The sequence below is a fragment of the Bactrocera dorsalis genome, chromosome 3 (genome assembly GCF_023373825.1).
Source record: "Bactrocera dorsalis isolate Fly_Bdor chromosome 3, ASM2337382v1, whole genome shotgun sequence".
Classification (NCBI taxonomy): Eukaryota; Metazoa; Arthropoda; class Insecta; order Diptera; family Tephritidae; genus Bactrocera; species Bactrocera dorsalis.
The window spans coordinates 44,800,747-44,939,462 of record NC_064305.1 but is presented as its reverse complement, the minus strand read 5'-3'; the positions used below and the strand labels follow the sequence as shown (position 1 = coordinate 44,939,462).

At 38.4% G+C, this 138,716-nt stretch overlaps 2 protein-coding genes and 2 long non-coding RNA genes across 8 annotated transcripts; 2 read left to right on the top strand and 2 right to left on the bottom strand.

Annotated features, from left to right (window-relative positions):
* The first annotated feature begins 10,753 nt into the window (after positions 1–10,753).
* On the top strand, positions 10,754–12,823 carry LOC125777595 (pharyngeal muscle protein 2-like). The gene has a single exon (XM_049452683.1). It carries the CDS (start codon positions 10,829–10,831, stop codon positions 12,821–12,823), a length of 1,995 nt encoding a protein of 664 aa, XP_049308640.1. The 5' UTR covers positions 10,754–10,828.
* Positions 12,824–26,984: 14,161 nt separating this feature from the next.
* LOC105226013 (uncharacterized) lies at positions 26,985–29,343 on the top strand. Its single transcript, XR_852580.4, has 2 exons — positions 26,985–28,161; positions 28,220–29,343. It is a non-coding gene; the product is annotated as an uncharacterized LOC105226013 (long non-coding RNA).
* Positions 29,344–29,408: 65 nt separating this feature from the next.
* Positions 29,409–31,715, bottom strand: LOC115066294 (uncharacterized). The gene is made up of 3 exons (XR_007422181.1): positions 30,440–31,715; positions 30,214–30,369; positions 29,409–30,146 (listed from the first exon to the last, which is right to left on the bottom strand). It is a non-coding gene; the product is annotated as an uncharacterized LOC115066294 (long non-coding RNA).
* A 6,151-nt stretch (positions 31,716–37,866) lies between these two features.
* On the bottom strand, positions 37,867–112,617 carry LOC105226016 (integrator complex subunit 1). Of its 5 annotated transcripts, XM_049451181.1 has the most exons (4): positions 111,170–112,611; positions 51,691–52,221; positions 51,242–51,621; positions 37,867–42,646 (listed from the first exon to the last, which is right to left on the bottom strand). In XM_049451181.1, exons 1-4 carry the CDS (start codon positions 112,476–112,478, stop codon positions 38,762–38,764), a joined length of 6,105 nt encoding a protein of 2,034 aa, XP_049307138.1. In that variant the 5' UTR covers positions 112,479–112,611; the 3' UTR covers positions 37,867–38,761. The 5 variants fall into 5 exon arrangements, with proteins under 5 accessions (XP_049307138.1, XP_049307137.1, XP_049307139.1 ...); XM_049451180.1 differs by having other exon boundaries at positions 51,242–52,221; positions 111,170–112,612; XM_049451182.1 differs by lacking the exon at positions 111,170–112,611 and adding an exon at positions 88,373–89,206 and having other exon boundaries at positions 51,242–52,221.
* Positions 112,618–138,716: the final 26,099 nt, after the last annotated feature.

The window sequence follows — 138,716 nt, the reverse complement described above, 5'->3', positions numbered from 1 at the left end:
TAAAACAAAACATAAATAAAAACGAAGAAATGGGCGCGAGTTTTTAAACCAAACTAATAAAAACAAGAAAACAACAACAACAAACATACTAAAACCAGGAACAACCAAATGGAAGCGGAGGAGAAGAAGTTGATATCAGCGGCCCGAATACCCGCAGTCACATGCATACATATGTACATATGTATATACATCCGAATTATCCATCATTGGAAAATAGAGTGAGCGTATTATGTCCATTATTTATTTAATTTATGCACGCATGTCTATGCCTAAAATTACAGTCATATTTAATGTTATATCTATAATTAAAATCCGACTCAACGGCTATTAAAATTTTTTCAAAAAGAAAAATACTAACTTTGTGTTCTAAAAATGCACAAAATTATCAAAAAAAATCAAATATTTACTTGTAACAAATTTCCGGCAGTACTCCTTATGATTTATAAAGCATTAAACACGACTACATACAACAAGTAAGCAAAGACAAAAATATCCGAAAATATAAAATAAAAGACAAAAACGGGGAAAAAAAGTTTATATCAACATATACATATGTACATATATGTATATTGCAAAACATATTTACGAAGTGCATATTCACATATAAAAGTGCGCACCTCTTTTTTCAATTCCGTTTTAAATCTCTCCTCACTCTTACAATAACAATTATAAACAAACATACGGCAAAGAAAAGATTCAAAAAAGTGAAATGATCTCTCTAACGAGCTCTCAATTGCTTAAGAATAGAAAAATACTCATAAACACACAAACAATTAGTGCATACTTATGTAAATAGTGCATTGATCTCCTCAGCGAGCTCTCAATTGCACAAAACATAAGTACCTTCATAAGCACATACATACATACATACAAGTCCAAGTATTAGGGTGTACCCAAATACTAACATAAGGACGTAAAAGGTGTTTATAAATTAAAAGTGCGGATATTTGCAAACTTAAAACTAAAATAACATAAATAAGTGTTATTATTTTGCAAATAAACAGAAACGGTAATAATAACATGAAATAACATCTTCGTTTGTTAGCAACCTAAACTGAAAATAAAAACATTTACCTAAAAGGTTTCAATTCAATTTCCTTATTCAAATCAGTTTACTCTGAGGAAAATTTAATTCGTTTGAGAAATATTTTAATACACAATATATCAAAAATGGTTAATAATGCCACAAATCAAAATACATTTGCAAGAGCTACACGTTCAAAACAGGTTGTTAAATTCATTTCACAAAGTGACAGTTTAATAAGATACTGCACTAGATTTGCCTCCTTACCGATTCACGAAAACTCTGAATCGTTATTAGAAGTAAAAGGCCAAAATCTTAAAAACGTTTGGACTCGCCTCCAAACGGCTCATGACGCCATTGTAGACTCTGACGATTCAGATCTACCACAAAATTTTAAATTATCTGCTTACGCGATGTACGAAAACTGCTTAGACCAGTACGAAAAAAGCTATGATCTCCGATCAACTAAAGCTCATTAAAGCAATTGCACCTACTCCCCACAGTAGAATAGAGCTGCCACAAATAGACAGTCAAAAGGCAAGTTCAGGCATCCACCTCGAAGTGCCCGCATGTGACACAGAAACATTCTATGGAGGTTATGAAGAATGGCCGTCCTTCTGGGACATGTTTACAGCCGTTTACATCAATCATCCGCAACTACCATAAGCACAAAAATTGTATCACCTCCGATACAAAACAAAAGGTCAAGCAGGCGAAATAGTCAAACAGTTCGCATTAAATGGCGATAATTTCAATTTGGCTTGGGAAGCTCTAAAGGCGAGATATAAAAATGAAAGAATACTGGTCGATAACCAAGTAACAACTCTGATAAACTTGCCAAAAATTAACCTTCCTCGGTTCTTCGTGTCATATTGACCCGAATCTAAAGTTTAATTTATAATAAAAGTAGTAATATCAAATAGATTTCATAACGGCAATTATTAATTATGCATTTGTTGTAAATTAGTATTGTGAATTTATGGTGATGTCTGCTAAATGAAGGAAATACGCATTTTTTTCTCGTAGGATCCTCGGGTCATTTTGACCCGAGTATGAAAAAATCCTCAGGTCAGAAATACCCGTCTTTGGTGAAGTGCAATGCTTTGATTCAAACATACAGCTTCTAAGAACATATTTATTATTGTTGAATATCAATTATACCCAAGTCACTAAGCGATTCATTGGTGATGGTAATCTTAGAAATATTGTTTCTAAGTGGGTAGAATCATATGGCTTTCGTTGCCCGCTTACAAGCGTTGACAGTTTTTTGTTTCATTTTGTTTCAATAGTTATTTGAACTCGTCGCGTTCGGTTGTTTTTTCAATGGCTCACAAATTGAGTGATTCCATGATTTCACAATTTATAAACTACGATATAACTTCTGAAGATGAAATAATAAGTGAAACAGAGAATAATTCCGATGGAAATCCTACGGACAATATTCAACCTAATTGGAACATTGGAAGTAGTAGTGACGAATCTAGTAGCGATGAAGTACCTCTTTCAAGATAGATGACCAATAATAGTGTTAGTGAAAATGAAATGCGATCAAAAAATGATGAATTTATGTGGTCGAAAATCCCATTTGAAGGAAGAGGTCGTTTGGGCAGCGGAAACCTAATAAAACGTACACCAGGAATTACCAGATATGCTTCTAATCGCATCAATACATTTAGATGCGCTTTTGATTTATTTATAAACAAACTCATAAAATCTATAGTTTTGAAACAAACAAACATGGAAGGATCTTCACGGTTTGGAAATGAATGGGATGCGATGGATGAAATAGAGTTAGATGCATATGTAGGTCTTCTTATATTTGCTGGCGTTTTCAAGTCTAACGATGAAAACATCGACAGCTTGTGGTCTGAAGCTTATGGACGACCTTTATTTCGAGCAACAAGCAATATTTCGAGCAACAATGTCCCTAAAACGGTTCAAAAAAATTACCGCCATTTTGCGTTTTGATAAACGTTCGGATCGAGAAGCAAGTAAACAGAGTGATAAATTAGCAGCTATAAGAGATATATGGGATGAATGGGCGACACTATTGCCTATGTGCTATAATCCGAATGCAAATATCACAATTGATACTTTCATTCAGAGGTCGGTGTCCTTTTCGCCAATATATGCCAAGTAAACCGAGTAAATACGGCATAAAATTTTGGATTTTGTGTGACAGTGAAACGGGATATGTTCGTTCAATTCAATGCTATACCGGAAAACTTCAAGGAAATGCTCCGGAAAAAATCAAGGAATGGGTGTTGTTTTAGATCTGACAGAGGGCTTACAGGGCTACAATCTGACATGTGATAACTTTTTTACATCATATGAATTAGCCGGATCACTTTTAGACCGTAAGCTTACCGTTCTTGGAACTTTACGGAAAAATAAGCGACAGATACCATTACATCTTTTGGATACGAAGAAACCAGTGTTGTCATCCACATTTGCATTCAATTCAAAAATGGTTCTTGTCTCATATATTCCGAAAAATAACAAAAACGTAATTTTACTCAGTACAAACCACAATAAGATTGAAATACATGATTCAGAGCAGAAAAAACATAAAATGATCATGGACTATAACGCAACTAAGGGAGCTGTTGATTTTCTAGACAAAATGGTTTTGGCCTATAGTTGCAAACATATGACAAGAAGGTGGCCTGTAGCCATATTTCATAATATGATTGATATCTCATGTTTCAATGCTTACGTATTATATTGTGATACCAATCCTGATTGGAAACAGAAGAGGACAGTACAAAGACGTCTGTTTTTAGAAAAACTGGGCATGAAATTGGTCAATGATCACATTGAGCGTAGGTGCACAGAGTTGTAATAAAAGAAAAAGGTGTAATGTATGTCCATCATCAAAAGATGTCAAAACTTCGAAAATAATATAATAATATAATAAATATATAACATAAATAATTCCATTTATATTTAATTTATAAAAATAACCCCGATTTTTTTTTAAATGGGGTCAATATGACCCGAAGACCTTAAGTTTACGTAGTATTTGAGGAACCGAGGAAGGTTAAGAAAGAAACAAGTGTAGAATTCATCAAATTAGAATCCACTGTTTCAAATTGCTTGTCGATTCCATCGACACAAAATATTCCCACAGACAGCTGGGACCCTATTCTGGTAAATATATGTACCGCCGCATTACCAGAAAAATCGTTACTTCTATGGGAGCAATCGCTCTCATCACGAAAAAAGTGCCGCAACAAATAGAGATTTTCTCACCACCCAATATGAAATTACGGATAGGTTAGAGGAAAAAATAATCAAAACTAAGAACACTAAACACGTCCAAAATGGAAGCTTAAATATACCCCATGTTAGTCACAAAAACAATTTAGACAAAAACTTTCACAAAACGCAATCGTTCACATCTGAACAACGAAAACCTACGTCATGCGAACTATGTAAAAGAAGGCATAAACTTAAATCTTGCGAGAGATTTAAAAGCTTAAAAGTCACCGAACGAAATAATTTTTTCAGACTTTGCACAAATTGTGTGTCACATGCACATACATATGAAAATTTCAAAAGCAAATTTAATTGCTTACATTGTCACAAAAGACACCATTCAATGCTTCACTACAGCAAATTTCCTAGCACACCCCAAAGTATCGCTCTCTCAAAAAGAGCCACGGGTTTAGTTGCAACCGCAACTAAACGAAACACAAAATCACGAAATTTGCCAATAGACACCATGCTACTCAAAGGCATTAAAAACGCAAACGCTATACAGCGAAAATCAAAATAGGGTACTAGGGTACCCACAGCAGTCGTCTCCATCGAACACCGAGGAGAACTGTTCGAACTCAGAGCTTTTATAGACGAAGGATCACAACGATCATTCATAGCGTCTAAGGCACAAAATAAACTAAAATTGTCAACCAAACAATAAAATTTGGAAATTACGAGAATGGGCGGAAGAGTAATCCAAAACTCAGATAAAATCTGTCCCATTACCCTAATTTCCCACCAAGTGGATAAGCGATTTAAAGCAGAACCTATAGTCCTACCGCAATTAACAAATATGCTTCCAAGCTATCACATAGATACCAGACATTGGCAGAAGGTCTCATGCTTGAAACTAGCAGATCCCAACTGCAACAAACCATCTCAAATAGATATTATATTAGGCAGCGAGCTTATACCGCAAATATTACTGAAAGGTGTTGAAAAAATATCAACCACCCTTCTAGCGCAACACACTATATTCGGTTGAATTCTCAGTGGACTAGTTTCAGAACCAGTTACCACCATACCAACTCAAGTGAGAATAATGCAAACCTTAATTCACAATTAAGGATATTTGAAGATATAGGGAAACTTCCTCCAATTATGAAAAAAAAAAAACAATTCTGAACAGATCCTAGAGCGGTGTCGGGCTTCTAAACGCCAAATTAGTGCATACATAAAAACATAAAATATAACGCAGTTGTATCAAAAGGTCCAAAAATAAATAAAATCTCAAAAAGAAGTTAAGGGATCACCATAGTCCCAATGCGATACATTGACGCACCTACACTTACAAATGGCAAAGGTCGCTCTTATCGCATCTATGCAAGCGCTTCTCATATGGATGGGTTATGGAAATCCGCTATACAAAGCAACAAATTAATTCCAAATATGAAGAATTCTCTACTCCACGAATCGAAGCCGTTCTCCATTCACGGCCATTTTTTTTATTTATTTAAGTCTATGAACCTTAATTCTTACAGACTAATGGAGAATTAAATTACAGTTAAATAGGTAGAAATAGGTAGATAACTTAAACTAAAAAACAGAATTGAGGGTATTAGTGAAGGATACCCTAGAGTGAGAAAAATCTAGAAGAACTTTCTCGGAAATCGAATTAAACTCCCGCATAGCACGCTTGAGAGGAGCATATCCAGCAAAATTAGTACTTTCCTTTTTATAATAAAATGGGAAAACATATCTGAGACAACGCTGACGAGTATTGAAGTTAATTTTCCCTAGTAAATTAGGACAGTCAATATCTCCATTAATTTCGTTGTAAACAAAGGACCGTCGGTTTTCCAGCAATTTAAGATGTAAAAGCAATAAGCGAGTTGTATACGATGGTTTGGGTCAACGAACTTTAAGGAGCGGAGAGCAAATTTAAGAAAAATCTTTTGAACACGCTCGATCCTATTAATTGACGAAATGCAATATGGTCTCCAAATGAACACTGCGTACTCCAAAATGGACCGAACAAAACATATATACAGTAATTTTAACGTGTAGTGGTCGGAACAGCTGTGTAAACTGACGTTGAGCAACACGAAAAGCTCCGTCAGGATCGGGAAGGACCTCTCCGAGCCGTTCGATACCAAACGAGGTTTCAGACAAGGCGATTCCCTATCGTGCGACTTTTTCAACCTGCCTCTGGAGAAAATAGTTTGAGCTGCAGAACTCAACAGAGAAGGTACCATCTTCTATAAGAGTGTACAACTGCTGGCGTATGCCGATGATATTGATATCATCGGCCTCAACACCCGTGCCGTTAGTTCTGCTTTCTCCAGACTGGACAAGGAAGCAAAAGAAATGGGTCTGGCAGTGAACGAGGGCAAGACGAAATATCTCCTGTCATCAAACAAACAGTCGTCGCACTCGCGATTTGGCACTCACGTCCCGGTTGACAGTCATAACTTTGAAGTTGTAGATAATTTCGTCTGTCTTGGAACCAGCGTAAACACCACCAACAATGTCAGCCTAGAAATCCAACGCAGGATAACTCTTGCCAACAGGTGCTACTTCGGAATAAGTAGGCAATTGAGAAGCAAAGTCCTCTCTCGACAAACAAAAACCAAACTCTATAAGTCACTCATAATTCCCGTCCTGCTATATGGTGCAGAGGCCTGGACGATGTCAAAAACAGATGAGTCGACGTTGCGAGTTTTCGAGAGAAAAGTTCTGCGAAAGATTTATGGTCCTTTGCGCGTTGGCCACCGCAAATATCGCATTCGATGGGAGCTGTACGAGATATACGACAACATTGACATAGTGCAGCGAATTAAAAGACAGCGGCTAAGCTGGCTAGGTCATGTTGTCCGGATGGACGAAAACACTCCAGCTCTGAAAGTATTCGACGCAGTACCCGACGCGGGAAGCAGAGGAAGAGGAAGACCTCCACTCCGTTGGAAGGACCAAGTGGAGAACGACCTGGCTTCGCTTGGAATATCCAATTGGCGCCACGTTGCGAAAAGAAGAAACGACTGACGTGCGGTTGTTAACTCGGCTATAATATTGTCTACGCCAATTAAGAAGAAGAAGGGGTCGGAAAAATTTAAAGCACTTCGACGGACAAAGCCGAGCACAGAGAATGATTTAGAAGTGATGTAGTTGATGTGATTACTGAAAGAAAATCTGTTGTCAAAGATTACCCCAAGATCTTTGATTTCAGTAACACATTTTAAGACGTAATTAGAAATATTGTAACTTGAAGATAAGATGCTACGCCCCCTACCATAAGAGATCTGAGAGCATTTATCTAGATTCAAAAGAAGCTTCGATTTCATGCACCAATCATAAAATATCTGAAGTTTGAGTACATCTTGTGGGTTTTTGATTATTGCAAAATTTTTTAAGTCATCTGCATATAACAGGAAGTTAGCGAAAGAGAAGCAACAGGAGGTGTCGTTGATAAATAGCACAAAGGAAGTGGACCCAAAACGCTTCCTTGTGGCACTCCCGATGACGCAATGAATGAATCAGATGACACTCCATCGACACTGACAACGCATCGTCTATTGTGTAAATATGATTTAATCCACTGCAAGAAGACCGAGTGAAACCCTAAAGATGATAATTTTTTAATTAGAATATTGTGTGAAACTTTATCAAAGGCCTTAGAGAAATCTGCGTAGACACAATCTACCTGAAATCCAGCGGAGAATGCAGACATACAATAATCGCTAAAAACCGCTAAGTTTGATACAGTGGAGCGTCCCGAGACAAACCCATGCTAATTGACATTAATTATTGATTTTACTGCAAAAAATATTTTATTTTTAACAGAACACTCAAAATTTTTCGAAATAGTAGAAAGTTTAGAAATAGGTCTGTAATTGGAGACTATATCCTTTCTACCACCTTTGAGAATAGGGGTAATGCATGTCAATTTCCAGTTAGAAATAAAATTCCCAGAGGAGAGAAACTTATTAAAGATAAGCATGAGAGGATATACCAAGGCAGTACAATTTTTTATAAGTACAGACGGAAGGCCATCCAAATACAATTTGGAAGAAGACTTAATATCACCAATAGCCTTGGCAATATCATCCCGTGAAAGACACAGTGAGCCAAAATTTATGGAGAGGAAATTATTAGCCGAAAAAGGGGAATTAGTACCGGGATCATCGTGAACATAATTCGATTTGAAAAATTCAGCAACCAAGTTGGAGATTTCGCCAGGAGTGCATGCTGACTTATCACCCCAGCATAGAGCAGAGGGAATGGCCGAACACGCTCTTCCAGATTTTACAAAGTTCCAAAAGAACTTTGGGTTCGACTTAATTGCAGACTCCGTACTAAAAATAAACCTTTTATAGAGAGACTTATCCAGTTCATTAAACAGTTTTGTGTAGTGCTGAACAAAGATTGAACAAAGAAAACATGAGATTTAGTTGAAGAGAATTTTCTGTAGTATTTATTTCTAAGGTTTTTTAACCGCCTGAGGTCCTTAGTGTACCATGGCAACTTATATGGTTGCATATGTTTGAGCGGGATATTATTATGACAAAATTCCTGAATTGATTTCTTAAAAATCAAGAAACTATTACATGTATCTAGTCCCGAAAGTAAATCATCCCATTTAATCTCGGAGAGCAGATTGTTGAGTCGTTCAAAATTACAAAATGCAAATTTAAAACCAAGCCTATCAATAGGTTTAACAGGAGCGAAAAGATAAGTATCCACCTCAAACGCTAGCGGAGAGTGATGAATGGTGGCAGGAGTAATTGAAGATAATTCGTCAAGAAAACGATCGAGGTTATTTGAATATGAGTTGACTTGAATCAGATTGAGACTAAGCAAGCTATCAATGAGAAATAACTCCTGAGGAGACGAAAAATTGGAAGGAATAAGAGCAGGACTATAGAAACCACCAGACCAGGCGATATTACTTAAATTGAAGTCACCCAGTACACAAATATTATTCTCTTTCACCTTATTTAGTACCAGCGAGGAAATATTATTTGCGTGCAACTTATACAACTCTAGAGGACTATTTTTAGGGATGTATGAGACTGCAATGAACAGAGCGTCATTGATACAAATACATAGTTGGTCAAGAATGGAATCATCATTATCAAGCATAATAAGGCGAGGACGATATTTCGGATGAACTGCTAGGAGAACACCACCCCCTCTTAGACAGCCAGTTTTTTCATGATCTCTGTCCTTACGGAAGACATAATAGAGATTTGAATCAAAATATTCACTATCAAAGTAACTGGAATTCAGCCAAGTCTCAACAATAACGATAATATCGAAATCCGAATGTGAAGAAAAGTTGCGAATAATATTTGATTTACACCTAATACCCGATAGATTTTGGTAGTACACCTTAACACAAGAGCCAGTTGAAGAAGATGCAGAAAACGCGTGAATAAAGTCGTGACTAACAGGCACATCCACTAATCTGCAGCGCTGTTTTCCCCTCCCTTTGGAAAAAACTTAAAGGGACGCAACTTAATGCCAGAAGGCCACACTGAAGAGGAGAAAACGGCGTTAAAACAAGATGGGGACACACCTAACTTAAAGTTAATTCTCTTAAGATTATTAATATCAGTATCTTTCTTAATTACCTTATAACATAAAAGATGGTCTCTATCAACATTAGCATGTTTAACGACAAAAGATATAATATCTTCTTCGGTGACTGAGTTTTTAAAGGCCGACAAATGAATCAATTTCTTCGGTATGACGACATCGAGATCACAATTGGCATTAACACCAACAACAAATGAAGCAGCTGGGGATTTTTTTCTCCTAGTACTCACTTTTAACTTCATATTTCCATCGACGGCAACTGATTGAGCAGCATCAACAGCGACAGAGGGACGAACTGGTCTAGCAGCAACTGTTCGATTGTTTTTGGCTTTCGAATGAGTGTTGCTATTCACAGCAACAGCGTCAGCATATGTACTGGCATAATCAATAGCATTGGGAGCAGCTGCATTTGTACCATTATCAGTCGTAGAGAGAGTGGAGCAAGCAGCAGACGGAGCGGCAGAGATTGCTTTCAATGTAGCGGGAGCGAGATAATCCATACTCACATTATCAGTAGGAGCAGAAACAATAACGTTACATGACGGAGCATTTGTACCCACAGTAGACGTAGAAGTGCGAGTGGAGTTAGCAGTAGTTGAAGCTGTAGAGCGTGTTTTCGGTGTAGAGGGAGCGAGATAATTCACACTCTCATTATCATCAGAAACAGCAGCGTTAGGCGGAGAAGCGATTGAAGAAGCATTTGTATCAACAGCAGTCGTATCAGAGAGAGAATTCGAAGCTGGTGCAGAGAACTTGCCGATATCGGACAATTTCTTTTGCACAATCCAGAACTCTGATTTAAGTTCGTTAAGCTTAACGATTAACGAATTTCGATCATCACAGAGTTGTTGTAATAATGTGAGCGCCTTCGATTGTTCACTTCTCAGTGAACTAACTTCCGAAACCAAAGAATTAAGCACCGCATTTACCCTCTGCGAATGGTAGGCACCTTGTCGTGGTGCAGGGGCTTAAACCGCAGCACAGCACGGCATCTCCCATCCGCCAGGGATGATGCTGCTTAGCATCTCCCCTGTGGGATGGCAGAAGCCGCATGTGCGCGGTGACCAAGAGCTACCACCTCCTAATCCAGGGTGTCATGCGACCCGTGCCCATTGGATGATTTGCAGCCAGGAGGTAAATTCGGCTGTATTCGAACGGAGCCTTCCCAACACCGGGCCGCCTTGGGAAGTAACGGTGGCCTTACTGCGTCAAGGGGCTCTGGCGCAGCGGACTCTTCGGATTCCCCTTTCCAAGATTAGACCGGGAGGCCTACAACACGGGCCGAACGGTCGTACGACCAAGATGATTCAACAACAAAACCAAGAAACAACCAAAGAGACAACGGCAACAACTACGGCAACAACAACGGCAACAACCGAATCGACAACAACAACAACAACAAAAATCGGAGCAACAAGCAGAAGCAGCGGCAACAGTAGTACCGCAAGCAAGAGTGGCCCAGGAACTAGAAAGAAGTATAGGTTCCTGGATGCCCTGTCGCCTGATGAGCGAGCACTCTTTGAGGAGCACGCACGCGATGATGACGAGGCGCCCTCTTGCAGCGGTACACAGCGTAGTGAGTCCACCAGGACCACGGTAAATCGCGCAAATGCTGCCCCCGCAACCCCCTTGAGCAGGATCGACGGCAAAGAGGAGGGTGGTTTCACGAAAGTGGAATCTAGGGGTGAACGCAAACGGAGACGGCAACGAGGGAACATTCCACGTACCCCGGAGCAAGGACAGCCAGGAGGTCATGGCGATCCTCGCAGAGCAGGAATGAGCGGAGCCACTCTTAAGTGGTACCTTAGGTTCCTGGAGGACGGCATGACACCAGAGTCAGCTGAAAAGCGGGCTCTGAGTAGGAGCAGTGGGAACAATCCCTCTGCCAACAACGCACAGCGCACAGGTGCCAACGGTGGATCGGCGGCAACGAGACGCAGAAATCGTAGGCGTCGCCGAGCTCACGCTGCCTCGCTTGAGGGAAGGAGCGAAGCAAAGCCGGCACCCCAGGAGGCACCTAGAATTGAGAAGAGGAAGAGCGGCCAAATCACACCTCAGGAGCCACCCAGACCAAAGAGGGTAAGAGAGGACAAGCCACAGGAGGCCAGTGGAAAGCGCTCCAACCCCAACCAGCAGCCGGTAAGAAATGCAAGCCGCAAATATGCAGAGGCTGTGAGCAGCATTCGGATGGCTGTGCTGCCCCGCAACTACCCGGCGGAGGCCCTGGGGTCCGAACAATTAACGGCTCTCCAGGACTGCATCGTGGATGCCCTATGTGTCGGCAAAGGCTTCACCGGAGCCTTCAACGGCATATTTTTCAAGGGCGGCATGCTGCTGGTTGACTGCCAGGAGGAGAAGTCGGCCACTTGGCTTCAAGAGATCACACCAAAGCTGGAAGGTTGGAAGGGTCCGGCCCTGTGCGTAAGAAGGGGCGACGAGATCCCTCAACTGTACAGCATGGTGGCGTTCTTCCCGAGAAGCGCAGACAAAGGCTACGACACCGCGCTCAATCTGGTAAATAACCAGAATGAAGGTTTAAGTACCTCGGCGTGGAAGGTCGTAGCTAGTAAAATTGAGGGTTCCGGGTGGAACCTCAATATAACGATTGACGACGAATCCTACAAATACATCCGGCAGAGGGGATTCCGGCTAAATTTCCGCTTCGGGAAAATAATTATGAGGCCATGGAGGCCCAAGACCACGTCGTCAATCCAGGGTGCTACGACAGGGACGACCGAATCAACAGCTCCACCCGAAACCCGCCAAGCAGCGCATGAGGCAACTGCGGCTGTGGTTTCAGGAGAGCAAATGGAGACCCCCAACGAACCCATCCCGGCTGTGCAGTGTGAGACCACCGCCGCGGGTGTAGAAAGCAGCAAGGAGCCCCCCATCGAGCAAGGAGGCACGCTGCCATCAACCCAGGAGCTTCTGGAGGGGCTGGAGATGCAGGTCGAGGAAGAGGTTGTGGACGAAGACCTGTCTCTCACCGAACCGGTCCTATAAGCTCCAGAACCGGCATGGAAGTGGCTCAGGTGAACCTACATCACGCATCGGCGGCCTCGGCAGTCATCGTGAAGAGGTTCATCTCGGATAACCTGAGCATCCTTCTAATCCAGGAGCCCTGGGTTTTCAGAGGAGAGGTAAGAGGCCTCAACACGAGTAATAGCAAGGTAATCTGGGATCTCTCTAGCGAGAGACCCCGTTCCTGTGTAGTCGTTAGAGCCGATATAGACTTTTTCTGTATTTCAGAGTTTCTAACGCAAGATCTGGTGGCTGTGCAGGTGAAGGACAAGGAGGGGTCGGACTTTGTCATGGCGTCCGCGTACTTCCCGGGTGAGACAGCTACGGCACCCCCCCCATCGATACTCAGTTTGGTGGAGTATTGCAGGGCCAACAATCTTCCCCTGACCCTAGGATGCGATGCCAATGCGCATCATACGGAATGGGGTAGTACGGACTGCAACGTGAGGGGTGAGTCACTTCTTGAGTTCATACTTAGTAATAGCATTAGTATAGAGAACGTAGGGTGTGAGCCAACATTCGTAACCAGTGCTCGCAGTGAGGTCCTAGACATCACCCTAAGCAACGACAGCATGACCGGGTTGATCTCACAGTGGCGGGTATCAACAGAGCCCTCAATGTCGGATCACCGGATCATTCGTTTCGTTCTGGGGGTGAGTGTCGGGGACCGACCTCCGATTCGTACCCCGCGTAATACGAACTGGGGTATTTTCGTAGAAACCTTAAGTAACAATATAAGCATAAATGTGGGGGGGCAGACGGATGGCAGGTCGACCACAGATGGACTGGAGAGCAGACTGAGTGCCATAAACCAGTCCATTGTGGACGCTTATCATTGCGCCTGTCCACTAAAAGCGACCACCAGTAAACTCAGCTGCCCCTGGTGGTCCAGTAGACTCTCGGCCCTCAGACTTAAGGTGCGCAGGCTGTTCAATAGAGCCAAGCGCACAGGGGCCTGGGAAGAATACAAACGGCACCTAACAGCCTACAACAAGGAGATTAGGTCTGCCAAGTTGAACAGTTTCAGGAGATTCTGTGACAGCGTCTCCTCGACCCCAGAGGCAGCTCGACTGCACAAGGCGTTGTCGAAGGGTAAGACGGACACAGTATCGTCCATAAAGAGACAAGACGGGACATATACGACGAGCGCGGGGGAAAGGGCAGAAATTCTCCTACAAACGCACTTCCCGGAGACAGTTCCAGTGAACCAAATTCCAACCTCGGTCACACGTAGGCCGGATCGCTCAGACTGGCTGACTGCAAGGAAGCTTTTCACTGCAGACTCGGTCAGGTGGGCACTGGCCTCCTTTGCAAGCTACAAGTCACCGGGAGTGGACGGCGTCTTCCCGGCCCTGTTGCAGCAGGGTATGGATATTCTCCTACCACACCTGTTAGGGCTGATGAGGGACAGCCTGGCGTTGTCGTATATCCCTGAGCTATGGAGAACTGCAAAAGTAATTTTCATCCCCAAAATAGGGAGGAGAGACTATTCACTAGCGAAATCGTTCCGGCCTATAAGTCTCACATCCTTTATGTTGAAAGGGATGGAAAAAGTTATAGACAATCATATTAGATCGGAGGCGCTAAGGATCGCACCCCTGCATGCCAGACAACATGCGTACAGAGCGGGCAGATCTACAAACACTGCTCTGTACCAACTCACATCTGAACTGCAGGATTCGCTGGATAATGGCGAAGTTGCGATCTGCGCCTTCCTTGACATTGAGGGTGCCTTTGATAATGCGTCACACGTTAGCGTGATCAGGGCACTCGAGAGAAGGAACGTCAACCCCCGATACGCAGATGGATTGAAGCCCTTCTGCGCACGAGGGTTGCGGAAACAACTATAGGAGACAGCAAGATTCGTCTTGGCACCACGAGGGGCTGCCCACAAGGTGGTGTGCTGTCTCCTCTGCTTTGGAGCCTAATAGTGGACGAACTACTTGAGCTTCTCACCAGCAATGGAATCCGCTGTCAGGGATATGCGGACGACATTGTCATAATGGCGAGAGGCAGATTTGAGAACACTCTCTGTGACATTGTCCAAAGGGGCCTGAATCTGGCGAAAGGATGGTGCATCACGGTAGGGCTAAACATCAACCCAACAAAGACCACCGTGATCCCATTCACTAGGCGGAGATCTCTTCCGGGCCTGAGGCCCCTAACAATTGGAGGAACAGAAGTGGAAATGTCAAGGGAGGTCAAATTCCTTGGCCTCACCTTAGACTCAACGTTAAGATGGAGCAGGCATTTGGACCTAACGATGTCCAAAGCAACCAGAGCAATTATGATATGCAGACGCCTGGCCGGCAGATCATGGGGTTGCAAGCCATATATCATTAGATGGCTGTATACCATGATAGTAAGGCCCATCATCACCTATGGAGCGGTTGCTTGGGCCCACAAAGCAGCACAGTCTTCTGTGATTCAGAGACTATCAAAGCTGCAGAGACTTGCATGTGTCTGTGCTTCGGGGGCAATGCGCACATGCCCTACGGTGGCACTGGAAGTCATACTAGAGCTCACACCGCTGCATCAGGTGATCAAGTTAGCAGCAAAACACACCATGCTGCTAATGTCAGCAGAAGGCTGTGGAAGAGGGAAAATAATGTCGTCTAAACAGATGGACGCACTAGCGGAAAGCACACCGCTGGCCCTCTTTCCAAGAGACAGCACAACGAAGAAAATAAACTTCAAGAAGAACTTCAAAGTAACCTTAGGCAGCAAGACGGAGTGGAACGATTCCACTCTGGAAAAACTGCTGGAAGACAGTACCATTCAGTGGTACACTGATGGCTCAAAAACACCGGAAGGAATTGGGGCAGGTATTGCGGGTCCGCATACTAAGCTATCCATACCTATGGGATGCTTCCCAAGCATCTTCCAGGCTGAAGTTTTTGCTATCAGTCAGTGCGCCGAAGTCAACCTCAGCCGCAACTATCGCAACCAGCGCATAGCTATTCTCAGCGATAGTCAGGCGGCTCTAAAGGCGATCTCATCATTCGAGACCAAATCGCTTTTAGTTGAGGAATGCACAGAAAGGCTAAACCGCCTGTCCTTGTGCAACAGGAGCTTTGTAAGAGAGGATAGGAACGACCCCTGGGGTCAGGTCTATAGGATCTGCAGGGGTCGTAGGAGGGAGGATATCACCTCTCTTCGCGTCGGTGACACTCTGTTATCGTCGTGGAGAGAGTGTGCGGGGTTCTGCTAGGTGCGTTCTTTCCTAGGTCGGAGGTGCAGGTACCTCAAGCACAAGAGGTGCCTGTCCCTCCATTAGATGATGGGGAGTTGGGGTACGCCTTTGGCCTGGTTAGGTCTAAACGGTCCCCAGGTTTTGATGGTTTGAACGGAGAGATGTGTAAAAGCTTATGGAAGTTCATTCCGGAATACCTGGAGGCCATTTACAATAAGTGCGTCTGGGAGGGATACTTTCCACGCGAGTGGAAAAGTGCTAGGGTTGTTCCTCTCCTGAAGTCCCCTGATAAGGTCAGGAGCGATCCTCGATCTTATCGGGGCATCAGTCTCCTTCCAGTACTTGGAAAAGTGCTGGAAAGGGTCATGGTGGAACGGCTTCAGGAGCTAACGCGGGGTATGTGGTCGGATAGGCAGTTTGGGTTCAGGAAAGGACGCAGTATAGAGGATGCGTGGTTTTTTGTTCAGAATGTCGTTAGGGAGAATGTCAACAAGTATGTCCTTGGCATATTTGTTGACTTCAAGGGGGCATTTGACTACCTAAGCTGGGATCGAGTGTTGCAACGGCTGGAGGAGCTTGGCTGTCCGGAAATTACTCTTTGGCGGAGTTATTTTTCGGACAGAAAGGCCTCTCTTGTCGGCATGAATGGGAGTGTGGAGATTGGAGTTGTTCGAGGCTGCCCGCAGGGTTCCATCTGTGGTCCATATATTTGGAACCTTATGATGGACACTCTGCTTGGGCAGCTCGAGCCACTCTGTAAATGTTGCGCGTATGCGGACGACCTTCTTCTTATGGTTGAAGGTCGCTCGAGGTTGGATTTAGAGCGGGCGGGAGGAGATCTCCTAGAGATCGTTAATTCTTGGGGCTTAGGTGTGGGGGTTGACATATCGATGGAAAAGACGGTGGCAATGCTGCTGAAAGGTAGATTGTCGCCGTCTCGTCCACCGATTGTCCGTGTGAACGGGGTCAGCATCAGATATGTGACGCAAGTCAAATATCTGGGGCTGACCATAAGTGAAAGGTTGTGTTTTACTCCACACTTTGCGAGCGTGAAGGAGCGACTGCAGGCAACCGTAGGCAAAATACGACGCATTTTGAGGAGCGATTGGGGTCTCGGACGTCGTGCTGTCCGCACCATATATCGTGGCTTGTTTGTGGCCTGTGCCACATATGGAGCCCCTGTATGGTGGGAGGCAGCCACGACTGTCATGGGGTCTCAAAAACTCCTCTCAATACAGCGTTGTATGATGCTTGCTTGCTTGCCTGTATGTCGCACCGTCTCAACGGATGCGATGCAGGTTTTGTTAGGTGCACCCCCTCTTGACCTGATTGTCATACAGAGAGCTGTTGCATTCAGGTTAAGAAGGGGTTTGAGTGTGTCATTGCTGCGGAACGATTGGATTTCCGACGATGATGTGGAGAGGGAGGGATATCTAGGGAGCAAGAGGCTCCTAGATGATAGGGTTAGGTGTAGGTGGCAACAACGTTGGGACAATAGTCCTAACGGCCGAGTGACGTACGAGTACATTCGGGACGTGGGGTTCGTTGAGGATAACCCAGATTTTAGATTCTGTCTAAGTCTGGGTTTCTTGTTTACGGGGCATGGGCCTCTGAATGCATTTTTGCATCAGAGGCACCTATCAGATACGTCAGGGTGTTTTTGTGGGGCGGAGTTTGAGAATTGGTCGCATTTAATTGCGGAGTGCCCGATGTACTCGGACATTAGGGATCTGGGTGGTATGGGGATTAGCTGGACTGATGGACGATTAGATGTTAGTGGTGTGATCTCCACTAGTCGGAATACCGAACAGTTAGGGTTGTTTGCGCGTGAGTTATTTAAGCGGCGAAGGCGGTTAGCTGGAAATTAGGGTTTTAGTTGTTTGTATGAGTGTTAGGTGTTTGCGTTGTGGGTATTTTATGTGTTAGTGGGGTCCAACCTCACCTTCTTTGCTGGCCACCAGTCCGGAGCAGTATGGAAGCTCAACTGGTAGTAGTTTCGGCTACGAAGTCTGACCGGAGACTTAATTCTGGTACCACGGGGAGCAGGAGCCCTTGGAGGTAACTCCAACCTGCTCATGCGGACTGGCCCCTCGGGGAGTATCGTGGTGGTTGTGGTTGAAACCCAAATCGCGGGAAGAACTGACTTTGTCAGTTGAATGTGGAGTTGCATTGCAACCGGGTGCCGGACCCAAAGCACGGCAGAGGTTTTAGATGGGCCTCGAACCCTACCAAGGTGGTTAGTGTGTCCATTCCACACTGCCAATTGGTACTGAAAATGCTTAGCATTCTCAGGGCGCTGATCAACGCATTGATTTGATCCGCTGTGCTTTTGAGCGCCGTGGAGTAAGGTTGTCGTCAGCAGGTACCCACGTAAAACACACCGGACGTTGTCCTTGTGCAACCGGGTGCACCTAATTTGGGTACCAGGGCACAAGGGAGTAGAAGGAAATGAGAAGGCCGACGAGTTGGCACGCAAGGCGGCAGCGTCTAAGATGTTGGGACCAGAGCCGCACATAGCGGTAGGACCCCACACTCTTAAGGAGCTGCTTCGCATGGAGGAGAGAGAGGTGAGGGAGCAACACTGGCGACAGGCAGCAGGTATGCGTCACGCCAAGCTGCTACTAGGTGGATACAGCCTCTCCAGGTTCAAAGAGCTAATGAACCTCCCCCGTGAGAAATTCCGCCTCCTCGTCGCAGTCTACACGGGACACTGCAAGCTCAGGAAGCACCTGTCCAACATGGGCATGGTCTCCTGTGCTAACTGCCGGTTCTGCGACTTGGAGCAGGAAACACCAGCACACTTAATCCAGGATTGCACAGCAATCTGTGGAAAAAGGCTCAAGGCCCTGGATTCAATCTATATCAGCAGGGATCACATAACCTCACTGGCGCCCGGCAAAATACTGGAACTATTCAGGCTGCTGGGTCTCTGGGAGGTCATGTGATATAGGAGAGGGCACAATAGACCCTAGGTCGCGGTGCATAACCTCAATTACTATTCATTCACTATTCATACCATATTAAGGTCATTAGACTCTAACAAAGGTTCGTTCACTTCACTTTTTGATTGAGCATTGCGCACAGATGGCGACGCAGGCGGCGAGCGAATAGAATTTCTGCGAACTACTACAATAAAAAGCGTTTTCACCAAAAAATCGACATCAGCCTGTGATAAATTCACACACGATAAGTGGAAGAATTCATTGCATTTACTGCAGCTGATCTTGGGCTGAGCACGATCCACTCTATGGCCGCAAACACATGGCATTAAAAAAGATTAAACAATAGAACGCGAAGCAGAGAAAAAAATACGTCCGTTCACAGCGACGACCGACAACTCTCGCAAGATTCCTCTAATTTCATAGCCTTAACTCCAGGGCTAAGGAGTACCCATTCTGGCCATATCTAAGCCAGTCGTGGCGATACTATCCTTCAAAAGCCGAGAATAAACAAAATGCAAACCATTTCAGAAAAGGCAAAGATTACATAACCGATATACCAAATCGATAAAATAATAAATTGGAAATAACTGCAAATAAAATTAATAAGAGCAAACAACGCATACACTTTTTTACAATAATGAAAAGTCGGATAAGCCCGCAAAATATAGTTCCTAGCCATACACACCTAAAAGTAAACGAATTCCAAATATAATCTTTAAAACCAAAAACATTTTCAGGGTTTACAGCATGTACTCTGCACCCTCGGCAACTCTACCAGCAGTACGCCGAAATACATGCAATAGCATATACATACGCAATACTAGGCAAAATAATCGCCTAGGGGGCCCAGGATGTTTAAATGAGTTAAGCATCTATCCACTGGCTCACCCTAATGAGACAGCTTAATTTACCACACCTGTACCCCAACCCAACAAACAAAAGGGAAGGACAACGGGAAAACTATCTCAATTCGTGTATACATTTCGCACATCAACATTCCCGATGCAATTTCAATAAAAAAACATCGTCTACACACGAGTTATAAATAAACGTTAAAGGAATTGCGCACTTTACATCTTTCTTTTTCTTAATTGGCGTAGACACCGCTTACGCGATTATAGCCGAGTTAACAACCGTGCGCCAGTCGTTTCTTCTTTTCGCTACGAGGCGCCAATTGGATATTCCAAGCGAAGCCAGGTCCTTCTCCACTTGGTTCTTCCAACGGAGTGGAGGTCTTCCTGTTCCTCTGCTTCTCCCGGCGGATACTGCTTCGGATACTTTCAGAGCTGGAGTGTTTTCGTCCATCCGAACAACATGACCTAGCCAGCGTAGCCGTTGTCTTTTAATTCGCTGAACTATGTCAATGTCGACGTATATCTCGTACAGCTCTTCGTTCCATCGAATGCGATATTCGCCGCGGCCAACGCGCAAAGGACCATAAATCTTTCGCAGAACTTTTCTCTCGAAAACTCGCAACGTCAGCTCATACGTTGTTGACATCGTCCAAGCCTCTGCACCATATAGCAGGACGGGGATTATGAGCGACTTATAGTTTGGTTTTTGTTTGTCGAGGGAGGACTTTACTTCTCAGTTGCCTACTCAGTCCAAAGTAGCAACTGTTGGCAAGAGATATCCTGCGTTGGATTTCTAGGCTGATATTGTTGGTGGTGTTTACGCTGGCTCCCAGATAGACGAAATTATCTACAACTTCAAAGTTATGACTGTCAATAGTGACGTGAGTGCCAAGTCGCGAGTGCGACGACTGTTTGTTTGATGACAAGAGATATTTCGTCTTGCCCTCGTTCACTGCCAGACCCATTTGTTTTGCTTCCATGTCCAGTCTGCAGAAAGCAGAACTAACGGCGCGGGTGTTGTGGCCGATGATATCAATTTCATCGGCATACGCCAGCAGCTGTACTGTCTTATAAAATATTGTACCTGCTCGATTAAGTTCTGCAGTTCGAATAATTTTCTCCAGCAGCAGATTGAAGAAGTCGCACGATAGGGAGTCGCCTTGTCTGAAACCTCGTTTGGTATCGAACGGCTCGGAGAGGTCCTTCCCGATCCTGACGGAGCTTTTGGTGCTGCTCAACGTCAGTTTACACAGCCGTATTAGTTTTGCGGGGATACCAAATTCAGACATCGCGGCATAAAGGCAGCTCCTTTTCGTGCTGTCGAAAGCAGCATTGAAATCGACGAAGAGGTGGTGTGTGTCGATTCTCCTTTCACGGGTCTTTTCCAAAATTTGGCGCATGGTGAATATCTGGTCGGTTGTTTATTTGCCAAGTCTAAAGCCACACTGATAAGGTCCAATCAGTTTGTTGACGGTGAGCTATAATCTTTCACACAATACGCTCGATGGAACCTTATATGAGATGTTGAGGAGGTTTATCCCACCGTAGCCCACGCTGACTGTAGGGTCTCTTTTTTGTGGATTGGCAGAGCACACTTAAATTCCACTCGTCCGACCATATTTTACAAAGAAGCTGATGAATGCTCCTTATAAGTTTTTTTCGTAGAATTTTTGAGCGTTAACCTTGTCGGCCAGCTTGTCAAGCTCTTCATACTCATGCATTTCGGCCTCTCTCTTTTTCGATGAGGCACCTCTTAATATGAATATTAAGAGCTCAGGTCTTACCAGAATTTGTTTTTAGTCATGTCAGATGAGATTTTTATGGTAACTAAGAAAAATAAAAATAAAAAATATTTTTGGCCCACCTTAATATACATAGTCCTTAATAGCGTGGAATGCTCGATATATGAAAAATGTGTCACAAAGCACCCCACGCTTTTCTCACAATAATGCAGAATTTTTCCTTCATTATTATTGTTAGTTTATGCAAAGAATTATTTTTCACTTTTTAGATTGATATGCTTTAAAGGCGTGTTTTTTAGTTTTTTTTTTAACTATATTTATTTTTAATTTTTTAGTTTGATGTGAGAAACCCCAAGTTTGTTAAAATATGAACTATGACACGTAGTATTGGTTAAGTAAATCGATAATTAGGCAGCATTTAATATCTACTTGTAACCTTTCATTGACTAATTGTTATATTATTTGCGACCAAGTTCTATTGACGACTTTACGAATTATTACTTCTTAATCGAATCATTTATTCTAAAGCTTCACTGTTACATGGGGTTTTACCAGAGAACATAAAGTATAGAGAAGGTGCAAGTTCGATCTCAAACATTTTGTAGGATTTTGGAAGAGAATTCACTATGTGAAATGTTAACATTTTTAACAGTTCCCCACATAGTGAGAATAGGAAGAGAAAAAATATTTGTATTTTCGGCATATGATGCCATAGCATGTATGCCCAAGCAGAGAATATGAAGAAACTCCCAATGAAGAATTTCGTTTTGCTTGTTTATATTTTGTTTCATTTTTGCCACCGAAAAATGTGTACAAAACACATTATGTTCTCTGTCTCACATACCCAAGAATATGAAGAGACATAAATATATGTATGCATAAATATGAATATGAAGACATAAACATACTTATGTATGCATGCATTCTCCTTATGATCTCCCAACAACAGCATTGTGATATTTTCATGCTTCAATTTTTCAACTTGGGAATCGCAATGTATGCAAATATGTACATATGCTTTTGCGTTTGCGTCGGCAATATAATATACATACATGTAAACATAATTATGATATGAGTATAATTTTGTATGAATGCATGCATAGTAATATTTATAGTCAATTTGAACTTGCATATTTAATAATTTTCTTTGATTTTTACATAATATACTATACTAATAAATATTTGTGTATTATATTTCCCACTAATAGAAATTAAATTTATCACAACAATATATATGTACATACATCGTATTATCTTATGTCTCTGCACATGCTCATATCATAATCTTATTATACGCATGTGCGCGTTCAGAAATTCAAACAATGATTTTATCACTTATCAATGTATTTCATGTGCGCGCATTGATCTGCATGTTCATACATTCATATACACTTATATGTACATATATTTATTTACACTTCCGAACATATAATGCACAAGCATACAAACATATGCGTATACATGTGAATATGTCACCAACAAAAAATTGAAGCATTCTTCTATAAAAACAACAACTGCTCAAATAGAAGAAGCATCAGAAGTCAATATGGCAGCCGAATTGGCGAAGCCCAAATGTAGTAAATTCTACAACAAACACGATTTCATTCATAAACGCAGGCGCATATGCCACAAGCGACCGCGCTTCATTCATATAAACAGACGCCGTAACATCTCCCCGAGCATGCGTTTGCCAACAAGCGTCTTTTCGCGACGATGGCAAAAGCTAAAAATCATAAATTGAACATCTTTCTGATGCTTTTTCACAGAAAGAAGTGACAAAAGTGGCAACATAGGAGTTGTCGATTTATAATATTTGTCTAAAATATTTTTCCGTGGCTCGCAAAAATCCGCGTCGACATGTATGCAAGTTCATACATATGCATACATATTTACGCTAGTTCGTAGGCGAAGCTGTTATAGCGGCAAGGGAAGCGGTCAATAGGCGGCCATTCGTTTATTTTTTTCGGCACAGCTTGGATTTTCTATCATCACACACGTTCTTAGGGACACAGGTATTGAGGCAGCTGCACAACATAAAACCATTCCTTTTTATTTTTATATATAAAAATATACTTACTTTCATAACGAAATATATGTATACAAACACTTTCATAAATAAAGCAAAATTAATACGCAAATTTTTCTGTTCTACTATTGACCTTGGTATAGAAGAATTATTCGTTAACTATGGCATCGAAGAATTCTTCGTCCTTTTGGTAAGCGAAAGAGGTGATCTTTTACTTTTCGTAGGATATCGCCGTGTTAATTTTCATCGGTCGGATTAAGCGATACAATCATGCTGTATGGTTTACCTTGCTTGCTTAGCACTGTCTACCATATCCCGCTGGGACAGTTTTCTCATAACTATGTACAAATTTATAAACATGCAAAGAAGAAATTATTTTCCCATACTTCATCAAACATTTTGCTATTCGCTATCGTGGCTAGCAAAATGCCTCAGTCAAGTAATGTGCGTTACACTCTGAATTAGGGGTGTGCGAATCCTTAGATTCTATTCGATATTCGATTCAAATATCGAATATTTCGAATTTATATTTTCATTCCGTTTTACATCAATAACAATAATTATTTATGAATTAATATGTGTAAGTGCTGTTAATAAAAGATCTTTGGAAATTAGCTTATATATACCACAAATTTTATTTCATAAATATTTTTCCAAGTTCACTACATGACCTTCAATTTTCTTATTTATTTCAATTGGAAATCTCAACTTTTAAATTAATCATAGATTTTGTCAATCTTTCAAAAAAAATTCATACCAAATTATTTACAGTTGAATTTTATTTATACATTGCTTTGGTTGCCAATGTCAAAAAATTTAACCGTACGATTCTGTGACGTGAGACAGTCTCAAGTCTCTAAATTTGAGATTTTGAGTTAGAGACAATTTTTGAGACTTGAGATGATTTTGCTATTCTGTAAGTGACAGTCACAAAATCTATTACATTTCATTATTCACAGATGTTTTTACACTTGAATGAAAATAAATATGTCGATAACAAATATTAAATTTCCTATAGCATAGTCAAAAAACATAATTATCAATAAAAATAAAAATATATGTTGATTTTGTTTCATAATATTTACGAAACTTATGTATGTAAAATTAATTTATTTTTCATCTTTTCGTGTTTGAGTTGCTTACAAAATATAAAGAAACGACAATCGATTAATATCTATTATGATCTCTATTCAGTATATTCAAAATAGCAGACAAGAGCTCTTTTTATACTATGTTCAGACCGACACTTAATCACACGATTTTGAATGGATTATCCCACTAATCTTAAAAATTTATCAAGATTTCGCCATACAAAAATGACAGTTCAAAATCACTTCATTGAAATGATTTGAAACTGATCCACGCTAAATCTGTCCGTGCGACTCTGTTTTTGCGCAATCTACTTGTCAGCACTGGAAAAATACTAGTCAGCACTGGAAATCTGTTACATTGTCACAGCTGATTTAGACACTGCAAAGGGAAAAAAATGTAAACAAACAAATTTTTTTTAAAGCAATGAATCTAATTTCACCTGAAAATCGACCAAACAAATGAAAAAATGCATCCATTATTTCTATTATATGGAAAATATTAAAAAAAGACGGCTTTTATTTCAAAATACTATATGACAATCTTTTCTTTTGATAAATATTAAGCGATGTGAATTCTTGAATGACAATAACAGCTGTTTTTTGATCTTTCTAACGGCAGTGAGAACACTGTTGGATTATGAAATGCTTAAGTGTAATCTAATCTTTGAAATTTTCGGTCTGAACATAGTATTAGTTTTGTGACCTGCTAACTACCAGGCCTCAATATTTTGAGACTAACGCTAGAGACTGTTTAGTGAATAGTAACTAGTCTCAAGTTGAGACTTTGCCTCAAAATGTCTCAAATAGAGACTAGAGACTGGTTACAGAATTCCGTTATAAATAGATATACTTAACTTGTTTATCTGCATTAACACGTTGGCTGCCAATGTATCACCGGTGATCACAACAAAAAACTACCCCCAGGTGCCAGTGTATCACCGGTGATCACAGCAAAAAACTACTCCCAGTTGCCAAGCAAAAAAATACATGTTGTGCTTAGAGTTACAACGGGATTTTTTTCAGCGTTTGAAAAACTACGCTACTCCCGTAGCATTTCATTTTACTCTTGCTACCGCTCTCACTTTGTCGGGAGCCACAGCATAGCCTTAGCATAACAATGTAAAAGAAGTGCTCTACTCTGCTCCGAGTTTTGTTAGGTAAAAAACTATAGCTGGAGCGGTAGCAAAAAATTAAATTCTGCGCTATGCTCTGGCGTAGCGGTAGCAAAAAATTGGGAGCGGTAGCACAGCAGAGCTTATGAAAATTTTCATGTGCTACAACTCCCGCATGTGTTTGTTGTTTTTTTTCTTTTCTTTGCTATTTTCTGTCGTAATATTTGAATTAATTGAATAATTCAAACAAAAAAATGTTATGCAAATCATTTTGGCACTTGTTGCGTCAAGTGACTTTATAAATCTAAAATCAAATATTTTAAGAAATATATTAATAAAGTCAATTAGATAATAATTTAATAAATTATATATATTTTTTTATTATGTAAAATATTTAGCATTTTTATATTACCAAAAACATCATCTATTCCAAATGTATTACAATACTCAATTACTATGAATTTTCGAAATTAATTTTAACTACATTACTTTCGCCTTTTTTATATAGATTAGGGTGTTTTTTTTAACTATTAATTTTTTTCAGTCCCATCACGAAATTTCCTTGGAAATACCATACAAAAACTTCCTTGAAATGTTTAGCCCTAAATATTAACATTAAAAACTGGACCAAGGCAGGTAAAAATTGTCCATAGAAAATACACGACAATCCTGATTTTTTATCTTTAAATTCCTACAGATCAGAGGTATTTTAAGGCATCGCTTGACTTTAGACGCATGTTTCTCAGAATTGTTCACTCTACAAAAGTAGCAACAAAGTCGAAACTCACACCGGCGAGGTATTACGGGGCTCTAAACTTGTTTTTTCCAAGAAATTCGCATTCGCTCGAAATGTGAAGAAGAAGTGTGAACAATTCTGAGAAACATGCGTCTAAAGTCAAGCGATGCCTTAAAATACCTCCGATCTGTAGGAATTTAAAGATAAAAAATCAGGATTGTCGTGTATTTTCTATGGACAATTTTTACATGTCTTGGTTCAGTTTTTAATGTTAATATTTAGGGCTAAACATTTCAAGGAAGTTTTTGTATGGTATTTCCAAGGAAATTTCGTGACGGGACTGAAGAAAATTAATAGTTAAAAAAAACACCCTAATGTATATAAAAAAGGCGAAAGGAATGTAGTTAAAATTAATTTCGAAAATTCATAGTAATTGAGTATTGTAATACATTTGGAATTGATGATGTTTTTGGTAATATAAAAATGGTAAATATTTTACATAGTAAAAAAATATATATAATTTATTCAATTATTATCTAATTGACTTTATTAATATATTTCTTAAAATATTTGATTTTAGATTTATAAAGTCACTTGACGCAACAAGTGCCAAAATGATTTGCATAACATTTTTTTGTTTGAATTATTCAATTAATTCAAATATTACGACAGAAAATAGCAAAGAAAAGAAAAAAAAACAACAAACACATGCGGGAGTTGTAGCACATGAAAATTTTCATTAGCTCTGCTGTGCTACCGCTCCCAATTTTTTGCTACCGCTACGCCAGAGCATAGCGCAGAATTTAATTTTTTGCTACCGCTCCAGCTATAGTTTTTTACCCAACAAAACTCGGAGCAGAGTAGAGCACTTCTTTTACATTGTTATGCTAAGGCTATGCTGTGGCTCCCGACAAAGTGAGAGCGGTAGCAAGAGTAAAATGAAATGCTACGGGAGTAGCGTAGTTTTTCAAACGCTGAAAAAAATCCCGTTGTAACTCTAAACACAACATGTATTTTTTTGCTTGGCAACTGGGAGTAGTTTTTTGCTGTGATCACCGGTGATACACTGGCACCTGGGGGTAGTTTTTTGTTGTAATCACCGGTGATACATTGGCAGCCAACGTGTTAAGAATGGTTTCCATTCTTTTTGAAATTAGGTTGGTGTTTCATTTTGATTTTTTCACATACATAACTAAAGATTTTGAAGCGGTATTATTACAGACACCATCCATGCACTAGATAATTGTATTCCCAGAAGTCCTGGACAGAGTTGACCGGGACCCCAAATACAGCAACCATCAACCGAAGATCAATCACCTCATGAACTTGATGTCATGTAATTTTTTGTATAATACCGCAAATCCTCAGAAAAATTAATGGAAAAATTAAAAAAACATGCAAATAGTCAAATATTAAAAAAATACCGCAGCTACTGATTAACCGTTACTTTAGAAATGGGTTTTTTCATGTTGTACCTTTTTAATAAAAATTAGTTGAAAACGATCACTTGTGTGTAACTATTCATCAGAATGGCATCGCGAAATGTGCTCCTCTTAAAAGAAAAAATGGAAATAATAAATTTCCAAGAAAAATATAAAAATTCTGTTCGTGATATTGCAAAGAGGTAACATCTTTGTATTTTTAGTGGTCGACCATTAATTCATTCTTACGGTTTTCTTAAGGTTTAACAATGGAAAAACGCAATCTGCACCAATTATCAAAAATACAGAAGACATCATAGCTAAAAGTCTTCTATTAGACTTATAAGACTCTTTTTTCGAGCCATGACTGACAAAAAGTTGGCTCTAAAATCAGAGAAATGTTTTTTTTTGCATCAATATGGTTGCACAAAAAAAAGCTATTATTTTTTAGAAAAGCGGCCCACCCGAGAGCTTTTAAACACATACAAATTGCCGATTTACTAGTCGATTGGAAATTGAACAAAAAGGCGTGGATGACAACAGAAATTATGTCAGAGTGGTTACAACTTGACACAAAAATTAAATCTCGCAACAGGAATATTATTTTATTTTTAGATATTGCTGTCTCTCATTTCAGAGATATCTGCCCAACAAATATACTTTAGAGTCTACCTCCAGATGCCATATGCCAGCCCTTGGATCAGGGCATAATACAAAATTTCAAAGTCATATATAGAAACTTCATTATAAAAGATATGCTATCAAATATGGACACAGCTAAATCCGCATCAGAATTATCAAAAAAAATATTCTCGATGCTCTGTTTTGTTAAAGCTTTTTGGGACAAAATTGAAGCGTCATACATAGAAAACTGTTTCCGAAAATCTGGATTTATACAAAATTCGAATATCGAACTGTTTGAGCTTGAGAATGATATTCTGTTAGCAACGCTCTTTAATTTAAACGAAATTGCGCAACTTAGTGCCTTTATACTTATGTATTAGAGGATTAATTTAAATATTGATAACGTTGCATACGCAGAAAATCACAGTATTGAAATTGATTATGAAGGCGTTACTACTCGTAGTACTGGGAGGATTTAAGTGATTCTGATGAGGAGGTAGCTGTGGAAGACACGGATCTAATTAATAATAATCATGAAGAATTCAAATCAATTTTTCGCTTGAAAACGTTGCTAAAAGTGATGTTGCATATCAACTACTAACGTCTTTAGAGATTCGTCTTGTGGAAAATGAGAAAAAATGGAAGCAAACCAACCTCAAGCAATCAACAATCCGTAAATTTTTTCAGCAACAAAACTAATTTTAAATTTTGTATATGTACTAATATCTAATACTAATACTAATATCTAATACTTATTTTCATTTAAGTCTATGATTTATGAATCTGAATATCTTGTACACGCAAGAATGATAGAAACAAGATTGCGCAATGACGAGTTCAAATTTTGTTCGTTCTGTGCATCTACGTCACGGTTGACCAACTTACAATCAGCTGATTTTCAGTTGTTTGTTTTTCTTTGCAATAAGAAGCAATTTTGTATTGCAGGCATACAAAATCATGAATATCATCAAAATTTAACGTCAATATAAGTGAATATTAATAAAAGATATCAATATAAGTGAATATTTTATAGTGAACTTTTACCTATATATTCATTTAATTGAATTTTCATTGTATTATTTAAAAAGAGACAATCTTTGCTGTGTTTGTTTCAACCATATACATTTATGTAAATAAAAAGGTTGAATATTTTGTAACCAAGTATCAATTTATTGTTTTATTTAATTTTCTTTTTTTACTAAACATATGTTCAATTATGTTTTTATTTAAGAAACGAATCCTAAAATACATTCTAGCTCTGAAAAATAATTCTTTTATTTTCGAACTACAATTTACAAAATCACGTAAATCTATGTGCTTCTGGACGCAATTTGTACATAATTGGATGTAATTGTACATATATTTTGCGCTTGTGTTAGCTCAGTTGCTGCCTTCAACAGTTTCATCACCGGCTCTATGACACCTGAAGCTACGTCAATTTTTTTTTACCACCATTGCAGAGTGCGCACACCTGGTAGAGGAAATTTGTTTCTCCTCAAAAATTTGTACGCTTTTGGGCTCGTTGAATATAGCGTGATTTGTTTCCATCCCTTAATGTTTCAATCTGTAATGATATGTGTAATGAACTTTAATATATTTTGCAACATACTTTTTAGAATTTCGCCTCTTACCTGGCCGTTGGTAAAAATGCAGCCAAGTTTTTGCTCCAAATTATTTCTATGGAATTCCGCAGTTTTAATGGAAATCTTGGGGCGTTTAATTTCTGCTACTGCTCGTTTTTGCACTTATTCAAAGTGCTAAAAACACTATTCACTATCAGCCTTTGTCTAAAAAGAATAGGAAATACACATTCTTATGTAAGTAAAAGACACTTCATCAATATCAACTAAGGCTAACATTTCTGTTTCCAAACTCCATCCTTTCTGCCGTTTATTAGCCTCTGCAGGAGCAATGGTTACCGTGGGAATAGCGCTGGGTAGCAACTTCGTTGGATTCCGCGAACTTAAACCTGCAAGAGTGTTGGGTTATAAAAGTAAAATTATTGTTATCAAAATGCTATAATTACCCATTTCAAACTGCAAATTTCTTTCGAAAGCTTCTGGCGCGAAGTGAACTTCACAAACGCACGCATTTTCAACGTTTATTTTGTCCGTCCGACGACAAAAATGAATCCATTGTTTTAATGCGGCTTTATCCTTAGGGAAATGAAAAAATATCCAATTCGTAGCACTATTTTTACCATTGTTATTATTACAACCGAACACTGCACAACGCATTTTAAAAATATAGAATTTAACAATTAATACAACACTTGAAAACACAATTCGAATTCACTTTCAATAGCGCGGGCGAATAATAAGTCAACCGCGACGTCAGCAAGAACAGCTGACTGAAAGCAAACATGCGCATTGCGTAATCTCTTTCTCTATCATTCTTGTTATACACGAATATTTTACTTTAATAAATAATCAAAATTTATTACAAAATGTTTTGAAATGTATTAACATATTTATTTCCTTAGTGGAGGAAACATTCTACATATCGTCACCTGAAATGCAAAATAACGTATTGTTACGAATTTACTCTTGCTAGTTTACTTTGTTAGGTTCGTATCTCTGGATTGACAAATAAAATCAACACTGTTTAATTTAATTCAACAACTCTTTATTTCACAACTCGTCTACACTATAGCAGTTTACTCTTAGCACTGATTGATTACGTTGGCGCTGCCACGGCTTATATAGCCACGCACTTCTCGCTGATGCCGACGTGTCCTTCTAGAATATTGCGTCTGGAAATTACCAGAACATACGGCTATACGGCGCCAGACGCAAGCAGACAGTCGCGGCGCCACTCAGCAATTGTTTACCTAGACAAGCAGACAGTGCGGCGCCAGATGTCTATTGTTTCGACGAGCAGACAGCCGTGGCGCCAGATGTTTACAACAAGACAAATGCTATTCCATATACCTACAGCTATTGTTCATAATCAGGGATGCATATAGTAATTCAAATATAACTTAATACTACTTTTGTAACACTGCCCTCCACTAAAGCCTAATCGTCCCGATTAGGCACAAATCCTCTTGAACCAAATGGGGCGAGCCTCTCCAAAGGTACTACTTTCATTTTACATCGTGCTTTTCCATTTCTTTGTATGCGGTATACCACGTCATTAAGTCGTTTCATCACCATATAGGGTCCTTCCCAGGCTGTCTGTAGTTTCGGGGACAAGCCTTTCTTTCGAAGTGGATTGTACAACAGGACCAGATCACCTTCTTCAAAACCTTTTGAATTTGCCGCTTGATCGAACCGGTCCTTCATCTTATTGCTCATCAGATGCGTATGCTGTCTTACCATTAGATGCAATTCATTCATTTCTTCCTTTAAGGCAGAACAATAATCTCCATCATTTCTTACAGCTGTAGGATTCGTTCCAAACTTAAGATCAGCAGGGAGTCGCAGATCAGATCCGAAAATAATCTTTGCCGGCGTGTAACCAGTTGTCTCGTGCTTCGCTGAACGATACGCCAGCAGGAACATCTGGATGCACTTGTCCCAATTCCGTTGATCTTTATCAACGATTTTCCGCAGATGTTCTTCGAGCGTTCGGTTGAATCTCTCCACCATTCCATCTGATTGTGGATGTAACGCTGTTGTGGGTGTCTTATGGATGCCCAATAATGTACAGACTTCTTGGAAAATGGAAGATTCGAAATTTCTGCCTTGATCTGAGTGTAATTCGACGGGCACTCCGAACCTTGTTATCCAATTTTCTACAAACGCTTCGGCTACTGTCTTCGCTTCCTGGTTTGGTAAGGCATATACTTCTGGCCATTTACTGAAATAGTCCATGACAACCAGTAGATATTTGTTTCCGGCCGTACTGGTTGGAAACGGACCTGCAACATCCATTGCGACTCGTTCAAATGGTGATCCCACGTTGTACTGTTGTAGCCTACCGCGACTTTTGGCTTTAGGACCTTTAGCTGCCATGCACTCTACGCAATTACTTATCCATTCTGCTATGGAATCTCGACAACCGATCCAGTAGAACCGTTGTTTAATCTTCTCTATAGTTTTTGTAATCCCAAGGTGCCCTCCACTAGGTCCATTGTGATATTCTTTCAACACTTTCGGGATCATGGGCTTCGGTACTATGATCAGCAGACGAGACTGTTTGCCATCTTCACTTTCCCAGGTACGATGAAGGTATCCATTAACGAGGTTTATGCTGTCCCATTGTGCCCAATATGCTTTTGCCATTGGACTCTCGTTACTTATTTGTTCCTTTGGTGGTCGTACCCCATTTTCTTTGGCTATTATCAGCTTTGCAAGATCAGGGTCCTCCAGCTGATTGATTCTGATGCGCTGAGGAGTCCAATCATCTTCAGGTTCTATATTCAGTAATCGCACGTCGATTATACCTTCTTTTCCTTCTGATTTGGAGCAATGTTTACATTCCAGTGGACAAGGGCGACGTGATAATGCATCCGCATTTTTGTGGTGAATCCCCTTTCGATGTTCCGTTTGTTGTTTCCGTTTTGATGGGTTTACCTTTATATTGCAATTTCGGGCAAAGTGACCCGCTTTTCCACAGTTGAAACATCTTCCTGTTGTATTTACTCGCTGTGCAGCAATTGTCTTCAGAGTCTTCAATATTTCTTCCATCAGCGCCCGATGTTCCATTTCAACCCTTTGTACTTTGTGTGCTGGTTTACTTAGTAGGGAAGCTGTTTCCTGTGTGAGGGCGTGCGAAACCGTTTCAGCAAACGTTCTTTTTGGCAATGCATATGTGGCGCGTTTGGTGTCCACATCACGAATTCCATTTATGAAACATTGGATTTTTACCCTCTCAATGTAATCCACAGGTGCATCCGCATTTGCCAAATGAGCCAGTCGTTCTATTTCAGTTGCGAACTCTTGCAATGACTCGTTCATCTTCTGACCCCTATTTTGCAGTTCGATCTGGTATATTTGTTTCCGGTGCTCACTACCATATCGTCTTTCTATCGCACTCATCAATGCCTCATAGTTGTCCCGTTCACAGTCTGGAATAGTCTGAAGGATTTCTGCCGCAGGTCCTTTCAATGATACAAACAAGGACGCCACTTTGTCCACTGCATTCCAGTTATTGGCCACTGCTGTCTTTTCAAACTGAAGTTTGAAAATTTGAAATGGAATACTTCCATCGAATGTGGGTGCCTTCAGTCTTATATTATTTGTTGATGGTGCAGGGCCATGCAGTTGCAGTTCTCGCATACGATTACTCAGTTGAAGAAATTCTGATCTTAAATTTTCTTCGTCATTTTTTATTGTGCTTAATTCGTCTTCAAATTTTGAAAATTTCTCTTGCACTTGTGTATTATTTTCTGTAATCTGTTGTACCAAACGCTTTTCTAACTGCGTATTATTTTCAGTCATTTGTTGTGTAAGGCGAGACTCTAACTGTGATGTATTTTCAACTATTTGCGTTATTTGCTGTGCCAGACGATTTTCTGTTTGCACTACATTCTCGGCTATTTGCTGTGCCAGACGATTTTCTGTTTGCACTGCCTTTTCTGCATTTTCAGCTATTTGCTGTGGCAGACGATTTCCTGTTTGCACTGCATTTTCTGTATTTTCAGCTATTTTCTGTATAGCCACTAACAGCATGTTCATGTCCACACTCGATGATGTTCGTTGTTCTTCTACTTTTTCTTCTACCTTTGTAGAAGTTTCTGGCCCAACAAATTCGAACTCGTCCACATTGATTCCATCCGCTTCTATTGCTTCACGTAATCGTGCCTGCAGATCCGCCTTTTGCCCGCTTATCGGCAAATTACGCTCCTCCAGTTCTTTTTTTAATTGCTGAATTCTCAATTCTCCGAATTTAACCATCTTGAATTTGGATTATTTGACAATCCCACTTCTGACACCAATTGTTACGAATTTACTCTTGCTAGTTTACTTTGTTAGGTTCGTATCTCTGGATTGACAAATAAAATCAACACTGTTTAATTTAATTCAACAACTCTTTATTTCACAACTCGTCTACACTATAGCAGTTTACTCTTAGCACTGATTGATTACGTTGGCGCTGCCACGGCTTATATAGCCACGCACTTCTCGCTGATGCCGACGTGTCCTTCTAGAATATTGCGTCTGGAAATTACCAGAACATACGGCTATACGGCGCCAGACGCAAGCAGACAGTCGCGGCGCCACTCAGCAATTGTTTACCTAGACAAGCAGACAGTGCGGCGCCAGATGTCTATTGTTTCGACGAGCAGACAGCCGTGGCGCCAGATGTTTACAACAAGACAAATGCTATTCCATATACCTACAGCTATTGTTCATAATCAGGGATGCATATAGTAATTCAAATATAACTTAATACTACTTTTGTAACAGTATCATCAAAAAATTCAAAATTGAGTTTTTTACTGATTACGATTCACCATGTCATATTACATATGTGTCACAAATTTTAAGGTTCTGAGATCAAAACTACCCAAGCAATATTAAAAATTAAAAAAAAAACGTACCATCAAGTGCTTAATGTGCTTTGGTTAGTTTAGGCTACATGGTTGATCGGACCTGGACTACTATATACATATACATATGTAGCCCTTTGTGACGCCATAGAAAAGAAGAACCCCTGTGTTCGAACTTATAAATTAACACAACGCTTCCCTTCAGTTTGGTGGGATATCTGAAGGTATGCGCCCCCAAATGATTAAGTCTTGACCTCCCTAACGCAAGACAGACAAGAAGGAATCTTCTTCCATACAGCTTCTGCAGATGGCGTCTGTTAGGATTCCCAGCCTTACTGCGTAGAAGCCAATAGGGCAATGACGACAGCGTGTGTAAAAATTGTGGCCCAGGGTTGACCAAGCTTTCGCGACGCCCAGCTATTCAATAATAGAATAAGATACGGGAGCACAGATCCGTTCCCATTCTACCGATAGCGGTTCTAGGGTGCCTCTTCTTGCTAGCTCATATTTCCTGCAATTCCGCTGTGGTCTGGCGCTCATATCATTCTTATCACAAAGACACTCGATGCTATTGATAGCGAGGTTAGGTTTTCGATCAGCTCTGAATTCTCTCTTTGTTAATGAGTTCAAGGCTGGAATCGCCGCCCTGCTATCTGAGTCCATGGTCACTTCTCTGAAGGAGACTGCACTCCGGGGCAGTAAATCTACTGGAGTTGATAGAGAGCTCCTGACAGCAGACCCCTCCTCCTTTGACCCATCCCTGAAGAAGCTCACTGTCCCTTTTCTCCAACGGTTTCTTCCCACCCACAACTCCCTCGGTATATGGGTAGAGAATGAGCCGCCAGAGTTCGGTTTAGCAACTCCATGATCCAAGTGATCAGACCCGTGCTTTTTTAGGAAATCAGCAGTTTATGCTTTTACAAAGTTTAACAATAACCAAGAAGAAATGGCAACGTCTGCAGGACCTAGAAGCTTTAATTCCAGCAGACTGTTATTACTTTTATGATAATATACCTTTTGAATAATTAGTTATTTAATAAATAATAAATAACATGAAATATGAAAAACTTGAAACTGTTTTTATTTAAAATTAAAAAAGGATTAATATTCAAATTTTTAATTTTAATACAAATTTAGATTGATCATACGTTATTTTGTTTCAGAAATGAAAATTCAAAATAACGTAAGACACCTACTACAAAAATTGCTTAATTTTTTCTTTGTTTTTTTTTTTTTCTAAAATATACTTATAGTTTCATGTTAATTCAGATTTGAAAATTTTGTTTCAATATCTCAAGTGGTTTTCTTTTTATACGGTTTTTTGCTTCTCCTGTAAACCTACGAAAAGTGATGTTACGTTATTTTCATTTCAGGTGACGATATATTTTTTTTAAATTTTCCTCAAAACGCTCTATTGGGCGGACATCTCCCTTAGGCGGAAATAATCGCTGCGACCGTCAGTGTTCGCTTGAGAGAGCTTTGAGGTATTTTCGCTAGTTGGCGCTGAAAGCGCGTCGCATCGGGTCATGCTTTACCTTTTTGGAAAGCTTATTTCACGCGCTAACACATGATTGATTGTTTGTCGTTTCTTTTAAGTCGTTCGTGAGTTATAGCGTCGCAAACATGGAACAAAATAAAGAGAAAATACGGCATATTTTACAGTACTACTACGATAAAGGCAAAAATGCATCTCAAGCCGCCAATAAAATTTGTGCAGCTTATGGACCCGATACAGTTTCCATTTCCACCGCACAACGATGGTTTCAACGTTTTCGTTCTGGTGTAGAGGTGGTCGAAGATGCGCCACGCTCCGGAAGGCCTGTCGTCGAAAATTGCTATAAAATCGCTGAATTGATCAAGAGCTGGGCATGAGTCATACCACAAGACTTTTTTGACAACCTAATACTATGAATATCTTTGAACACTAATACTTATGCTCCTATTGCGGTTTTCAACCCAACTTGGTCGAATTGAAGTTAGGGCAATTCAACTTCAGATTAAGAATATTGTAGAGCGCACAATTGGTGTACTCTAAAGTAGATTTCGATGTCTTTTATCTGTGCGAGGTTTACATTATAAACCTGAAAATTGTGAGCATTTCAAAAAGGAACCTCGGGAAGAAATACCACCTACTTCAAGTACTACAATGACCAATGATATATTGTGCATAGAAAGAGAAGAGATGCGGCTCGAATAATTCGCAATAACATATGGCTTCGCCCCTAAAAAATTTAAAGATTTCATTTATTCTTTCTAATGTCTTATTTTTTACTTTTATTTAAATAAATTCATTAAATAACAATATCACTTCAAAGCTTCCAAATTGTTCTTTTCTTCATCCAACTTCTTCATTAGTTCCAATATATTAAACTTCCTTTTTGTTGTAACTTGATTTCTTCTAAAAATTTATAAAAAAAAAAAAACATTATTTAAAATAGTTAATTTCCCTATTCTCCATTTATCTTTAATATTTTTAGAATTTCACTGCACGAATGTTCAACTACACCTGCTATTAAGCAGTTGTAGTTTATTTATATACTAGTAAACCCCACTTGCACAGAGTTGAAAACCGCAATACCAAAAAAAATTCTAAGTTCCATCATATTTCAGCCGCAATTTTTTTTTTGACAGATTGAGTTGATGTCGGCAATACCGAATTTTTAAACTTCGACTAAAATGCAATTGGGTTGAAAACCGCAATAGGGGCATTACACTAATTACTTACTAATTGGATATTGCAGGCATCTCCCACCTAACAAAATGAGTGTAGTTCTCTATAGATCAAATTTTCATTAATAATGCCTCCTAAAATGAATTCGAATTCCCCATCAACCCACAATATGTTCAGTTATATATTAAAACAAATTATCAAATTCCATATTTATTTTAACATAAATTTACAAATGTACATCATACAGTTTAAAATTGACAAGAGTGTTAAATTATCTTTATGGTGCATGACTTTAAATTAATTTGATATCTAAATTTATTTTAAGCTGTATCAAACAAATAAAGTTTTAAGTACAAACTTATATTGTATCAAGTGTTCCATCTCAATTCTTAGTGCAATTACTATATAGCGTATTAACACACAATACTTAATTAAAACTAAAAAAAAAGCAGATTTATTTATAAGTCCCTTTTATTTCCATTTGTCCAAATCTATTCGTTTCCGCTTTAGTTACAAGATCGCTTGATTTGAAGTTGATTGAAACTACGTGTAACAACTGATTTAAATTGACAGTTGTGATGCCACAAGCAACTTGATAGTCAATAACAGTTTCATATGCCATCACCATGGAAACAACTAAAAAATTTTGAGAGTTTTGCACAATATTATTATTTAACGAAAAGATGGAATGGGAAACGAAAACAGCTTGAATATATTCCAATTCCATATTTTTTGCTTTTTTGAACGTTACTTGTTCTACCCTACAAGTTATTCGAGAGACACAGACATTCAATTCCTGCTAAAATTAATTGATATACATATTTTGATATTAATCCATTAATACAAGGAAATATCCATATTCCAAACAATTAGTATTTGTTTCTAAAACTATGTTATCAGCTGTTTTAACTTCGTCGTCAAATTACTCGACGACTTTACTGGAAAAATTGGTTTCTAGGCGTTCAAGTTCGAAAAGTGAGATTGTGGTAGTAGAAGAGTGTGGGTGTATTGTTACTTGAAAGCAATTTATTTTATTGATTGTGTAACGTCTGGGTTAGTAGGAAGTCTGAAATTAGTATCCATGTTGTAACATTAGTGTTTGCAAAACCCGTTTTATTTGAGTACTAGTGTTTAATTGTGATTTAACTCCCAAAGTAAATGCCACAGAAAGTATTTCAACTGTATGCTCTTGCAATAGTAGAGTCATTTCAACTAAGTTGTCTACCGCGGTTGTGGCAACAGATGAATTATCATCCCTCAAGCATTGAATGTATGCATTAAGGGTGCAAAGATTAATGTCAGAGCGTCCCGGGTTATGTTTTAAATGGCGAACTAAAAGTATAAAGGCATTAGAGCGTATCTGTGCACTTGGAGAAAATATTAACTCCAGTAGCCGATCAAATACCTCGTTTAAATATGAAAAACGTTTAGATGTAAGACTTTCTATTTCCTGTAAAGGTCCTAAAATAGTTTCCTCCGTACTAGAGTTTTTTATTATGGTTATAAGGTCAGTAAAATGTTGAGACAATGTAAGTGGTTTTGTAAATGGTGCAGAAATAGAAAACTGAACTCCTCCTTTATTATTAGATTCAAACAAATTTGTTGAAGTAGCTTCCGAAGTTTCACAATCTGTTGAAATAAAGCTATTATTATTTACATGCTCTTCTAATTCAAAATCGTGCTTATTTTCTTCATCGTTTAACTCATTTATTGTGACACCTTTTTGCTGTAAAAGAGCTATACCTTGTACAAGTTGATGCAATGACGTTATGGAATTAAATTTAATTGATAATTCCATTAGAATTCCAACATATTTTTCAAGATATAGCAGCGCGCTAGACGGATTGGAATTGATATATGCTTGTAATAGTTCAACAAATTTTATTAATATGTGATATGACTCTTTAATAAAGCTGTGATGCTTAAAAAATGAAAAATAACACTCCAATGCTGCTTGAAATTCAGTTTTATAACTGTCGTCAAATAACATGGGCTGTAATAATTGCAGTGCCCGTAATATTTGAATGAAACGATGAAAGTGATATTCGTCGCGCAACAAGCGAACACCTAATTGAGCCCTACCTTGTATTAGAGATGATAAAACACCTAGTTGACGTAAAAATAAAATAGGGTGCGATGCAGCAAATTTTCGTATTAACATTTCAATATCACTAGAAAGTGTTTCGAAATCTTTCCTAAGGAAAAGATTTCCAAGACAAGTAATTAGATAGTTTGATACTTTATCAGCTTTGCAACCCCTTAAAGTAGTTATTTTCGTTTCATGTTCTTTTAAATTGTTTGTCATAAAGCGAATAGAAGGATGCAAAAGATACATTTGGTGAATAATCTTTATCTTCAACAAATGGGGGCATGATTTCCTGAACATATATTCTATTAATTTGGAAATATCTTTATGCTTCCTTCTTGTTATTCTAAATAGGAGGCTAATGCGTGAGCAAATTTTATAATCGTGAACTTCTAAAATAGAATGGAAGCTTGAATCGGCTTCATTTATAATAAAACTAATTAAAGCATTCATCTCGACTTCGTCTAATAAAAACATAATTTCCGGAAAATTGGTTTTAGATATACTTTTGTCTCGACCTTGCCAAAGTTTTGGATTATTAATAAGCGCTTCAACGAAATTGAGAGCGGTACTAGAATCAATATTTTGTTGCATTTCATGCATTAATAATTTCAAAGTAAATAGTACTGTTCCCCAACTCATTTGATGACATATTAAGGAAAGCATATGGAACCGAAAATCTGCACAGTTTTTTGTAAATAAAAGGCCAATCTGATTCTGCTTGCGTAAGTTTGTGAACTCTGAATCTATTTCACATAATCGGTCGACAATTAATCCACAATGGCACAAAAATTCCACCTCCCCCGATATTTTCTCTTTTTTTAAACCAAATAACATTTTAATGTCTTCTATGGTCGGTTTACGTGCAATACTTCCGAAAGCTTTTGAAGATATTTGAAAAAATTCATTCTCTTTCCGTTTTATTATTATGACCAAACTTTTTATATACACATAAATGTTTCCTTTTAAATTCATTTCTACTTCCCACAAAGTTTCACATTCAGTCAGTTTCTCAAATAAAACACCGAATTCATTCGAAGTAATAAATTTTTGTTTTAGAAGTACTCTTAAAAATGTGCACGTATGTTTTATTTGCGATGTTGTTTGTTGGGAAATTAAACGCTTGTATCTATCAATAATCCGCAATAAGCATATCCAGCCCTTTTTCAAGTGACTGGTCATAAGTTCTCTACGATTTTTAGTTAACAAAAAATCTCTATCAAGGAAATGATTAATTAACCTACGAAATCGAATACAACTTAGGCAATGGTAATGCGAAGTTTTTAATACATCCCCAATTATGTCTTCAATATCTTTATTTACTCGATAATGAGATGTAGTTGCTAAAGGTTGGAAGCTTTTCTCGAAACTTAAGAGGCCTAAACCTGTATGAGTTTGCCTTGGATTATCTGGGACAGTTTGTGAATGAGAGTACAATTCAAGGGCTTTTACAGTAAAATGACCATTTTTTGCTCCTCGTTTTTGTTGAATTTCAATCAATTGAGCTAAGTAAGCTTTGTTAAGTATTGCACTTTTAACAAGTTCCAGTTCCTCATTCACAGCATGGTCCAACAAGGCTAATAACTTTGACATGGAAATCACTGGTGTTCCGAAATTTTGTACAAACAGAACAATTTGATCTGGAGTAAGATCTAAGAGAGCCGCTTCAATCAAGCGGTCAACTGAAGAGCGAATCATTTTCAATTTTAGCCAATCAGGTAACAGTTGCACTGCTTCATGTGGCATATTCGGTAAGAAGCCAGATGGCGGTCTCCGACCTGGGGGAAACCAGTAATCCAAAATTGGAAGCGATTCAGGCATTTGACTGCTAGACTGTGTTAATAAGATTATAAAGGCATGAATAATGTTTAAATGAAGAGGCAATTGTGCTCCATCCTCGAATTGGACCATAAGTAAGTCTGGGTATTCAGTCCATTCATAAGGCTCTCTGTGTTCTCTTAGACGAATAATATAATTATTGAACATAACAAAAAGACATTTTAAAGTTTGAAACTGACATTCAGCGAAATTGCTGTCATTATGTCCCAGTAATAGATCCCCATTCGCTGGTATAATGTGCTGAAACATAGTACTCCGTTCCACAATTAATTGTGCCATGTCAATGACGTGATCGAGCATATCAATAACTCCATCGTTAATAGTATGTGCAGCTACAAACTGGATATAAGCCATTACTAACAGAGGTGAATTTTCAACTTGACATGCAGATCTTAGTTGTGGTATTATAAAAGATAGCGCTTCTTTAAAACATGGAATCTGTGGTATTGACTTTAATAGCCAATCATTTAACTCAGTGTTATCTTTAAAAATAATTTTTAAGCCGCATATTGCAGCGTTTCGCGATTGTTTAACTGTTGATGACAATCTCCGAAAAATGTAGTCTAAAACTTCGCAGACAGTCCTTTTCTGATATTGTTCTTCCATTACAAGATTTCTCAAGTAACAAACCAATTCTCCATCCCGATTATTTTCTTCAGTAATTGCATTGGTGTTAAATAACAGGAACTCACATAAACATTGCACTGGAAGGTGACTGAAATCACCTTCACTGCTCTGTACCAGATCTGAAAGCCATGGCATAGACTTCGTTGTACCTTGTCGTTGAATTATATCAAGCAGTAAATCAGGCCTACGGCAGCGACATAGTAGGTATCCCAACTTTAAACTTTTATTTAGTCCTTTCACCTGTTCCAAAACACTATTAGGAATTCTTCGAACCTGCCCCATTGGGTCCATTAGCATTAACTGTGATATTAATATCGCATTATCCTCAGTAATAATAGCTTGTGAAGTTTGTGCTGCCAAATATGATTCCAACTGAAGTATTTGGGCTTTTTCAAGAGAAACCAACTGTAACGATGAAAAATTACAATAAATTAGTAGATGAAATCATAAAATGCAAAAACAATTTAAATATTTTGTAAATAATAATTTACTGATTACACTGGAATTGTATAAATTGAATTGTAATTGTGTGAATAACATATTCGAAATTAAAATGGCCGTATCACCAAGTGTATTAGTTTAGTTTAGTTTATTTATCCGGAGGCCGATTCAGGTATCCGGATTGAATGAGGCCGTATCGTTGACGATCAAAAAGTATATCCAGTGCCAGATCGTTGTGGCAATCGTTGACCTCTCTCGAAACGAATGCGTTAGGGGCGATGATCATGTCCTTTTTCATTAGTGAAGTGGTGTATAGTCGCGGTGCAAAGGTGTGTTTTGTTTCCAGTGTGTTTATGTATAAGCGTAGTGTATGGTGGTGATGTTATGTTAAGGTGCGGCAGTTATTCCAGGGTAGAATGGTGTGTCCAAGTAGGTGAAGGTTTAACTCATTTAAACTTTCTGTCCGCCTAGACAAATATTTTGGCTAGTAGTACACGTACAGGGTTTGTCCGAAAAGTAATAAGACTGATTTTTTTCCGCCGCGACTGTACTTCGAAGCGTGCGCGCACCAACTGGATTTCGGTAGAGGGCGTTTCTAGTTAATGAATGAGCGGCTGATCAATTGCCTCCGAGCACCTGGAGAGTAAGGACAAACATTTTCGCGCGACGTGTTTCTGTGAGTGGTGTTCATTAGAGCAGAGGTACGCGTTTAAAGTCTGCGTGAAACTCGGTAAATCTGCGACACAGACGATTTCATATGTTCAAGCAGGCTTAACCAGATGTTCCTGACAAAGACAAAGTTGAGACATTTCAGCCAAAAGTATTTTTGAAACTTTTTTTATATCATCAAGTATTATTTGGGGTATAAAATCGCTGCCTAATATAATATCAATTTGAGAGAGGGTGAACCTTTTTGAGAAAGTTTGCTATTTAGGTGATAGCTTGGAAGCATGTTTGTTAGTTGCAATAGGGCTATAGCTTCTGCTTTAAATCGCTTATCCGCTTTGACGTGAAACTAAGGTAATTGGGCAGATTTTATTTGAGTTTTAGATTACTCTTCCGCCCATTCCCGTAATTTCTCAATTGGATTGTTTTGTTGACAGTTTTACTCTATTTTGTGCCCTAGACGCTATTATAAATGATAGATGTGATTATAAGTCTATCAAAGCTCAAAGTTTGATTTTCAATTAACAATTCGTAAATACTTATGTACAAAACGCATTGGTCTCTTTAATGAGCTCTCAATTTCACACAAAGATAAATTCATATATAACGGGGTTTTCAATATGTGAAATTATATACGATGTCTCAATGACAGTCGTAATGACGGTATATCAAAGATAATACGTACATTTATTTTATAACGGTATCTAATTATTGACAAATACATGACATAAAATCAAAGGGAAGTTTGAATTTTTAAACCGATTTCAACCCAAACCTGCTGCAAACTCTTTATGATTAAATTGAATCTTTCTAACTATATATTTAACGACAGCCTAATTTTAGAAACTCTGCATAAAATAACAATATTAAATAAATTTGAAATTTTGAATTTAACCTACATATTTTACTTTATAATAACTGAAGGTCTAGAATACATTTAAAGTTTTGTGTTTTAGATCTTAGCCATTATTGTTTAAGCATATTATAGAGAAAGATGGAAGGAACCAAACTTTTTCTCATATTAGATTTAATTTATGTAAATTATTATGACGTTTAACTAATTCTTAGTAAAGCTTAGTATAAAAACTGCTTTGATATTTTTATACCCTTGCAACCAGTTGCTACATAGTTTTATAGTTTTGTTCACCTAACGGTTGTACATATCACCCAAAACTAATAGGGTTATATGTGAATGACCAAGATGAGGAGAAAAGTTGAAATCCAGTTGACTGTCTGTTCGTCCGTCCGAGCAAACTGTAACCTGTGTAACAATTGAGATATCTTCCTGAAACTTGGTATGTAAGTTCCTTAGTACAAAAAATCGCGTTCGTAGATGGGCGTAAACGTATAAAGTGCCATAACTAAGCACTAAATTAAGGTATAAAGCTGTAATGAGGATTGCAGTAGCAAGGGACACCTGTGGGCAAATTTTTTTAAAAAAGAAGGGCGTGGCCCCGCCCTTTAACAAGTTTAATGTACATATCACCTAAACTACTTAAGCTACAACAACCAAATTTGCTGAGTATAAATCTTATAATAACTTCTATGGACAGTGTGAAAATGGATAAAATCGGAGGATAATATCACTCACTCCCATATAACAGTACTGTTAAAAATTACTAAAAATCCTATAAAAAGTGTTCAAGGCCCTAGGTACCGAATATTAGACCCGTGCCTATAGTTGCCTTTTGCTCTAAAATCTCTTCCAATGTGTTATATACAAGGAACGTTCCAAAGGAAACAAGACTTTTTGAATCTAACGCCTCTATATGTCGACAGGTGCGTTAGAATATGCTATCTTTGTCCTGTGAGAATTTCATGACCTTTCATTGATTGGAAGTAAAGTAATTGCGTTTTAAGTGTCAGTATGTTTGTGTTATCGGTGCGAAAATGATCTTCAAACAAAGAGCCAACATTCAATTTTGTTTTAAAATTAGTAAAACTTTTACCGAAACGTTTCAATTGCTGAAACAAATTTATGGCAATTATTGCCTATCCCGTGCACGAGTGGTTTCAACGTTTTCAAAGTAGTCGTGAGGACATAAAGGACGATCAACATGTGGGCCAATCAAAATCCGTGATCAGCCGAAATCATCATTGAAATTCATGGAAATTGAATTGAACATCTCCAAAACATCGATTTATCGCATTTTGACCAAACATTTGGGCTTACGAAAGGTGTGTGCACGGTTTGTTCCGCACAAATTGACTGACGACCAAAAATTGCTCAGAATCCGACATTCGAAGGACGATTATTTGACCAAAAATCACATTTTAACCATTAACCACTCCACGTATTCATCTGATATGGCACCGTGCGACTTCTTCCCTTTCGGAAAAATGTGTTATATACATACATATATTTGCCCATGAAAGAAAAGTGTTATGCAGACGTAGAGGTCATTCAAAAGGCTTGCACCGGCATACTGGCGGCCATACCGACCAACGAGCTAAAACACTCGTTCAACATGCTTTCGGACCATGCAAAAAACTGTATTGAAGCAGAGGGAGACTATTTTTGCCGAAAAAACCATTTGTTCTGTTTTTTTTTTTAATCCTGTTTACTTTAGAACGTACACTGTATAATTGAAATTCGAGATAATCCTTTCCTGACAATGCTATGTCTGTGCGTTAAAAATGGGTTGAATCGGGTTATAACTACCCTTAGCTCCATACAGTTAAAAGAAAAATTTCCCAACTTGCAGGTGACTTTATACCGCGTATATCGGCCAACATAAGAGCCTAAAATGGATACAATCAGGTGAAAACTTGGCCTATCTTTTGTATCTGAAGGTATTTCCTTGGCTTTTATTCTGGCAAGTTGTAGAGTATGAAATGTAAGTTCCGGAACTTACCTTCCCTTACTTGTTTCATATTTACTTTATTTATACGGACGTGTGCGAGTAACGAACTAACTTTTGTTGCGAAAACTCGTAGTTTGTAGTAAAATAAGCGACAGGGAAAGAGAAAGGCTATACAATTGGTTATGCTCGGACACTTTTTGTATTCTTGTTCATTGTTTTTATTTTCAAATTTATGCAGTTAATTCTGTTTAGAGTACCCAATTTATCGAGTAGCACATACAACTGTATTTTTATTCTAATAAACACATAAGACCCATAAAGGAAAACGTCCGTCGATTGTGTAAAAATTGTACTTTCTTGCTTGTAATTATTAGATATTAAAGTTTAATAAAGTTTGATAAAAGTTTGAAAATTTGAATTTAACAAAATGAATAATTGAGTGTTATGATGTACTTATATTGTTATCGTCGTGTGTTCTCAGATGTATGTACTATGTTGAATTAAGATTGTGTAGGGAGGTTTAGCTGATTTAATCAACCTAACAGAAAGTGAATTAGAAACTACAGGGTTTGCCCGGAGGGTAATAGGTTCGATTTAAAAAAAATTATTGAACCAACCGACAACGGTACAATCCTTTAAAAACTTTTAAAATAGGCTCCTTCTGTGTCGATGAAGCGCAACTTCCAAAGGCGTCACGGAAGCCATTCTCCGGAATAGCCCTGAGAGCCGAGGTGCATGTTGCTTGGATCCCCTCTTTCGTCTTAAAGTGCTTGCCTTTCATCGGCCTTTTCAGGGATCATACTCAAAGTTCCATGATCCTCACCAGTGATAACGTTATTCGAAAATTGGGGATCACTTTCACACATTTTAAAATTTTCTTGGCTCACTTCCACTCGCCGCAATTTCTGGTTGTCAGTGAGCACACATGGCGCACACATGGCGCATGTTCAAGTGCTTCGTCACAATGTCATGAACTACAGATTTTGATAAATTTAACACCTGGGCAATTAAACAAATACTTAGCCGACGGTATGAGTTCAAAACTTTGCGCACACGAGTCACGTTGTCAGCAGCGACCTCTTTCCGGCCCTCTAAAAGGCTGGGTAAGCAAGCTTGATCACCTCAAACGTTTCCGTCGCAGGTTTACCGAGTTTCGCACAGAATTTAATCGACTACCTCTACTCTAACGAACTCTGCATTTTTGGTTTGCACCACTCACAGAAGCACTTTAAGCGGAAATGTTTGTCCTGACTCTCCAGGTGTTCGGAAACAACTGACCAGCCGCTCGTTCGTTAACTAGGAACGCCCTCTACCGAATCCAGTCGGTGCGCGCGCTCTTCGAAGTACAGTCGCGGCGGAAGAAAATCGGTCCTATTACCTTCTGGACAAATCCTGTTATTTAAAGCAGAGTCACCTCATTTTCAGTACAAGCTCAAAACTTGACATTTGATTTTAGCAATGATACCGTTTAGTACGTTGTGGCTCACACGTGTGATCCCACACAATTTGTTGATTGCTCAAAAAAGATGCATGTCTATTGATCGAGACAAATGTTAAAAAAAAAACGATAACGGTGCCAAACCTGGTAAATGTTAAGATCAGAAAGTTCATTTTCGAACAGAGCGAGTTTTGAATTTTTAATAATTTATATTTTTCTATAAAGAAAAATGTGACCAAAAATATCTTCGCACCTATGAGAGCTACCCCCACCACGATGTAAAAAATGTTTTTGGTGACTTTAACGCCAGGATGGGCAATGAAAGTAACTTTGGCACAACGGTCGGTAAATTCAGCCTCCATGATGAAACATCCCCAATAGTTGAAGCTGATCGACTTCGTCGGGGTCCAACATATGGATATCTACTAGATTAGCATAAGAAAACGCTTCAAGCTGAATGGCTGTCTTCGTATCGGAAGACACCTTAACCACTATCTTGTTGTAGCCAAGACATGTACACTGCTCTGTGCAGCAAAAAAACGCACGTCAATAAACACAAGAAATGTTCGACGTCCAGGAGCTGCAATCAAAACAGACAGCCGAACGATTTTCTACTCGACTTGCACTCCTGCTCTCTGAGAGTACGCATCAGCAACTCGGTATACGGGAACTGTGAGACGGCATTTCAAGATCCTTACGTACACCTGCAACCGAAACCATTGGTTTTCTGAAAATTTCAAGGAGCAGCTGCTACGATGAGGAGTTTAGTGTCGCAGTGGAGAAAACACAGACTGTATACCTCGCAACGTTACAACCAACCACAACACGTGCGGGATGGGATAGATACCGAGAGTTACAGAGGGAAGCGAGGCGAATTTGCAGACAGAAAAATTAAGAGGCAGAATGCGTGAGAATGAAGAGCTCGACAAGCTGGTCGACAGGGGTAATGATCGAAAATTTTAGCAAAAAATGCGCGACTAACAGGTTTTAGAACCGGAGCATACTATTGTAGAACCCAAAGTGGTGATCTAGTAACCGATGCACAGAGCATACTGAAATTATGGAGGGAACACTTCTCTAGCCTGCTGAATGGCAGTGCATGCATAACGCCAAGAGATGGCGAACACGATTCCCCAATCGAACTATGAAGAAATTCGAATAGCAATTACCCGTCTGAAGAACAACAAAGCGGCAGGGGCCGATGGATGGCCGGTCGAGATATTCAAACATAAAATATAGTGGGATGAAAGCATGCCCAACGAACCGTTCGAAAGGAGACAGCATTTCAAGCTCTTTACGTAGAGCTGCAAACGAAACTATTGATTTTCGGAAAGGCCGAAAAAACAGTTGGTACTTTAAGGAGTGCCGTGTCAAAGTGGAGAAAAAATAGACTGCCTACATCGAAGAGTTTGACAAGCTTGCCGACAGGGATAATGCTCGAAATTTTTACGAAAAGATGCGGCGAGTAAGAGAAGGTTTCAAGGCCGAAGCATACTCTTGTAGAACCTCCAAAAGTGATCTAGAGACCGATACCCAGAGACTAAATTTATGGAGGGAACACTACTCCAGCCTGCTGAATGGCAGTGAAAATACTACAACGCCAGAAGGCGAACCCGATATTCCAATCGATGACGATGGAGCAGACGTTCCATTGCCCGACCATGTAAAATTTCGAATAGCTATTACCCGTCTGAAGAACAACACAGTGGCGGGGGCCGATGGATTACCGGCAGAGCTATTCAAATACGGCGGCGAAAAACTGATAAGGAGCATGCAACAACTCTTTGTAGAATATGGTCGGACGAAAGCATGTCCGACGATTGGAATTTAAGTGTGCATTGCCCAATCCGTTCGATGCCAAACGAGGTTTCAGACACGGCGATTCCCTATCGTGCAACTTCTTCAATCAGCTGCTGGAGAAACTGAATCGAGAAGGTATAATATTTTATAACTGCTGACGTACGCGATGATATTGATATCATTGGCCTCAACATTCACGCCGTTAGTTCCGCTTTCTCCAGACGTTGAGAGTTTTCGAGAGAAAGGTTTTGCGGAAGATTTATGGTCCTTTGCGCATTGACAACGGCGAGTATCGCATTCGATGAAATCATGAGCTGTACGAGATGTACGACGACATTGATATAGTTTAGAGAATTAAGAGGCAGAGGCCACGCTGGCTAGGTCATGTAGTACCCATCAGGGGAAGCAGAGGAAGAGGAACACCTCTACTCTGTTACAAAGACCAGGTGGAGACGGACTTGGCTTCACTTGAAATCTATAAGTGACGTCAAAGAGCAAAAGGAAAGAACGACCGGTGCGCTGTTGTAAACTCGGCTATAACCCCGTAGAATATAAATAAAAATAAAAATATTAATAACGAAGGTCAAATGTCTCGCCGAAGAAATGCAAGCACCGTCATACCACGTGTCAAGTGATCCAGAGAAATTTCGTTAAATCACCGATTTTGAAAATAAGCAGTTCATTAAGAGGGGGACCAGACGCATACCCTCTGATATAAATATTTCGTCAAAATTGCCAAATTGAAACACTGGTATTGGTATCCCGAAATGTAAAAGGCAACCTGCGTAATATACACATGGCCCATTCCATCAATTGGCGACATGTACCCGTGGTTCTCCGATTTTGACCAAACTTTAGAATATCATAATATAGACCAAAAGAAGAGTATCTGTTAACTTTTTAGTGGTCAAAGTTGCTCCATTGTTTTTTGGCGCGCAATTCAAATTGAGATCAAACAAAAAAATGACTATTTCTTCTATTTTTAAGTTATCCAATTTTATGTAAAAAAATCTCAGCTTTCTTATAAAAATATTTTCAAAATCAAAAAAAAAAAACCTTTTTTTTTTCAAAAAATCCGGTTTTTTGTGCTTTTCCACCAACTTTTTTCAAAATTGACATTTCCATTCGATTTCTCGTTAAATTTTACATAAGAATCAGTGTTCAAAAATATGGGACTCTGATCCCATGAACAGCAAAAAAAAATGCAAAGTTGTCGCTATACGGCGCAGTCTGTTCGCTTAGAAGGTTGTGTGAAGGAGGTAAATATGTAAATTGTATTCTTAGACTTGAATTAATGAAGAAATATAAAAATATGCGCCGCATAGCGACAACTTTTCATTTTTTTTGCTGTTCATGGGATCAGAGCACAAAAGACCGGATTTTTGGAAAAAAATGTTTTTTTTTTGGATTTTGAAAATTTTTAGGGTTTTGAAAATATTTTTATCAGAAAGATGAGATGTTTTTACATAAAATTGGATAACTTAAAAATTTTTCTCACTCAATTTGAGGTCGTTAAAAAATAAAAGAAATAGTCATATTTTTGTTTGATCTCAATTTGAATTGCGCGCCAAAAACAATGGAGCAACTTTGACCACTAAAAAGAAACAGATATTCTTCTTTTGGTCTATATTATGATATTCTAAAGTTTGGTCAAAATCGGAGAACCACGGGTACAAAACCATGTCGCCAATTGATGGAATGGCCCATATGTACGTATTTTTTAATAAGTACAACATTTGTTAACCTTAATAATTATTATAATATATTCTTAATTCCTAATTTAATGATGTCGAAAATAAATACTAATAACTTTACTTAAAGTTTTTCTTCCATTTTTTGATCGTACCCTACCTGAAGTTCCTCTTTTCCAGGATTCTGTTCGCTAAACTGGTTCGTGATACACATCTCAATTAAAGCCTTCATTGTAGGATAATGTTTCCAACAAAATGCTCCGAAAGTTGAGGGATTATGAGCAGAAATCATAAGCATTATAATCCACGCTTTCCAATATAATATAGTAATAGCTAGCTTTGGTGGAACGTAATCCAATGGCAAATTTATATTTTCGGGATAGTGATATTCCACCATGTTGAAAAGAAAGTCAATGACATCATACTTATTGGCTTGCACTGCTGGATAATTAAGAATTCTCATTGATGAAGCTCTCTTAATAACCATCATTATGATATCTATAGTTTCCGGTATTGTCAAAGGTATATCTTTAGTAATGCCTATAAGTATAATTCGCAGAAGTGTATCTTCCAAAACTGGGGTTTCCGAAACAATCCTTAAAAGCGTACCTCTCTCCGGTTCTGATGGCCATTGATCACATCGTGAATATTGCTCGGGACTGTCCAAAAGTAAAAGTTTATGGAGGGCCTGGCTGTATTCCGAACTTTGTATCTTGAAAAGATTTGGAACCGTTTCGTACATCCAAGAAACTGCTTCCAATTGAATTTGAGACATTTGGTTATAAAAGTTCAGCAATAATGGATTATTTTTTATTTCCTTGTTGGAGCGTAATAAAATGCAAGCTTCCCGAATTTGCGGAGAAACCGATAATAACATACAAAGGCAAATAATATCAACCATGGAATGGAAAATTCTCTCCTTGAATTCCGAATGTTCAACTTGTTCCATCAAATCAATTCTAGTGCTCATAAATGATTTACAGAACTTTACAATATTCATATCATAACGAAGCACACGCACCAGTTCACGCAAAAATACTCTTAACGTACGTAAACAATCTTCGCGTTGTAATAAAAATTCTTTATAAATTTCGGCAAGATAATGAGAAGACTGCTCCGGTGATGTTTGAAACATTGTAGCTGAAACAGATGAATATTCATTACTGAATTATTTAATTATTGTGACATAATATTATATTAAGCAATGCTAATAAAATCTCTCTTAAAAAAATCAACATACACTATTTGTCGGAATCGTGAATGGATCATCTTTTAAGAAAAGTTATACATTTAATTTCATTAAAATTTCACACAAAACATTTATATATATAATTTTATAACTTTTAAGAAAAGTTGTACACTTAATTTCAAAACTTCACACAAAACAACCTACCTACTACTGTGAGCAAAAATAATAAGACTTTGATTGGTACAAATTATGCAAAGAGGGTGGAGAACACGTTGACGACACACCACGTCCGGGTGGCCATCAACATGATGGTGCTTGAGAATTGGGTATTAACACTCAGAGATCTTACATACTCGTTGAAATATCGGAAGGATAAGTGAAAAACATTTTGAAAGATCATTTGGGCCTAAGAAAAAGGAAAGCATGATTGGTTCCAAAATAACTAAATTTTTTCTGAAAAACAGCGTCGCGTTAACTTCTGTGAATGTTTTCCGACTACCAGGATGTCATAAAACGAATTATTATTGGCGACCAATCTTGGATCTATGCTTACGACTCGGAAACAGATCTTCAATCAACCGAATGTCGTGGTAAAGGTAAATAGCCGAAAAAACCACGTCAAAGCAGGTCAAAAATCAAGGTTATATTGACATCTTTCTTCGATTATCGAAGAGTGGTGCACTCCGATTCTTTCCGACTGCCCAAATTGTCTACAAGGAATACTACATATTTGAGTGGTTTTTACACCACGTGACCAAATTTTTAACCAATATCCTGATCAAGGATATACATGGTTATAGCCGCAGGAAGCTTATAGTTTTCGAGTTATTCGCGTTTAAAGTTAAAAATTTGCAATATTTTAATAACATATTTTCGATATATAAAATTAATTTTGCACTTATATTTTTCACTTGTATATCCACTAGCGCTTCACTTATTCATTTGCACACTTTCTTAACCTTTGAAAATACTAAAGAACATATTTTCACGCCAGTTTATAAATATTATATATAACACACACAATATGTGTGTGTAGTGACTGACTTATTAGACTGAATTCACATATTTTCGACATTAAACTATAGTATATCCAAAATTGTAATCTTACATACCGTATATACTTACGATACAAAGTAAACCAGAAATTTGAAATTTTTCTATTAGGTACATGCGGGGTTAATTTATCAAATTCAACTCATTTTTTACATACAGACATACTATTATCAGGAAATGATAATCTCCAAATTTTAATTACGCATCGAACATCAACCTATATACATATATAACGATTAGGCTCCGATTGGGACAAGTTTTAGACATAAGATGAAGAAAAGGCAAAGTTTTACCCGATATATTCGTAGGTGCATATGTACTGGAAAATGAAAGAATTAGATAGAATTTATAATTGTGTTGCATGGGAAGTAGAAGTGAAAGTAATTCGCACTGCGACATAGGAATGAATAAGTAAGTAGTTAATGAACCCTACCCACAGGATTGTCTTCCAATTTCACTTATTTTTACATTGTTGTAATAGGTAATGAAATTATTTGTCTTATGCACATTTGTTCACCTCAATTCAAAGATTATGTTCGAAGCTACTTATAATGCGTTAACTCACTAAAAAACTCCAAAATCATTCAACTTCGTAAACAGTTTTGAATTCCTGAAGATTTTGCCACCATACAATTGATAAATCAAACACCAACGAAAATTTTTGAACTAAACTTTACACAAATGGTGCTTTGTGCATTTGTTTCCTTTTTTCCATTTTTATTTTAATTACACTAATTTACAGTCATTTTGCGACTTTGAAGTTAGAGGTTTTTTCTTGCTAATTTTGTCCGAAAATGATACTAAAAATTTGCCAATACGTAGTATTTTTTGTGTTGTAGTCAAAAAATGTAGAGATCAACAAACCACCACCATTTACTAAAATGCCAAAATAGCTGTATGTGATGGAAAATTTTTTTAACTCAAATTCGTAATCAAGCCACCTCACAAACCCCTTTTCACATCAATCACAAATATTTTTTTTTATATTGTTTTGCTAGTGTTATTTTTTATTTTCATTTTATCATATTAGCTTTATGTCTTTATATGCAACATTAGATCTGCGATCGTGTCCCAAAACTTTAATCGCATTTTTCTCGAAACGCTGTTTTTAGTTTCGGGGTAAATTTTTTTCTGAAACGGTTCACCCGACCTTTTTGAATATTTGTCATCCAAGTAATATCATTTTTGACAGAAATTTTGATTTTTCTATTTGTTTTAGAAGTCACCATTTTGTCAAAAACCAATTTATTGACTAATTCTTCGATAATTATATCTATTCATGTATACCTAGTAATATACCATTTTCATCCATCCATTTTTATATTGAAAAATTTAAATATATTGTACAAAAGTGGTGTCGACTAATAATTAAAATAAGAGTGACATAATTATCTTATCTACATAATTATAACAATGATTATTATGACAATATAATCAAGTTCAATCACATATGTATTGTAAATAATGGTTATAAAGAAGGTGAGTTGTGCCAAGGTAGGTTCAGTATTATTTTTAAAAATTTGTTTTGCATCACTTGCAATTTTCATTTGCAATACTGACCCAAAACTTTAATCGCAAGCAGGCGCACCATACAAAATTATGAGTTCAAAATGGAAGTATTGGTCCGATTCAACTCATTTTTGACATACAGACCATACCAGTATAAGAGAAGAATTATCCCTTAATTTCAGTTATATATATCACACATTGACCGACATTTTCGATCAAAAGTCAACTATAGGTTCCGGGGTCTAAATATTCGATACCTAGGGGCTTGATCAGTTTTTATTGGATTTAAATAATTTTTGGTGATAAGGTGGCACACACTAAAGACATTATTCACGCAAAGTTTTATCCCGTTATAATCAGGGATGTTTTGGAATCTGATAGTTGTCGGAATCAGAATTGAAACCAACCGCTGACAGATTTGAAATGTAAGTTAAAAAATCAAGTTATTTTATTGTTACGAATTAATTATCTTTATTTCTATAAGAGAAAACATAAAAATAAAACACGAAATGTCTTAATTATTGAATTTTGGAGGCTTTTTGGATCATGTTTGTTAATAACTTATGTTGTTGAAGTAAGAAAATTAAAAAAAGGTGGAAAATTCCAAATTTTTTTTAAATTAAAAAAAAATTGTATTTATGTTGTTTAAAAATATGCTCAAACTAGTTTTTAGTTTTTTTAGTTTAAATAGAAAATAATTTAATGCCAAAAATAAGATAATAAACTTTGCCCCTATTTCAGACGACGCTTAGTTTTTTTCTATCCTCCCCGCCAATTAAGAAAACTCGTAAAAACGAAAAATCAAGAAGTCGCGCGTCAAAGTTTTCGCTTTCTGCCCAAGCGCTCATATACATATCTGTTAGACGGTAGATCACTATTTCTATTCTATCTTCGCCAATATTGCGAATGCCCATCTATAACTTTGTGGACATATTCTTAGATAATTTTTAAAGAGATTTAAGCAAACAAAAATCCGATTTTTTGAAGCTTCTAAAGCAGGCTCACCTTAAAGAAGATTTACAAAACGTAATTTAACACCCAAACCCAAACTCATTAAAAACTTTAATAGGATTGCTTCCAAATGTATTAATTTGCATGTTTTGTTACATTAGGCAGCTGGTTCGAATATTGGTTTTACGTATGTTCTAAAAGACGAAAATCCGAACAGATTTCGTGACACCAATGAAAATCAGAATTGGTTTGCAATTCTGACAGCTAAGCAATTCTGTCTTGGATACCACAACACCCCAGATTAAATGCTTCTTTTTTTGTACTGGAAACTGAACGAATCAAGTGAAATTTAAAATTGTGCTATATGGAAAGTAGGCGTGGTTATTGTCCGATTTCGTCCATTTTTACAATACTACTATAGAATGTAAGAAGAATGCCACGTACTAAATTTTGTCGAAATCGGTTGGTTGGAGATATGGGATTTCAGCAAGAAAGTTGGCGATGCAACGTCCATCGTCACACATACCGGCTCCCATAAAGCTCTCTCATACCATTTCGGTGGTAAAATATAATGTCTCTGGCGTATTTAGTTATTGATTTTTCGTGTTTTTAGTAGTTTTTAACGGTACCGTTATATGGGGAGCGGGGTTATCCTCCGATTTCATGCATTTTCACACTGTCGGTAGAAGTTCTTATAAGATTTGTACTCAGCAAATTTGGTTATTAAGTGGTTTAGGAGATACGCACAATAAACTTACTAGAGGACGGGGGTACGCCCACTTTTTCAAGTTCAAAAGTTTATTTTAATTTCGTGCTTAGTTATGGCACTTTATTTGTTTTCGGTTAATGGCGATTTGTGGGCGTGGCCAATCTACGAAGTCGTAGTCGTTCATCGGGATATCTTAATTTTTACTCAAGCTACAGCTTGCATGGACAGACGGGCGGACGAACAGACAGACAGTCAACCAGATTTCATCTTTTCTCGTCATCCTGATCAGTTATATATATGTATATAACCCTATACAGCAGCAGCAACTGGTTGCAAGAGTATAATAAGCAGGTTATTGTAATGTTCCGGATTTACGATTAATGAGAGGGTACAGCGGCATAATTAAAATATTTATTTTGTTTATAAATCGGTAATATATAAGTTGTACAACAAGCAATTTGAGTACGTCCAACTGTGATTTTGAGGTATGGGAACGGGTTCAATATAAACTGAAAAACTACAATTTTTTAAAAAGTGATTTTAATGAATTCAAATGGTAAGTTAAATTGATCCATTTTGTAAAGGAGCCCATCATGCCTCACCGAGTCACAAGAAGCTTAGAAAGTTGCTCTGTATGACCTTTCTTATTCTTACTAGAGGATGAACAATGTTATGTTCATTTCTTAAGACAAACTTAGAAGAATTTTATTTTCTACAACGAAGTTGTCAATTTTTCTTAAACAACCTTTTCCAATATTTTACTGATTGATGGCAGAAAACTTATGGGAAGAACAAGGGTCTACTGATGGTTTCTTATGCTTTTTTATTGCTATGATTTTTGCCTTTTCCGTACTTTAGGAAAGTGACTCAACCGTAAACATGTGGTATGGTATATATTTACAAGATAACGCACTCCTTTTTTGGATAGCGATTTCAGACAACTGTTGTTAATACCGTCAATACTAAGAGACATTATTACATTATTTTATTTTTTGGATTTGAATTAATCTTAAGCATAACAAATAAGGAGGGGGCGATATTTAAAAGTCAGCCATACACCCTGGGGTCCACATATTCGATATGTGGGAACTTGAACAGTTATTTACAGATTTTGATAATTTTAAGAGTCGAGATTATATACCTCAAAGGCACTATTTGTGCAAAGTTACATCTGAATATATGCATTGGAGCTTGATTTGTATACTGGAATAGAACGAATAAGATGAAATTTAAAAATGTGGTTGTCGTCAGATTATGCCCATTTTCCAAATGTGACATAGAATCGTTCGGATAATTGTATATTATGAATTGAGTTGAAATTGTTCGAGTAATTCCAGAGATATATGATTTCACCTAAATACGGGTGGTACTATTCATTTTAAATTTTCAAATTTGACCACGCCCTTTATAAAGACCTATTTTATCGTCCTGTGTTTAAAATTTAATGTCTCCAGCGCATTTCATTTTTAATTGATATATCGTGCTTTTGGTAGTTTTTAACAAAACCGTTATGTAGGGACAGGACAGGACTCTTATCTGATTTTATTATTTTTCACACTGTCGCTAGAGGTTCTTATAAAATTGATTTTAAGCGTATTTGGCTATTGTAGCAACATATCTCTTCTGTTTTATAAACCTATTACTGGAAGGCGAGTTTTTTCAAAATTTTTTGCACACAAAGGCCCTTGGTACTCCAACTCCCTGTATAAACTACATTTTGTATGTTAATTTAGTACCTATGTATACTGCTTTTTACACGTTTTCGATTAATGGCTTCTTGCGGGCGTGGCAGTAGTCCGATTCATTTTTTTTGCCGAGGAACACGTGTACCAAATTCCATTAATATATCTCAACAACAATCCACACTCGGAATCCTACTCAACTCGTCTCGTTATCCTGATCATTTAGTGATACAAACAACCATTTTATAAACATATACTATATATGTATAACTCATACACTGACCGACATATTCGGCATAAGGTTTGTTAGAAAAATGAAAATCATTATAGGAGTATATGGGAGTTGGCATAGTGTCGATCCTTTTATCTATTAACTATATCATGCCACATACTAAAAAAATGTTCCCTGTGTTTCATTAAGGTTTCTCACATACCAGCCGAATATTCGAAAATCGTGATGTTGGTTATAAGGCGGCTAGGTAAGGCTTTCATCCAATTTTATCTATTTTAGAGAGAGTTTAGAAATACACTGTTAAGAGTATAACCCGCTCTGTAATTTTCGTTTAGATATTCAATATTACTTCTAATTTCTTTAATCGCCACTACTTTCCACCGTTTGAGGCTAAATTCCATGCACAAAAAAACTGTTTATTTTCTATTAAATTTTATACGCGACAATTTTATTGCGTATAGTGTTGATTGGACACATAAATAACACATATTTAAGTTCGTAGTTTATTTTAAATTTTGTGTGAAGTTCTCGCACGTTTTCAATTTAATTTTGCGAATAACTAATTATTTCATTAAATTGCTGAAATAATGCATTGCTCTCCAAAAATGTAATAAAATGCCCTTTATACAACAAAACGAACCCACCTTGTGTCAACAAAAAGATACCAAGAAAACCAAGACCACGCAAAATCGATATTAGTGTTGACAAAAACATAGTACGGAAAAGCAAAGCCGTTGCTTTATGTTAGCCAGAGAAATTATGATCGAAGTTAATGACGAATATGATGTGGACGTGTCCAGAAAGCTTGTAGGAAAACGACTCAACTAATCTTAACTTTTTGGACAAATTAGCAGTAAGAAACCACTCCTGTCAAAACGCCACATCAAAATTCGACAGGCATTTGCAAAGGCCCACAGAGACAAACCTGCACAATTTTGGAAATACGTGTTTTTAAGCTTCGAAACCAAGATAAATAGGAAAGCTCCAAATGGAAAAACAATTGTTCGTCGTCCACAAGGTCAACCCCTTAACCCTAGGTATACCAAAAAACACCATTAAGCTCAGCAGTGGAAGTATCATGGTCTGGGGCGTGTTTTTGTGGCATGGCATCGTGCCAATTGTTCGAATAAATGGTAAAATGGACCAATTTTAGAATTTGGATATACTGAAAAATAAAATGGACACATTTGCACAGACAGGCAGACGGACTGACAGATAGACAGTCACTCGGAATTCAACTGCCATAATCCTATATCTACCTCAATTAATTTTAAGTGATACAAGAAACCGTTATATATATATATTTTTTTTTTAATCTGGAGGACCTCCTCTATCCGTACATACCCATTTTAACTCCGAAATTCGGGAATGTTATTCTTAAATTTATCAGGCCTGATTTTGTCCATTTTTGGCACCATACTTTAACGTTATATTTTATTATTATACAATTTATTTCGAGATCGCAAATCATTTTCATCAGTTATCAGTAAAATATTAAAAAAAAAAAAAATTAAAAAGTTAACTTCGACTGCACCGAAGCACACAGCTGCATTCTTTATAGCATAAAATGGTAAAAACTTATATTTATATTGATTTTAATCGGTCAGTTGAATGGCAGATATATGTATGCTATAGTGCTTCATTAGCAACAATTTGTACTTTAGTTTGTAACGTTGGTTTTGACAATATACTACTATAGAATTTTTCCTCACAACGACTTGCGGCTGGTTTGTCAGTTTAAATGATTTGAATAATTAGATCGAAGATTGTAACACTGCCTTGGACAATGATCAATGCAAAATTTCGTCAAATAAAAAAAGTTTTCCCTACATGGACTTGAATTTGATCAATTAATTTGTATGGTAGCTATATCTTCCATGAACATGCACATCATAGAGAAAAAAGTTATGTATGGAAAATTATATTTTTGATACAAGTACATTAATTTATAAATACACAAATGTAAACAATAAGTTAAATCGAATGAAAATATAGTCCACTAAATGTCAAATATAATATGAAACTTATCTCATAAAAATGTAAAAATATCAAGCTATAACAGAGATCAATTGTGTTAGATGCATTTGAGGCACACAGTAAATAAATACAGTACGCACTGACGAGGCAATCCACAATTTAGAAGCAGGAAACAAAATTAAGGGATAATGAAAAGTGTTGCGAACACAAAGAATCGATTCAATATACTATTCCTTAGAATGCATACAAATATGGTGTTCCATATTATTTAAAATTAGTTGAGTAGTTTCTGAGATGCATATTTATTTAGTGAGTTAATAGGTTTGCACCGTCAAATGGATAGTAGGCGTGGTTACCATCCGATGATACCCCTCATCATGTATGTATATGCGCCAGAAGCATTAAATGTCAAATCCAGAATGGCACAGTAAAGCTTCATATTATTATATTACACCGCTCACCCATAGGTAGAGTTCCATACCTCAGGACCTACTCAACCATTTTTTATCTACTTGGTTTATAACATTCTACAGACATTATAATGCTACGATGTGCAAAATTTTAATGTTGATTGATGCGATGTGTGGGAAGTGGCCCCGTTTTGTTGAATCCAAATGCCGCCGATATCACGAGCTTCAATTTCAGGCATCAATAGTCACATATCATTTTTGAAGAACGTGAAAATTCGTAATAAAGTTGAACAATTTGTAAACGTTGTTCAGGCGTAATTCTTTCCATGATTAATTGGCAAACAATACTGAACAAAAATAACGTGACAGCTTGCTATTTCTACTTGGATCACTAGTTATAATAACGATTATTTTGTGATGAAAAATATATAAATTGAAAAATAATAATTAAACTTGATTGCTCATTTCCTCATAACTGTTACGGTCCTGGTTTATAGCTTTCTATCGCTAATATTTAAAGCTAAATCAACTATGTTGAAATAGCTCAAACAAATTTAGAATACCTTGACAACCAACCAATTTGTACCAACTTCATTTCCAACATACAAGTATATCTTCAAAGTTGTCGTAACCTTTTCTCTATGAACGTTGACTTTAAAGCGTTTATGTTGTTTTGTAATACATATTGTTGAAACCAAGTCAATCTAAGACTATGAAATACACCTGCGGCCACGCTCAAATTACCATTTTAATTTATTAAATTTTTTTTCGGGACTTGTTTAATATATTTTTAGCAAGCGCAAGTATTATGAATAATATTATATTACTAAATTATAATTGTAGTCCTTAATTTAAACATTTTACTGAATAAAACACAAAATAGATTTTCTTTGCTGATAAAAAACGATTTTATTTTATTGTAATTAATAACGCGACTAAAATTTGTATTTCAAATAAAAAAAAAATAAAAACAACATTAATTTTAATCAAAGTGTCAATTATATTTAAAATATCATTTTTTATTGCGTGTCAGTCTTTTATATTGCGAGCTCATTTTGGCTCAGCATTGGCAGACGGATTAATTCAAGAGTTAGTGCAAATAACTCCGTTGCTAATTCCCATTTAATCCTCATAATTTTAGAGAGTTAGCTGCATTTTCGTTGGCAACATTGTTAAAAATTGAAAATTTTAAACTATTGTGAATGAAAAAAAAAACAACACTGACAACTGTTTTTCAAATTTTCAATAATACAACAAGAAGTTTTATGTTATGATGCAGTTTCAAAAATAACGTGTTTATATGTTTTTGTAATAAAAAAATTTGTAAAAATTGGTCGGCTAACAACTGCAAAGTTTATTTTCTATACATTTTCATTGAAAATAATATAAAAATAACAATCAGTTGTTTACGAGAGTTTCCAACTCGCATATCTGCCGTCTGTCACATACAAATTTGGATCTCATTAAGTGCGCAGTTAATCCGTATTAACGCTGCCGTCTGTGAAGGCTATAACCCTCCCTAACTTTCAAAATATTTAGTCTATAACTGTGTTTCCAAATAGGCGCACTTGAAAATTTTGAATGGTAAGGCCGCAGGAGTGTTAATAAGTTGTCTTTCGTCCAATAATTAATGACAATTTTTTTGCATCATATCAAACCGATTTTTAAAAAATGCATATCGATTCATACACCAAATAATATTTTTTTTTTAATATATATATTTTTTTTTGACTGGCTGTATGTTTCTTTTGGATAATCTCTGAAACGACTGGGCCGAGTTTGATAGGAGTTTAAGCTGATGTAATAGGTTGTAACTTATTGCAGTCCGACAACTTACACTGCGGCGACAACGCTGAGTTGAAAATTTAATTTTGACATCGCGTTAAGAAGTGAAGTTAGCTGCAGAAAACGAATAAATTAAAACTATCGTGATCAATCGAACAATTAAATGACTAAATATTGTTTGTTGTAGAATAAATGAGATGCAGAAATATTGCTGCTGTTAATTATCAAAAAAGTAGTAGTTGGGCCGGCACAAACTACAATATATGTATCCAAGTAGTATGTACCATATACTACAGTATATGGTCCTTAACGACGTTTTAAATTGTGAATTTATACGCCTTGGAATAAAACACAAACTACCAAAGAGGAAAAAACGCGCGTCAAAAATATAATTATACTGAAAGAGTATATTCCATGGAATAGTAGAGTGTATCGACTTTTCATTCGAAACATTTCCCACGGTCCCTATATTAGAGTAGTGAATGAGGATTGCACCGCGGTCAAGGGTTTATTGTGGCCTCTCCTAAGTGCAAATGTTCCCTGTGTTTCATTAAGGTTTCTCACATACCAGCCGAATATTCGAAAATCGTGATGTTGGTTATAAGGCGGCTAGGTAAGGCTTTCATCCAATTTTATCTATTTTAGAGAGAGTTTAGAAATACACTGTTAAGAGTATAACCCGCTCTGTAATTTTTGTTTAGATATTCAATATTACTTCTAATTTCTTTAATCGCCACTACTTTCCACCGTTTGAGGCTAAATTCCATGCACAAAAAAACTGTTTATTTTCTATTAAATTTTATACGCGACAATTTTATTGCGTATAGTGTTGATTGGACACATAAATAACACATATTTAAGTTCGTAGTTTATTTTAAATTTTGTGTGAAGTTCTCGCACGTTTTCAATTTAATTTTGCGAATAACTAATTATTTCATTAAATTGCTGAAATAATGCATTGCTCTCCAAAAATGTAATAAAATGCCCTTTATACAACAAAACGAACCCACCTTGTGTCAACAAAAAGATACCAAGAAAACCAAGACCACGCAAAATCGATATTAGTGTTGACAAAAACATAGTACGGAAAAGCAAAGCCGTTGCTTTATGTTAGCCAGAGAAATTATGATCGAAGTTAATGACGAATATGATGTGGACGTGTCCAGAAAGCTTGTAGGAAAACGACTCAACTAATCTTAACTTTTTGGACAAATTAGCAGTAAGAAACCACTCCTGTCAAAACGCCACATCAAAATTCGACAGGCATTTGCAAAGGCCCACAGAGACAAACCTGCACAATTTTGGAAAAACGTGTTTTTAAGCTTCGAAACCAAGATAAATAGGAAAGCTCCAAATGGAAAAACAATTGTTCGTCGTCCACAAGGTCAACCCCTTAACCCTAGGTATACCAAAAAACACCATTAAGCTCAGCAGTGGAAGTATCATGGTCTGGGGCGTGTTTTTGTGGCATGGCATCGTGCCAATTGTTCGAATAAATGGTAAAATGGACCAATTTTAGAATTTGGATATACTGAAAAATAAAATGGACACATTTGCACAGACAGGCAGACGGACTGACAGATAGACAGTCACTCGGAATTCAACTGCCATAATCCTATATCTACCTCAATTAATTTTAAGTGATACAAGAAACCGTTATATATATATATTTTTTTCTTAATCTGGAGGACCTCCTCTATCCGTACATACCCATTTTAACTCCGAAATTCGGGAATGTTATTCTTAAATTTATCAGGCCTGATTTTGTCCATTTTTGGCACCATACTTTAACGTTATATTTTATTATTATACAATTTATTTCGAGATCGCAAATCATTTTCATCAGTTATCAGTAAAATATTAAAAAAAAAAAAAATTAAAAAGTTAACTTCGACTGCACCGAAGCACACAGCTGCATTCTTTATAGCATAAAATGGTAAAAACTTATATTTATATTGATTTTAATCGGTCAGTTGAATGGCAGATATATGTATGCTATAGTGCTTCATTAGCAACAATTTGTACTTTAGTTTGTAACGTTGGTTTTGACAATATACTACTATAGAATTTTTCCTCACAACGACTTGCGGCTGGTTTGTCAGTTTAAATGATTTGAATAATTAGATCGAAGATTGTAACACTGCCTTGGACAATGATCAATGCAAAATTTCGTCAAATAAAAAAAGTTTTCCCTACATGGACTTGAATTTGATCAATTAATTTGTATGGTAGCTATATCTTCCATGAACATGCACATCATAGAGAAAAAAGTTATGTATGGAAAATTATATTTTTGATACAAGTACATTAATTTATAAATACACAAATGTAAACAATAAGTTAAATCGAATGAAAATATAGTCCACTAAATGTCAAATATAATATGAAACTTATCTCATAAAAATGTAAAAATATCAAGCTATAACAGAGATCAATTGTGTTAGATGCATTTGAGGCACACAGTAAATAAATACAGTACGCACTGACGAGGCAATCCACAATTTAGAAGCAGGAAACAAAATTAAGGGATAATGAAAAGTGTTGCGAACACAAAGAATCGATTCAATATACTATTCCTTAGAATGCATACAAATATGGTGTTCCATATTATTTAAAATTAGTTGAGTAGTTTCTGAGATGCATATTTATTTAGTGAGTTAATAGGTTTGCACCGTCAAATGGATAGTAGGCGTGGTTACCATCCGATGATACCCCTCATCATGTATGTATATGCGCCAGAAGCATTAAATGTCAAATCCAGAATGGCACAGTAAAGCTTCATATTATTATATTACACCGCTCACCCATAGGTAGAGTTCCATACCTCAGGACCTACTCAACCATTTTTTATCTACTTGGTTTATAACATTCTACAGACATTATAATGCTACGATGTGCAAAATTTTAATGTTGATTGATGCGATGTGTGGGAAGTGGCCCCGTTTTGTTGAATCCAAATGCCGCCGATATCACGAGCTTCAATTTCAGGCATCAATAGTCACATATCATTTTTGAAGAACGTGAAAATTCGTAATAAAGTTGAACAATTTGTAAACGTTGTTCAGGCGTAATTCTTTCCATGATTAATTGGCAAACAATACTGAACAAAAATAACGTGACAGCTTGCTATTTCTACTTGGATCACTAGTTATAATAACGATTATTTTGTGATGAAAAATATATAAATTGAAAAATAATAATTAAACTTGATTGCTCATTTCCTCATAACTGTTACGGTCCTGGTTTATAGCTTTCTATCGCTAATATTTAAAGCTAAATCAACTATGTTGAAATAGCTCAAACAAATTTAGAATACCTTGACAACCAACCAATTTGTACCAACTTCATTTCCAACATACAAGTATATCTTCAAAGTTGTCGTAACCTTTTCTCTATGAACGTTGACTTTAAAGCGTTTATGTTGTTTTGTAATACATATTGTTGAAACCAAGTCAATCTAAGACTATGAAATACACCTGCGGCCACGCTCAAATTACCATTTTAATTTATTAAATTTTTTTTCGGGACTTGTTTAATATATTTTTAGCAAGCGCAAGTATTATGAATAATATTATATTACTAAATTATAATTGTAGTCCTTAATTTAAACATTTTACTGAATAAAACACAAAATAGATTTTCTTTGCTGATAAAAAACGATTTTATTTTATTGTAATTAATAACGCGACTAAAATTTGTATTTCAAATAAAAAAAAAATAAAAACAACATTAATTTTAATCAAAGTGTCAATTATATTTAAAATATCATTTTTTATTGCGTGTCAGTCTTTTATATTGCGAGCTCATTTTGGCTCAGCATTGGCAGACGGATTAATTCAAGAGTTAGTGCAAATAACTCCGTTGCTAATTCCCATTTAATCCTCATAATTTTAGAGAGTTAGCTGCATTTTCGTTGGCAACATTGTTAAAAATTGAAAATTTTAAACTATTGTGAATGAAAAAAAAACAACACTGACAACTGTTTTTCAAATTTTCAATAATACAACAAGAAGTTTTATGTTATGATGCAGTTTCAAAAATATCGTGTTTATATGTTTTTGTAATAAAAAAATTTGTAAAAATTGGTCGGCTAACAACTGCAAAGTTTATTTTCTATACATTTTCATTGAAAATAATATAAAAATAACAATCAGTTGTTTACGAGAGTTTCCAACTCGCATATCTGCCGTCTGTCACATACAAATTTGGATCTCATTAAGTGCGCAGTTAATCCGTATTAACGCTGCCGTCTGTGAAGGCTATAACCCTCCCTAACTTTCAAAATATTTAGTCTATAACTGTGTTTCCAAATAGGCGCACTTGAAAATTTTGAATGGTAAGGCCGCAGGAGTGTTAATAAGTTGTCTTTCGTCCAATAATTAATGACAATTTTTTTGCATCATATCAAACCGATTTTTAAAAAATGCATATCGATTCATACACCAAATAATATTTTTTTTTTAATATATATATTTTTTTTGACTGGCTGTATGTTTCTTTTGGATAATCTCTGAAACGACTGGGCCGAGTTTGATAGGAGTTTAAGCTGATGTAATAGGTTGTAACTTATTGCAGTCCGACAACTTACACTGCGGCGACAACGCTGAGTTGAAAATTTAATTTTGACATCGCGTTAAGAAGTGAAGTTAGCTGCAGAAAACGAATAAATTAAAACTATCGTGATCAATCGAACAATTAAATGACTAAATATTGTTTGTTGTAGAATAAATGAGATGCAGAAATATTGCTGCTGTTAATTATCAAAAAAGTAGTAGTTGGGCCGGCACAAACTACAATATATGTATCCAAGTAGTATGTACCATATACTACAGTATATGGTCCTTAACGACGTTTTAAATTGTGAATTTATACGCCTTGGAATAAAACACAAACTACCAAAGAGGAAAAAACGCGCGTCAAAAATATAATTATACTGAAAGAGTATATTCCATGGAATAGTAGAGTGTATCGACTTTTCATTCGAAACATTTCCCACGGTCCCTATATTAGAGTAGTGAATGAGGATTGCACCGCGGTCAAGGGTTTATTGTGGCCTCTCCTAAGTCGCAACATCTCACCAAGCTCTAGCAAATTGATAAATTCCAATTTACTGCTAGATGCTATTGAGGCGATGTAATCCCTACTTGGAAACATGGAACCAAGGGCCTAAGACTGGGCTAGTGGAGAAGGTGGCAAGTAGCATGAGTTTTTCCCTTGGAAGGTTAATTACATATCTAAATCTTTTAAGGATGTAACCAGCCATTAGCAACTTGGCATGGCGCATCCCTAGGTGTAGTTGCCAATGTTCCTGTGGAGACCAAGCGCAATGAAAGGTTCTGGCCCTACTACGCTAGCGGATACTGCAAAACGAGCAACTAGTTCATTTCCGGCTATACCTTTGTGACCTGGCATCCAAATAACGTGCATTTGGTTACTATCTAATAGACTACTCAGTCGTTCTATATACTCCTGCACCAGATATTGCTTGAGGTTAACCTCTACACACGACTTATAGAAAAGACCAAGTAAAACTGATTCAATTGTGCTGCGAATTCTTGGATATCTCGTATTTTTAGAATACATAAAAGCAGTAAAACTAAAAATGTGTTGCCCTTGTAATTAGTAGTAAGACTGCTAGCAAGAGCTACCCCTTCTTTTGCGTCATGCCAGATATATCGCGGGTAGTATAGACGCCAGCGGACTAGACTAGATAATACTGCTTTGCTTGTAACAAACCAGCGTTGTTATATACTAATTGTAATATGGCACAATCGAGGTGAACAACAGCAAAAAGCAACACTACAGTGTACAGTGGCCAAAAAAGCTGGCCAAAACTCGAAAAGTCCTCCGATCGCCCAGATCCAATTGCATTTGTTTGTACTAAGCATCAAAAATGTCACGGCGACTGCACTGTAAAGCGTTGATGGTGTCTGGAATAATTCAAATCGATTACAAAAAAATGAAGATATTTTTCATAGTCCTAAACCATCTACAATTCAATTGCATACACCAATTCTTTTGCAAGCAAAGCCGTTTTCCTCGAGATCCCTTATCAGAGGCTCTTAAAAATTGAAATTTTACACAAATACCATCCCATTTTCTTCTAAAAATCATCATACTTTCAAGATCTGCACGAATGTAATTTAGAATGAAGAAAATATAATCTAATTTGAGTACCTGTATGAGAATAAGATGTATCATACAAATTTTCATTGGTTTTTCAAAGACACTATACAATTTTGTTTTGCCCCGGGTCCAGAAAAAGCACTCTACGTCCCTATTTATTTAGCACCTAATATAATATATAGTCATTTAATATACAGGGTAGGCCATTTAAAGTTGACCCATTTGTTTCTAAAAAAAAAGAACAAAAGAAAACAATGTTTTTTGTTCATTTCAAAAATAATTTATTTTGGTCCAAGGGGATTTGTTTCAGCTAATATTTAAAAATTAGATCGCGTAAATGGGCACCTTTAGCTTTGACAGCTAAATGCACTCTTTTTTCGACATTTTCCATGACTTTGGCCAATGTTTCGGATGATATGGCGGCTGTTTCACGTCGAATGTTGGCTTTCAGTTGAGCTAAGGTCTTTGGCTTATTAGCGTATACCTTGGATTTCAAATAACCCCACAAATAAAAGTCTGGTGGCGTCAAATCTGGTGATCTCGGTGGCCAGTCAACATCACCATTTTTCGATATCAATCGCCCGGGGAAAAATGGTCGCAATAAATTGATTGTTGGTCGAGCTGTATGGCATGTAGCCCCGTCCTGTTGAAACCAGAAGTTATCCATGTCATTTTCGCGAATAATGGGTATCACAAAATCCGTTATCATGGCTCGATAACGCTCACCATTGACTGTTGTCGTGGCTCCATCATCGTCTTCGAAAAAATACGGTCCGATGATCATATTCGCGCAAACACCGCACCAAACTGTTACTTTTTGGTCGTAAAGAGGCTGTTCTTCAATTAATTGAGGATTTTCTTCTTCTTCTTTACTGGCGTAGACACCGCTTACGCGATTATAGCCGAGTCAACAACAGCGCGCCAGTCGTTTCTTCTCTTCGCTACGTGGCGCCAATTGGATATTCCAAGCGAGGCCAGGTCCTTCTCCACTTGGTCCTTCCACCGGAGTGGAGGTCTTCCTCTTCCTCTGCTTCCCGCGGCGGGTACTGCGTCGAATACTTTCAGAGCTGGAGTGTTTTCATCCATCCGGACAACATGACCTAGCCAGCGTAGCCGCTGTCTTTTAATTCGCTGAACTATGTCAATGTCGTCGTATATCTCGTACAGCTCATCGTTCCATCGAATGCGATATTCGCCGTGGCCAACGCGCAAAGGACCATAAATCTTTCGCAGAACTTTTCTCTCGAAAACTCGCAACGTCGACTCATCGGTTGTTGTCATCGTCCAAGCCTCTGCACCATATAGCAGGACGGGAATTATGAGCGTCTTATAGAGTTTGGTTTTTGTTCGTCGAGAGAGGACTTTACTTTTCAATTGCCTACTCAGTCCGAAGTAGCACCTGTTAGCAAGAGTAATCCTGCGTTGGATTTCAAGGCTGACATTGTTGGTGGTGTTAACGCTGGTTCCTAAATAGACGAAATTATCTACAACTTCAAAGTTATGACTGTCAACAGTGACGTGGGGGCCAAGTCGCGAGTGCGACGACTGTTTGTTTGATGACAGGAGATATTTCGTCTTGTCCTCGTTCACTGCCAGACCCATTTGCGTTGCTTCCTTGTTCAGTCTGGAGAAAGCAGAACTAACGGCGCGGGTGTTGAGACCGATGATATCAATATCATCGGCATACGCCAGCAGCTGTACACTCTTATAAAAGATTGTACCTGCTCGGTTCAGTTCTGCAGCTCTAATAATTTTCTCCAGCAGCAGATTGAAAAAGTCGCACGATAGGGAGTCGCCTTGTCTGAAACCTCGTTTGGTATCGAACGGCTCGGAGAGGTCCTTCCCGATCCTGACGGAGCTTTTGGTCCCGCTCAATGTCAGTTTACACAGCCGTATTAGTTTTGCGGGGATACCAAATTCAGACATTGCGGCATAAAGGCAGCTCCTTTTCGTACTGTCGAAAGCAGCTTTAAAATCGACGAAGAGGTGATGTGTGTCGATTCTCCTTTCACGGGTCTTTTCCAAGATTTGGCGCATGGTGAATATCTGGTCGGTTGTTGATTTACCAGGTCTGAAGCCACACTGATAAGGTCCAATCAGTTTGTTGACGGTGGGCTTTAATCTTTCACACAATACGCTCGATAGAACCTTGTACGCGATGTTGAGGAGGCTTATCCCACGGTAGTTGGCGCAGATTGTGGGGTCTCCTTTTTTATGGATTGGGCATAGCACACTTAAATTCCAATCGTTGGGCATGCTTTCATCCGACCATATTTTGCAAAGAAGCTGATGCATGCTCCTTATCAGTTCTTCGCCGCCGTGTTTGAATAGCTCGGCCGGCAATCCGTCGGCCCCTGCCGCTTTGTTGTTTTTCAGGCGGGCAATTGCTATTCGAACTTCTTCATGGCCGGGTAATGGAACGTCTGCTCCATCGTCATCGATTGGAGAATCGGGTTCGTCTTCTCCTGGTGTTGTGCTTTCACTGCCATTCAGCAGGCTGGAGAAGTGTTCCCTCCATAATCTAAGTATGCTCTGGGCATCGGTGGCTAGATCACCTTTGGGGGTTCTACAGGAGTATGCTCCGGTCTTGAAACCTTCTGTAAGCCGCCGCATTTTCTCGTAGAATTTTCGAGCATTACCCCTGTCGGCCAGCTTATCAAGCTGTTCGTACTCACGCATTTCGGCCTCTTTTTTCTTCTGTCTGCAAATGCGTCTCGCTTCCCTCTTCAACTCTCGGTATCTGTCCCATCCCGCACGTGTTGTGGTCGATCGTAACGTTGCGAGGTAGGCAGCCTGTTTTCTCTCCGCTGCGACACGGCACTCCTCGTCGTACCAGCTGTTCTTTTGCACTTTCCGAAAACCAATGGTTTCGGTTGCAGCTGTACGTAAGGAGTTTGAAATGCCATCCCACAGTTCCCTTATACCAAGTTGTTGACGAGTGCTCTCAGAGAGCAGGAGTGCAAGCCGAGTAGAAAATCGTTCGGCTGTCTGTTGTGATTGCAGCTTCTCGACGTCGAACCTTCCTTGTGTTTGTTGGCGTGCGTTTTTTGCTGCACAGAGGCGGGTGCGAATTTTGGCTGCAACAATATAGTGGTCCGAGTCAATGTTAGGTCCTCGAAGCGCACGCACATCTAAAACACTGGAGACGTGTCTTCCGTCTATCACAACGTGATCGATCTGGTTGGTGGTTTTTCGATCCGGAGACAGCCAGGTAGCTTGATGTATCTTCTTATGCTGGAATCTAGTACTACAGATAACCATATTTCGGGCCCCGGCGAAGTCGATCAGCCTCAACCCATTTGGGGATGTTTCCTCGTGGAGGCTGAATCTACCGACCGTAGTGCCAAAGATACCTTCTTTGCCCACCCTGGCGTTGAAGTCGCCAAGCACGATTTTGACATCGTGGCGGGGGCATCTCTCATAAGTGCGCTCCAAGCACTCATAAAAAGCATCTTTGGTCACATCGTCCTTCTCTTCCGTCGGGGCGTGGGCGCAAATCAGCGATATGTTGAAGAACCTCGCTTTGATGCGGATTGTGGCTAGACGTTCATTCTCCGGAGTGAATGATAGTACTCGGCGACGGAGTCTCTCTCCCACCACGAATCCAACACCAAACTTGCGCTCCTTTATATGGCCACTGTAGTAAATGTCACAAGGACCTACTCGTTTCTGTCCTTGTCCCGTCCATCGCATTTCTTGGACGGCGGTGATGTCAGCCTTTATCTTTCCGAGGACATCTACCAGCTGGGCAGCGGCACCTTCCCAATTCAGGGACCGGACATTCCAGGTGCATGCCCTCAAATCATAGTCCTTATTTCGTTTGCCATGGTCGTCATCAAAAGGGGGGTCTCTCATCCGAGGCTGTGTGTTGTTTTTCATTGGGGGAGGTTTTTACGTGGCGGGTCCCAAACCCAGCGCACAACCCTATGCAGGGGATTTTTCGCCTTCTCACGTTAGCTCGCCTTCAAACGGATGTTCTTAGGCTACCCAGAGGATACTTGGTCAAAGACCGGAAGTCGTGAGCTGCTTGAGTCATATGTAAAAGAATCGTTTCTGGCCACTCCCAAGTGAATGGCGATCAGAGAACTTTCCTCACTTGCGTGAACTTCTACACATGACTCCATCCTCCAAACTGTTACTTTTTGGTCGTAAAGAGGCTGTTCTTCAATTAATTGAGGATTTTCGGTGGCATAAAATCGGCAATTTTGCTTGTTTACGCCTCCATTCAACGAGAAATGTGCCTCGTCTGACATGATGAGTTTTCGCCAAAAGTCAAGTTCGTTTTCAGCCATTTCGATGGCCCATTTGCCAAAATTAAGGCGTCGCGGATAATCAGCTGGGTTTAGTTTTTGTGCCATTTGAATTTTATATGGAAACATCTTCAAATCTTTATGAATTATGCGTCGGAGAGTGGTGCGAGAGATGTCTAATTCCTGAGAGCGGCGATAACTCGATGTCGATGGAGTCTCCTCAATACTGGCTCGTACAGCTTCGATATTTTCATCAGAACGTCTTGTGCGTTGTCTGGATGCATGACTGGCATTACTGAGATTACCGGTGTTCACAAATTTTGCGTATAAAGACTTAATTGTGTTCTTAACTGGAGCACTTTTCACTTTATTTTTTTTGCGAAACGCACGTTGAGTTAACACAATTGAAAAGTTATTTTGAATATAAAGCTGAACAATTTCAGCGCGTTCTTTTGGAGTGTACTGTTCCATGGTATAAATTGCCTCCGAATGACGCTTCTAACGCGGTATGACATTAGCCGATTTGTCAGCGCTGTTAAAAGTTACAGCGTTGCCAGATGGGTCAACTTTAAATGGCCTACCCTGTACTATAGAAAGTAATTTTCTTGAAAAACTTCCTATGCATTTGCTAGAAAGTCCTCAAGAGGCCTAAAACTCGATGCGACTCCAACGCAACGCGAAATGAAAATGGACATTAATAGTGGAGCAATTCAGTACTTTACTACAGTCTAAAGTTTCTAAATTTTAGATTTTAAATTACAGACAGTATGTGTCAATCACAAAAATTTCGATAGGAAAGGAACAGATCTAATCAGTTGTTACATTTCGTTATTTAGAGATGTGGACAAACCTGGTTGAAAATAAATATATCAAACAAATAGTAAATTTTCAATAACGAATTTTAAAATCCCAATAGTTACAAAATTTGTTTGAAATTGTATTTTTATTTTTTAACTTTTACGCGTTTTAGTTGCTTTCAATATAAATATAAAATCCGGCCATCGAATAATATACTTACATATATGATGATCTCTATAAGTAAAGCTTCAAAATGAAAAATAACAATTCTTATTAGTTTTGTGATCTGCTTACTATCAGGTGACAAAATTGATCAATATTTTGTGGCTAAATTGTGAATAGCAACACAAATTGAGACTTTGGATGCGTTCGAGCTACGTAATAATTACAGCAGTACAGCAACTTGTGGCATACAGGGATATTCAGTATGAAAGCGCCTCAAAAATCAAGTGTATATATAAATGATCAGTATGTTGAGCTTGGTCGATTTAGCCATGTCTGTCTGTCTGTATATATACGAACTAGTCCCTCAGTTTTTAAGATAACGTTTTGAAATTTTGCAAACGCCATTTTCTCTTCAATAAGCTGCTCATTTGTCGGAACTGTCGATATCGGACCACTATAATATATAGCTGCCATACAAACTGAACGATCGGAATCAAGTTCTTGTATGAAAAAACTTTCAGATTTGACAATGTACAAGTATAATATCGGAAGAAATTGTTCAGATCGGCTACTTCAGCATATAGCTGCAATACAAACTGAACGATCGGAATCAAGGGCTTGTATGGAATACTTTCGCATTTCACGTGGTATCTTCACGGAATTTGGTATCAGTTATTATTCATAGAAAAATATAATCTCTGAAAAAATTGTTCAGATCTGATTACTATGGCATATAGCTTCCATGCAAACACACATAGTTACTAAAAGGAATGCAATAAATAATTTCTGAGCATTTAAATGAAAAAAAAAATATTAAAACCTTTATTACGATTTAAGGGGTTAGGGGTAGTTAAAATTTTAATTAAAATTAATTCTTTTTTTTGCATTTTTGTTAAGTGTAGTATCTTAAAAATATTCCCTGAAAATTTCACGTTGATCCGATAATTAGTTTTTGAGTTATTGAAAAATAAGAAAGAGGTGTGAAACTTTAAACGCATTTTTCTCAAAACTATGTTTTTTGAATCGGTGACAACTGTAACTCGAAAACCGTTCAATCGATTTTAATGAAATTTATATAGCTTTTAGAATACATAATAGACTCGGGCCTGATCGAAGGATTTTTATTTTTTCGAAAATTTCAATTTTTTAAGACCAATTAACTGTTGATTTTTCCCCAAAAATTTAGAAAAAAATTTCACGAGGCCGCCATTTTGTTAATTTTGAAAAAATAAAATCTTTCGATCAGGCTCGGGATTATTTATTTATAAAACTAATATTTTTTTCCGATTGTTGTAGATGAATCTCCAAGGACTCATGCTTGTCACCGCAAGTACCTTTTTTGGAAAAGGTCAACACAAACAACTATAACTTTGGAAATTAAATTTTTTTTTTTTAATTTTCGTAACTTCAAGTCAACACAACCCCTTAAAACTATTATACAATTTATTGGACGTTTAATATATGGCGAAACTCTTTAAATATTTTTTTGATTTTATGGTGATAAAGAGATCTCAACGGTTCGATTAAAATTTAGCAAAAATGTGTATGAACGGAGGGTTTTGTTACCGCTGCTCAAAATCGCTAATAAAAATGTAAAACAATGCAAATTAAAGAAAACGCAACATTTAAACGTATTGTATATAACGTTTTGTAACGTTATGCATAGTAGTATTAATTTTCTATTAAAAATGATTAAAAACATTAATAATTGAGAGCTAACAGGCTTAGTTCACTTTATTAAGCTTTGAAAGTTCAAAAGTAAAATTTTTAATCGTAATAAATATTGGGTACTACAGAACCCGTCCACGTTTCACTGTGGCTGATACATACTACTACTACCATCTATATCATTTCTATTAGTTGGATTATAATTATTAGCTAATGAGATATAGCATTTCTGTGAAGCAACTTGTGTTAGTTTACAAAAAAATGGATCATAGAGGATTTCGTGTGTTAATAAATCATTGCTTTTTGGAGCAAAATATTGTTGAACTTGCGCTCAGGGAAAAGATATTTGCTAAACTTAAAGAGGCGAAAGCTCTGTGCAAAGTGGGTGCCTCTCAAGTTCATAATCCAACAAAAACAACGAATAACTGATTCTGAGAAGTGTTTGAGTGTTCTTTAGTCGTAATAAAACCGACGTTCGGTGTGGGACAATAGAAACATAGCTTCATCATTTCCCACTGAAGTCCAATCCAGAGTCATTATAGTGGACTGCACATGATAAACCGGTTCTCAGACGTGGAAAGACGAAAAGGTCGGCTAAAAAGTTTATGACATCAGTCTTTTGGGATGCACGTGGTACAAATGATTCCTACAAACATGAATTTTGAACAAATGCCTATGATTTGAAATATATGTAATTTTTGTATTTATCAGTTGTATTGAATTTTGACATAAAGAGATAAAAACTATCCTATGTCCTTACCCTGGTTCCAAACTACCTTCCCGCCAATTTTCAGCCAAATCGGTTCAGCCGTTCTTCCGTTATAAATGGTGTAACTAAGAACAACTTTCTTTTATATATATAGATTATAATATAAATTATTATTTTGTCCGATTTAGCTATAATAGAGAATTATATTAAACAAGTAAGATAGAGCTAAATTCGGGTGCAACCGAACATTTCATACTCTTGCAACTTACAAGAATGAAAGCCTGGGAAATACTTTATGGTGTAAAACGTCAAACTGAGGATTGAAATCCAAGCAATTTTATATATACATATACTATATATAACTCTTATACTGACAGACACATAAGGTTTCGTAGAAAAATGAAAACCATTATATTAGGTTGTCAAAAAAGTCTTGCGGTATTTTTATTGAATTTTTTTTAATCGAAATTGAAATGAATTTTTGATGACTCATGCCCAGCTATTGACCGATGTTACGACGGCTACTATGTCTCTTTCGACCAATTCATCGATTCTATCGCAATTTTCTACGACAGGCCTTCCGGAGCGTGGCGCATCTTCGACCACCTCTACACCAGAACGAAAACGTTGAAACCATCGTTGTGCGGTGGAAATGGAAACTGTATCGGGTCCATAAGCTGCACAAATTTTATTGGCGGCTTGATATGCATGTTTGCCTTTATCGTAGTAGTACTGTAAAATATGCCGTATTTTCTCTTTATTTTGTTCCATGCTTGCGACGCTATAACTCACGAACGACTTAAAAGAAACGACAATCAATCAATCACGTGTTAGCGCGTGAAATGAGCTTTTCAAAAAGGTATAGCATGACCCGATGCGACTAGAACTACGCGCTTTCAGCGCCAACTAGCGAAAATACCGCAAGACTTTTTTGACAAACTAATATAAATTATAAAATCAATGCTATCGTACATTTTCCACAGCATACTCGTATAAATGCCACTGAAGAATGCAAGTTTTTAGGTCTCAGTGGCTACTTTCGAAAGTATGTCGCTGGTTATTCTGTTATTTCCGTTATACAAATTGCTACGCAACAACACCAAATTTGCATAGGGACATAAGCAAAAGTTAGCATTCAACGAATTGTATAGTCGAAACCAACCATGGAGTGCTACCGCATCGAAGCCGAACACGAACTACACAGAGACGTAAGCTCTTGAGAGAGTTTTGTTTCAAGCCGAGAATGGAGAACTATCGGGTACAGGTACAACATTTTCAAATACTACGTATACGAGAAGAAAATTAAAGTTATAACCGATTGAAACGCTCTACGGATGACGATGGAAAAACGAGAGCTCATAGCACGCATTTCGCGATGCTGGTTAAGAATTCAAGAATTCGACATTGAGATTCTACATCGACCAGGTGCTCATATGGCTCATGTCGAGTCGTGCACCTTATGAAGAGGCACATGAAGTAGATACCGCTGATCTTAAAATTTCCAAGATGATCATTGAGAAGGCTGATTGGTTGTTTAGTGTTCAGCTACAAGACGAGAAAATTAGGAACATCTTTAACGACATGCAATAGGATGCGAAACTAGATACGCCGACTATGTCATTGAATTGGGACGTTCATATCGAAAGTACGACAACAAACTATTATGGGTTGTTCTGAAGCAGTTAAGGTTCCGGATACTCTACGAATACCACGATAAGATAGGACATATGAGCGTCGATAAAACAATAAAACGAATCTTCAATCTCTTATAATTTTCCCGAATGCACAATTACGTGAAGAACTTTATTAACTCATGGGTGAGTTGTGCTTTGAATAATACTCCTGGCGGACGACGTAAGGGTCGATATCACCACAACAACGTAAAGGGGCTATACCAGTGTGACATTTTCAAAACAAAAAATTTTATTTGCCTTTTCGACAGAATATATTTCCGTAAATATCCTGTGAAATCGGGAAGGTCGTATCTTGAATAGTTTTCGGATGGCAGCGTTCGAAAGAGCGACCCATCGGAGATGCAAACATATTTATATAGTTCCAAAAAAGGGTACTTGCGTGACAAGCATTAGTCCTTGGAGATTCATCTAAAACCAATCGGACAAAAAAAATAATTATAAATAAATAATCCCGGGCCTGATCGAAGGATTTTATTTTTTTCCAAAATTAACAAAATGGCGGCTTCAGGAAATTTTTGGGAAAAAATCAACAGTTAATTGGTCTTAAAAAATCGAAATTTTCGAAAAAATAAAAATCCTTCGATCAGGCCCGAGTTTATTATGTATTCTAAGAGCTGTATAAATTTCATTTAAATCTACTGAACAGTTTTCGAGTTACAGTTGTCACCGATTAAAAAAACATAGTTTTTGAGAAAAACGCGTTTAAAGTTTCACACTAGCGCTTTGAAGTGCCCGAGTTCTCTTTCTTATTTCTCGAATAACTCAAAAACTAATTATCGTATCAACAAGAAATTTTCAGGGAATATTTTTAAGATATTACACTTAACGAAAATGCAAAAATAAGTTTTTGAAATTTCTAACTACCCCTAACCCCTTAAGAAAACGACCATTTTTTCCTAAAAAAAACTTTTTTTTTTTCAAAATTACGTCATTTTGTTAATTTTTGATATTTTTCAAAGATCGTACTTCATTGTATAGGAAATATCTTTACGTTTAATAAACTTTTAAAAATTTTTTGTTTCAGCTACTCATTCGGCCGGAATCATGCCAGCAGTTGGGGCAATTTTTTTTGGCACCTCCGAAGACAGCCCATAACTCAGTTATTTTTTTAACATTTTTGTAAAAAAAAAATCTTAAAATATAGCTGACCTTTTTACGTTCAAAGAAGGAACTCAGCGAGACACTGATCAATGAATTGGCGTTGCGCGACGAGCTCGAATATGAAAAAGAGCTGAAGAATTCGTTCATTTCATTGTTGCTGGCGGTACAGAATAAACGTCGACAGTATCATGTGGAGAAGAAGCGTGGAAAATTGCAAGGTAAGTCAGTAGCTATTTGAATGCGCTGTAGATTGGAGGTTAGGTTGAAGGCGCATCAAACAAAACCAAATTTATCAAATTTTTGAGATATGGAAAACTAAGCTTTTGATTAAATAAGTAGCTTGAAAGAGCTTGAAATACGTAACTAAAATTTGAATTGAATTTGAAAATACTAAGTTCTTCTTTTTTAGCTATTTTATAAATATTTTTGAAGTAAAACTTCTTTAGGCGCGCTTGGCTTGGGGAGTAAACTGGTGAAAAGTGTGATTCGCCTTAGTGTGATTCGCCTAAGTGTGATTCGCCTAAGTGTAATCAGGCGAGGTGAACGCAGAGAACGTATAATATAGACAGAGAACGTTTAATATAGAGAAGGTTCACGGCGCGGAGATCGTAAAAATATTTTTGGCTAACTCGGTCGAGATGGTCCAGTTTCACCACAGACAAATTATAAGCGTGTTTCACCACGAATATAGCAGAATTGAGCATTTTCACTGTTAAATGAGAAAAATAATGCGAATTCCAATGTAAAGTAATGTATGCGTACAGATTCGCTTATTTACTATGCTCAAACGACTCTGCTTATAATTTATAGATCGGTATACATACATATGTATATTTGTTATGAAAACACATAAGTGTGTATTTTGAATTTGACCTATGTATTTGTATACCATAAAATCTTTGCAAGTATTACTACCTAAATATACATTTTATATGGGTTTGACAAGTCATATACAGTGGCGGACAAAAGTCTACATACACCCCCTATTTCCATTGATATGAGAGTACAAACAGTTTTTAGAAAAATGTATTAATACAGTTTTATTCTAATATTTATTATAATAACAATTAACTAAAAAAATTCATTATTTAACATAAAACCACAAATTTATGGAAGAAAAACTCAAAAATTGCTTTGACAAAAGTCTACATACAGTTCAAATCTCATACTTTGTACATTGTAATATTAACAGTAAGGTAACGTTAGTCTTTTTCTTTTATTTCAATATGTTTATTGTTTGATATTTATTGAATTTAGTTGTGGTTTAAACATATCAATAGCTATAATGGCTCCGCGAAATGAAATATCAATTGATGTAAGAAATTTGGTGATAAAAGAAAGAAAAGAAAAAAAATTATATGGTGAAATTTCTAAAATTTTAAACCTGAGTCGAGCAACAGTACAGACAATTTTAAAAAACTTTAAAAATAATGGTTCCAACGAAAATAAACCGCGCAGTGGACGCCCAAAAAAACAATCTCGTAGAGACGTCAGCCTGATTCTCAACGAAGTAGACCAAAATCCAAAAGTAAATGCTCGAAATATAGCCGAACGCATAGCAAGCACGTCACAAATGAGTATCCACCCAAGAACAATAAAAAAAAAACTCTAAACGATAACGGATTCCACAGTAGAACGCCACGGAAGAAACCTTTTATTTGTGAAAAAAACCGGAAACTTCGTTTAAAGTTCGCCAAAAAACACAAAGAAAAGGAAATGAATTTTTGGAAAAAAGTTTCCTTTACAGATGATTCTAAAGTCACCCGTTTTGTTAGTGATGAAAGGGCTAAAATTTGAAGGAAAACTAACGCCACGCTTGAACCGAAGAACGTAGTATCAATTGTGAAGCTCGGTGGCGGCAGCGTAATGGTTTGGGGAGCTGTTGCGGCCTCTGGAGTTAGAAATTCGGACTTTATTGAAGGTGAAATGAACGGTTATAAGTATAAGTCTCCGTTGGAACATAATTTTAGGCCTTTGGTGGATACTTTAGGGCTCGGTTCCGGTTGGATATTTCAACAAGATAACGATCCGATGCATGCGGCGCAAATTGTTAAGGACTGGTTGCTTTATTATACTCCAAGGCAATTAAATACACCACCTCAAAGTCCAAATATGAATATTATTGAACATGTCTGGGAAATTTTGGAGCATAGAATTAGAAAGCACCAAATTTCTAGCTCTGCTATACTCTAAGAGCGCATATTGGAACCTTGGAACAGCATTACGTCTGCAGCGTTGACAAATTTAGCAGAATCAATGCCACGGCGTCTTCAAGCAGTTATAGATGCCAATGGGGACCCAAATAAATACTAAAACGTCTTAATAACTAGCATTTTGTAAAGTTTTTCGCACTGAACTAAGATATTTTTGTACTGTATGTAGACTTTTGTCAACACAATATTTGAGTTTTTATTCCATAAATTTGTAGTTTTATATTAATTAATGGATTTTTTAAGTTTGTTGTTATTAGAAAGAAGATTAGAATAAAACTGTATCAACACATTTTTCTAAAAAGTTTTTGTACTCTCACATCGAAGAAAACAGGGGGTGTATGTAGACTTTTGTCCGCCACTGTATGTATTTACTATATACAAAAATATGTATATGTACATACATATATTTCCTTTAATTATTAAAAGTTTCGATATCATGTTAAAAGACCAAGCGGTCGCACATGTGCTCATATATAATTATGTGTGCATGTAAACAAATATGCTAGACCATAGGGATAATGTTTGTAAATTTGTCTAGATGCAGTACATATGTATGTACACTCAATGCTTCATGCGAAATCTCCGTTGAGACGGACAACCAATGGCGAAGCTCGCGTTTTTTGCTTCCATGTCAACGAGTCAATCTGTCGACACAGCATTGTGTTGTTGGTAGAAAATCCTAGCTGTGCCGAAACAATAAGCGAACGATTGTCTATTGTTACCGCTTCCCTTGCCGCGCTAACAGCTTCGCCAACAAACTTGCGTAAATATGTATGAATATATATAAATGAGCTTGCATACATATCGATGCAGATTTTTGCAAGCCGCGTAAAATACAGTCAATCCCAGTTATGTGGCACAATCAAAGATACAGATTTTTGTGGTTTGTCAAAAATAAAAATATAATATGGTACATAAGCGACTGCGGATACTTAACCGAGTCGTACATACTTAAAACAATAGTTTGAATGTATTTCAAAAAACAAACCGTGAGATGCAGCAAGATATAGGCAGTTAAGAGGGATGACTTTCATTTAAGCGGAGTACTACTTAACCGGGATTGACTGTACACATGAATAAGAGGAATATTGAACATTTTCACATGTACATATTAAAAGACCAATATCAATTATGTCCACATGGAATTCGTATTTTTCTTACTAATAATTCCGTCAATGAATACAATAATTCGATATTGCAATGTGCAGATAATAAAATAGCATCAATAGCTACGGATTTATTTTTTGGATGTCAAAGTACTGAACAAGAAGCTTTTCTCAAACAGAAATTTCACAAAATGTCAGTTATTGATACTGGCGGTTTACCGTACGAAATTGTTTTCGTTCCGTACAAATCGTACATTATCACCACAAACATTGATGTATCAGATGGATTGGCAAATGGTGCAGTTGGTAAATTGGTACATATTGAACAAAACGAACAAAATGAAGTTACACGAGTATGGTTAACTTTTGAAAATTCACAAAAAGTTGGTAAAAAACTTCGACAAAAAGCTTCCGCTTACGTTGCGGCACATAATATTGATAAACTTGCCGTCCCAATAGAACGCAGAACATCTACCATTGCCATGAATAATAACAAAACAATAAATGCAAAACGTAATCATTTTCCTTTAGTATCAGGATGTGCCATGACAATTCATAAATCTCAAGGTGGAACATTCGATGAAGTAGTTTATGAATATCAAAGGACTCATTCTTTATCATTACTTTATGTTGCTCTATCACGAGTTACCAGTATTGACGGACTCTACATAGTACCAAAAGACAATGATAATAGATTTTATCATGGGCGAAAAAATGATACATCGATCATATCTTTACAAGATGAATTTCGCCGATTATCGTTGAACACATTGTCAACAATAGGTAGAACGATTCTCGATTTTATGAATGACAGAAAAAAGTTGTCCATGGTTACTTTTAATTGCCAAAGTCTCAGAAAACACGTATCGGACTTGAGCGATCCCGCAATTGATTCAAGCAATATCCTGTTTTTATCAGAAACCTGGTCAAATGACGATGAAAACATTGACATCCCGAATTTTGATTGTATTGCGAAATTCAAGCGTAAAAATGTTAGATCAGCAGGAGTGGCAATTTATCAGAAATCGAATGATACCTCGAATATAGTAACTTCGAACATGGACATGCTATTACGACATATTCGAGAAGCTGATATTGGTCAGTCATCAATTGGTGATATATGTGCTGCTCACTGTGTTTTGGACGATGGAACAAACATCATAATGGTAAATGTTTACATTTCGCCCAATAACACAGTTAATAATATCATAAAGTTTATATACAGAAGACTTATGATTTATGGTCGAGTAGGTTCTGAAGAACTAGGAGAAAACTATCATACGTTGCCACTAATCTTAGCAGGAGATTTCAATATCAATTTCGCATCCGAAAATGGACAACTCTTGATAAACTTTCTACGAGATAAATTAGAATTACAAATGAATAATGACCGTAATGAGCCAACTACAAGACATGGAACAACAATCGATGCAGTTTTTTCTAGATTTCTGTCTAATTTTAATTCTAAAATATATGTATCGTATTTCTCGTATCATAAGCCTATTGTCTCGGTTTTACAATCAACCAGAGTAATTACTGATGTACCCAATAATGAAAATAACGAATAAAACAATGCAAAAAAATAAAAGATCTATGCAAAAATATTAATTTACTAATGAAAACATAAAATAATTTAAATATTTGTAGGAAATAAATATATGTATATGTGCATACATGTATATATTGCACACACACATTCATATACAGTTATGTGAAAAATAATAAGGACAGGGATGCAAAAACCCAAAACTTCAAAATATTCCTAGTATGCCATGAAAAATACCGACAGTTAACGGTATATTTTTTTTTACTCATTATTTACATAAACAAATTCCGTTAGACAAACGCAAAATATTTGCACACATTTTGGATCTAGTCATTCTGTGTTTAACATATTCAGTATTCGGTTGTGCGATTTAATGAGGACAGCGTGTCGTTTTAAGACAATATCGAATTTTCTTTTATTAAAACGTGTTTATTTGCGGAAATAAGGTAAGAATAATATTTTCAGTCTTAATATCAATTATTTATAACCAGATTTTTTTCTTTATTGAATAGATATGGGGAAGGGTAAGCACTGCGATCCGAAATCTCGATAACATATTAAAGACTTGGTGAAACAGGGGAATTCGTACAGAAAAGTTGCGAATTTACCTAATATTTCAAAAACAATGGTTGAAAAAGCAGTTAAGTGGATTCCCAAGATTGAAACACGCGGCAGGAAGCCTAAAATAACTCTGTCCACCAAAAAAAGGATAATTCACTGTGTTAAAAAGAATCCATTTATCTCATCCAAACAAATTAAATGTGATTTGAATATTGATGTTGACCCGTCAAATATCCGCAAAGTGCTCATAAAGGAAAATCTCAAGTCCCGAAGTCCTAGAAAAGTGCCTATGTTATCGAAAAAGAACGTGCAACAAAGACTAAAGTTTGCTGAAGAACATGTGCTTTGGTCTAAGGAGAAATGGCGTAATATTCTTTGGTCTGACGAAACAAAAATAAATTTGTTTAATTCTGATCGAGGTATTCATCATGTTAGAAGACCACCAAACGCAGCTTACAATCCTAAATATACCATAAAAACCGTTAAACATGGTGGCGGAAACATTATGGTCTGGGGATCGTTTTCATACAACGGTGTGGGGCCGCTCCATCGCATACAGGGTATTATGAAGGCAACCGATTATGTAGAAATTCTTCAAGAATGTATGCTACAGTACGCTGAAGATAATATGCCCCTTAGGTGGATATTTCAGCAAGATAATGACCCCAAACACACAGCTAAGTGTACAAAAGAGTGGTTTAGGGTCAATAACATTGATGTAATGGAGTGGCCTCCGCAGTCCCCGGATCTAAATCCGATAGAAAATTTGTGGAATACAATGAAAGCGTCAATAAGAGGAAAGTGCCCAAGTAACAGCGACGAGCTTTGGCAACTTATTCAGGATTCCTGGAACGCAATCCCGGTTTCCGTCTGCCGCAATCTAGTTGATTCCATGCCGAAGCGGTGTCGATCAGTTTTAAACAACAAAGGATTTTCAACAAAATATTAAACAATTTAGAAATGTATTTAAACACAATTGAATGAAAACTATTTCCTTTTTCTTATTTAATATTGTTGTTTTTTTAGTTAAACTAGAAGTGTCCTTATTTTTTTTCACATGATAATATCTCAGATTATAAGAAAAATGAAAATAAAATAAAATAATTTGCCATATCTGGGTAAAACTATACAAAAAACCTTTTTCCAATTTGTTTACAATAATTTAGCTTGGGTCACTGCTTTTAATTCCCTCCCATTTTTGGATCCACATAAACTTCATTCACCGCAGGCCACTGTCCTTATTATTTTTCACATAACTGTATATACATATAGATAGAGAGAAAGAAGTTTTACTTCAGTCGTGCGGTCATAAGCACACTCTCTTTTTTTTAATATTTTTTATATAAACTTTTTGAATAAGGCTTCTAAAAAAACGTTTGCAAAATTAGAAAATTGTTTAATAAAACGTTTTTTTTTAGTAAACACCCCGAAGAGCGTTTTTAAAAGTAACGGAAGTTAGACAAATTATTTAAACATACGTAACCTAAAATTATTTCGAACTTTCTGAATTCTTTCGAAAGATAATTTTTCATGCGTCACACTGGTATAGCCCCTTAAACCGATACCGTTTATGGCAATACATGGGTGAGTCGTGCTTTGAATATTACCCCTGGCGGACGAGTTGAGGGTCACTACGACAACGTTAAACCGATACCGTTTATGACAATACACAATGATCATTTGGTTCCGTTCCCAAAACGCAATGTGCATGTGTTGGTAATTGTGGACTCATTTAGCAAATTCACAATCCTATTAGCAGTCAAGAGTATCGCAACAAGCCATGTAATTCAGGTTTCGCTAGAAACCCCGAGCTATCTGGGAATGTATGTGACGTATAGTATCCGACCAAGAAACGGCATTCACTTTAAAAGCATTTCAAAAGTTTTGCAACGAAAATAACGTCAAACATATTTCAACGCGGTGCGTACGCCACGCACTAACGGACACACCGAACACGCTAACCGCATTTCCTATCAGGCACTCCAAATGGTAAAAAGCCAAAAATTCTTAAGGTAGTAGTCTGTTAACTTATGCCTATTTTCTTGACTTCTTTGGAGGGTTTTTTTAATAAAATAAATTATCTTGAATATTTCATATTGAAAATAAACAAAAATATTATTTGAAAAAATTTAATACTTTATTACTATTATTATTGTCACTCGAAGTTGGAACAAAAATTATAAACTTAGCATAGTCAACACAGTCCTGTTATACAATGCAATCATAAAACCGATTTGGATGTATGACATTCAACTATGGGGTACGGCCTGTGCATCCAACAGTGATGCAAAGGTTCCAATCTAAAATTATTAGATCACAGGTGCACCATGAAAACATTCATAAAGATCCTGATATTCCTATGGTAAAGGAGATAGAGGACAGCAGAATGAGATATATTTCTAAACTTCGCGAACATACAAACCGATTGGCTAATGCCTTGGTAAATTCCTGCAAGCAAACATGTTTAAAAAGAAGTGGCCAGCCTACTAGAGAGCCTACCTTAACCACATTCTTGAGCTTTTTCAGTTTCAAATAGATTTAAATTTTGAATACTGATTGTTAGGTTATACCAAGAATATCCAATAAATAAAGAAATATTGAAAAAAAAAAATATTATATTCCAGAATTCCAGACTTCTTATAGTATTTATATATAAAACATCGAAAATCGTCTACGAGATTACACAATTGGAAAATATTTTCTCAAGTTGTGGGCTTTTATACGTACATTAGAGAACCCGCTCACGTTTTACGTGGCTGTTACATAGGTAGTACTACTAATACCATCTATATGATTTCTATTAGTTAGATTATAAATATTAGTTAAGGAATAATCGCATTTTTGGTGAAGCAACTTGTGTTAGTTTACAAAAAAATGAATCAAAAAGAATTTCATACGTTAAGAAAGAATTGGTTTCTGGGGTAATAATACTATTGAATTTGGGATGTGCATCAGTGAAATCAATCGAGTCCAATCGACGCATATATGTATTCATCGTTCCCGTTTAAATATTGCATTGCTCTGTGCAATGCTTCGAAAAGATTTCTGTATATCTCAAATTTTAATAGACCTTTTTATCAGATACCCCCTCCAATAGTTAGCAGTTATGAAAAAAATGTTATAGCTACCCATAGATGTATTGAATCACCCAATTTATTACTTAAGAACGAACAACTCTGTCCACAATATGAAAACTTGATCTACAGATGTCGCCTTTTACTTTGGCATCGTTTTGTTTAATGCACGTTTACGCCAATTTAAGGTTTGAATATTGGATACTGCAATGGTAGCGCCATCCATCGGTCAAACATTCCAAAATTAGCAATTAATTACAAATGAAAAATTAATTTAAAAAAACATTTTCCAGTGGACCAAATTGTAAATATAAACCATTCTCGAATCTCCTTGAACATACACACAAAATTTCATCAAAATCGGTCCATTCGTTTAGGAGCAGTTCAAATACAAACACACGGTCAGAAGATTTATATATATAAAGATACATATCGTCACCTGAAATGCAAAATAACGTATCATCAAAAAATTCGAAATTGAGTGTCTTATCGATTACGCTTCACCACTTCAAATTACAAAGATAATATTACATATGTTCAACATTTTCAGGTTCTGCACTCAGATATAAACCAGTTTTAACCAATATTAAATTTTGTTTTCACTCCTATTCTGTTTTATTGCGTGTTTCATTCATGCCACTTTAAATTTCTGAAAATGTTGTTACGTTATTTTGCATTTCAGGTGACGATATATAGAGCCAAAAACTGAAAGTGTGCACTTGTTTTGTTGCAGTTTGCCTTTTTTTTTGGTTCGCACTGCTTTCAGTAATCCGCACTCGTTACCTGGTGCGTCGGCTGTTTGCCGGCGCTTACGTCCCTTTGGCACAGGATGCAGCGGCAGCGGTTGATAACAGCAGCGGCTTGATGGCAACAGCGACATGATGGCAGCAGCGGCTTGATGGCAGCAGCGACTTGATAGCAGCAGCGGCTTGATGTCAGCAGCGACTTGATGGCAACAGCGACTTGATAGCAAGCTTGGTGGCAGCAGCGGTTTGTGGCAGCAGCGAAGTGATGTTGTAAAAAACTGGACACTTAGCGGTATGTTCTTGCGGAGTTTTGTAGCGGCACTGGAAGCGGCAACTTTTAGTGGTACGGCACAAAAAACGGTAGATATGTATTAACGGCATTTCACGGTTAAATCTCAATTTCGGAATATTCCGAACACTTTGGTGCTGTTGTCATGAAACTCACTGTACTTGCAGTTTCTTTACAACATATATATATACATATAAAAGTGTCTTTATACATACATATAGGTCCGCCAGCCCAAGAATAAACTTTTTATTCTTTTTCTTTTATTTTCTTTTGCTTTTGATAATTGCCGGTGCGTATATATATATGTATGTACTTTTATAACGTTAGCACACTTCACTTCACGTATATATAAAAGTGTATGTATATATGGCTGTACATATTTTTAAATATTTCTATTTCCTTTAGCCTTTTTTGTTATATGTACCTATATTTGCCACTGTGATTAACACTTTTCACATTGGTATTAATCACTTTTCACTCCACTTCTCTAACTTTTTATTTAGAGACTTCTTTAGTTTTCATGTTTCATTTATTTCTTTATCTTTTTTATACCCTGAACAGGGTATATTAAGTTTGTAACACCCAGAAGGAAGCGTCGGAGACCCTATAAAGTATATACATATGTGTATAAATGATCATTGTGTTGAGCTGAGTCGATTTAGCCATGTCCGTCTGTCTGTCCGTCTGTCTGTATATATACGAACTAGTCCCTCAGTTTATAAGACATCGTTTTGAAATTTTGCAAACGTCATTTTCTCTTCAAGAAGCTGCTCGTTTGCCGGAACTGCCGATATCGGACCACTATAACATATAACTGCCATACAAACTGAACGATCGGAATCAAGTTCTTGTATGAAAACTTTTGCATTTGACAAGATATATTCACGAAATTTGGTATGGAGTATTTTCTAAGGCAATAATGTAATCTCCCAAGAAATTGATCAGATCGGTTAACTAAAGCATATAGCTGCCATACAAACTGAACGATCGAAAAAAAGTTCTTGTATGGAAAACTTTTGCATTTGACAAGATATATTCACGAAATGTAGTTTTATATATCTACAAATATAAAAAAGAAGGGATACTTGTAACCATAATTTATATTTTCTTTAAAAATATTGCAGTTCCATTTATTGAAAATAGTTATATAAATATATGATTTGTCATATTTTTCTGGAAATGTATTAAAATAATAATACGCATTTTAGAAAGGGAATACATATTTTCAAAAAAAAATTATATTCATCAAGTAAAACTATAAAATGGTATGGTATTGTTACAAAAGTAGTATTAAGTTGTATTTGTATTGCTATATGCATCCCTTATTATGAACAATAGCTGTACATAGGTATATGGAATAGCATTTGTCTTGTTGTAGACATCTGGCGCGGCGGCTGTCTGCTTGTCGAAACAATTGCATCTGGCGCCGTAAGTGTCTGCTTGTCTACTTAAACAATTGCTGAGTCTGTCGCCGCGGCTGTCTGCTTGCGTAAACAATAGCTGCATTTGGCGCCGTATAGCATTATGTTCTTATAATTTCCAGACGCAATATTCTAGAAGGACACGTCGGCATCAGCGAGGAGTGCGTGGCTATATAAGCCGTGGCAGCGTCAACGTAATCAGCCAACGTAATCCAAATTCAAGATGGTTAAATTCGGAGAATTGAGAATTCAGCAATTAAAAAAGGAACTGGAGGAGCGTAATTTGCCGATAAGCGGGCAAAAGGCGGATCTGCAGGCACGATTACGTGAAGCAATGGAAGCGGATGGAATTAATGTGGACGAGTTCGAATTTGATGGGCCAGAAACTTCTACAAAAGTAGAAGAAAAAGTAGAAGAACAACGAACATCATCAAGTGTAGACATGAACATGCTGTTAGTGGCTATACAGCAAATAGCTGAAAATACAGAAAATGCAGTGCAAACAGGAAATCGTCTGGCACAGCAAATAGCTGAAAATACAGAAAATGCAGTGCAAACAGAAAATCGTCTGGCACAGCAAATGACGCAAATAACTGAAAATACATCACAGTTAGAGTCTCGTCTTACACAACAAATGACTGAAAATAATACGCAGTTAGAAAAGCGTTTGGTACAACAGATTACGGAAAATACTACACAACTACAAAAACAAGTGCAAGAGAAATTTTCAAAATTTGAAGACGAATTAAGCACTTTAAAAAATGACGAAGAAAATTTAAAATCAGAAGTTCTTCAATTAAGTAATCGTGTGCGAGAATTGCAACTACATGGCCCTGCACCATCAACAAATAATCAAAGATTGAAGGCACCCACATTCGATGGAAGTATTCCATTTCAAATTTTCAAACTTCAGTTTGAAAAGACAGCAATGGCCAATTACTGGAGTGCAGGGGACAAAGTGGCGTCCTTGTTTGTATCATTGAAAGGACCTGCGGCAGAAATCCTTCAGATTATTCCAGACTGTGAACGGGACAACTATGAGGCATTGATGAGTGCGATAGAAAGACGATAAGGTAGTGAGCACCGGAAACAAATATACCAGATCGAACTGCAAAATAGGGGTCAGAAGATGAACGAGTCATTGCAAGAGTTCGCAACTGAAATAGAACGACTGGCTCATTTGGCAAATGCAGATGCACCTGTGGATTACATTGAGAGGGTAAAAATTCAATGTTTCATAAATGGAATTCGTGATGTGGACACCATACGCGCCACATATGCATTGCCAAAAAGAACGTTTGCTGAAACGGTTTCGCACGCCCTCACACAGGAAACAGCTTCCCTACTAAGTAAACCAGCACACAAGGTACAAAGGGTTGAAATGGAACAACCGGCGCTGATGGAAGAAATATTGAAGACTCTGAAGACAATTGCTGCACCGCGAGTAAATACAACAGGCAGATGTTTCAACTGTGGAAAAGCGGGTCACTTTGCCCAAAATTGCAATAGTTATAAAAGTAAACCCATCAAAACGGAAACAACCAACAGATAACGAGGACGGAGCATCCACATCTCACAAGTCGTTAAACTAAAACGGAACAGTTCAAAGGGGCGTGAGCTGGTTCCCACAACTATTTGCCCCGCCATCTCGATATCACAAATAGGTCGCCATGACAACAATCTTACTATCAACGGTATCGTAAATGGACGACTGTCAACGCTTACTTTGGATACTGGTGCCACACATATAATTATCCGACCGGATGTGGTAAGAGGAACGGTTGAACCATTAGTCGGTTGCAAGCTTCGAACGGCCACCGGGGTGGAAGCAGCTGTCGCGTGAAAAGTGTTTTGCGAAGTGATGATTGGTACCCTGGAAGTTAATCACACCTTCATCGTAGCAGAAATCACGGATGAAATTATAATGGGAGTAGATTTCATGATTGACCACGGGGTTACTTTGGATTTAAAGAAGACAAATGCTACTCCATATACCTACAGCTATTGTTCATAATAAGGGATGCATATAGCAATACAAATACAACTTAATACTACTTTTGTAACAGTATTATTACTTGAGATTGAACACTCTCACTCACAAAAAGAATGCAAACGCTAATAGGTGTATGTTGAGCGGTCATTTGTGGATGAGTTCGAAAAAAAGTCTTTATAAACAGTTAAGTTAATTTAATTGAAATGATCGTCTGTGTGAAATTTGCGAAAAATCTCAAATTTTGAGAGCGAAATTCAAATTATTACGGTCGCTACAGCGTTTCTTGTAGAAAGGAAACAATGTGGAAAACGGAGCGATCCAATCTTTAAACACGTAGTTTTCAAAATGGTGTTTTTCAAATCGGTTTCCACTCTTTAAGGAAAAGTTTAGAAGACATCTAGCTCAAATTTGGAGAGAACATTTTTAACGTAATTTTCTATCCCGGTATGGAAGCTTTTCTGTTTTTTCTTTTAAACCTTCTTATTTTTCTACGTAAAACTGATACTTTTTGTTCAAACCGCCGCCATTTTGTCAAATTGCAATAAAAAAAATTTCCCACGGATAAAAATTCTTTTTCACACCGAGACGATTCCTTAAATCTCTAGAAAATGTTATCAGCGAGTAAAAACAGTGTCCAAAATTTAAAAACAAAAACCATGAATGAGGTGAAAAGTATTTCTATCAGGAAAGCTTTGGCAGCATACAATGTCTGCTATGTAAAAAACATGTTGAGATACAATATTCAAAGACATTATGAAGGGCAGCACGAAGAATATGATCGGTATACAGGTGAATCCCGTACCGATTTTTTTATGAACTTAGAGGTCGCTCAACAAAATTAAAGCTTAGGTTTGTAAGTTAATAAGTTATTTCAAATATGGTATTATTTGGAATATTTTACTTTTAAGAGTGTTCTGTTGACAGTAACGGTGCAATCCATGTTAGCTATGCGGTTGCACTTAAAATGATTTTAGATAACCACCTATTTTCCGGCAGAGATATCATCAAAGAATAGATTTTAGAAGCAGTTGGAACTTCACCTAAGAAAAATCTTCCTAAATATCAAAAACTATGTTTATCGCGCCGAATCAATTCCCGAAGAGTACAGCATATGGCAAGTAATAGTGAACAACAGTTAAAGGACCGAATTTACTTTTGTATCGTTGGCTCTAGACTCAACATCACAGAAGAGTTGCTTGACCTACTACATTTTTAATGCCGTTATGAATTGCGAACATATCATATTACACATAAACTCGATGGTTGAGCCTTAGAAAAACACTTTCAAGATCTTACGATGTGCGGTTATCAATTTCTAACTTTTTAGTATAGTATTGTGTATATCGTAAACGGATATGTATAATATTTTGATTTTTTTCTATAAGAATCCAAAAATAAACCAAATACTGCACGATCCTAATTGGATAGCAGATATACCTTCCTTAGCTGATATTACGGAACATCTTAATGATTTAAATTTCGACTTGAGTGAAGCTTTCAAGACCGGAGCATACTCTTTTAGAACCCCCCGAGGTGATCTGGTAACCGATGCTCAGACCATACCAAAATTATAGAGGGAACACTTCTCCAGCCTGCTGAACGGCATTAAAAGCATAACACCAGGAGATGTAGAACTCGATTCGAATAGCAATTACCCGCCTGGAGAACAACAAAACGGCGGGGGCAGATGGATTGCCGGTCGAGATTTTCAAACACGGCGGCGAAGAAATGATAAGCAGCATACATCAACCTCTGCTAATGGTAGTCACCTTGTCGCGGTGCAGAGGCTTAGTCGCAAGGCATACTCGGCGCCCCCCAACCGGTGTGGACGGTGCTGAATGGCGCCATCCAGGCGGGTTGTCGGGCGCCGCATGCGGGCGGCGACCAAGGACTACCACCTCCTAATCCAGGGTGTCATGCGACCCGTGCCCATTGGATGATTTGCAGCCAGGAGAAAAATTCGGCTGTATTCTAACGGAGCCTCCCCAACACCGGGCCGAATTGGGGTGTAACGGTGGCCTTACCGCGCCAAGGGGCTCTGACGTGGCGGACTCCCTAGTTCCCCATTTAACAAGAAGACCCGACATCTCACCTCGTTGAGCCAAGGGTCGTACGAACGAGATGGATATAAAAACAAAAACTAAAACAACAACAACAACGAATAAGGAGGAATCGACAATGCAACGAAATAGGACTACGGATATGGAATACGACAGGGAGAAGGTAAGAACAGGAGGAGCAGCTGGAGGCCGGGGAGGTCAAGGAGCTAAACGGAAGGTTAACTACCTTGATGCTCTCTCGCCAGAGGCGCGGGCGCTGTTCGAGGAGCATGCCAGAGAGGACGATGACGACATGCCCTCTAGCAGCGGCGCCCCCCGCTCAACAGACGTCAGGACAGCGGATGCAGCCCAAAGCACCACCACGGCCCATCGCGACAGGCCAAGCCACTCTGACTCGGGAGAGTCGCATCGGGCAGAGGCCGGTGGCGCACGCAGGAGAAGGAGGCGCAGGAGAGGAGGGCAGAGATCTCTCCCAACGGTGGACAGACCCGGAGGGTACGATGACCCCCGGAAGAAGGCCATGAGCGGTGCCTGCCTCAAGTGGTATCTGCGGTACCTCCGGGATGGGATGACCCCCGAAGCGGCGGAATCCCTAGCCAAGCGACGGTACGCGGATACTGCGATATCTCCAACAAGGGAACGAGGCGAGGCAGTGTCGGAAAGTGCGCGAGGCAGCCGGTCTATAGACCGTGGCCAGGTTAGTGTACCACTGACCGAAACGCGCGGTGACGGGAAGGCGGTCACCTTTGCAGAGACCGTGAAGAGAAAGAGCGGTCAACTTACACCTCGGGGTTGAATTCAGAGGGGGAATGCTACAGGTGGACTGCAACGACCAGGAGTCCGCCGACTGGCTGCGGGAATTTACCCCAAAGCTAAGTGGCTGGACCGGTCCAGACCTCTGTGCAAAAAGGGCGGAGGACCTGCCAGTTATGCACAGGATGACTGTGTTCCTCCCCCGAAGCGATGACAAGCCGTACCAGTTTGCCCTAAACTTAATAAAGAACCAAAACCGGGGCCTTAGCATCGCGGCCTGGCGAATTGTCAGTAGCCAGCTGGAGGACAAAGGAGAGCTACGAGGTTGGAGACTGTACCTGTACATAGACGACGAGTCGTACGGGTACATACGTGCAGCAAGCTTCCGCCTATTTTATAGGTTCAGCATGGTGGTCATGAGGCCGCATAAACCAGTGACTACAGGAAGCAAGGAGGACGGGAAGACTGCCACCCAGCCGAGTGGTAGCGCGTCAACACGAGCAGAAACGATGGTGAGCAAGGCGATGGAGAAGATGCAGGTGGACGCCGTGGCAAAGCAACCGGGCGTGAGTCTTTACTAGAGTATGTATTAGGTAGTAGTTTAGCAATTGAGAACGTGGGTTGTGAACCCACCTTTATAACTATAAGCAGGAGGGAGGTGCTGGACATCACCTTCAGCAGCGAGCATGCTAATGGTTGGGTCTCAGGGTGGAGGGTTTCAACGGAGCCCTCCCTGTCAGACCACAGAATAATAAGGTTCGCACTGAAGGTAGAGGTCAGGCAACTCCCCCCGAGACGCAACCCCCGCAGAACAAACTGGGGTGTTTTCAGGGAAAAACTAAAGGACGGGTTACAAAGGCAGAACCAGATCGACGATAGCGTCACGGGCCTGGGGATAGAGAGCAGGGTGTTGGCACTAAACGAGTCAATCACCAAAGCCTACAATGATAGTTGTCCCCAAATAGTGCCCACAGACAGACGTAACTGTCCCTGGTGGACAAGAAAGCTCGCAGACCTCAGGAAGAAGGTACGCAGCCTATTAAACAAGGCGAAGCGTACAGGGGTCTGGGAGGAGTACAGGTGCTAAATAACTCTATACAATAAAGAGATTAGGTCAGCAAAACAAAACAGTTTCAGGAGCTTCTGTGAAAAAGTCTCCTCCACACCAGAAGCGGCGCGGCTACACAAAGCTCTGGCCAGTGGAAAGACAAGCACGGAACTGGCCATTAAGAGGAGTGACGGGACGTTTACGGCCAACGCCGAGGAAAGGGCGTCAGAGCTCCTGCGTGCTCACTTCCCGGAGACTATCCCGGTGGACCAAAGTCCACCTGTGAGCGAACATAGGCCAACCCGCTTGGATTGGGCAACCGCCAAACAGCTAGTTACTGCGGACTCGATCAAGTGGGCTATGGCCACGTTCGAAAAATTCAATCCGGGGGTGGATGGCATCTTCCCGGCGTTTTTGCAACAGGGCGAGCAGCTGTTGCTACCTCACCTTGTTCGGCTGCTAAGGGAGAGCCTTGCACTGGCGTACATCCCGGACCCATGGAGGACGGCAGAGGTGATCTTCATACCGAAAGCAGGTAGGAGGGACTACTCCTTGGCCAAATCCCACAGGCCGATCAGTCTAACCTCCTTCCTGCTGAAGACGATGGAAAAGATCTTTGACAACAATATTAGGTCGACGGTGCTGAAAACTGCACCCCTGCATGCTACTCAGCATGCATACAGAGCGGGAAGATCAACCAGTACGGCTCTGTACCAGTTGACCTCAGAGATCGAGAGTTCAATGGAAGAAGGCGAGGTGATTATATGCGCCTTTCTAGATATCGAAGGTGCCTTTGACAACACGTCTCACAGGAGTGTAGCCAGGGCACTGGAGAGAAGGAAGGTGGCTACACCGGTGCGCAGATGGATTGACGCTGTGCTGCGCACCAGAATAGCTGAGACCAAAGTTGGCGATACAACAATTCGTCTTGGGGTGACAAGAGGGTTCCCACAGGGAGGTGTGCTATCACCACTACTGTGGAGCCTTGTCGTGGATGAGCTGCTAGAATTGCTAACTGACAACGGGATCCGCTGCCAAGGGTACGCGGACGATATTGTGATATTAGCAAGAGGTAAATTTGAGGATACTCTCTGTGACCTAGTACAACGCGGTCTGAATCTGGCAAAGGGGTGGTGCAGGGGAGTTGAATTAAACATCAACCCCTCGAAGACAACCATCGTCCCATTTACAAGGCGCAGGTCCCTACCCGGCCTGAGGAACCTCACACTTGGGGGCAGAGAGATTGAAATGACTAACAAGGTTAAATACCTAGGTCTCACTCTGGATTCTATGATGGAAGCAGCACGTGAACCAAACGGTAGCCAAGGCAACAAAGGCACTGATGGTATGCAAACGGCTGGCGGGTAGATCCTGGGGATGTAAGCCAAAAATCATTAGGTGGTTATACACCATGATTGTCCGACCGATTATTACATACGGGGCGGTGTCCTGGGCCTCCGTGGCGGCACAGGCTTCGGTGGGAACCCAACTGGCCAAACTACAGCGGCTGGCATGCGTGTGCATGACGGAAGCCATGCGGACCTGCCCTACGGCGGCTCTGGAGGTCCTGCTGGAAGTCACACCGCTCCATATAATAATAGGTCAAGTAGCCAAGAACTCACTTCTGCAGATAACAGCGGAGGGTGGTGGCAAAGGCAAGATAATTTCGTCCCAGAGGATGGAGAGAATAAGTGGTGATATTCCTATTGCCCTCCTCCCAAGGGACGGCATCAGCAAAACGACCCACTTAACAAGGAAGTTTAAGGTTACCCTTGGTAGTAAGAGTGAGTGGAACGACACCACTCTTGAGCAAATGCTAAGGGATAGCACACTGAGGTGGTACACCGATGGCTCGAAGACATCGGAAGGAATAGGTGCGGGTATCGCGGGTCCGCGTACCAAGCTCGCCATTCCGATGGGAAACTTTCCGAGCATTTTCCAAGCCGAAGTTCTGGCCATAAGCCGGTGTATTGAGATAAACCTTCACCGAAACTATCGCAACGAGCGAATAGCTATAATCAGTGATAGTCAGGCGGCACTAAAAGCGATTTCCTCTTACGAAATCAAATCGCTGCTAGTGCAAGAGTGTAGAAAAAGGCTTGACAACCTAGCCGAAAAGAACCAGGTACACCTTATCTGGGTGCCTGGTCACAGGGGAATAGCCGGCAATGAACTGGCTGACGAGCTTGCCCGCTCCGCAGCCTCCACTGCTATGGTGGGGCCAAAACATTCACTGGAGTGGGTCCCCATACGGTGAAGGAACTGCTCCGCAAAGAGGAAAGAGCGTGCAGGGAGGCACACTGGCAGCGAGCGCACGGGATGCGTCATGCCAAACTGTTAGTGGGGGGGTATAACCAAAAGAGGTTCGAGACTATAATCAACCTCCCAAGAAACAAACTCAGGCTCTTGGTCGCATTCTACACCGGCCACTGCAAGCTAAGAAGGCATTTATCAAACATGGGCCTCTCAGCTTGCGCAAACTGTCGGTTCTGCGACAGTGAGCCTGAAACCCCGGAGCACCTGCTATTCGACTGCAACGCAGTCTGTAGGCGCAGGTCAAAGGCCCTCGGATCCATGTTTCCGGATAGGGATCACACTGCCTCGCTAGCACCCAGTAGGAAATTGGACTTCATCAATATGCTGGGGCTAAGCGAGTCTTTGTGAGCTAGGTGAGGGCACAATAGACCCGTGGTCGCAGTGCATGCCTCAATCAACAATCTATCTATCTATCTATACATCAACTTCTTTGTAGAATATGGTCGAACGAAAGCGTGTCCGACGACTGGAAGCGAGACAAAAAGCGAGACCCTAAAATCTGCGCCAACTACCGCGGTATAAGCCTCCTAATATAAGGTTCTATTGAGCGTATAGTGTAAGAGATTTAAGCTCAACAAACTGATTTGACCTTACCAGTGCGGCTTTAGACCAGGAAATCAACAACTGATTAGATATTCTCCATGCGCCAAATCTTGGAAAAGAACCGTGATATGGATCGACACATACAATCTCTTCGTCGATTTTAAAGCTGATTTTGTCTGCACGACAAGTAGCTGATTTTATGCCGCTATGTCTGAATATAGTATCCCTCTTACAGGATCGGGAAGGACCTCTCCGAGCCGTTTGAAACAAGGTTTCAAACAAGGCTAGTCCCTTTTGTGTGACTTCAATTCAACCTACTTTTGAAGAAAATAATTCGAGCTGGAGAACTAAACAAAGAAGGTACCACCTTCTATAAGAGCGTACAACTGCTGGCGTACGCCGATGATATCGATACCATTGGTCCCAACAACCCGCCTTCTCCATTTCATTCTGCTTTCTCCAGAATGGATAAGGTGAGCAAAGCAAATGGGTCTGGTAGTAACCGAGGGCAAGACGGTATATCTCCTGTCATTAAACATACAGTCGTTGCACTGCCCACTTGGCTTCCACGTAACTGTTAACAGTCATAACTTCGAAATAGTAGATATTTTTTGTCTATCTTGGATTCAATATTAACACCAACAACAATGTCATCCTGGAAACCCAACGCAAAATTACTCTTGCCAGCAGGTGCTACTTCGGTCTGAGTAGGAAATTGAGAAGTAACTTCCTCTCTCGAGCAAAGACCAAACTCTAGAAGTCACTCATTACTATCGTCCTGCTATATGGACCGGAGGCATGGATGATGACAGCATCTGATGAGCCGACGTTACCAGTTTTCGAGAGAAAGGTTCTGCAGAAGATTTATGGTCCTCTGCGCATTGGCAACGGTGAATATCGCTTTCGCTGGAACCATGAGCTGGACGAGTTATATTATATCCGAATGGATGAAAACGCTGCAGCTCTGAAAATATTCGACGCAGTACACGATGGGGGAAGCAGAGGAAAAGGAAGGCCTACACTTCGTTGGAAAAATCAAATGGAGAAGGGCCTGGCTGCACTTGGTACTCGAATCGGCGCCGAATTGGGAAGAGAAGAAACGACTGACGCCCTGTTGTAAACTCGACTATAACCGCGAAAGCGGTGTCTATCCAATGAAAATAAGAAATAAGTTATCTTAAAATTAAATTTAAATTTTGCTACAATAATGCGTATAGTAAATTAAACCGAATATAGAATTTATTATTTCAAAGAAATTGTTTGTTAATTTTAAAATTGTTACAACAGAGTGAATTCCCATATATGCCCCTGAACATTTATACACTTGCTCCAACGATGCTACAATCTGTGGATTTCATCCATAAAGAGAGAATCCATAAGGCCTTCAAAATACACTTCAACAGCCGTTGTGACCTCTTCATTTGATGAAAAACTTTGCCACGCGTAAACTTTTTGAGTTCTGGAAACAATTGGAAGTCGCTGGGGGCCAAATCTGGTGAATACGGTAAATGCTCCAACAATTCGAACTTTAATTCGTGGATTTTAGCCATTGTCAAAATGTTCTTGTGACACGGTGCATTGCCATGAGGAAAACGATTTTTTTTCTTCAAACCGGCTGCCTTTTCACGACTTCTTTCATTAAATCAGTCCAAAAGGTTGTAATAATATTCAGAATTAATTGTTTTACCAGTTTTCTAGTAATCCATAAACAAAATTCTTCTCGCATCCAAAAAACTGATGTCATAACCTTTTTGACCAATTTCCGGACACGAACTCGTTTCAAAGTAGAACAATCAGGTTCACACCATTCTTTATCCTCTTATTTTGATTCAGGATCATGGGGATAGACCCAAGTTTCATCCATAGTGATGAAACAATGCACAAAATCAACTTTATCTTTTTTAAAAGGTTTCAAATGTTGCTAAGAAAGTCGCATTCGAATGCGTTTTTATTCCATTGTTAGCGAATATGGCACCCATTGTCACATAGCTTTCTAAAACCCAAAATTTCACTTCAGATATGGCTCACACTGCATAATAAGGTGTGTAAAATCTCTACTAAATCTCTCTCAGTTAATCGACGATTTTCCAAAACCATTTTACATTATATAGAGCAAAAATAGTTTTAATTCAATATTCAACTTGGTGTTTATTTCTATTTATTTAACAATAACAAAATAGTTAGGACTCCCTCCGAGCCGCTTAAAAAAAAATAGCCCTGGCCGGTCCAACACCGCGATGTGTCAATTTTTTCACGGAAAACTCGTTTTTGCATTGGCGGAATTAAGCCGCGATGCAAAAAAAAAAAAAATAACCCTGGTGTAAAACTCCGTTTCGTTAATCTTCCTTTCTAAATTATTTTTATTAGTGTGCAAAAAATATTAGTATTATGGTAACATAGATTGACAGTTTCTAACTCTTTTGTTATTGTTAAATACCAAGAATTGAACACCAAGTTAAATATTGAATTAAAACTATTTTTGCACGATATAATTAGGGTTTTCACAAGTCTCATAAAGTTGTAAGTTATAACGTCTCGAAAACATAGCATTGAGAATTGTAAATGTGTAAACTCATTTTTGTATGAAATCCAACAATAATTTTTTTTAAAGAAGTGTAAAAATTTATAATTTTACGATTTTACGATGCTTTACGACAGGTTGTGAGTACCCCAAATGTAAAATTAAAGAATTAGTGTAGTGTTAGACGATATGAAAGTTCAAAATATAAGTGTAAAATTAATTCCAAGTCGAAAAAATATACGTACTTCAAACGCAAATATAACAATAAGATTCTACAAGTCTATAACTACATATAGTATATTCCTGATCTAGGGAAGCTCCTCTATCCGCCAATATCCATTTTTTCCCCGAAATCTTTGGACAGCATATTAAAATATTCCACAATATGTAATTACAGTAGAATCCCGATTATCCGGATCAAATAAAACCAGGGGTATTCCGTATAATCGAAAATCCGGATAATCGATTTCAAAGCAAATCAAACAATATTTAAATTACATATAATAAAGTTTTATTATGTAATAAGTTTTACAAGTGTAGTTTACATAATATGTACGATATATAAAAACCGAGCTATAACGATAAATAATGTATTATATAATGCCTATATAATTTAAAATTTTGGTTGGAAATAACTTGTTATTGGTCTTTGACGTAAAGAATCACATCGTTTCATCGCGGCCAAGCCCCTGATGCGTTTCAGTTGTAACAACTGAATGGGATCCGATTGACAACTAGAGCCGAGACGAATGAGTCCGGATAATCGGATATTCGGATAATCGATGTTCGGATAATCGGGATTCTACTGTACAATGAAGAAAAAAACTAAATTTACTCTAAAACTCCACTAAAATGTCTTTCGGATATTAACATTTGTCTTAATGACTTTTAAACGTATTGGGATTATATGTCGCAGGAAACAGTCTTTTAGGCACCTTTCAGATCATGCAAAACAATTTATTCAATTATCTTGTATTTTTAAATACAATCCGCACACAAAGGGTTATTTACTTTAACATATAAAACAATTAAAATTAAAATATTTAATGGCACAATTTCACAAGTCCTCCTGATTAAAAAATATATAGGGTTAACATTTCAACAATGTTGATGTTTCACTTCAAATTAATTTAATTAAACTGTAAACATTTAAACACATTCGCAATTTACACTTTTTGTAGGTTTTATAATACTTATATCGGTATTCTGCTTGAGACGATTGTCTCATGTCTCTAATTGTCACAATCTTCATTTAGTGACTCTGTTAGTCAGGAGTCTTATTTTGATATTCTGGCAGATACAGTACACTACTATACAGTATACTACTTTACTTGCAGCCTGGCCAGACGGTTGTGAGGACCATTGAAAACGTAGCTCTTGGTAGTTTTCATAGTCTTCAGGAGACGGTTACGTCTCAGTGAGGGACCCACTGATGCGAGTTCGAAAATGCTGATGATGTCTGGCGCATCGATAAGACCGTTTACGACTTTGAAAAAATAACATGTCTGCTACTTGACGACGTTCTTGCAGGCTGTTTATGTTATAGTATTCATAGACATCAGACACTGTGTTGTAACCACCAGGAATACCATAGCGATAGCCAAGACATTTACATAATTTTGATTGTATTTTTTCAATACGACTAGAGGCAGCATCGGTATAAGGCGTCCAAATTACAGTGCCATATTCTAAAATTGGCCGAACCATAGATGAATAAAGGCGTAGCAGTAAGATGCGATTCGTGAAATCCTTGCTAGTTCTAGTAATGAATCCCAGAACTTTAAAAGCCTGGAGAGTGATCTTTTCAATATGCTTGTTAAACGTCAGTTTATTGTCTATGATGATACCCAGGTCCTTTACATGATCCACTTCACTTAACAACTCATCATTTAGAAAATAATTAACTGGTATTCTGATATGTGACCGTGAGTAGAATACAGTTACACATTTTCTTACATTCAAGTCCAATTTGTTTAATCGGCACCACAACGAAAGCTTGTCTATGTCATTCTGAAGAACTCGAAGATCTTGCTCACTGGTTATCATTCTGAAGATCTTCAAATCGTCTGCATAGAGCAAAAATTCCGATTGAAAGTTATCGCCAATATCATTTACGAAAATATTAAAGAGAATAGGCCCAAGATATGACCCCTGAGGTACTCCTGAGGTTACATATGCTTAGCAGACAGGTATCCATCTACTTTGACTTGGAAATGCCTTCCTGTAAGATATGATTGAATCCAACTCAGTGCATTACCGTATATACCGTATCTTCTAAGTTTGTTTCGCAGAATAGTATGATCCACCCTGTCAAACGCCTTGCTGAAATCGGTGTAAATGGTGTGAGCTGAGTGGCCATTGTTTAGGGCATCTAGTAAATAATTTACGTAGTTACGTTACGTATAAACGGGTTAGAGGAAGTCGACCTTCCGCCGACGAAACCATGCTGCTTGTTGGTGATAATGTTTGTGAAGAATGCCGTGAGTTGTGGAAGAACTATCTTATCGAAAAACTTGGCCAAAGCTGATTGGATACAAACTGGCCTATAGTTAACGACCTCAGACTTTGGGCCGTCCTTGTGAATCGGACAGATGTAGGTTGATTTCCATATAGTTTGAAAGACACCACTTTGTAGAGAGTAACTGAATAGGTGTGTAATATGCTCGCTGAGGCTGTATGCACAGTATTTAAGAAAACTATTTGGTAAGCCGTCCGGACCAGCACCTTTCTTCAAGTTCAGTGTCGACAACATTTTACGGACATCATTGATGTTAACCCCAAATTCATCCATGATGACAGTGGGAGCTGGTTCTACTTCAGCTGGTGGTATACACACTATTGAAAAAGGATGCGAACATATTGCTAATATCGATACCTGAATCTGCCGTCAGATTATCCCAGGACATGGTGGACGGGATGTCACCATTACCTCTTTTTTTATGTTTAACAAACTTCCAGAACACATTAGCCTCATCCTGTACTTGTTGTTCAATTTTATCTATGTAATTCTTGTAGCATTGTTTATTGAGAAATTTACATTCTCTCCTGAGTTCGCTAAACTTTCTATAGTTCTTTTTGCAATTGCACTTCTTGAAGGTAGTATGGGCTTCCCTCTTAAGTATCATTTTCTGTTTTAATTCGCTTGAAAACCAGTACGGAAAGTTGTTGTTATTTTGTGAACGGACAGGCACATAGGTAGATATACCTCTTTGAATAATGTCGTAGAAGACTACTACTTTGCTGTCTAGGGTAGAGGATGAATACAGGCTCGTCCAATTGACGTTTTGATAAAATGCATTAAGACTCCCATAGTCAGCACTTTTGAAATTTTGTGATCCAACATGTATATGCTGATTACTGAAACAAAGATCAAGTAAATTGTGACTATCGGCTTGAATGTTATTAAATTGGCGGCATTCTAACAGAGAGAAGCCTTCATATAGAAAATTTTCACAGTCTATATGCGGCGAGCTACTTGGAAGGTTAAAATCCCCCGTGATGAGGAAGTTGGTATTTTTCTGCTTTACATTCAGGTACTGGAGTGTATCAAGGAACGCTTGGTAAACGACTTGTGATGCTCTCGGAGGAATGTAGACACATCCAATAATGATATCTGATCTATTGCACTTGATTTTTACGTAGATGTGTTCAATACTATCATCAATGACTGGAATACATTCCGCGTGCACAAACTTCTTTATTGCGATGAAAACACCCCCACCTCGTTCACTATCACTTGTGATATTGTTTCTATCCTTCCTGTAAATACTGAATGAATCATCTATAACTTCCCTATCATTAACGTATTTTATTGTCTTCGAGGAATCGCTATTTTTCACCAGAGAATCCAGCTGTGTGCGAAGGTTCTTGAGGTGCGTCAACTGAGCGGGAGTGAGATCTGATTTAAATATGACTTTTGGTGATCCGTCAACAGGTGCTGGTGGTTTAGACTTAGACTGATATAGCGCGAGCAACGGATGGGGAAGTTGTTTCAACTTGCAGCGGACGGTTACGGCCAGCAGTTGGGCGACCCAATCATCGGAGTTTCAGTTCATCCAAACTGACAGGCAAATCGATTGGCAAGATGGACTGGACGGTAGCTCTGTCTTCATCAAGACAGTCTTTGCCATCAGCTCTCCTTGACTCTTGAACATTCAGCATAACGACGTTCGATTCCCGTTTTTTGCGTTCCGAAAACTCTGCTAAAATTTCTTCAGTTCGAGCTGATGCGCTAGTGAAAGTTTCGAGCTTGTTTTCTACTGAGTTTAGTCTGTTATCAAGAGTAGAACATGTATTGGACAAGTCTTTGTGCTGCTTGGATAAACTTGAGACCTCCCTTCTGATGTCATTAACATTCTTTTCGATGGCTGTCTTGAAACTGTGGAATTAACTCTCAAAAGATGTTGTGAGCTTTGAATACTGGTCATCAAGCAGACGTTTAAGTTTAAGCATGGTGATGTTTCCATCGTCGTCACTTTCACAGTCAAGATCATCTTGAGTGACGATACTAACCTCCGAACGGCATGTTTCACATTTCCATTGATGACCTTGATGTTTTATTTTATTTGCTAGCTTGGTGAATTCGGCTCTATTAAGTTTCGCACATTTGGAATGAGTCCATGTACGGCAATTTGCGCACATGACACTTGGTGAATTAGCGACCATTTTACAAACGGCACAAAGCTGCGGCTGAATAATTTTTTTAAGAGGCATTTTGGAGCCATATATCATACGATACAGAAGAAATTTGGGTTTATTTTGATGATCACTGCACTAAACAATAGTTAACTGCTAAAGAGCAATTTTTGTTAATTTTATTCAATATTTAACTTTTGTTCAATTATTTTTGTACACTTCATAACAAAAGGTTGCCAGATTATCTTACCCCGGATATTGGCTTAACCAGGGTTATTTTTATAGAGCGCGGACGAGGCCGTCAACGCTGATAGGAGTACTTTACATACTCAATTATAGCTTAAAATGTTGGAAAGAATTTTTTTGTAGTTTATAAAGAAAAAAGGATCACACGAAAATGCAAGCAAAGAAAACCCGGTCGTTAAACGATCCTTTATATTTGGTGTTTAATGTGGCAAGGCTCGTTTTCCTCATAATTATAAACAATCTAACCTTTTCAACGATAAGTGTGCTAAGTGGTTTTTAAAATATTTAATTTAGCTAAAAAATGAGAAAATAAAAGGGAAATATGAACTTGTTTTAATGTTTAGACTGTATATTTAAAACCGGGAAGCTCTATCAGCACATACCTAATTTATGCCGAAATTCATGTTCTTTACCCGGCCACCAAAGTAATTAGAATCGTGCCTATTTAATTAATGATAAGGAATACGGAAACATTGTGTTGGTTCAAGAATTAAAACCCGAGGTAACTCTACATACAGTCGCAACCGAGTTGTCAAACCGTACGGTCGCATTTTTCTTTTTCTCTCGCGGTCATTCTAGTGGTGTCTGTGTTATAACGCTACTTTACAGTTTTGCACAAATAACTTTTTTACTGTTAATTTCTCGCTGTATTTATTTCTTATTGTTAACTGGTGCTACATTTATAAATTTTTGCATACATAAAAAGTAATATTTTCACAATGCCCCCTGGGGCCAATAATCTGGGTGATAATAGGTTTGCCCTATTATCCTCAGCCCAGAAGACTAAAAGAAAAAAGCCTGAGCAAACAACGTTGGAACTATTTCCGGAACTCCCCATTACAAAGAAGGATGACCCCAAATACCTCGTCATTAAGTCGCGGGATGCCATTAAACCCATCACTTCAATCTCCTGCTTCGCGACTTATAAAGGTATTCAATCCATCAGTAAAGATATTAACAACGTCTCGTCACTTCGCGATGGCAGCCTACTCCTCCTTGTAAAAAATCAAAAAATTGCCGATAAATTCCTTTCTACTAAAAATCTACCCGGTGCAGGTGCTGTTGAAGTTGCTCTTCACAGCACCCTTAACTCAGTCAAGGGCACAATTTATGCCCCCTTTATTTGCCAACTTAGCGACGATGAAATAATTGAAGGTCTCAAGGAACAAGGTGTCTCTGCAGTCCACAAGTTTAACAAAATAGTTAAAGGCGTTCGTGTACCTACTGGTGCCGTATTATTAACATTCAATAAATATACACTTCCTAACAGAATTGATGTAGCCTGGAGAACCCTTGATGTCCGTCCGTATTACCCTAATCCTATGCGCTGCAAAACTTGTCAGCTATTAGGACACACCGCTAAACACTGCGTAAAAACTCCTTCCTGTGTCATTTGCAACCTTCCTCCTAACCACTCTCCTCCTTCTGATTGCACCAGAGTTTACTGCGCTAACTGCGCAGGTGAACACCCCTCGTCCTCAAATGCTTGCCCTAAATTTATTCAATCGAAAGAAATATTAAAAATTAAAACTATACACAAATGCACCATGCGTGACGCCATTACCAAGTGTAAAAATCAATTTCCTTCCACCCCATCCCCCTCCTCCTTCGCCAACGTGGCAAAAATGCAAACTAACAATGATATAAATACAAATTCAAAAAATCCTAATAACAAAGATAATACTTCAATATCAAAAAACTCTAACCTCAATAATAACGCAACAACAACAAAAACTAACAACGATTCATCCTCCACCAACAATCCATTGCATCATATAGAACTTTCAGAAACCTCAAAGAACTCCCTTCTTCTATACCCTCCATCCTTGGATTCTTCCCCCTCCCCATCTTTCTCTCCACTTTCCCACATCTCATCGCCCTCCTCACACTCCTTATCTCCCCTGGCATCTTTTGCCATCTCCCCTCTTGATCACAACACCCATCCAACTTCCTCCTCCCCTTCATCTCCGTCACCCTCGTTGATGGAACAATAAATTCCCATAACCTCACATTATTATTTTTTCTTTATTTTTCTATCCATGTTATCCATCCTTCAGTGGTATATGAACGGATACTTAATAAATACATCGAACTCTAACTTTTATAAACTCATCATTATTTGTGCCTATTCCCCTCCTAATTAATCTTTCACTTTAAGTTATTTTAATAGTTCACTAGTTTAACCTCCTTTTTCGATTTCTCTCCTCAATTCTCCTCGTGGCAATCTACTATATCCGCAAGATATAGCCTTAGAATCTGCTCTTCAAAATCAGTACAATTTTATCCCTAATATCAGTCACCAAAACTATGCTGATGATTTAGTATTATTTTCTAATTCCTCTGATTTGTCCGTTGTTACGTCTTCCTTTTCTAAAATCTTTTCCCTCTTATTCCTTTGGTTCGGTTCTTCGGGCACGTCAATTTTCTTCCTCTAAATCTAAGTTATTACATATTTGTAAGAAACATCAATGTAATACACCCACACTTACCGTTAATAATATAAATTTAATCTGTACAGATAGTTTTAAGTTCCTAGGCTTAAAATTAGACTCTAAGTATTCATTTAAGCAACATTGTCAATATGTAAGAAAAAGAATATTTGTTACCAACATCTCCGATAATAACATATTGCCTTAATCTGGACTACTTTTTAAAAAAAGACAATATGGAAGACAGCTTATATAATCTCTATCAACAATGATGATCCTGCTCAACTTTTAATGAACCCAACTATTATCCCACCAGTCAGCCGATATTACAGGTAAGGTTGTTAATTCATATTTCGCCATTTCAAAAATTTTTTAACCCGCTTGAAGTTTAAAATAATTGAAGATCATATAAAGATTTTTTGTACATATAATATTAAGCTTTATAAACCTTTTGAGAATTGTGAATCTAAAAACTGCTACACTTCTAAATTTGCGGTAACAAATACATTTTCAGTATTCTATCGTGAATAGCAACAATTTTGAATACATTCTTGCATTCAATATAATTATAAATAGTATTTATAAAAAATTAAATGAGATGAAAAACATTCAGCCCTATCACACAATCCATCGTAGACTGTTTTTTCGGGAAAGTTACGAAACTGCTATCATGCAATTCGAACAGTTCCGAAATTAAGTTCTAAATTCGTAGAGTTGCATTCACTAAATTCACTCGGAACGGAAAATTTTTAAGTTTAGCGGAGTTTTTGTACGACAGGTTTGTGCTAACGGAGAAATAAATTTCGATATGTGGGAGTCGTGATTACTGCCAGGAAACTGAGCATTCACATAACGTATTTTCATTTTATTGTCACATATCTGCAAAACATTGATTAAGATGTTTGAAATTCGAATTTGTCATCAAAATTACAATCATGGCATTGATACTAAAGTATCCTTTGCGGTTATAATAGAGAAACTTATCTTTAGTTGGAGCAACGATTTTAATATGTGTCCCGTCTACACACAAAATCGCGCCTGGAAATCCGTACTTCTAAAAAAAAAAACTTTTTCGCTTCACTTTTTTCAACGTTACTTAACTCGAGATTTATCCACTGAGGGCACAAATGGGACTGAAGCAATCCCAATACTTCTTTTAAGATGCAAAAAAATGTTGACTGAGCTTTTGGAATATCGAAGTCCTTACCCACTCCATGCTGATAGCCTCCTTCAGCTAAAAACCGTAAAACCGAAGACAATCGATGAAGTAAAGATATAGATGACGATCTTGAAGAACTTGCATTCCTCTCTAGAACATCGAGGACATACGTAAAGGCCGCCTTATTTAAGCGATAGTTTTTAATAAATCTATTTTAGAAAAATAATTTAATAAAATTTAACAATGAATTTTTGTGGATTTTTGAACTGTACTTTGTTTCGTCCACATCGAAAGGGTTGCTCTTGTCCCTCAGTGATTTTCGGTTCTTCCTCAAGCAACATAAATAAAAACGTTAGCGAATTTTTGTTCTTAAAATCAATTTGAATATAAACGATTTCACTTTTATTAATCAAAATTTTAATTTTTTCTTCTACACAGCTGATTTCGAAATGTCAAAATTCAAAATTAAGTCTGGCAACAAAAGTTTCGAATTCACATGAATTCAATGATAGCAAATTATGCGTATTCGTAGCGGACATTCGTATTCGTAGCTTCGCAACGATGGATTGCGTGATAGGGCTGATTATACAATAATTATATGTACGGGCATGCGAATATTCGAAATTTCGAATTATTCGACGCGAATCGAACCGAATTATTCGATTCGACCCGTATATTCGCATTATTCGAATAGTTCGAATAATTTTAATATTTGACTATTTGCATGATTTTTTAATTAGCGCCAGTAGTATCTGAATCTCGTTCATGTATCTGACGTACATCTGTCATTCTCGCTTCAAATATTCAAAAAACCAAACATTGGTTATTTTTTTTTTTTAAATTGAATAAATGTCTTCCCATAATTCCGAAGAGGAAAGTGTGATTATGGAAGTAGAATCTGAAGTTGGTATGGGAGATGATAATGAGATTGTGTCTTCAACTCATCGGAGTCCTGCTTTTGAATTTTTTTAAGCTATGTACTGAAGAATACCGAAAAGCAATATGTAATACTTGCTATTTTCTAACTACTACGTCACCTATGTTTGTTAAAGCATTTACATTCGAAACATCATATTTTATATCAGAAATGTGTTGAAATAGGAAAAAAAGGGTATAGTTTCAGAAGAAAGTAAAAGTACTAAAGAATCGCCAAAACGTCAGAAACTCGGCTAGATCAACTATGTTAATAAATGTCTAAATCAATTTGAATTATATAATAGTTTTATTTTCTTTAATTTTGTTCTATTACTGCAATAGAATAATCTATTTAAGATTTTATTTCTTCGAATATTTCGAATTATTCGAACTATTCAATATTTGACTCGAATCTAAGGATTCGATTCGACTCGAATCGAACTGGATTCGCATACCCCTAATTATATGGTAGATTTGACTGTATTATATTCAACAGTTTAACTTACCAAGCATTCCCATGTTATTCGGATTTCTTGTATTTGATAGTTCATTCTGTACTACTAGCTTTAAAATTAATCTAAGCACTTTTGGTTGCTGTATTATCATTTCTTTAATACAAAACATAAAAAAGTTCAAAGAAGGCTTAGTTTTTAATCTTATTTTGACAAGTATTGCCAATACTTCATGGTCCTTTATATGATTATCTTTAATATTATAACATATATAGTATAAAAGCTGCTGGGCATATTTTACAAGTTTGCCATTATGGATCCACAATTCAAGTCGAGTTATACAAAGATAACGCACTTCGCCTAATCCAGCTGTGGAACATAGAAATTTTAAAAAGTTTCTAGTGTACCAGTCTGTTTGTTGTCTTTTATTTAACTGTTCTTTTATTGCGTCTACCACCATTTTTTCCACTGTGTTTTCAATATCGGAGAAACGATTGGCAATTAAAAACGGGGCATCTGTATCAATTCCAAATCCCATAGAATCAATTGTGTTTGAACTTCCATCACCGGAGTCATCCTCTAAACATAATTGCATTTCTCGATGTTGTTGCCCCACTGACCCTCCGAACGCAGGAGTTTCAAGCTGCATAGCGTTGTTTGGGGGAATTTTCGTGTTAAAAATATAACAAATATTTTTTATATATGGCATACAAAAATCATTATCTGCCCATATTCGTTCATTTATTGCATCTTCTATATAAATACGAATTAAATATTCAGGCCAGTTATTTCTGTCATAGAATGCTTTGGTTAGCAAATTAGATGCAATAGCCTGAGAATTGGAACTTTGCTTTATTTTAATGTTTACATCTCTACGTAATATATAGAGAAGAGCTGAACTAAGGATATCCTTCCTAAAAAAATTTGGTTTTAGTTTTGCCAAGTAGAATAAACTATAATAAAGCACGTAATCAATTTTATTTCTAGTATATGGCTCCATAAGTTGTTTTACTGATCCGCACACAATACGCAAAAAATTATCATCAAACTGATCAATATTATCCTTTATTGCATTAATCAAATTTGTTGTTTCACATTCAATTGCAAATTGATCCCATGATTCGTGTATTGTGAATCCCGACGATTCCTCGAAACGCATTAGCTTCGCCTTTTTACTTGCGTTCGATACAGTAGAAGGAGCTTCGCGTTTACGATCAGAAACCATATTGTTTCCTTTACATGAAGATATCTTTTTAGTATCCTCTCGGCTGCTTTTCGCACCTAAAGCGAAAAATTCATTTCCCATCGGTCCGGACGATTTCTTTTGTCCTCTCGCATTGTTAACACCTTTACCACGATCCATTTCATAAATTATTTACCGGTTTATTTCAAAACTTCTCTAACATTCACACACAACAACTAAATCAATTTACGAAACCCTACAGTTTGTTAGCTTTGCAGTACAGCAGAACTTCAGGCTATTAATCGAATATCGATTTTAAAAAACTTCTACGCGTGTATTACACTCATTGATCGATTAAGTTATTCTTGGTTTCAGATTGCACTAACACATTAGGGGTATTCACTTGTTCTTTCAAAACCTATGCACGATAACAGAACTTTCCATTTGGTGCAACCACACAACAACAAACAATCGCTCAAATTATTAGCAATGGCTGTGCAATAACCCAAAATCCATGTTTTTTTTCGTACAATGACACCTAAAAATGTAATTGCAACCCTGTTTTGGCTGTCATTTTATACAAAGACAATTACGCCGTTTAATGGTTGAGAAAGGTAAGTTCTAATAAGATTTTTTAATTTCTATTTAAATTATAAAGATTTATTAATGTTTTTTGTTAAGAATGAATGCAGAAGGTGACCCAAATCATAATAGTCACTTACAATATACAATTGATAGGATAGGATAGCTGTTTATATATCACCAGATTCTGCAATGGATGCTCTCATGTCTTGCATATTTCGCTGTAGGATTTGTGCATTTCATGTCATCGTACAATCTTGCAAGAGCAAGAGAATCAACATATTGAAAATTTTCCACGCATTCGGTGTGAAGAAAGACGTGTGTTTTTTTTTGCGATCCTAAAACTTTGCGTATACTTGCAGTTTTTTGTTGTGAAAAATAGTGGTTGTGTGAGTGAGGCGTCCCAGATAGGGCACGATTCCGATTACTTTGGCGGAGGGGTAAAAAAACCGAATTTCCGTATAAATGGGGTATGTACGGATAGGGGGGCTTCTCCAGAGGAGGAGTATTCAAAAATTATGAAAAAATAAATAATAATTTTAACAATTTTCACGTTTAAAAATTCAAAAATTTGCACTATGAACACATGGTATTTCTACATGTTTCACAGAATATTTTCACGTTTTTCACTCACTATATTAACATTGAAATAAGTTCACTTTTCACTTTTATTTTGTAATTTTTCAGCCAAAATTAGTAATTTAAAATCACTTATCAAATTTATGGCTGAAAAGTTTAAAATGTTTATATTTACGAAGAACACCAGCATTGCCACACCTTATAAACCAAAATTGAAAGATTTTTATCGTTTCACAGCGTTTTCTTGGTTGGTACTTTCGAGAGATTCTTTTTTTCTTTAGTAACTATAAAAAAACTATAAAGAAGATTTTTTTAGCTAAAATTGAATATGTGAACACTTTTCTATATACATACATGTATGAATATATTGTTACAAAAAGTAGTATTAAGTTGTATTTGTATTACTATATGCATCCCTTATTATGAACAATAGCTGTAGGTATATGGAATAGCATTTGTCTTGTTGTAGACATCTGGCGCCGCGGCTGTCTGCTTGTCGAAACAATAGACATCTGGCGCCGCACTGTCTGCGTGTCGACTTAAACAATTGCTGAGTCTGGCGCCGCGGCTGTCTGCTTGCGTCTGGCGCCTTATAGCATTATGTTCTGGTAATTTCCAGACGCAATATTCTAGAAGGACACGTCGGCATCAGCGAGAAATGCGTGGCTATATAAGCCGTGGCAGCGCCAACGTAATCAATCAGTGTTAAGAGTAAACTGCTATAGTGTAGACGAGTTGTAAAATAAAGAGATTTTGTTGAATTAAATTAAACAGTTTTGGTTTTATTTGTCAATCCAGAGATACGAACCTAACAAAGTAAACTAGCAAGCAGTAAATTCATAACAATTGGTGTCAGAAGTGGGATTGTCAAATAATCCAAATTCAAGATGGTTAAATTCGGAGAATTGAGAATTCAGCAATTAAGAAAGGAACTGGAGGAGCGTAATTTGCCGATAAGCGGGCAAAAGGCGGATCTGCAGGCACGATTACGTGAAGCAATGGAAGCGGATGGAATTAATGTGGGCGAGTTCGAATTTGATGGGCCAGAAACTTCTACAAAGGTAGAAGAAAAAGTAGAAGAACAACGAACATCATCGAGTGTGGACATGAACATTCTGTTAGTGGCTATACAGCAAATAGCTGAAAATACAGAAAATGCAGTGCAAACTGAAAATCGTCTGGCACAGCAAATAGCTGAAAATATATCACAAATAACAGAAAATATAGTGCAAACAGAAAATCGTTTGGCACAGCAAATGACGCAAATAGTTGAAAATACATCACAGTTAGAGTCTCGCCTTACACAACAGATTACGGAAAATACTACACAACTACAAAAACAAGTGCAAGAGAAATTTTCAAAATTTGAAGACGAATTAAGCACTTTAAAAAATGACGAAGAAAATTTAAAATCAGAAGTTCTTCAATTAAGTAATCGTGTACGAGAACTGCAACTACATGGCCCTGCACCATCAACAAATAATCAAAGATTGAAGGCACCCACATTCGATGGAAGTATTCCATTTCAAATTTTCAAACTTCAGTTTGAAAAGACAGCAATGGCCAATGACTGGAATGCAGCGGACAAAGTGGCGTCCTTGTTTGTATCATTGAAAGGACCTGCGGCAGAAATCCTTCAGACTATTCCAGACTGTGAACGGGACAACTAGGAGGCATTGATGAGTGCGATAGAAAGACGATATGGTAGTGAGCACCGGAAACAAATATACCAGATCGAACTGCAAAATAGGGGTCAGAAGATGAACGAGTCATTGCAAGAGTTTGCAACTGAAATAGAACGACTGGCTCATTTGGCAAATGCAGATGCACCTGTGGATTACATTGAGAGGATAAAAATTCAATGTTTCATAAATGGAATTCGTGATGTGGACACCAAACGCGCCACATATGCATTGCCAAAAAGAACGTTTGCTGAAACGGTTTCGCACGCCCTCACACAGGAAACAGCTTCGCTACTAAGTAAACCAGCACACAAAGTACAAAGAGTTGAAATGGAACAACCAGCGCTGATGGAAGAAATATTGAAGACTCCGAAAAGGTATAATTGACGTGCGATTACTGAATATAGAACATGAAGATGATTGGACTCCTCACCGCATCAGAATCAATTAGCTGGAGGACCCTGATCTTGCAAAGCTGATAATAGCCAAAGAAAATGGGGTACGACCACCAAAGGAACAAATCAGTAACGAGAGTCCAACGGCAAAAGCATATTGGGCCCAATGGAACGGCATAAACCTCGTTAATGGATACCTTCATCGTACCTGGGAAAGCGAAGATGGCAAACAGTCTCGTCTGCTGATCATAGTACCGAAGTCCATGATCCCGAAAGTATTGAAAGAATATCACAATGGACCTAGTGGAGGGCACCTTGGCATTACAAAAACTATAGAGAAGATTAAACAACGGTTCTACTGGATCGGTTGTCGAGATTCCATAGCAAAATGGATAAGTAATTGCGTAGAGTGCATGGCAGCTAAAGGTCCTAAAGCCAAAAGTCGCGGTAGGCTACAACAGTACAACGTGGGATCACCATTTGAACGAGTCGCAATGGATGTTGCAGGTCCGTTCCCAACCAGTACGGCCGGAAACAAATATCAACCGGTTGTCAAGGACTATTTCAGTAAATGGCCAGAAGTATATGCCTTACCAAACCAAGAAGCGAGGACAGTAGCCGAAGCGTTTGTAGAAAATTGGATAACAAGGTTCGGAGTGCCCGTCGAATTACACTCAGATCAAGGCAGGAATTTCGAATCTTCCATTTTCCAAGAAGTATGTACATTATTGGGCATCCACAAGACACGGACAACAGCGTTACATCCACAATCAGATGGAATGGTGGAGAGATTCAACCGAACGCTCGAAGAACATCTGCGGAAAATCGTTGATAAAGATCAACGGAATTGGGACAAGTGCATCCAGATGTTCCTGCTGGCGTATCGTTCAGCAAAGCACGAGACAACTGGTTACACGCCAGCAAAGATTATTTTTGGATCTGATCTGCGACTCCCTGCTGATCTTAAGTTTGGAACGAATCCTACAGCTGTAAGAAATGATGGAGATTATTGTTCTGCCTTAAAGGAAGAAATGAATGAATTGCATCTAATGGTAAGACAGCATACGCATCTGATGAGCAATAAGATGAAGGACCGGTTCGATCAAGCGGCAAATTCAAAAGGTTTTGAAGAAGGTGATCTGGTCCTGTTGTACAATCCACTTCGAAAGAAAGGCTTGTCCCCGAAACTGCAGACAGCCTGGAAAGGACCCTATATGGTGATGAAACGACTTAATGACGTGGTATACCGCATACAAAGAAATGGGAAAGCACGATGTAAAATGAAAGTAGTACATTTGGAGAGGCTCGCCCCATTTGGTTCAAGAGGATTTGTGCCTAACCGGGACGATTAGGCTTTAGTGGAGGGCAGTGTTACAAAAAGTAGTATTAAGTTGTATTTGTATTACTATATGCATCCCTTATTATGAACAATAGCTGTAGGTATATGGAATAGCATTTGTCTTGTTGTAGACATCTGGCGCCGCGGCTGTCTGCTTGTCGAAACAATAGACATCTGGCGCCGCACTGTCTGCGTGTCGACTTAAACAATTGCTGAGTCTGGCGCCGCGGCTGTCTGCTTGCGTCTGGCGCCTTATAGCATTATGTTCTGGTAATTTCCAGACGCAATATTCTAGAAGGACACGTCGGCATCAGCGAGAAATGCGTGGCTATATAAGCCGTGGCAGCGCCAACGTAATCAATCAGTGTTAAGAGTAAACTGCTATAGTGTAGACGAGTTGTAAAATAAAGAGATTTTGTTGAATTAAATTAAACAGTTTTGGTTTTATTTGTCAATCCAGAGATACGAACCTAACAAAGTAAACTAGCAAGCAGTAAATTCGTAACAATATGAATAATATGTGATTTATATTTAATAAACACAGATAAGTAAAATCATGTGATAATATTATATTATATATATGATTGTAATATAACATTTTTATATACATATTACAATTTTATACTATAATAAAATCATCAGCGAATACCCGGGGCGACTAAAGTACTTTCGCATAGTACTCCTTTCTGCGTTGGCGGCCTTCGGCCGCGCTTTAAAAAAATAACCCAGGCCGAGCGAATACCCGGGGTGACTGAAGTACTTTCGCGTAGTACCCGTTTCTGCGTTGAAAATAAAAAAAATATATTAACTTTTTGTTATAAAATGGTTATAATTTATGGTTATCATGCACCCAAAATTTAAGTTTTCGTTATAAAATGGTAAATTTTTGTTATTATATCTGTCAGCGATTTCCATTTATTTTTGATGATACATTGGTTGGTATTTTAGGTGACAATATATATATTATTATATTTAAAATATGAGCTTTGGGTATGAAGAGGTTATATTTTTCGGTTATCACGCACTCATATTGAAACAAAATTTGAGTTTTCGTACTGTACTGTATACTTTACACTTTATTACGTAATATTATTATGTAATATTACTTATACATACATATGTATATATAATATTACTTATTTGCTTAATAAATTTAAAAAAGAAAATATCCATATGCATGAATAGTGGAATTTTTGCGAAAAAGAGGAATTTCAGCGAATTGCCTTATCATCACATGGTAGCGCTCCATTTCGTCGTAATTTTTGGTAAACAAATGAGATTCAAACAAGTGTAAAATATGATTTTTAAAATAAAGATTTTTTAGGTAAAAAACCTGCTAAAAGTGTAAAATGTAGATTTATTTTAAAGATTATAGTGCAATTTAATTAATTTCAAGTGAAAAAAGTGTGTTTAATGTGGTGAAATAGCTCCTTGAAATGGTCCAATTTTGCGAATTTTTGAACTTTAAGGCCGAATATCTCCTAAACTACGCATTTGCGGACCCTATATGTTTTTTAATCAGGAGGACTTCCACTTTCCAACGGTACCTTCAAATCGCAGCGCCAAAGAAATCGGAATTGTGCCCCAGATAGTGAACCACATGTGTGGATACCAAATCTAGAGGGAAAGATAAGTACACATTGTTTTTTTTTAATAATATAAATTTTCAGTTGCACTTACCTTTCCGTTGTTTTTGGGCAAATTTTTATAAAACATAGCCTTTCCCCTCCTAATAACGCACTTATAAATTTTTTGTTCTGCCGTTTTTTGTTTTGATCGAACAGCTGTTCCCCTCCTTGTGTTTTCGCTTTCCTTTTGGTTTGCAAATTTTATTTATTTCTACTTTATTTAGGTTTTGGCATTGCCAACCATATTTTTTGTTTATTTTTTTTCTTTTTAACCTTTTATTTCATTTAGGTAGGTGAGTTTGTGACAGAACATATACATACACCAAAGGGGGTTCCCAAACTATTCTTTCGCAGAGGATATGGCCTCTGAAAATAGTATTGGGCTAACACCGGAGAATCCTTTCCGAAGGAACTCCAAAATAATGAGAACGCCGCCCAACGGTAAAAATGAGCAGTCCGCCGCTGCTGGACCAAATAAGCAAGGAGATACTGCTGGCCAAGAAAGCAAAGGGGACAAACCTGAGGAGATTGAAAAAGATGAAACGGTTAGCATCTTTTGCAACCTGAGTAAAAAAATCAAAGAGTTGGAAATGATGATGGCCGGCCAAAGGCACATTAACCAAACTATGCGCGAATTAGTAAGCAGCATAGTGACATTACATGCCAAAACAAAAAAATTGGGGAATCAAGCGAGAAGAGTTATGATAGGGAAACCATCGCAAATACCCACCACTGGAAGAGGTGATAACACCCCTAAACGAATGCGAGAGGCACCAGGCTATCTACCGCCTACCAAAAAGCAAAAAAATTTAAACGAAAAGCCGTAATTGTCGTACAGTGGAGCAGCAAAATTAACCCAGGAGGATAATACGACTAGTCTAAACGCAAGTGAAAGATGGGTAGACGTTGTAAAAAAGAAGAAACCTCTGGAAAGGAAAATCAGAACAAAGCCAGATGCCATAATCATAACAAAGAAGGATGGAGCATCCTATGCGGATATTCTACGAAAAAATAAAAGTGATAGCGGGCTTGAAGTACTGGGTTCAAATATAACCCATATTCGTAAATCGCTAAAAGGAGATTTACTTATTGAACTAAAAAATCGAGCAGAGACGAAAGCCGAATCTTTCCAAAGCGCCCTGGAGGGGGTGGTTGGCGAAATCGCGGTATCAACCATACAATAATGGGTATCAAACCCGCAAACTCACCCGTTGAATAAATGACGAATAGGAAGATTCCGAAAAGGTTGAAGCGACGAACTGGCAAAACGATGTGGATATCCGCGCGGATCGTAATCGAAAGAGAGTGGCGCCTAGTCCGTCGGTCCCTTTTGTTATTTTTTGTGCGGTGTCCTCATGGGTGTTGAATTCGTGATGCGTTGGTGTGTGTGGGATGAAATGATGACGTGTGGAGTTGGTGTGTGTGCGATGAGAGGATGATGTGTGGAGCTGGTGTGTGTGCGATGAGAAGATGATGTGTTGAGTATGGTGTGTATGCGATGAGAAGATGATGTGTTGAGTATGGTGTGTATTGTGGGGTGTAGATGTATTATTTTGAGAGGGGGGTCAGGTGCTCATTTAGCCATCCCGGCCCCCCTAAACGACTGTTTAGCCCAAAAGGCGCTGCAGCTGTTGCAGCGTTGCCACAACGCTGCTCAGACCCGTTGATCGGCGAGGTGGTGGCCCAGGCTGTCGATGCCGCAACGAGGGTCCGTCGCGCTGATGTGCGCCACGAGCTGCGGGCTGGAGTCGGGGCATGCGGCCGCGATGGAGGGGTGACCGATTCACTTCGCGAGCCGCGCTACGATGTAGCAGCGTGTGATGCGGCCTGTGGCATATTTGGCACCGCCCTCGTGACTCACACTCCGGAGTCAGATGTCTATGTGACAGGCAGTTGTGGCAGTGCCCGTGTGCCTGTGCAACTTGTTGCCGTTGCACAGGTCGCATACCCCTAAATATCCCACAATGATGCAGGCGATGTGGGCGTCGACAGATGGGACACCTTAGAGTCTCCGAAGTTCGTGCTACAGACGCGGTTGCCGGTACAGGTGCCGGCGTTGTTGCCGGTGCAGTTGCCGGCGAGGTTGCCGGTGCAATTGCCGGCGTCGTTGCCACCACAGTTCGGGGCGCTGGAGTAGGCCCGGTTCGTGGCGCATTAGTAGCCCGAGGTGTTCACGTGTTTGCGACTGGTGTATCTACATCCATGGTGATCTATGTATAAATGAGATTGTCAATTAGAAATTTGTCACACAATTAGATATTGGCAATCGTGCCACGATATGTGGCATGAATGGGCCGTCGTATGGATCGACCATTTTTTTTTTAGTTTTCTTTATGGTTTGTTAATTTTATGTACGGTTTGTTATCTTTATTTACGGTTTGTTATTTTCGGACGGTTGTTATTTTTTAACGGGTTGTTATTTGCGTACTTTCTCGTGTTTTATTGGTTTCATTTGGTTTGTTTATTGTTTAGCGATAATACCGGTTTATTTTTGAGGTTTTCGGATTCGCGATCGTCGGAAGTTGGCAGAAAGCATAGCTTCACGAGCGGTTGGGATGGCGTTCCGTTTTGCGTACGGAGATCAACGATTCGTATGAGACCGTCGGAGCCGTAATGTAGCTTTTCTATGCGGCCAAGCCGCCACTCGGTAGGGGGCAGACAATCATCATGAATGAGGACACAGTCTCCAAGTTTAGGCGCCTGTTTAGAAGTCTTCCAGCGGTATCTTTTGTGGAGATCCTTTATATATTCGTCCTTCCATCGGCGGCTGAAATCATGATGGAGAATTTTAATTCGTTCCCATCGATTAAATAGAGATAGCGACTCCACGCCTGGCTCAGGAATGGCCAGGATGGGTGCTCCTTTTAGAAAATGCCCTGGAGTTAAGGCGGTGAAATCTGAGGGGTCTTGCGATAGTACTGTAAGTGGCCGTGAATTAAGAACGGCTTCAATTCGATTTAATAACGTCGTGAACTCTTCGTAATTGAATTTATAATTTCCAGCTACCCGTTTGAAATGGGATTTGAAGCTCTTTACAGCGGATTCCCATAAACCGCCCATATGAGGAGCGCTAGGGGGTATAAATTGCCAATTGATACCTTGGGGGCGTATTTTTGTACGATGTCGGGTGACACTTGTTTTAGGAAATCCACGAATTGCTTTTCGGTGGCTCGTTGAGCTCCAATGAACGTTTTGCCATTATCGCTCATGATCTTTGATGGGTAGCCACGTCGAGCGACGAAGCGAGCAAATGTCGCGAGAAAAGCCTCCGTCGTCAGATTACTACACAGCTCAAGGTGTACTGCCTTTGTCGTGAAACATACAAAGACAGCCACATAGCCTTTCATGAGAGTGGGAGACCTTAACATCGACGCCTTTACCTGAAAAGGCCCAGCAAAATCAACACCTGTTGTGGTGAAAGGCAGAGCGAAATTGCAGCGTTCCGGTGGAAATACTGCCATAATCTGCGTTCGCATCTTCTGCTTATGCATTGTACAAATCTTGCACTAGAAGATGCACTTCTTGATTTGCGGCTTAAGACGGGGAATATAATACTCCTGGCGTACCATCTGTTGCATGAGACGATGTTCGGCGTGGAGCATTAAGATGTGGATGTAGTGGAGGAACAGTGTGGCAAATGGTGACCTCTCTGTGATTATTATGGGATGGCGTTCGTTGTATGTTAGGCTCGAATTAGCAAGCCGACCATTGGCACGAAGCAGACCTTTCGTGCCCAGAAATGGGTTTAGGACTAAGAGTGAACTCTTTTTATCAATCGGCTTCGATTCTCTTAGTAGTGATATATCGCGGCTGAAATAGCGCGCTTGTGTATATGTTATTAGTGCGACCTTTGCCTTTTGTATCTCTAGGTGCGTCACTGTGTTGCATGGGAAATTATGTGATCCCTTAACTTTGCTTTTGAGTTGTTCTATGAATTTGAACATATAAGCAACTACTCTGAGAGCTCTTGGAAACGATGAAAATCGTTCAAGAATGTCGGTATCATCCACTAATGTGTGAAAGGTGGCGATTTTTCGACCTTCTGGGGCGATAATGTTGCGCATAGGGGATTGTAGCCAAGAATCAGGAGATTCTATCAACCATCGGGGGCCATTCCACCAGAGGGTGGTAGTGGCAAGGTGCAGTGGCTTGCACCCTCTTGTACCTAGATCGGCAGGATTGTCAGCACTGGCTACGTGACGCCAAGTGGCTGATCCCACTAGGTCAAGAATTTGAGACGTCCGGTTAGAAATATACGTCTTCCATGTATGTGGTGGTTTTTCCAACCAGGCTAGTACAATTTCTGAATCGGACCACATATATAGTTTGCATTTTGTCATATTTAAATGCATTTGGACCATGGCTACTAATTTTGAAAGTAATAGTGCGCCACATAACTCAAGTCGTGGGAGACTTATAGTTTTTAAAGGTGCCACCTTTGCTTTTGCTACTAATAAGTGGCTTGTGGTCGTGGTGTCACTTTGCGTGCGCACATAGATAGTAGCGCAGTATGCCTTTTCTGAGGCGTCACAAAAGCCATGTAATTCGACTTTGTGTTCGGGGGAGTAGTTTACCCATCGTGGAATTTGTATCTGAGAAATGTCATTCAGATTTTTTGCGACCTGGGACCATTTTTCTAAGCGAAGAGGTTTCACTTGTGCGTCCCAGTCGGTTCCATCTAGCCATAATTCTTGTATTAAGATTTTCGCTTGGATCATAATTGGCGAAAGCCATCCTGCGGGGTCGAAAAGTTTTGCCACTGAGGATAAAATCTGTCTTTTCGTTATGGCTGATAATGCGGATATGGACTCTGTCGTGTATGAGAACTGGTCCGATATCGCATTCCATTGGATGCCTAGCGTTTTTGTTGTACTTTCCTTTTCGAAAATAAGGAAATTAGTGTCCAACAAATTTTCTTTTGGTATATTTTTTAATATAGTTACTTGGGTGATTCGCCGTAATCTTTTTTAATGGAAACCCTGCGGATGTGAGGGCTTGGATTACTTGTGATAATGATTCGTATGCTTGTGGAAGACTGTGACTTCCAGACAGAATATCGTCTACATACGTTTGTGTTTTTAACACTTAGGTCGCCCGAGGAAATTCTGACTTGGTGTTTTCTGCCAATTCGTGGAGCGTTCGAATGGCTAAATATGGGGCACAGTTTACGCCAAAGGTAATACCGTTTTTAATTTAAAGTCGCGTAAAGGACTGGTGGGGGATCTTCGGAACATAATACGTTGAAAATCTTGGTCGTCTTTATGTACGCCTATTTGCCGATACATTTTTTCAACGTCCCCATTGAATACGTATTTGTATATACGCCAGTTTAGAATAAGAAGCATTAAATCAGGTTGGAGCGTGGGTCCCGTAAACAGGATATCGTTTAGGGAATTCCCCGAGCTAGTGGATCTTGAGGCGTTGAAAACAACTCTTACTTTAGTTGTTTTTTTATCTGGCTTTACTACTGCATGATGTGGCAAGTAAAAGAGGTAGTATTTGCCGTTGACGATTTTCTCCCCTGGGTTTACTTCCTCCATATGATCTAAATGGAGGTATTCTTCTAACACACCATCATATTCAGATTTGAGTTCGCCTTTTTTAAGTAGGTTTCTTTCCATACTTAGAAACTGCTGTATTGCAGAGGTGCGAGAGTAACCTAAGGCGAGTGTGTTAGGAAATTGTTGCTTAAGTGGTAGTCGTACGACGTACCGACCATTTTCTGATCTAGTAGTTGTGGCTTTGTAAAAATCCTCACAATACTGATCTTCAGGGGTTGTGACTGATATGGGGAGGAGTTCTTCTAGTCAAAATTTTTTCAATTGTGAATTGAGGTACTCGTTTGAGACTTCCTCAACTTGAGTTGTTAATGTTGTAACTGGTTCCGCAACTAGTCCGCTTAGGACCCATCCGAAAATGGTATTTTGCGCCAGAAGTGTTTTGGTAATTTTCTCAATACCTTCGAGAATAATTTGTGGTATGAGATTGCTGCCTAATAGTAGATCTATTTGAGCGGGGGTGTTGCAGTTTGGGTCTGCTAGCTTTAGGTGTGAAACCTTTTGCCAATGCTTGCTATTTATGTGATAGCTTGGTAGCATGTTGGTTAATTGCGGTAAGACAATAGCTTCTGCTTGTATGCGCTTATCCGCTTTGGGGGAAAAGAGGGTAATGGGGCAGATTTTATTTGAGTTTTGAACAACTCTTCCGCCCATTCCCGTGATTTCAAAGTTGGCCAGTTTTGTTGGTAACTGTAGCCTGTTTTGTGCCCTAGACGCTATAAATGATAGTTGTGATCCTTGGTCTATTAAGGCTCTGAGTTTAAACAGTTCTCCTCGGTGTTCGATGGAGACAACTGCTGTGGGTAATAGTACCCTACTGTGATCTTCGCTATGTAGCGTTTGGGTTTTCAACGCCTTTGAGCAGCATGGTGCTTCTTGGCAGTTTTCAGAATTTGTTGTGGCAACTAATCCTGTTGCTCGTTTTACGTTCGCATTGTTCGGGGGTGAGCTGGAAAAATTTGTTATATATAACATTGAATGATGTCTTTTATGGCAGTAAACGCAATTAAATTTGCTTTCGTAATCTTTAAGCGTATGCGCATGTGACAGACAGTTGGTACATAATTTTTACGATCTTATGAAATTGTTTCGATCGCTGACATTCATTTTTTTGAATTTTTCGCATAATTTTAGTTTGTGACCTCCTCTACAAAGTGAACGATTGATTTTTAAAAAAGCTTCTATTTAAATTATTGTGGCTACTTGCTTGGGGTCTATTGAAGCTTCTATTGAGATCGTTTTGAACGTTTTTCGTTCTGACTAGTTTTTTATCTACCCTTTCTGCTATTTCGTATTGGGTAGTAAGAAATTCTTTCATTTGCTGCCACGTTGGGCACTTTCTTCGCGATGAGAGCGATTGCTCCCACAAAAGTAACGATTTTTCTGGTAATGCAGCTTTGCATATATTTACCAGAATGGGGTCCCAATTATCTGTGGGAATATTCTGTGTCGATAAAATCGACAAACAATTGGAAACAGTGGATTGAAGCTTTATGAACTCTTCACTGGTTCCTTTCTGAATTTTTGGTAAATTCATAAGTATCGTCACTTGCTTGTCGACCAATATTCTCTCGTTTTCATAACGTGCTTTTTTGCTTCCCAAGCAAAATTAAAATTTTCGTCATTCAAAGCGAACTGTTTGACTATTACGCCTGCCTGACCTTTGGTTTTGTATCTGAGATGATACAATTTCTGTGCTTGTGATAATTTAGGATGGTTTATGTACACAGCTGTAAACATGTCCCGGAAGGACGGCCACTGTTCATAACCACCATGAAATATATCTGTGAAGCATACTGGCACTTTAAGGTGAATACTTAAACTTGCCTCTTGGGCTTGTCTTTGTGGCAGCTCTACTCTCGGTTGTGGAGTAGGTGCAATTGCTCTTAATAGCTTTAGTTGATCAGAAATCATTGCCTTTGTGTCTTCGAACTGGTCTAGGCAGTGTTCATACTTGGTGTATGCCGAGGATTTAAAATTTTCCGGTAAATCTGAGTCATCAGATTCTACGATTGCGTCATATGCCGCTTGGAGACGTGTCCAGAAATTGTCTAAATTATCTTTTTTGATTTCTAAGACCGATTCAGAATTGTCTTGAATCGGTGAAGATGAAAATCGAGTACAGTATCGTATCAAACTGTCACGATACAGCCCAAGACCCACAACGTCACGATTACGTGCAAAGACCTCGATGAAATTACGACTCCCGAAGAAATCTGCGCAGCACTAAAAAGAGAGTGCGGAATCGAAAATCTGAAGATATCGAGTGTAAAAATTCTGCGAAAAACGCGTAGTGGCACGCAAATAGCACTTGTATGCATGCGTGCTCAAGGTGCCAAGGCCGCACTTAAAATAGGGAAAATAAAAATTGGGTGGTCGATCTGTCGCCTTCGAGAATATTCGCCTGTTCCCAGATGCTATAAGTGTTTCCACCTGAGCCACATGGCCCGAAATTGCTGCAGTTCGACAGACAGATCTTCCCATTGTACACGATGTGGAACAGCGGGAGATTTAGCAAAGCTATGCACGAACGTTCTGAGCTGCATGCTCTGCAAAGGGGAGCACTCAGTACTGAGCACGACTTGCCTAAAGTATCTCGAGATGATGAAGTCTCTACGTAAATGAGGATACTACAGTTAAACCTTAACCATTGTGCAGCGGCTCAGGATTTGCTAGAACAGACTGTCATAGAAGAGAACATTGATGTCGCCATTGTAAGTGAACAGTACTCCCAGCGTCCGGAAAGCACATGGATTGCAGACATATCTGGCAAAGCAGCAATATGGTCCTACCAAGGTCATCCTTTTAAGACCTGCTCCAGAGAAGCTCATAACTGCTTCACATGGGCGAATATACATAGGATATATTTTGTAAGTTGCTATGCTCGTCCCAGCGCAGCAATCACCGAACTCGAAGACTTGCTTTTAAGACTTTCATTAGAAACCAGAGGCAAAACACCGATTATAATAGCGGGTGATTTTAATGCTTGCTCAACTGCATGGGGCTGCAGATGTACAAACCATCGAGGGCGGCTAATTCAAGAATATCAGAGTCAAACGCACCTAACAATAATGAACACCGGAACTCGAAACACTTACCAAAAAGGCAATAAAGGATCCATAATTGACATTATGTTTGCAAACGATTCGTTGAGCAGGCACATTAAGTGGGCAGTGTCCGACATATACACAAACAGTGATCACATGGCAATTATAGCACAAATTTCGTACTCCCGAGAGCAGGAGCTTCTTAGCAGAAACCCCTCCCGAAAGCGAAGTTGGAAACAACAAGATTTCGACCCAGACCTGTTTGACCTAGTCTGGAGTGCATCAAAGGCATCTGGTGACAGGGCCGCCCACTTGGTATCAGCAGTTCGAAAAGAACTGGTGGCAGCATGCGATGCAACAATGCGCAGAACGTCACATCACCACAAGCGGCGGCCTGTATACTGGTGGAATGAGGAAATTTCCATGCTGAGAAAGCTTTGTCACTCAGCTAGACGGCTACAGCGTAACTGGGGCGAAACGAACGAAAATCGCCTTAGGGAGGAATTTAAAAGCCACAAGTAGCTCCTGAAGTCGGCAATTACACGAAGCAAAAAATCATGTTTTGAGAAGCTGTGTGAGGAAGCAAACGTTGACCCTTGGGGTACTGCATACAAAATATGCATGTCCCGATTTAAAAACAAGCAGCAGCAACCTAAAGATGCCTCTTTTATGGGAAAGGTCGTCGAAACATCATTCCCGAAACACAACCAGATTTCATATGCAAAGAGACGAAGCGAAGCTGTAGAGTCATCCTCGTTAGTCACGGAAGACGAACTATTGGCAATAGCAAGGAAAATCAAAAACACCAAAGCGCCTGGATTGGATGGCATACCAAACAGAGCCCTGAAGGAAGCCATAAGCCTAAAACCCCGAGTTTTCGCTAAAATGTACAACGCTTGTTTAAAAGAAGAGGTATTCCCCGACTCTTAGAAAGTACAACGTTTGGTTCTGCTCCCAAAACCAAAGAAACCACCTGAAGAACCTTCATCGTACCGACCTCTGTGTATGCTCGACACAATGGGTAAAGTGTACGAAAGTATAATACGAAACCGCTTGGAATTAGCAATCCAGAAAGCCGGCGGATTATCAGAGAGACAATACTGTTTTATAAAGAAGAGATCCACTATTGACGCACTACGAGAAGTCGTCGATACTGCGAGATGTGCAGTAAGTGGCAAAAGATGGAAAGGTGGCACAAAAAAGTACTGCGCGCTGATTACCCTGGATGTCAAGAATGCGTTCAACTCAGCAAAATTGGCACACATAATCAAAGCCCTGGATGAAATACGGGCCCCTGAATACCTCATAAACATAATAACGAGTTATTTTAAAAATAGAAGGCTGATTTTTGAGACGGACGAAGGCACCAAGAGCTACTCCATCTCGAGTGGTGTACCCCAAGGCTCAGTGTTAGGCCCACTATTATGGAATCGTATGTACGATGGGGTGCTAAAAAGACAGCAACCAACAGATATTAAACTAGTAGCTTATGCGGATGATCTCATGGTGGTAGCAGTAGCCAAACAATTAGCCGACCTGAGAATTAAATGTAATGAGTGCATAAATGGTCTACGCCAATGGTTCTCTTCTGTGAGTCTGAAACTGGCGGAGGAAAAAACAGAAGTTTTACTCCTAAGTACTAGGAAGATAGAAGAACGAATAAAGCTCACTATAGGGGAGTGCGAGATTACCTCGCAGCCGCAACTGAAGTATCTGGGAGTAATATTGGATTCCAAATTACAATTTAAAGAACACCTGGAGTATTCTTCCGCGAAGGCAAACAAAATCTATAATGCCCTATCGAGAATGATGACCAATAGAGGCTGTGTGCGTTCCAGCCGGCGATTCTTAATAACGAAAGCAATGACCTTCGTAATACTGTATGCGGCACCAGTTTGGATACAGGCAATGGATATAAAAGCGTATGCTAAACAAAAAATTGCAGTGCATAGGCTTTCTGCACTTCGAGTAATAACTGCTTTCCGGACTATATCAACCGACGCTGCTGAAGTATCAACGTCTAAAACAGAATCGGCAAGGATCGAGGAGAGAAACAAGAGCATTAAAATGTGGCAGGAGCGGTGGAATTCCTTATCCAAAGGGCGATGGACTCACCGGCTTATACCAGACATCCACTCATGGATAGACAGACGACATGGGGACCTAGACTTTCATATGACCCTAATGCTTTGGACATGGATGCTTTAGAAGCTACCTTTTCAGATTCCACAACGACATCAGTCCGAATTGTCCGGCATGTGCAGGGTATATAGAAGACTCTGAGCATGTATTATTTTATTGCCCTCGTTTTTTGAATACAAGGGAAAAGCTAAAAACCACACTCGGTGGTAGTTTTACGGTCGATAATTTAACGACACTCATGTGTCAGTCGACTGATAAATGGAAAGCTGTCAGCGAAGCGTCAGCATTCATAATGGCCAAACTGAGATCTTTTCAGCAGAATAGGCGTCCTTCAGTCCGCGCAATAGAGGAGACTTAAATGTCTTGTCCCTCCCACGAAGTAATACTTAATCGGATTAAAGTTCCGCACTCTGGCTTTCGATGCTTCCCCCTACTATAAAAAAAAAGCTGTTCGCCAACACTGCAACTTTTTCTGCAGTTTTCGATTGAATGGGAGAAAGCGTAATTAACAGAGCATCTCGACAGGCAAACAATTTATTTTATACTAACTGCATTTCTGTACATTGTACATATACGAGTATCGCGATTCAACTCTTTTATCCTCGATTACGCTCTTTTATCCTCATCTCTGTTACTTATTCCATCTAAATATATACACGCAAACCTTACCACTTAAAATTTTTAAGTGTTGTGCAAATGTGACAACACTTTAAAACGGTACTTTTTGCGGTATTGAAATTTTTTATTTAGAAACAAGTTAATTGTATGTTATTTATCAAAAATATTAAAAATTTAAAACAAAACACATAAGAGGGACTCTCTTGCTCTTGCAAGATTGCAGGATGACACAAAATGCAAAAATCTTCTTCTTTATTGGTGCAGGAACCGCTTACGCGATTAGAGCCAAGTTACCAACAGCGCGCCAGTCGTTTCTTCCTTTCGTTACCTGGTGCCAATTGGATATTCCAAGCGAAGCCAGGTGCTACTCCTCTTGGTCCTTCCAACGGAGTGAAGGTCTTTCTTTTCCTCTGCTTCCCCCGGCGGGTACTGCATCGAATACTTTCAGAGCTGGAGTGTTTTCGTAGATTCTGGCCACATAACCTAGCCAGCGTAGCCGCTGCCTTTTAATTCGCTGAACTATGTCAATGTTGTCGTATATTTCATACATATATATCTCGTCCATCGAATGCGATATTCGCCGTGCCCAACGCACAAAGAACCGTAAATCTTTGGCAGAACTTTTCTCTCGAAAACTAACAACGTTGACTCATCAGTTGTTGTCATCGCCCAAGACTCTGCACCATATAGCAGGACGGTAAGTCACTCATAGTGACTTATAGAGTTTTATTTTGTTCGTCGAGAGAGGTATTTACTTCTCAATTGCCTACGCAGTCTGAAGTAGCACCTATTGGCAAGAGGTACCCTGCATCGAATTTCCAGCTGACATTGTTGGTGGTCTTGATGCTGATTCCTAAATATACTAAACTAACTACAACTTAACAAAGTTAACAAAGTTATGACTGTCAACAGTGACGTGAGTGCCAAGTCGCGAGTGCGACGATTGTTTGTTTGATGACAGGAGATATTTCGTCTTTGCTCTCTTTCACTGCCAGACCCATTTGCTTTGCTTCCTTGTCCAGTCTGGAGAAAGCAGAACTAACGGCTATGTGTTGAGAACGATGATATCAATATCATCGGCATACGCCAGCAGCTGTGCACTCTTATAAAAGATTGTACCTGCTCGATTAAGTTCTGCAGCTCGGAATATTTCCTCCAACAGCAGATTTAAAAAGTCGCACGATAGGGAGTCGCCTTTTCTGAGACCTTGTTTGGTATCGAACGGCTCGGAGAGGTCCTTTCCGATTCTGTTGAAGCTTTTGGTGTTGCTAAACGTCAGTTTACATAGACGTATTAGTTTTTCGGTGATACCAAATTCAGACATCGCGGCATAAAGGCCGTGCTGTCGAATTTTAATCTTTCACACAATACGCTCGATAGAACCTTATACGCGATGTTTAGGAGACTTATCCCACGGTATTTAGCGTAAATTGTGGGGTCTCCTTTTTTTTTGGATTGAGCAGACTACACTTAGATTCAAATCGTCGGGCATGCTTTCATCCGACAATATTTAAAAAAAAAGCTGATGCATGCGCCTTATCAGTTCTTCGCCGCCGTGTTTAAGTAGCTCGGCCGGCAATCCATAGACCTCCGCCTCTTTGTTGTTCTTCAGACGGGTGAGTGCTATTCGAACTTCTTCATGGTTGGCAATGGAACGTCTGCTCCATCGTCATCAATTGGGGAATTGGGTGTGCCTTCTCCTGGCATTGTACTTTCACTGCCATTCAGCAGACTGGAGAAGTGTTCCCTCCATAATTTAAGAATGCTCTGAACATAGGTTATCAGATCGCCTCTGGGGTTCTACCTTCTGTTAGTCGCCGCATATTTTCATAAGTTGGCATCCCTGGAGAGAAGTGGAGAAAAATAAAGTGTGAAAGAAATAAAATCAATAAATTCAATAATTTTAAATATTGACAATAATTAAAATAAACAACTCGTTTGTTTACGAAGGTGCTTTTCACGGAGATCGACTGGAAGTTGAAGTGCGGTGAGATGATTGAGTGGATAGGCTGTTGCACCTGCTAAAAGTTTCTCAGTAGATGTAAGGCAGCCTATTACCATTTTTCTTATTGGACTTTGACCCGCAAAAAGGAATTTGGAAAAGTCACTACCATAGTATAAGCTTTATTGTTATCCAATACAAGAACCAAATTGTATTTGCGTTCTTTAAGTTAAGCTTTTTTAGCTGCACTAGGCTAGCCTAAAAGTATACACCTAAATTGGTAAACGTTTCATCTGGTAGTTTATTTATTTTTACTAACTATTGGCTAACTAACTCACCATTACCTACGAGTAATCCCTTACACAACAAACATATAATATATAGCTGGATTATGATTAATCGTCCACTTGTGCCTAATTATAGTCAATCTCAATACGAAACTGATGAAGAAGAATTAGCTATGGAAACAGACTGGATTTTGAAGAAAAATAAAAGGCCTAGTAAAAAGCGTAAGGCCGAAGCTTCACCAGAAGTGATCTTACAAGAAAATACTTTTTCATCGAGTGAAAACCACACAGTTAAAAATGAAAAACCGAAATATGAACCGCGGCCTCCACCTATTATGATTTCGAATATCTCTAATTATAAAGAACTAAATAACATAATTAAAGATAATACTAAGGGTTCATTTGTATTTAAACTATTAAATAACGATATTCATAAGATAAGCGTTACATCAAGTGATGACTACAGATCAGTGACAAAAATGTTGTCTGCGTCGGGAGCTTCATGGTATTCCTTTGAAGACAAACAAACGCGTCCAATAAAGGTCATGATTAAAAATCTCCACCATTCGTGCAGCATTAGTGATATTATAGCTGATTTAAAAGAACAAGGTTTAAATGTTATGAACATCGTAAATAAACTCAAGTGGAAAACACGAGAACCTTTAAACATGTTTTTAGCCACTTTTGATTAAAGAAGACATCAAGAAAATTTATGAAATCAAACACATTCTTCACACCGTTTTTCTCATCGAGCCTGTTAGGAATTCTAAACTTATTTCACAATGTAAAAATTGCCAGGCATTTGGACACACCAAGAACTTCTGTGGCAAAATGTCAAAGCGCGTTAAATGCGGTGGTAAGCACAAAACCATCGAGTGTCAAAAAACCAACTCAGAAAAACCAAAATGCTGTAACTGTGGCGAAAGCCATCCGGCAAACTACAGAGGATGTATTGTTGCCAAGGAGCTTCAAAGTATTCGTAACAAAGCCTTGAAGAAACAAAAAATTTCCACAAATTTGCCCAGTACATCAAAAAATCTACCCATTGGTAATAAAAGTACTGTCAACAAGCAGAATCGTGTACAGACGAGTAAGCTCACTTTTTCTGAAGTATTGAAAAACAACTCAAACGTGGTGAACGAAAAACAAAACACAAAGATTGCCGAAGACCTACTAACTCAAATCCTTGAGAAGTTAAATAAACAAGAAAAATTCAATAACGATCTGTGCAGCCGTTTGGATAACCTCGAAAAAAATAAAAATAAAACAAAATCTAAGGTATGAATGGTGCTCTCCGAGTTATGACATGGAATGCAAATGGACTATTAAAGCACCAAGAAGAGCTTCTACTTATTTTACAAAAAGAGAAAATAGATGTATGTCTAATATCCGAAACTCATTTTACGAGACACAGCCATATAACTTTCCAAAATTACGATGTCTATCATATCCACCCTAGTAATTGTGCGAGGGGAGGCACTGCTGTTATTGTTAAAAACAGCATTAAACATTATGAGGATAGAAAAATCAGTACGCACAATATTCAAACGACAAGTATTACAATAAAAGCAATGAATCAACCCTTGTCAATTACTGCAATATATTGCCCGCCGAGATACAAAATCCTCGTTGAAGAATATAAAGAACTTCTCAATATGCACAAACACAAATTTATTATGGGAGGCGATTTTAACGCTAAGCATGTCTACTGGGGATCGCGCCTAACGACAGCTAAAGGGCGAGACTTATTCCAGGCAGCTCAGGAAACCGGGTGTGAGTTTGTATCGACCGGAACTCCAACTTATTGGCCAACGGACACCAACAAAATACCAGATGTTATAGACTACTTTATAACCAGGAAAATATTTCGAAATTTCATAGAAATAGAAGGTGGGTTAGATCTAGGCTCTGATCACTCTCCATTATATTTAACAGTAAGTGAAACACTAATTCAAAGAGATACTAGTCTGAAGTTATACAACAAAAATACGGACTGGACTTCGTTCAAACAAATACTTCAGACTAAAATAAAGTGTCCGAAAACCACAACAATTGAACAACTAGAGTTAGAAGTTAACACATTTACGAAGGAAATTCAACAAGCAGCTTAGGATAATACTCCGGACATAAAGCGGAAAATTATAGGTTCAAATTACCCTAAAGAAATAAAAATCCTTCTAATTAAGAAAAGAAAGTTACGACGGAAATGGCAACAAACCCGCTCACCTCTCGACAAAACCAACCTTAATAAGGCAACAGCAGAATTAAAACGAGAAATTGCTCATATTGTAACAATCAACAATGTAACAATCTCAGCAATCACCATTTGTGAACTTAAAAGTGAAATTAAAAAGCTTAAAGTTAAGAAAGCAGCTGGCTTCGATTTAATTACAGCTGAAGTGTTAAAGCAGTTACCATGCAAATGTTTACGGAAGCTCACCTATCTTTACAATACAGCAATCCGTCTGACACATTTTCCAAGCCTTTGGAAAGTCGCCGAAGTTGTTATGGTTCCTAAGCCAGGAAAGGATCCTCACGTAGTCTCGTCATGTAGACCAATTTCACTACTTGCACAAATCTCAAAACTTTTTGAAAAATTAATTTATCTAAGATTAAAATCTATAATCGACGAAAAGCAGTTAATCCCATCGCATCAGTTCGGTTTTAGAAATAAGCATTCAACAATAGAACAAATTCACAGAATAACATCAGAAATAGAAAAATCCCTGGAGGAGGGAAACGTATGCTCAGCTGTATTCCTTGACGTTGCACAAGCGTTTGACAAGGTATGGCACGAAGGCCTTATGCAAAAACTAAAATCATGCCTTCCGGTTGAGTATTGTGCTCTTTTAGAATCATATATCACCACGAGATTTTTCCGTGTAAAACAAGGAAATGAATTCTCAAAACTTAAAGAAATTGAAGCAGGAGTTCCTCAGGGAAGTATCTTAGGTCCACTTTTATATATTCTGTATACAAGAGACTTACCGTTAGCACCAAACAGTATGACTGCCACTTTTGCTGATGACACCGCAATACTATGCGCCGAAAAAACAGCAGAAAAAGCTGCGCTAAACCTGCAACATGCGATCAACTCTGTAGTAAGTTGGACTAAAAAATGGAGAATAAAACTAAACGGTGGCAAATCGGTTCATGTAAATTTTACAAACAAAAGAATCACTTATCAACCTATAAGTATTCTAGATGTCTGCATACCATACGCAAATACAGCTAAATATCTTGGCATCACGCTTGATGCTAGATTACGTTGGAAAGAGCATATTAAAATAAAAAGGATTGAACTTAACCTGAAATTGTCGAAAATGAAATGGCTAATTGGGCGAAGGTCAAACCTGTCCATATACAACAAATTACTTCTTTATAAACAAATAATCAAGCCGGTATGGTCATATGGTGCGCAACTGTGGGGGTGTGCCAATGATGGCAAAATTAATATTATACAACGCTTTCAAAACAAGGTGCTAAGAGGCATTGTAAATGCTCCCTGGTACTGCAGAAATGCGGATATTCATCGAGACCTAAGGATGAATACAGTCGCCGAAGAAATAAGGAGTCAAGCAGATGCCCACTACAAAAGGCTTAATGCACATGTGAACGAGGAGGCGAGAAATCTTCTTTTAGACACATGCCGCTCTAGTCGATTATGTCGCAAAAAACCACATAGCTTAGTTGGAAGCTAAAATATAAAGGAATTAATTAATTATTTACCATCTATGTATGAATATTACTTTTAATTTCTATGTAATTCGTTTTTAAGTTATTCAAATCAAACTGCTCGTTAGTTTTGAAGCTAGTTGTAGTGATATCAAACATTGTTAAAGTTTTAAAAATGTTTGTAATAAAAAAAAAATATATATATATTTTCGTAGAATTTTCGAACATTACCCCTGTCGGCCAGCTTATCAAGCTCTTCATACTCACGCATTTTGGCCTCTTTCTTTTTCTGTCTGCAAATACGTCTCGCTTCCCTCTTCAACTGTCGGTATCTATCCCATCACGCACGTTTTGTGGTCGATCGTTACGTTGCAAGGTAGGCAGTCTGTTTCCTATCCGCTGCGCCACGGCACTCCTCGTCCTACCAGCTATTTGCATTTTCCGAAAACCAATGGTTTCGGTAGCAGCTGTACGTAAAGAGTTTAAAATGCCGTCCCACAGTTCCCTTATACCGAGTTGCTGACAAGTCCTCTCAGAAAGCAGGAGTGCAAGTCGAGTAGAAAATCGTTCGGCTGCCTGTTGTGATTGCAGCTTCTAGACGTCGAACCTTCCTTGTGTTTGTTGACGTGCGTTTTTTGCTGCACAGAGGCGGGTGCGGATCTTCGTTGCAACAAGATAGTGGTCCGAGTCGATGTTAGGACCTAGGAGCGCACGCACCTCTAAAACACTGGAGACGTGTCTTCCGTCTGTCACAACATGCTCGATTTGATTGGTGGTTTTTCGATTCGGAGACAGCTAGGTGACCTAATGATTTTCTTATGCTGGAATCTTGTACTACAGATAACCATATTTCGGGCTCCGGCGAAGTCGATCATCCCGAATCAGGTGCGCTTCAAGCGATATTTTGAAGCACTTCGCTATGAACGCGGATTGTGGCTAAACGTTCATCCACCGGGGTGAATGACAATGCTCGGCGACGGAGTCTCTCTCCCACCACAAATTCCACACCAAAATTTGCGCTCCTTTACATGGCCACTGTAGTAAATGCCACAAGGACGTACTCGTCTCAGTCTTTGTCCCGTCCATCGCATTTCTTGGACGGCGGTGATGTTAGGCTTCACTCTAACGAGGTCGTCATTAAAAGGGGGTCACTCATCCGAGGCTTGTTGTTTCTTTTCATTGGGTGCATTTTTTACGTGGCGGGTCCCAAAATCAGCGCACAATCCTTTAGCTCGCCTTCAAACGGATGTTCTAAGGCTACCCAGGGGATACTTGGTCAAAGACCGGAAGTCGTAAGCTGCTTGAGCCTTATGTAAAAGTATCGTTTCTGGCCAGTCCCAAGGAAATGGCGATCAGAGAACTTTCCTCACTTGCCTGAACTTCTACGACTCCATCCTCCCATACTTCGTTTACTAAATTCTTGTATTACTGTTGTGGCACAACAACACTTATAGTACCTTATGGTGAGCGTTGGCGCCTTACAGATTCGGTCGGTCTTAGAGGATTCCTATTCAATGGAGAATGGTGTGGCAAAGAACTCCAAAATTCGGCTAACAGAAAACCCCTCGAATTTAACCAAGAATAATGAAGTTAGGCAAAACGAGCTTAATCAGATTATGAAATTACTTTTTTGCGTTTGCAGTTACTTGGTGGTTATACGTTTAATAAAATCGCTGCCTTTGAAACTGTGCATGATGAAAGAGAAACTTTGCCTTTGCAACCACATTGAATGAACATTGAAGAACAACCATTGCTGGATTAGTGTGCAAAACCATAAAAATGGCCGATATCAAGATACGACCGAAATTGTAGAAGCATATCTTGCCAATTAGTGATTCGTGTGGATAATAGCGGGATTCTGTAACCACTCTCTAGTCTCTATTTGAGACATTTTGAGGTAAAATCTCAATTTGTGACTAGTTATACTATGTTCGGACCGACATTGAAAACATTTTGAAAACACATTTGTATGTTGTGGAATGTAAGTCGTTCGACAATATGTGTTTTCGATGAGTTTTCACTGACAACTGTCAATACGGAGATTCTCTTGCTCTTGCAAGATGACACAAAAATGCAAAAATCCTATACCGAAATATGCAAGGCCAAGGGAGCACCCATTGCAGAATTACATATTTTACGCCATTGCAAATAAATTTTTGCGTGTGTTTGTTGTGCCGTTGCACCAAGAAGAAAATTCTGCAATTGGTGCACCGTGTAAGAGTTTTGCAAGAACAAGAGAATCCCCTTAACAGTGAGCAGCTGCATTTGTATATGGAATGTAAACAAATAACAAGTGACAATTTAGGGCCAGCAAAATATGCCTTCCAAAAAAATCGATTAAGCTAGAGCAGGCACCGATTAAAATGAATGGAATGTAAGTTTTCAAGTAGTTTTCAGCGAAAACTGTGTTTTCGTTTGACAGATTTTACATGGACGAAAACATGTTTTCAATGTCGGTCCGAACATAGTATTACTATTCACTAAACTGTCTCTAGGGTTAGCCTCAAAATATTGCCTCAAATATGAGACATGGTAGTTAACAAGTCACGAAATTAAAAAGAGCTCTTGTCTACCATTTTGAATATACTGAATAGAGATCATCATAGATATTAATCAATTGTCGTTTCTTTATATTTTGTAAGCAACTCAAACACGAAAAAGTTAAAAATAAAGAAATTTTACATACTGTGAGCGTCAAAAATAAGTAAACAGCAGTTCTATCAATATTAAAGTGTTTATAACAACGCAATCTTTAATGCAACAATAAAAAGTTGTATTACAGAATTCAAGGCTTATATTATAAGAGTTTAACTTAGTATAAATAATAAAAAAAAATTTGCAGAATACATGCCCAGAAAAATAAGTGATGTCCACAAGTCCAAAGGAAAGTAAACAAAATACTAGAATGAATATTAATTTAGTTTACGTACATAGATTTTAACTT

Bases quoted from the DNA above. Each gene is read 5' to 3' on its own strand.
- LOC125777595 (XM_049452683.1), top strand. From the start codon at position 10,829: ATGATGCTGCTTAGCATCTCCCCTGTGGGATGGCAGAAGCCGCATGTG.
- LOC105226016 (XM_049451180.1), bottom strand. From the start codon at position 112,478: ATGGATCGTGGTAAAGGTGTTAACAATGCGAGAGGACAAAAGAAATCG. The intron at 52,222-111,169 runs GTAAGTTAAACT...CATCTGTTTCAG, and splicing joins GAATAACATGGGAATGCTTG to CTACAATGTTTCAAACATCA. The intron at 42,647-51,241 runs GTAGGGTACGAT...TCATCGTTACAG, and splicing joins CTGGAAAAGAGGAACTTCAG to TTGGTTTCTCTTGAAAAAGC.